The sequence below is a fragment of the Argopecten irradians genome, chromosome 1 (genome assembly GCF_041381155.1).
Source record: "Argopecten irradians isolate NY chromosome 1, Ai_NY, whole genome shotgun sequence".
NCBI classification, from domain to species: Eukaryota; Metazoa; Mollusca; class Bivalvia; order Pectinida; family Pectinidae; genus Argopecten; species Argopecten irradians.
The window spans coordinates 70816530-70926808 of NC_091134.1; the positions used below are offsets into that span (position 1 = coordinate 70816530).

Here is a 110279-nt window from a genome sequence, read left to right on the forward strand (position 1 = left end):
GACATGTTTTCTTGCTAAAAAAGTCCCATATAGTTTTACAGGTGAGGATTTTGTTTACCTATTTGTAGGTGACATAACCTGCGGACTGCTAGGTGTATAGGTACATGAATGAGCGCACGTGTGTCGATTCACGCGCTTTATATAGGGGTCGGTGAGTCGTCGGAATGTAAAACAAAAATGGCTGTCCTCAACCGGGGAATGTCTCATAAACGATTCTTGGAAAAACGAGTATACTTATTTAAAAAAAATCATGTTAATAATTTTAACTTGCATTGTCAGCTTTAAGATATCAAGGTTGCCCGAGGTGATGATGTCACCCGACAACGAGTTCCGTTCCCTGATGGTGCACGCTTTCTAGAGTCACTACTTCAAGTTGGTATTTGGTTGGTAGAACTATGTGCATTTCTTGACAGTCTACAAGATGGGCTATGTATGGCGGAGGTGGTACGCGTTCAGTTCACGAGATTGTGATGCATAATCGGCCTTGGTGTCGTCTTGGTTGTAACGATGTCCAGTCCCGAAAAGACGAAAATTAACAAATCTTAAATTTCGGGACGAAAAGACGAAAATTACCAAATCTTAAATTTCTTCTTTTCGTCTTTTCGCCCCGAAAAGACGAAAATTAACAAACCTTAATTTTCGTCTTTTCGCCAAGTAAAATTACAAATTACAGATATACTTTGTCATCTTTCATATACAACGGAGATTATAATGTAATTTCTAATGTACAATTATGATGAAGATCATGTCATGTATGTAGTCAAAATGTCTTTTCAAATAATACACAGTACATTGTACCTACTGATTGACTGTTATAATTAACTGTATTTGAGCAATTTCTTGGTACAAGTCCTTCCTTTAAACTCAAAGTCTTCGCGAGTTGTCTTTCATAAATTATTTTGTTAACAAGTTGATCCTTGGTTCAAACGCTTTCAAATATTACCCGCCGACATTTTTTTTGCAAGTCGTGTAGGGGAGGCAACTCCTGTAAGTGCTATGTTTAGCATATACACGGCAATGTTTTGATAAGCGTAATTGCTAAATAGGGCGATTAGAACACAAAAATTAAGATATTAATGAATTTAAAAAAAAATTATCAATCAAGCTAAAAGATTTGCGGAATGATGAATCTGTTAGTGGCACGTGGCACATGCCACGTGTGAGAAATCTACGTAAGTGCTGTAAACATACACGTTGACTTTTTTTTTAAATCTTCTACTCTTAGTTATTGATGAAGAACCTTGTAATACTATCAATTTAATAAATCGGTTGTTATCATAAACTACTTTGATGCTTCCTTATTGAACAATTAAGTCAATATTAAGACTAAAAGATTTCAAAATGACTTCCACACCGGACCGGAAGACGAAAAGACGAAAATTAAGGTTTGTTAAATCGTCTTTTACGAAAAGAGGAAAAGACGAAAATTAAGGTTTGTTAATTTTCGTCTTTTCGGGGTATAAAGACGAAAAGACGAGATTTTTGGAGGCGAAAAGACAAGAATCAAAGTCGCTAATTAGCGTGTATCACTTACGTCTTTTCGTGTTTGACTTTTCGTCTTTTCGCCGCGAAAAGACGAAAAGACGAAATTTAAATTTGTTAAATTTCGTCTTTTCGGGGCGAAAAGACGAAAAGACGAAATTTAAGGTTTCTTAATTCTCGTCTTTTCGGGGCTAAAAGACGAAATGGCACAAATCATCCACCGTAAATGAGGCCTACAATGTACAGATCTGTGTCCTGAACTGTCTTACTATATGAGATAGTCCAGGGGAGGATATATTACGTATATATATACAACCCCTGGAATATCGTGGAAATGTATGGTCTTCTTTCTGTTTCTGGTGATTAATAGTACCTGATATTTTTCTGTGTGAAATTCCATGATGTACATGATAATGTACTGTCACATGTTTCTGATACTCTACTGTACATGAAATACGAAAACATGTACTGTAGCTAAAAGTCACATAAGTTTAATTTTACTATCAAGATCACACGCTGTCATATTTATAGAAATATTAAAAAAACACGAAACAGCATAAATTAATATTTTTGCCATATTTGTATTAAAGTACATGTTTATTTTGTTTTATTAATTTCCCTCCATAATCGGATAATTTGCTCCGTGTAGCCGCTTTTTTCTTAGAAAGCATAATTTTACCGAGTCGTTTGTGCGTTTGATTTTAATAGTCTCTAAAATCAAGCGTCTTGAGTACATGGTTAACAAAGAATGAAGCGAAGAGAGGAAAATGGATTACGAATACAAGCTAAAAACAGCTCAAGAACGAGCTAAAGTAGAAGATTTGTTTGAATTTGAAGGTTGCAAAGTAGGGAGAGGTACATATGGTCATGTTTACAAAGCGAAAAGAAAAGACAGAACTGTATCTAAGTAAGTAAAGCTGTTTGAGGTTTCTGTCGTTTGTTGGTAATTAGCATCCATCTAAAGTTCGGAACTAGGCTAGTTAGTGGAAAGGTGGAGACGGGCAGTATAACTATATAGATTTATGTCTATAGTAGTTTATAATTACAGCACACATACCTGGTTCGTTTGGAAATACGTGTATCATATTTTACAAGAAAATAAGCCTAAATTTATGACAGCTGCCAGAGTAAATAAAACATATTTTAAAATGTGTCTAAAGAGATTACTTGTTTGTAGTTAATTAACGTTGATAACCCATATTGAAAAACTGTGCCATCACTATTTGCCTTCAAAAAGAATGTTAAAACTTATTTTTTAACAATGTATTTATCAAACTGAAATTTCTTTGCATTCTCGTTTACATGTAATTTTTATCTATATACATGTATATTATTATCACCACATAGGCTGCTGTCTCCCTATATATATAGCTAGTAGATACAATATCGTGTTTTAGTTTTTGTAAATGATTGATAAATCATTTTTTTGTTTCAATGCAATGGATATACCGGGTATGTTTGGTTTTAATCAACAAAAGTTTATTTGTTTCAAAACAAAATCTGTATTTGAATAAATGTGAATTTGAGTGAGAAAAAAAAATTTGACTGAAAGTTTACAATATAATAATGTTTATTCCTGTCAATATGAATGTATTACATCATGTTTGTTCTTGTTTTCGTCGTATTGTTGTGAGGGCCATATGTAAGATTAGTACTGTACTAAATATTTAACCCTCGTTAAATAAAGTTTTTATTAATATTATTATTATGTATCATTTATGGGATTTAGAGTCAAATCGGCCCAGAGTGAAATCAGCAGTGGCCGATTATTAGTAGGATATATCAGCCCAGAGAAAAATTAGCCCACATATATGTGTGTTGCTTTGAGTGTTGGTCATTATAAGCATCACTATTAATTATTAAATACACATTTAGATATACATTAAAGCATACACAAACAAATCTCAGTTTTGTTTTTTAGAAAGTTATCTACATGTGAACGTAACAGAACAGTAACACACATGCACCATTGCAGCAGTTATTCACACTAAATATTACTTCTGATTCAATTTCAATTAATTATGTGTGTAACATAGGAATACAAGAACGGTAAGACATTAAAAAAATGTCTGACTCTAGATGAAGATTTTACGTTTGGATTGCCACCTGTGGCCTTGATACTCTTAAAATAAAGTAACGCACAAAAACAAATTGTATTGGACATTTAGGTCTGTATCCTATGTGTGGATGGATCCAGTCATTTATATTATATTATAATCTCTAAATTATGATTATATATATTTTGAAAAACAATAAATCTCGCACATAAGTATATTGGAGATGATATCTTAAATACTGTCCTTATCCCAACATTATTCCTCAATACAATTGCTACAGTATATGTTCATGAATATGTTCAAAATTAGAATTTTGTTGAATCATATGTATCTACTCATTGTTACTAGGAGAAAACTAATATAGGCAATGCCTGTTGTTTAATCCTTTTTCGTTATTCGAAATAAAATTTGTTGAAATGAAAATGTATTGAAAAATATGTTTTAAGTATGTCATAACAGAATAATAAGCCAACATTATAACCAACTTTTAGAAATAACATAATACATAGCTACATTGGTTTTACTTACTATATAACTTACACATAGGACAGATTGGACTCTGGGCCACTTTCACTTGGGTGTCCCTGGGCTGATTTTATGCTGGGCTGATTTAACCAAATCCCATGGCCATTGAATAATAAATATGATTATAATACTGTTTAAAAGTTAATTTTGCGCCATTCTCAGATTTTTTTCATATAAGTGGTATGAAAAAAAAAGAATAGGTCAGTCAAAAAGCCAGATTTAGTTAAATAAGAAAGAAAAATGATACTGATTCACATATATGTAATTATCCCCCGCCCAACGAAGTTGGCGGGGGATATACAAATGGGTTCCGTCCGTCCGTCCGTCCGTCTGTCTGTCCGTAAGAATGGTTTCCGGAGCATAACTCTAAAACCAGTAGAGATATTTCCACGAAACTTCATACACACATTGGTCTTATGGTCTAGTAGTGCCTTTTGCTATTTTTAGGTTTTCATTTTTTGCATTTTTTTCCGTAACCATGGAAACATTGTTGAAAATATCATATTTTTGTACCAGGTTCGTTTCCGGAGCATAACTCTAAAACCAGAAGAGATATTTCCACGAAACTTCATAGACACATTGGTCTTATGGTCTAGTAGTGCTTTTTGCTATTTTAAGGTTTTCACTTTTTGTACTTTTTTCTGTAACCATGGAAACATTGCTGAAAATGGCAGATTTTTGTGTAAGAATCGTTTCCGGAGCACAACTCTAAAACCAGCAGAGATATTTCCATGAAACTTCATAGACACATTATTCTTATGGTCTAGTAGTGCCTTTTGCTATTTTTAGGTTTTCACTTTTTGTGCTTTTTTCTGTAACCATAGAAACATTGCTGAAAATATCATATTTTTGTAGCAGGTTCATTTCCGGAGCATAACTCTAAAACCAGCAGAGATATTTCCACGAAACTTCATAGACACATTCTTTTTAGGCCCTTTATGACACTGATTCAACAATTGCAGCCCCGCTCTACTTGAATTATACTCCATCTTTCTTTAGCTCAACTTCCTTTTTCCTGTTTTTTTTTTATACACATAAGTCTCCACAATCAAACTTACTTCAGCTTTGATATCTCCATTGGCAGGGGATCTGAATGACTATGTTCTTGTTATATATATGGAAAAACAGCTAATGTTTTTATGGCAGACTTGAAGAAAGACAATTTTACTTTATATATGATGGAAAGTTTTTGTTCACCAGCAATGATGGAAGAGAGTATGCACTGAAACAGATAGAGGGGACTGGAATCTCCATGTCAGCCTGTCGAGAGATAGCAGTAAGTCATCAATATCTTTATTCTCAAGTTCATATTCTTTATCACATAATCTGCCTGATATCCAGTGATTTCACCCATGTAATATTTTTGCATATGTCATTAGTGTAATATGACTCGGAGTGATTTTCATCGGCTGGAATTTTTTTGTGATGTCACATATGACAGAATAAATGAAACTTTATCAGGAAAAATGATGTGATGTTAGGATTTCGAGGATGGCGGTACCAAATAGCGGCCTCCATTGGATTTTCCCAGTGACGTGTGATTCTTTGAAATTTTGGTTGTTACAGTTATGTGATAAGAAGTATTTTATTTATGTTCATTTGATATGGCATTTTATGAAACTGGTCTCGAAGTTAAAACTTTGATCAACAAGGCTCGCAAAAATTACAGAAAACTTCTTAGACTCATTTCATAAAATTTCAAATGAAATGAACACTCATTAAAAGATATGCTCTACCTCTATCAAAAACAGGAGCAGTTATAAAAGTTACTTACTTTACACCGTTGGTCCATTAATTGCCACCATAGGAAATTAAAGTTTGAGCTTCTAGTTTTTCTTCATGATGAAAATATAATTGCGCCCTGAAAAAATTCTGTGACACTATGTCCTATGAGATGAAGTACTGATTGCACATGCACCAAAGGAAAGATAAATTATATTATTAATTTATTTAATTTTTTGTGTTAATTAGACATATATATACACAATTGAACACCAATTATTGTTCAAATGATGAATATTGTTTATGCTCTGTCGGTGATGGAGCATCTTTAAGATCCTATATATATGTCCACTACCAGGTCCGGTTATATTAGCTAGTGTTGGATAATTAGAATAATTAAGGAATAGATTTTTATTTTGTTGAGGTAATGAAGGTATCATGATAATGGAGCACGTTTAAATTATGTAACCTAGGCAAAGCCGGGTTACATAAAATTTACACGGGTTCCACTTTTACCATGCTATTTCGAATATTTTATTGTAGTACCCCGTTCCCCATACAAAGCCAAAATGGCAATAAGAAGTCTCAATACTTTCTCAACTGTTATTTCATTTTGTACATATTTTAGATAAAATATTTAATTTGTAATAGTTGCTACGAGAACTACGACACCCTAATGTGATCAGTCTACAGAAAGTGTTCCTCTCCCACCTCGACAGGAAGGTCTGGCTGTTATTCGACTATTCTGAACATGACCTATGGGTGAGTTCATATCAAAGTAACAAATGCCATGGCCACATTGCACAATTCTACAGTCACATCTGTGGTATTTTGGTCTGTCTATAACAGTCATCACAAGCCATAGGATATTTTATTGTCAAATGAACTCTGAATATGTCTTTATGGAAGTAACCAATCATTGGTGTGATCAGCCATGATCATATCTTGATCACAACCCCTTGTAGATTATTAAGTAACCAATCATTGGTGTGATCAGACATGATTATATCTCGATCATGACCCCTTGTAGGTTATTAAGTAACCAATCATTGGTGTGATCAGCCATGCTCATATCTTGATCATGACCCCTTGTAGAATATTAAGTAACCAATCATTGGTGTGATCAGACATGATCATATCTTGATCATGACCCCTTGTAGAATATTAAGTAACCAATCATTGGTGTGATCAGCCATGCTCATATCTTGATCATGACCCCTTGTAGATTATATAAGTAACCAATCATTGGTGTGATCAGCCATGATCATTTCTTTATCATGACCCCTTGTAGAATATTAAGTAACCAATCATTGGTGTGATCAGCCATGCTCATATCTTGATCATGACCCCTTGTAGATTATATAAGTAACCAATCATTGGTGTGATCAGCCATGCTCATATCTTGATCACGACCCCTTGTAGATCATTAAGTAACCAATTATTGGTGTGATCAGCCATGATCATATCTTGATCATGACCCCTTGTAGATTATTAAGTAACCAATCATTGGTGTGATCAGCCATGATCATTTCTTGATCATGACCCCTTGTAGATTATTAACAGTGTTCCCGGTCATTTTTTCAAATGGGGGTTTTTGTACCCCCATAGCTTGCAAAATGGGGGTACAGTGCCATATTTAAGGGGTACTCTATATTTGCATATTTTCCCCATGTGTATTCTTTTATAGAAAATAAAGACAAAGTAACGTAGATTTCGCCAAAGGAAAAAAACCCAATTAAAAACAGCGTTAGATATATATCCCTTTGTTTGATTTATTTTGAACAATATTGCTGCTTCTTAAATTTGTTTGCAAGTTATTCAATCAGATAAAGTATGAACAGATGACATACGGTACATGTCTGCCGTGTTGTGTCAATTTTTTTCACTTAAAAATCATGTTCTCAATATGCATAAAGTCCATCTTACATTGCAATTAATTTATGAATTAATTTTGAATAGCAATTTTCAAATATTTTGCATAGATCTACAGATTTTTCACCCTACCAGTCCGTAAATGAGCCGATCCTAAAAGGCATGACTTAGATAAAACATGTCACTGGTAAAATGTATCGCTGTCTTATAGCCGATTTCTGTCACAAACAATTTTCTTGTTCAAAGAACCATGTGGATTTGAAGTTTGTTTTCATACTCTATGATAATGCTGGACATACACAACTCTAGTTGTTATCACAAGATTAAAATTTGCATCGTAAATTGCTTCCTGTAACAGAAGTTCTTTGAGCGATATAATGATCAGTCCCGAGACTACCGATGGTCATGGGTATGGTCTCGGATTTTATCATAGGACAACACAGATAAGTAGTTAACACATCTGCTGCTTGGTGCGCTGCAGTTAATGTTTACTGAAAGGATTACTTCCGGTATTGTAAAACATGTTTTGACACACTTACAATTTTTTCAATCAAAATCAGAGATCATAGAAACAATAATCACCAAATAATGGAAAATATTTAAGCGTGCATGCACGTACAGGTTGTCAAATTTACGGGTGCAATAAAACAGATTATACGTGCGTGATTCACGCACGTTTCTGCGTGATTGGGAACACTGTATTAAGTAACCAATCATTGGTGTGATCAGCCATGATCATATCTTGATCACGACCCCTTGTAGATCATTAAGTAACCAATCATTGGTGTGATCAGCCATGATCATATCTTGATCATGACCCCTTGTAGATTATTAAGTAACCAATCATTGGTGTGATCAGCCATGCTCATATCTTGATCACGACCCCTTGTAGATTATTAAGTAACCAATCATTGGTGTGATCAGCCATGATCATATCTTGATCATGACCCCTTGTAGATTATTAAGTAACCAATCATTGGTGTGATCAGCCATGCTCATATCTTGATCATGACCCCTTGTAGATTATATAAGTAACCAATTATTGGTGTGATCAGCCATGATCATATCTTGATCACGACCCCTTGTAGATCATAAAGTAACCAATCATTGGTGTGATCAGCCATGATCATATCTTGATCATGACACCTTGTAGATTATTAAGTAACCAATCATTGGTGTGATCAGCCATGCTCATATCTTGATCACGACCCCTTGTAGATTATTAAGTAACCAATCATTGGTGTGATCAGCCATGATCATATCTTGATCATGACCCCTTGTAGATTATTAAGTAACCAATCATTGGTGTGATCAGCCATGATCATTTCTTTATCATGACCCCTTGTAGATTATTAAGTAACCAATCATTGGTGTGATCAGACATGATCATATCTTGATCATGACCCCTTGTAGATTATAAAGTAACCAATCATTGGTGTGATCAACCATGCTCATATCTTGATCATGACCCCTTGTAGATTATATAAGTAACCAATTATTGGTGTGATCAGCCATGATCATATCTTGATCATGACCCCTTGTAGATTATATAAGTAACCAATTATTGGTGTGATCAGACATGATCATATCTTGATCATGACCCCTTGTAGAATATTAAGTAACCAATCATTGGTGTGATCAGCCATGATCATTTCTTGATCATGACCCCTTGTAGAATATTAAGTAACCAATCATTGGTGTGATCAGCCATGATCATTTCTTGATCATGACCCCTTGTAGAATATTAAGTAACCAATCATTGGTGTGATCAGCCATGATCATTTCTTGATCATGACCCCTTGTAGAATATTAAGTAACCAATCATTGGTGTGATCAGCCATGATCATTTCTTGATCATGACCCCTTGTAGATTATATAAGTAACCAATTATTGGTGTGATCAGCCATGATCATATCTTGATCACGACCCCTTGTAGATCATTAAGTAACCAATCATTGGTGTGATCAGCCATGATCATATCTTGATCATGACACCTTGTAGATTATTAAGTAACCAATCATTGGTGTGATCAGCCATGATCATTTCTTTATCATGACCCCTTGTAGATTATTAAGTAACCAATCATTGGTGTGATCAGACATGATCATATCTTGATCATGACCCATTGTAGAATATTAAGTAACCAATCATTGGTGTGATCAGCCATGATCATTTCTTGATCATGACCCCTTGTAGATTATATAAGTAACCAATTATTGGTGTGATCAGCCATGATCATATCTTGATCACGACCCCTTGTAGATTATTAAGTAACCAATCATTGGTGTGATCAGCCATGATCATATCTTGATCATGACCCCTTGTAGATTATTAAGTAACCAATCATTGGTGTGATCAGCCATGATCATTTCTTTATCATGACCCCTTGTAGATTATTAAGTAACCAATCATTGGTGTGATCAGACATGATCATATCTTGATCATGACCCCTTGTAGATTATAAAGTAACCAATCATTGGTGTGATCAGCCATGCTCATATCTTGATCATGACCCCTTGTAGATTATATAAGTAACCAATTATTGGTGTGATCAGCCATGATCATATCTTGATCATGACCCCTTGTAGATTATATAAGTAACCAATTATTGGTGTGATCAGACATGATCATATCTTGATCATGACCCCTTGTAGAATATTAAGTAACCAATCATTGGTGTGATCAGCCATGATCATTTCTTGATCATGACCCCTTGTAGAATATTAAGTAACCAATCATTGGTGTGATCAGCCATGATCATTTCTTGATCATGACCCCTTGTAGAATATTAAGTAACCAATCATTGGTGTGATCAGCCATGATCATTTCTTGATCATGACCCCTTGTAGAATATTAAGTAACCAATCATTGGTGTGATCAGCCATGATCATTTCTTGATCATGACCCCTTGTAGAATATTAAGTAACCAATCATTGGTGTGATCAGCCATGATCATATCTTGATCATGACCCCTTGTAGATTATTAAGTAACCAATCATTGGTGTGATCAGCCATGATCATTTCTTGATCATGACCCCTTGTAGAATATTAAGTAACCAATCATTGGTGTGATCAGCCATGATCATTTCTTGATCATGACCCCTTGTAGAATATTAAGTAACCAATCATTGGTGTGATCAGCCATGATCATTTCTTGATCATGACCCCTTGTAGAATATTAAGTAACCAATCATTGGTGTGATCAGCCATGATCATATCTTGATCATGACCCCTTGTAGATTATTAAGTAACCAATCATTGGTGTGATCAGCCATGATCATTTCTTGATCATGACCCCTTGTAGAATATTAAGTAACCAATCATTGGTGTGATCAGACATGATCATATCTTGATCATGACCCCTTGTAGATCATTAAGTAACCAATTATTGGTGTGATCAGCCATGATCATATCTTGATCATGACCCCTTGTAGGTTATTCAGTAACCAATCATTGATGTAATCAGCCATGCTCATATCTTGATCATGACCCCTTGTAGATTATATAAATAACCAATTATTGGTGTGATCAGACATGATCATATCTTGATCATGACCCCTTGTAGATTATTAAGTAACCAATCATTGGTGTGATCAGCCATGATCATTTCTTTATCATGACCCCTTGTAGATTATATAAGTAACCAATTATTGGTGTGATCAGACATGCTCATATCTTGATCATGACCCCTTGTAGATTATTAAGTAACCAATCATTGGTGTGATCAGCCATGCTCATATCTTGATCATGACCCCTTGTAGATTATTAAGTAACCAATCATTGGTGTGATCAGACATGATCATATCTTGATCATGACCCCTTGTAGATTATTAAGTAACCAATCATTGGTGTGATCAGCCATGCTCATATCTTGATCATGACCCCTTGTAGATTATTAAGTAACCAACTATTGGTGTGATCAGCCATGATCATATCTTGATCACGACCCCTTGTAGATCATTAAGTAACCAATCATTGGTGTGATCAGCCATGATCATATCTTGATCATGACCCCTTGTAGATTATATAAGTAACCAATTATTGGTGTAATCAGCCATGCTCATATCTTGATCATGACCCCTTGTAGATTATTAAGTAACCAATCATTGGTGTGATCAGACATGATCATATCTTGATCATGACCCCTTGTAGATTATTAAGTAACCAATCATTGGTGTGATCAGCCATGATCATATCTTGATCATGACCCCTTGTAGAATATTAAGTAACCAATCATTGGTGTGATCAGACATGATCATATCTTGATCATGACCCCTTGTAGAATATTAAGTAACCAATCATTGATGTAATCAGCCATGATCATTTCTTGATCATGACCCCTTGTAGATTATTAAGTAACCAATCATTGGTGTGATCAGCCATGATCATATCTTGATCATGACCCCTTGTAGAATATTAAGTAACCAATCATTGATGTAATCAGCCATGATCATATCTTGATCATGACCCCTTGTAGATTATATAAGTAACCAATCATTGATGTAATCAGCCATGATCATATCTTGATCATGACCCCTTGTAGAATATTAAGTAACCAATCATTGGTGTGATCAGCCATGATCATTTCTTTATCATGACCCCTTGTAGAATATTTGCTGTAGTAATACAATAATTCCTTTGAATGAGTAACATTGTGTTTGAGCGAGTAGCAGACCTGGAACTGTGGTCAAATCAAAGCTTATACTTTTTTTCCAGTTATGAAACTTTTCTGAGGAAACATTATCATAGTGTGTATTTAAACATGTGTGAATGAAATTTTCTGATACCATTCCAGCATATAATAAAGTTCCATCGGTCAGCCAAGGCCAACAAGAAGCCAGTTGATGTGCCCCGGAACATGGTGAAGTCCCTTCTGTTTCAGATCCTCGATGGTATTCACTATCTACATGCTAACTGGGTGCTACACAGAGATCTGGTGAGTTTGTTGTATTACTCTAGTAAAATCAAGATTAAGACTAGCTTAGTTATAATTGTTGTTGTTTTTATTTTCTATATAAGCTACATGGATATTTAAGATGAATTTTGCAGGTGGAGGAAGGAGCTCGAGGGAGTCAGGAGCTAATGTGTGTGGGAGGGGTGAATCACCAGTCAAAACCCTGACTCCCTCTGGCTGAGCTACATTTGGTAGATGTTAGACACTTGGCCATTATAGTTCCATTCCCATAAATATGAAGTATAAAATTAAAATCAGTTAACAAAATTACATCAAACTAAAAAATAAAAAAAACTATTTTAAAGGGTATTGGACCTATTTTAGTTCTGCCCATTATTAACTCACCTGGTCCAAAGGACCAAGGTGAGCTTATGTGATACTGCAGCATCCGTCCATCCGTCAACATTCAACTTATTCTCCATAACTAGGGCTGTTACGAGTACCCGAGTACCCGGTTACGGGTCGGGTTGGGGAGGTAACCGGGTCAAAAAAATGTGTACCCGGGTACCCGTCAAAATAGGACAATTCGTCTGGATGTATGTAAACAGTTCTAGAACTTATATTAAAAGTATTACAAAATCCAACTCATTTGTTTTTATTTTCACTCACCAAGGATGACACCTTATCTTTTCAATACATTTTATTTCTCATGACCGCCTTTTGATGCGAGAACAATATTAATCTACTTGACGGACATGTGAAATTAAATAGGTCACACTATATCTGATAACACAAGAGACCGTCCGAATGTAGTACTTTCTGTTGCGCATGTGCAAAAACATTTCCTCTGGGACTGGTATATGCTACAGACATGTTGGTTAGACTGACACTTTACGGCAGCTCATTAGCAATTATGAATGTCAAATAGAAATCAAGTAGACAATTAACGACTGAAGCTGTCTTTACTGAACTCACATATGATTTTATCGAATCTCCGTCGATCAACCAATCTTTCCAAACAGCAAACATAACGTAACCCAATTTGTTACAAAAGCAGTAGATCTGTGTCAAGTACTCGGGTACGGGTCGGGTACTAAAATTCGGGTACCCGGGGACAAAATTTAGTACCCGTGACAGCCCTATCCATAACCACTGGCCGGAATTTAACAAATTTTGATTGGTAGCATCCTTATGGGCTATTGACTGAAGATTGTACAAATAGTTGGGCTGACCTTCCGGGGGCCTGAGGGGCTGGCCCAAAAGGGGTAAAATTGGTTATTTTCATATCAACGACTTCTTCTCTGAAACTAAGCATGGGATAGCACTCATAATGCAACGGTGACTAAGCATCCTTTTAGGATGGGGATTCAAAATGCTTGGGTTTACCCCAGGGGGCCTAAGGGACAGGGCCAAAACGGATCAATATGACGACTTTCATATAAACAACTCTTCTCTGAAACTTAGCATTGACTAACGCTCGTAGTCATATGATATTGATAGCATCATTGTATAGTTGGGATTCAAAATTAAACTAATTGGCAGTTCATTTCTGATTGTAATAGTTTTTGTGATAATCAGTAAAAAAAAAAAAAAAAGCAGGTAAGCATTACAGGCCCTTTGAGCCTCTTGTAAGTTGCATGCTTGACCCATTTGAACTAAAGAATTGCGTTTTGTGTTTTAACATTTATACTGGTTATGTATAATCTTCCAGAAAATGCATTTAGAAAATCCAGTTTTGTATAACAGCTTGTTGTAAGGTCTTAGGAAATTTAACAAGTTTTTACATTGTTTTTAGAAGCCAGCAAACATCCTTGTGATGGGCGAGGGAGTGGAGAGAGGTAGGGTGAAGATTGCTGACATGGGATTTGCCAGGTTGTTTAACTCCCCACTTAAGCCTCTTGCTGACCTTGACCCTGTGGTTGTGACCTTTTGGTACAGAGCCCCAGAACTTCTGCTTGGTGCTAGACATTATACAAAAGCTATTGGTAAGGATATAGGTCAAGGATCTTTTACATCTCTGAGGACATTGGAATGAAATTAGGGACATATAATATCCCTGTGATGTTTGTCCACAAAATGCAGGGCATTATGTCAAACAGATATTTCTTGTTTTATAATATCTGACTCAAACTTCAGATTCATTGAAAAGAATAATAAAATCATGATTTTAATCAAAATTTAAAAAAAAAGGTGTTTATCATATATCTGCAGGTTAGAAGCATCTTATCCCTTTAAGTAATCTCAAACTTTCTTTACAGATATATGGGCCATTGGTTGTATATTTGCTGAACTGTTGACGTATGAACCAATATTTCACTGTAGACAAGAAGATATAAAAACTAGTAATCCTTATCATCATGATCAACTCGACAGAATATTCAATGTGATGGGCTTCCCTCTTGGTAAGTACTTATACTAATTTCTGTCACTAAAAACTGCTCATTTGCACTGTTTAGTTGGATTCATGCTTTCTTCATTTTCAGTTATTAGAAAGAACTAAATAATATATAACATTAGTCAGTGAAGACTAGCTATTTGTTGTAACTACCCCGGTAGGTTGTAACTACCCCGGTAGGTTGTAACTAACCCGGTAGGTTGTAACTACCGCGGTAGGTTGTAACTACCCCCGTACGTTGTAACTACCCCGGTACAATGTGACTACCCCGGTACGTTGTGACTACCCCGGTACGTTGTGACTACCCCGGTACGTTGTAAATACCCAGGTACGTTGTAACTACCCCGCTACGTTGTAACTACCCCTTTACGTTGTAAATACCCTGGTACGTTGTAAATACCCCGGTACATTGTAACTACCCTTGTACGTTGTAACTACCCAGATACGTTGTAAATACCACGGTACGTTGTAACTACCCGGTACATTGTAAATACCCCGGTACGTTGTAAATACCCCGGTACGTTGTAAATATCCCGGTACGTTATAACTAACACGGTACATTGTAACTACCCCGGTACGTTATTACTAACCCGGTACATTGTAACTACCCCTGTACGTTGTAAATACCCCGGTACGTTGTAACTACCCCGGTACGTTATAACTACCCCGGTACGTTGTAACTACCCCTTTACGTTGTAAATACCCTGGTACGTTGTAAATACCCTGGTACGTTGTAACTACCCCTGTACGTTGTAACTACCCAGATACGTTGTAACTACCCAGATACGTTGTAAATACCACGGTACATTGTAACTACCCGGTACATTGTAAATACCCCGGTACGTTGTAAATACCCCGGTACGTTGTAACTAACACGGTACATTGTAACTACCCCGGTACGTTATTACTAACCCGGTACGTTGTAACTACCCCTGTACGTTGTAAATACCCTGGTACGTTGTAACTACCCAGATACGTTGTAACTACCCGTGTACATTGTAACTACCCCTGTACGTTGTAAATACCCGTGTACATTGTAACTACCCCTGTACGTTGTAAATACCCCGGTACGTTGTAACTACCCCGGTAAGTTGTAACTACCCCGGTACGTTGTAACTATCCAGATATGTTGTAAATACCCCGGTAGGTTGTAACTACCCCGGTACGTTGTAACTACCCCGGTAGGTTGTAACTACCCCGGTAGGTTGTAACTACCCCGATACGTTGTAAATACCCCGGTACGTTGTAACTACCCCGGTATGTTGTAACTACCCCGGTACGTTGTAACTACCCCGGTACGTTGTAACTACCCTGGTACGTTGTAACTACCCCGGTACGTTGTAACTACCCGGTACGTTGTAACTACCTCTGTACGTTGTAACTACCCCTGTACGTTGTAAACACCCCTGTACGTTGTAACTACCCCTGTACGTTGTTAACTACCCTGGTACGTTGTAACTATCCCTGTACGTTGTAACTAATCCTGTACATTGTATCTACCCCTGTCTGTTGTAACTACCCCTGTACGTTAAAACTACCTCTGTACGTTGTAACTACCCCTGTACGTTGTAACTACCCCGGTACGTTGTAACTACCCCTGTACGTTGTAACTACCCCTGTACATTTGTAACTACCCTTGTACGTTGTAACTACCCCTGTACGTTGTAACTACCCCTGTACGTTGTAACTACCCCTGTACGTTGTAACTACCCCTGTACGTTGTAACTACCCTGGTACATTATAACTACCCCTGTACATTATAACTACCCCTGTACGTTGTAACTACCCTGGTACATTATAACTACCCCTGTACATTGTAACTACCCCTGTACGTTGTAACTATGCCTGTACGTTGTAACTACCCCTGTACGTTGTATCTACCCCTGTACGTTGTAGCTACCCCTGTACATTATAACTACCCCTGTACGTTATAACTACCCCTGTATGTTGTAACTACCCTGGTACATTATTACTACCCCTGTACGTTGTAACTACCTTGGTATGTTGTAACTACCCCTGTACGTTGTAACTACCCCGGTACGTTGTAACTACCCTGGTACGTTGTAACTACCCCGGTACGTTGTAACTACCTCTGTACGTTGTAACTACCATGGTACATTGTAACTACCCCTGTACGTTGTAACTACCCGTGTACGTTGTAACTACCCTGGTACGTTGTAACTACCCCGGTACGTTGTAACTACCTCGGTATGTTGTAACTACCCCTGTATGTTGTAACTACCTCGGTACGTTGTAGCTACTCCAGTACGTTGTGAACTACCCCTGGTACGTTGGTACTACCCTGAGTACGTTGTAACTACCCCTGTATAATTGTAACTACCCCTGGTACGTTGTAACTACCCTGGTACGTTGTAACTACCCCGGTACGTTGTAACTACCCCTGTACGTTGTAACTACCCTGGTACATTATTAACTACCCGGTACGTTGTAACTACACTGATACGTTATAACTACCCGGTACGTTGTAACTACACTGGTACGTTATAACTACCTCGGTACGTTGTAAATACCCCGGTACGTTGTAGCTACCCCTGTACGTTGTAAGTACCCCGGTACGTTGTAACTACTCCAGTACGTTGGTACTACCCTGGTACGTTATAACTACACTGGTACGTTGTAACTACTCCAGTACGTTGTAACTACCCTGGTACGTTGTAACTACCCCTGATAAGTTATAACTACCCCTGTACGTTGTAACTACCCCTGTACATTGTAAATACCCCGGTACGTTGTAAATACCCCGGTACGTTGTAACTACCCCTGTACGTTGTAACTACCCCTGTACGTTGTAACTACCCCTGTACGTTGTAACTACCCCTGTACGTTGTAAATACCCCGGTACGTTGTAACTACCCCGGTACGTTGTAACTACCCCTGTACGTTGTAAATACCCTGGTACCTTGTAACTACCCCGATACGTTATAACTCTCCTGGTACGTTGTAACTACCCCTGTACATTGTAACTACCCTGGTACGTTGTGACTACCCCGATATGTAACTACCCCTGTACGTTATAACTACCCCGGTACGTTGTAACTACCCCAGTATGTTATATTTACCCCGGTACATTGTAACTACCCCGATATTGTAACTACCCCGGTACGTTGTAACTACCCGGTATGTTGTAACTACCTCTGTATTGTAACTTACCCTGGTACATTGTAACTACCCCTACGTTGTAACTACCCCTGTACGTTGTAACTACCCTGGTACGTTGTAACTACCCCTGTACGTTGTAACTACCCGGTACGTTGTAACTACCCCTGTACGTTGTAACTACTCCTACGGTACGTTGTAACTACCCTGGTACGTTGTAACTACCTGTAATGTTGTAACTACCCCTTGTACATTGTAACTACCCCTGTACGTTGTAAATACCCCGGTACGTTGTAACTACCCTGGTATGTTGTAACTACCCTGTACGTTGTAACTACCCCTGTACTTGTAACTACCCTGTACGTTGTAACTACCCTGGTACGTTGTAACTACCCTGGTACGTTGTAACTACCCCTGTACGTTGTAACTACCCCTGTACGTTGTAAATACCCCGGTACGTTGTAACTACCCTGGTACGTTGTAACTACCCCTGTACGTTGTAACTACCCCAGTACGTTGTAACTACCCCGTACGTTGTAACTACCCTGGTACGTTATAACTACCCTGGTACGTTGTAACTACCCCAGTACGTTGTAACTACTCCCTGGTACGTTGTAACTACCCCTGTAAGTTGTAACTACCCCTGTACGTTGTAACTACCCGTACGTTGTACTATTGTACGTTGTAAACTACCCCGGTACGTTGTAATACCCCGGTACGTTTGTAACTACCCCTGTACGTTGTAAATACCCTGGTACGTTGTAACTACCCCTGGTACGTTGTAACTACCCCTGTACGTTGTAAATACCCTGGTACGTTGTAATACCCCTGTACGTTGTAACTACCCTGTACGTTGTAAATACCCCTGGTACGTTGTGTAACTACCCCTGTACGTTGTAACTACCCCTGGTACGTTGTTACCCGAGTGTAACTACCCCTGTACGTTGTAACTACCCTGGTACGTTGTAAACTACCCCGGTACATTGTAACTACCCTGTACGTTGTAACTACCCTGGTACGTTGTAAATACCCCGGTACGTTGTAACTACCCCTGTACGTTGTAACTACCCCTGTACGTTGTAACTACCCCTGGTACGTTTGTAACTACCCCGGTATGTTGTAACTACCCCGGTACGTTGTAAACTACCCCTGTACGTTGTAACTACCCCTGGTACGTTGTAACTACCCTGGTACGTTGTAACTATCCCTGGTACGTTGTAACTATCCCTGTACGTTGTAACTACCCTGATACGTTGTAACTACCCCTGTACGTTGTAACTACCCTGGTACGTTGTAACTACCCTGGTACGTTGTAACTACCCCTGTACGTTGTAACTACCCCTGTACGTTGTAACTACCCCTGTACGTTGTAACTACCCCGGTACGTTGTAACTACCCCTGTACGTTGTAACTACCCTGGTACGTTGTAACTACCCCTGTACGTTGTAACTACCCCTGTACGTTGTAACTACCCTGGTACGTTGTAACTACCCTGGTACGTTGTAACTACCCTGGTACGTTGTAACTACCCCTGTACGTTGTAACTACCCTGGTACGTTGTAACTACCCCTGTACGTTGTAACTACCCCTGTACGTTGTAACTACCCTGGTACGTTGTAACTACCCTGGTACGTTGTAACTACCCCTGTACGTTGTAACTACCCCTGTACGTTGTAACTACCCCGGTACGTTGTAACTACCCCTGTACGTTGTAACTTCCCCGGTACGTTGTAACTACCCTGGTACGTTGTAACTACCCCTGTACGTTGTAACTACCCCTGTACGTTGTAACTACCCCTGTACGTTGTAACTACCCCTGTACGTTGTAACTACCCCTGTACATTGTAAATACCCCGGTACGTTGTAACTACCCCGGTACGTTGTAACTACCCCGGTACGTTGTAACTACCCTGGTACGTTGTAACTACCCCTGTACGTTGTAACTACCCCTGTACTTGTAACTACCCTGTACGTTGTAACTACCCCTGTACGTTGTAACTACCCCGGTACGTTGTAACTACCCCTGTACGTTGTAACTACCCCGGTACGTTGTAACTACCCTGGTACGTTGTAACTACCCTGTACGTTGTAACTACCCTGGTACGTTGTAACTACCCCGGTACGTTGTAACTACCCCTGTACGTTGTAACTACCCCGGTACGTTGTAACTACCCCGGTACGTTGTAACTACCCCGGTACGTTGTAACTACCCCGGTACGTTGTAACTACCCTGGTATGTTGTAACTACCCCTGTACGTTGTAACTACCCCGGTACGTTGTAACTACCCCGGTACGTTGTAACTACCCCGGTACGTTGTAACTACCCCTGTATGTTGTAACTACCTCAGTACGTTGTAACTACCCCGGTACGTTGTAACTACCCCGGTACGTTGTAACTACCCCTGTACGTTGTAACTACCCTGTACGTTGTAACTACCCCGGTATGTTGTAACTACCCCTGTACGTTGTAACTACCCCTGTACGTTGTAACTACCCTGGTACGTTGTAACTACCCCGGTACGTTGTAACTACCCTGTACGTTGTAACTACCTCTGTACGTTGTAAATACCCCTGTATGTTGTAACTACCCCTGTACGTTGTAACTACCCTGGTACGTTGTAACTACCCTGGTACGTTGTAACTACCCCTGTACGTTGTAACTACCCCGGTACGTTGTAACTACCCGGTACGTTGTAACTACCCCGGTACGTTGTAACTACCCCGGTACGTTGTAACTACCCCGGTACGTTGTAACTACCCCGGTACGTTGTAACTACCCCGGTACGTTGTAACTACCCCGGTACGTTGTAACTACCCCGGTACGTTGTAACTACCCCGGTACGTTGTAACTACCCCGGTACGTTGTAACTACCCCGGTACGTTGTAACTACCCCGGTACGTTGTAACTACCCCGGTACGTTTGTAACTACCCCGGTACGTTGTAACTACCCCGGTACGTTGTAACTACCCGGTACGTTTGTAACTACCCTGTACGTTGTAACTACCCTGGTACGTTGTAACTACCCCGGTACGTTGTAACTACCCCGGTACGTTGTAACTACCCTGGTACGTTGTAACTACCCCTGTACGTTGTAACTACCCCGTACGTTGTACTACCCCTGGTACGTTGTAACTACCCCTGTACGTTTGTAACTACCCCTGTACGTTGTAACTACCCTGGTACGTTGTAACTACCCCTGTACGTTGTAACTACCCCTGTACGTTGTAACTACCCCTGTACGTTGTAACTACCCTGGTACGTTGTAACTACCCCTGTACGTTGTAACTACCCCTGTACGTTGTAACTACCCTGGTACGTTGTAACTACCCCGGTACGTTGTAACTACCCTGTACGTTGTAACTACCTCTGTACGTTGTAAATACCCCGGTATGTTGTAACTACCCCTGTACGTTGTAACTACCCCTGTACGTTGTAAATACCTGGTACGTTGTAACTACCCCCGATACGTTATAACTACCCCGGTACGTTGTAACTACCCCTGTACGTTGTAACTACCCCGGTACGTTGTAACTACCCCTGTACGTTGTAACTACCCCTGTACGTTGTAACTACCCCGGTACGTTGTAACTACCCCTGTACGTTGTAACTACCCCGGTACGTTGTAACTACCCTGGTACGTTGTAACTACCCCGGTACGTACCCGTACGTTGTAACTACCCCTGTACGTTGTAACTACCCCTGTACGTTGTAACTACCCTGTACGTTGTAACTACCCCTGTACGTTGTAACTACCCCTGTACGTTGTAACTACCCTGGTACGTTGTAACTACCCCTGTACGTTGTAACTACCCCTGTACGTTGTAACTACCCCGGTACGTTGTAACTACCCTGGTACGTTGTAACTACCCCTGTACGTTGTAACTACCCCGGTACGTTGTAACTACCCCGGTACGTTGTAACTACCCCGGTACGTTGTAACTACCCCGGTACGTTGTAACTACCCCGGTACGTTGTAACTACCCCTGTACGTTGTAACTACCCTGGTACGTTGTAACTACCCCGGTACGTTGTAACTACCCCGGTACGTTGTAACTACCCCGGTAGGTTGTAACTACCCCGGTACGTTGTAACTACCCCGGTACGTTGTAACTACCCCGGTACGTTGTAACTACCCCGGTACGTTGTAACTACCCCGGTACGTTGTATCTACCCCGGTACGTTGTGTCTACCCCGGTACGTTGTAACTAACCCGGTACGTTGTAACTACCCCGGTACGTTGTAACTACCCCGGTACGTTGTAACTACCCCGGTACGTTGTAACTACCCCGGTACGTTGTAACTACCCCGGTACGTTGTAACTACCCCTGTACGTTGTAACTACCCCGGTACGTTGTAACTACCCCGGTACGTTGTAACTACCCCTGTACGTTGTAACTACCCTGGTACGTTGTAACTACCCCTGTACGTTGTAACTACCCCTGTACGTTGTAACTACCCTGGTACGTTGTAACTACCCCGGTACGTTGTAACTACCCCTGTACGTTGTAACTACCCCGGTACGTTGTAACTACCCTGTACGTTGTAACTACCTGTGTACGTTGTAACTACCCTGTACGTTGTAACTACCCCTGTACGTTGTAACTACCCTGGTACGTTGTAACTACCCATGTACGTTGTAACTACCCCTGTACATTGTAACTACCCCGGTACCGTTATCTACCCGGTACGTTTAAACTACCCCTGTACGTTGTAACTACCCCGGTACGTTGTAACTACCCCTGTACGTTGTAACTACCCTGGTACGTTGTAACTACCCCGTGTACGTTGTAACTACCCCGGTACGTTGTAACTACCCCTGTACGTTGTAACTACCCCTGTACGTTGTAACTACCCTGTACGTATGTATGTAACTACCCCGATTGTAACTACCTGTAGTTTAACTACCCCGGTATTGTTCATTTTGTAACTATCCCGTACGTTGTAACTACCCTGTACGTTGTTGAGAGATGAAGTTTAAACTACCCACTGTGTTGTATCTCCCCGTCATTTATCTACCCGTATATGTAAACTGTACATAAGTGAATGTACATGGTGTATATCTATTGACAGATATGTAAACTGTACATTAGTGAAGTACATGGTGTCATCAAATTGTTTCTTATTTTTGACTCATTATCTATTGACAGATATGTAAACTGTACATTAGTGAAGTACATGGGTGTATCTATTGACAGATATGTAAACTGTACATTAGTGAAGTACATGGTGTATCTATTGACAGATATGTAAACTGTACATTAGAGAAGTACATGGTGAATCTATTGACAGATATGTAAACTGTACATTAGTGAAGTACATGGTGTTATCTATTGACAGATATGTAAACTGTACATTAGTGAAGTACATGGTGTATATCTATTGACAGATATGTAAACTGTACATTAGTGAAGTACATGGTGTATATCTATTGACAGATATGTAAACTGTACATTAGTGAAGTACATGGTGTATCTATTGACAGATATGTAAACTGTACATTAGTGAAGTACATGGTGTATATCTATTGACAGATATGTAAACTGTACATTAGTGAAGTACATGGTGTATATCTATTGACAGATATGTAAACTGTACATTAGTGAAGTACATGGTGTGTATCTATTGACAGATATGTAAACTGTACATTAGAGAAGTACATGGTGTATATCTATTGACAGATATGTAAACTGTACATTAGTGAAGTACATGGTGTATCTATTGACAGATATGTAAACTGTACATTAGTGAAGTACATGGTGTATTCTATTGACAGATATGTAAACTGTACATTAGTGAAGTACATGGTGTGTATCTATTGACAGATATGTAAACTGTACATTAGTGAAGTACATGGTGTGTATCTATTGACAGATATGTAAACTGTACATTAGTGAAGTACATGGTGTGTATCTATTGACAGATATGTAAACTGTACATTAGTGAAGTACATGGTGTGTATCTATTGACAGATATGTAAACTGTACATTAGTGAAGTACATGGTGTATCTATTGACAGATATGTAAACTGTACATTAGTGAAGTACATTGTGTGTATCTATTGAGATATGTAAACTGTACATTAGTGAAGTACATGGTGTATATCTATTGACAGATATGTAAACTGTACATTAGTGAAGTACATGGTGTATATCTATTGACAGATATGTAAACTGTACATTAGTGAAGTACATGGTGTGTATCTATTGACAGATATGTAAACTGTACATTAGTGAAGTACATGGTGTATATCTATTGACAGATATGTAAACTGTACATTAGTGAAGTACATGGTGTATCTATTGACAGATATGTAAACTGTACATTAGTGAAGTACATGGTGTATATCTATTGACAGATATGTAAACTGTACATTAGTGAAGTACATGGTGTATCTATTGACAGATATGTAAACTGTACATTAGTGAAGTACATGGTGTATATCTATTGACAGATATGTAAACTGTACATTAGTGAAGTACATGGTGTATCTATTGACAGATATGTAAACTGTACATTAGTGAAGTACATGGTGTGTCTATTGGCAGATATGTAAACTGTACATTAGTGAAGTACATGGTGTGTCTATTGACAGATATGTAAACTGTACATTAGTGAAGTATATGGTGTGTCTATTGACAGATATGTAAACTGTACATTGTGTAAGTACATGGTGTTCTATTGACAGATATGTAAACTGTACATTAGTGAAGTACATGTGTTCTATTGACAGATATGTAAACTGTACATTAGTGAAGTACATGGTGTGTTCTATTGACAGATATGTAAACTGTACATTAGTGAAGTACATGGTGTGTCTATTGACAGATATGTAAACTGTACATTAGTGAAGTACATGGTGTGTATTATTGACAGATATGTAAACTGTACATTATGAAGTAATGGTGTGTATCTATTGACAGATATGTAAACTGTACATTAGTGAAGTACATGGTGTGTCTATTGACAGATATGTAAACTGTACATTAGTGAAGTACATGGTGTATCTATTGACAGATATGTAAACTGTACATTAGTGAAGTATATGGTGTATATCTATTGACAGATATGTAAACTGTACATTAGTGAAGTACATGGTGTATATCTATTGACAGATATGTAAACTGTACATTAGTGAAGTACATGGTGTATATCTATTGACAGATATGTAAACTGTACATTAGTGAAGTACATGGTGTGTATCTATTGACAGATATGTAAACTGTACATTAGTGAAGTACATGGTGTGTATCTATTGACAGATATGTAAACTGTACATTAGTGAAGTACATGGTGTATATCTATTGACAGATATGTAAACTGTACATTAGTGAAGTACATGGTGTATATCTATTGACAGATATGTAAACTGTACATTAGTGAAGTACATGGTGTATATCTATTGACAGATATGTAAACTGTACATTAGTGAAGTACATGGTGTATCTATTGACAGATATGTAAACTGTACATTAGTGAAGTACATGGTGTATATCTATTGACAGATATGTAAACTGTACATTAGTGAAGTACATGGTGTATATCTATTGACAGATATGTAAACTGTACATTAGTGAAGTACATGGTGTATCTATTGAAGATATGTAAACTGTACATTATGAAGTACATGGTATATCTATTGACAGATATGTAAACTGTACATTAGTGAAGTACATGGTGTGTCTATTGACAGATATGTAAACTGTACATTAGTGAAGTACATGGTGTGTATCTATTGACAGATATGTAAACTGTACATTAGTGAAGTACATGGTGTGTCTATTGACAGATATGTAAACTGTACATTAGTGAAGTACATGGTGTATATCTATTGACAGATATGTAAACTGTACATTAGTGAAGTACATGGTGTATATCTATTGACAGATATGTAAACTGTACATTAGTGAAGTACATGGTGTGTCTATTGACAGATATGTAAACTGTACATTAGTGAAGTACATGGTGTATATCTATTGACAGATATGTAAACTGTACATTAGTGAAGTACATGGTGTATCTATTGACAGATATGTAAACTGTACATTAGTGAAGTACATGGTGTGTCTATTGACAGATATGTAAACTGTACATTAGTGAAGTACATGGTGTATATCTATTGACAGATATGTAAACTGTACATTAGTGAAGTACATGGTGTATATCTATTGACAGATATGTAAACTGTACATTAGTGAAGTACATGGTGTATATCTATTGCAGATATGTAAACTGTACATTAGTGAAGTACATGGTGTATCTATTGACAGATATGTAAACTGTACATTAGTGAAGTACATGGTGTAATCTATTGACAGATATGTAAACTGTACATTAGTGAAGTACATGGTGTATATCTATTGACAGATATGTAAACTGTACATTAGTGAAGTACATGGTGTATATCTATTGACAGATATGTAAACTGTACATTAGTGAAGTACATGGGTATATCTATTGACAGATATGTAAACTGTACATTAGTGAAGTACATGGTGTATATCTATTGACAGATATGTAAACTGTACATTAGTGAAGTACATGGTGTGTATCTATTGACAGATATATAAACTGTACATTAGTGAAGTACATGGTGCATATCTATTGACAGATATGTAAACTGTACATTAGTGAAGTACATGGTGTGTATCTATTGACAGATATGTAAACTGTACATTAGTGAAGTACATGGTGTATATCTATTGACAGATATGTAAACTGTACATTAGTGAAGTACATGGTGTATATCTATTGACAGATATGTAAACTGTACATTAGTGAAGTACATGGTGTATATCTATTGACAGATATGTAAACTGTACATTAGTGAAGTACATGGTGTGTATCTATTGACAGATATGTAAACTGTACATTAGTGAAGTACATGGTGTATATCTATTGACAGATATGTAAACTGTACATTAGTGAAGTACATGGTGTATATCTATTGACAGATATGTAAACTGTACATTAGTGAAGTACATGGTGTATATCTATTGACAGATATGTAAACTGTACATTAGTGAAGTACATGGTGTATATCTATTGACAGATATGTAAACTGTACATTAGTGAAGTACATGGTGTATATCTATTGACAGATATGTAAACTGTACATTAGTGAAGTACATGGTGTATATCTATTGACAGATATGTAAACTGTACATTAGTGAAGTACATGGTGTATATCTATTGACAGATATGTAAACTGTACATTAGTGAAGTACATGGTGTATATCTATTGACAGATATGTAAACTGTACATTAGTGAAGTACATGGTGTATCTATTGACAGATATGTAAACTGTACATTAGTGAAGTAGTACATGGTGTATATCTATTGACAGATATGTAAACTGTACATTAGTGAAGTACGTTGTGTATATCTATTGACAGATATGTAAACTGTACATTAGTGAAGTACATGGTGTATATCTATTGACAGATATGTAAACTGTACATTAGTGAAGTACATGGTGTATATCTATTGACAGATATGTAAACTGTACATTAGTGAAGTACATGGTGTATCTATTGACAGATATGTAAACTGTACATTAGTGAAGTACATGGTGTATATCTATTGACAGATATGTAAACTGTACATTAGTGAAGTACATGGTGTATATCTATTGACAGATATGTAAACTGTACATTAGTGAAGTACATGGTGTGTATCTATTGACAGATATGTAAACTGTACATTAGTGAAGTACATGGTGTGTATCTATTGACAGATATGTAAACTGTACATTAGTGAAGTACATGGTGTTATCTATTGACAGATATGTAAACTGTACATTAGTGAAGTACATGGTGTATATCTATTGACAGATATGTAAACTGTACATTAGTGAAGTACATGGTGTATCTATTGACAGATATGTAAACTGTACATTAGTGAAGTACATGGTGTGTCTTTAGACAGATATGTAAACTGTACATTAGTGAAGTACATGTGTATATCTATTGACAGATATGTAAACTGTACATAGTGAAGTACTGTGTGTCTCTTACAATAGTAAAGTACATTAGTGAAGTGTTATATCTATTGACAGATATGTAAACTGTACATTAGTGAAGTACTTGGTGTGTCTATTGGCAGATATGTAAACTGTACATTAGTGAAGTACATGGTGTGTCTTTTGGCAGATATGTAAACTGTACATTAGTGAAGTACATGGTGTATATCTATTGACAGATATGTAAACTGTACATTAGTGAAGTACATGGTGTATCTATTGACAGATATGTAAACTGTACATTAGTGAAGTACATGGTGTATATCTATTGACAGATATGTAAACTGTACATTAGTGAAGTACATGGTGTATATCTATTGACAGATATGTAAACTGTACATTAGTGAAGTACATGGTGTATATCTATTGACAGATATGTAAACTGTACATTAGTGAAGTACATGGTGTATATCTATTGACAGATATGTAAACTGTACATTAGTGATGTACATGGTGTATATCTATTGACAGATATGTAAACTGTACATAAGTGATGTACATGGTGTATATCTATTGACAGATATGTAAACTGTACATTAGTGAAGTACATGGTGTATATCTATTGACAGATATGTAAACTGTACATTAGTGAAGTACATGGTGTGTCTCTTAGCAGATATGTAAACTTTACATTAGTGAAGTACGTAGTGTATATCTATTGACAGATATGTAAACTGTACATTAGTGAAGTACTTGGTGTGTCTATTGGCAGATATGTAAACTGTACATTAGTGAAGTACATGGAGTATATCTATTGACAGATATGTAAACTGTACATTAGTGAAGTACATGGTGTATATCTATTGACAGATATGTAAACTGTACATTAGTGAAGTACATGGTGTGTATCTATTGACAGATATATAAACTGTACATCAGTGAAGTACATGGTGTGTATCTATTGACAGATATGTAAACTGTACATTAGTGAAGTACATGGTGTATATCTATTGACAGATATGTAAACTGTACATTAGTGAAGTACATGGTGTATATCTATTGACAGATATGTAAACTATACATTAGTGAAGTACATTGTGAATTTCTCTTGACAGATATGTAAACTGCACATTAGTGAAGTACATGGAAAAACACAAAGTCAAGCCAGAGAGTAAACAATTCCACTTGGTAAGTTTTTTGAAATCTTTAAAGTATGCATGTTTTTAAGGTTGTGAGACTTTGTTGGCTTGATAAATAGTGAATTATTTAAAGATGCTCCACTGCTGATAAATGGTATTTTTTTCTCTATCAAAAACAGTAGCAGACAATTTAGTTTTTGGCGAGGTAATCACCTCGCCTCTGTGATCGTGGTTGCAAAATTATCTTTCAGTCAATTTCCTCAATATGATTGGCTAAGAACTTGCTCGCAGACACTAGCGCTCCTAATGGCAGTGTATTCAACAACTCTTTGATTTTACCAGGAATTTTAAATAGCAAATTTTGAATACGAAAGTTACTGAAATAGGTGTATCTGTAATGTTGAAATAGGAATAGTAGATTACTGCTTTCATATCCGTACCATATACACTATCCAAATGATCTTAGGTTGGAAAATTTTCACTTGAATTGTTTTCATTGTATCAAGACTTTTCGTCCCGAAAATGTTGTTTACAATGCATGAAGACGTTTCGTCCTGAAAATGCTTCGCTTCGCCCCACGTGTTTAGTCCCTACTAGTGACAATTATCCCGCAACGGAAAAAATGAAATCAATGTTTCACCTCAAACATCAAAATTGTTACAATAATGATTTTTAGCTTCAGGCTATTGTGATCATGGGTGACCTACTTACTCCAAACTGCCTTTTCTACTACTAGGCTACCTACTTCCTGACTGCTCTGTGTAGCCTGTGTTTAATACACAACTACATCTATATCCACCTTGCTTTCTGTGTGTATATATACACACACAATCTAAGCACACTAGTGAATCCCCCATCTAACTTACATAATCTCTGATAATGATATTACAAATTACTTACTATCTAAGGCTTATAGACCTCAGAGTAATAAAGTAAAATAATCAGAGTTTCTTTCTGTGTAAATTAAAATAATGTTTTTAAATGATTGTTGAATGCAGATCTGAGATAAAAGACAATATAGCTGCTCTCAAGTGTGAATGATTTTACCTACATATGAGTGAATATGTGCAACAAGAGTGTTGGAAAAACATTTATTTCAATGAATATAAGACTTGCTTTCTTTATATTTTGAAATATTTTCTTTCATTTTTAAGAGTTTTTATGAAAAAGAATGTCAAACAAAACATAAATGTATTTTCTGTGATCAGTTGAATATTTTTGAAATAATTCATATCAAAATCGGTCACAAGACATTTGACTTTCGATAGATACTCAATGCCTTAAATTAAGCTTAATTTTCTAGGACATACAGTATCTGTTTTCTGGGCATCTGCCTAACAGCGTAATGTTTTTATGATAAATGGATTACCGGAAGTAAGATATTTATCATTAGGAAATTATTATCTTTTTAACATAGATAATAATTATAAAATCCGAATGGTGTATCATAATGTCATATAATGAACATAACTTGAAACTAAAAATCATATTTGATTATTATTTGTGGCATTACTGCAAAAATTATTACATTTACATCTATAGTGAAGTGAAACAGGTACATATGGTCAGACCATAAAGCCAATTTGTGGTCTACGATTTCATTTCAATTTTAACAGGTTGTTTGTAATTGTTAAGTAATTTCTGCAGGTGTGTATCCCTCTTTCCATACATAAAGTGTAAAAAATGACAATTTTACACTACGTAATTTCTGTGTTGTACCAATTGGACGATTTTCATCAAACCATATGGTTTTCTGTAGATTACTGAAGAAAAAATATGCCAAATTTTTCGTACAGTTTAGATATGGCACATTTAACCTAAAATGTAACCGGCATATTTTTGTGTCAATTTCACAGATAAAAAATTTGGAGAAACTCTCTTTTCACTAGTATGCATTTTTTTGTGGAGATAAGTTTTCTGTACTTTAAGCTAACAACAAATTTGTCTAATATTAGAAGATACTCCTTTTGTTACAAACCTGATTTATTACTATTTTCATCAAATATTATCATAAGGTTATAAACTTTATCATTTGGTGAATTTCAATATCTTTTTACAATTGAAATGTTTCAAATGGATATTGTAGGTTTGATAAAATAGAAATAAACAATTTATTAGTAACTATATAAAAAATTGATTGAGCTAAACGAGAAATGATCAGATGATCCGAAGTACCAGTACTTCATTGTTTTATGATATTTTCCAAAATTTACCTTTCACTTTGGGAATTATTGTAAGCATATTTAAAAAACAAACTAAGATCAAGGGTCTTAGAACGGTCAATAGAATGTTTAGACAAAAATATTTGGATGTATTAAACAAAATGTAGTTAAAGTTTGCTGATTAAAAGCTGTTAAACTATTACAGAATTATGAACATTCTGTACTCTGTAGAAAGAGATATTACATCTAATATTACTTACTGGTAACTGATCAGACTGTTTCTGCAAATTTTAACAAGATATGAATTAACTCATTACTAACATTTTCAGTATCAAATAATTTTTATGGAGATGCTTACAGTGATGTACTACCCGATATCAAAGCTGACTTATAACACCAAACACATATGAAATAGAAAACAAATCCAGATTCACAAAATATGACATTTTCTTGATAATGCATAGACTTTAGTTCTTAGAGATTTACTAAGACTCTCTGATTTTTCCAGAGCCATAAACTATTGTCTACCTATAATTTTACACAGCTGTCTTTTCATATATTTTGAAAAATATAAAGTTCATTTAGATTGTCATGTTCACGTGATCATGTACCAAAATAAATAGAGTTACCATGCTTCACTGAACTTCAGATTGTACAATATTAATAAACCATTTCTATAAGTTATCAAGATAAATTACTTCAATATCCAAGAGGTTTACTCAAGAAACTATGACTATTAAAAAAATTAAACGTCTGAGGGACTTTTTCAAAAGAAAACATTTTTGAAGGTGTAGGTTGTAGTGATTTTCGTTGTTTTCATTGGTCTTATTGTCTGAATACCTGCAAATTAAACTTTATAACATGCCTTAAGCTCTCAGTACTTTCAGTACTTTGATTGTAATTTGAATCATATTAGGTCGGGAGCAAATAAATTTCAGGACGAAATGGCGATTTGTTTATCACGGCTGCGCTATGCCACATGTACGTGTAAATCCACAATGGAAGAAAGACAACTCTAAGAAATTTTAGGATAAACTTTGTCAACTGATCAAATAGGGCGTGGCAGAAGATAAGATGGACATTTTCTAAATGTCCAAGGTGGCGTAATCTTCCAACTTACGGCAGTTGATAAGGTATGAATATTTACCACATCCGTAATTATCGATAATTTTATAAGCACATGTATACATTATCAGATTATATATACATATTAAAGCACGTTTAGAGGTTGTCACTAAAAACATTTTAGCCTCTTTCATCACATGTAGGCCTACAGGAGCTTGACGTTCTGATAATATATATAACATATTCAGTAAACTACGTAATTAACGAAGTAAATTTTTGGTCCGAATGACAAAAATCATACATAAAATGTTCGTATAACTCGAAGTGAGATTTTTTTGGACTACTACATTTGTAGATCGATGAAAATGCCGATTTCTTTTTCATTATTCTACCGTAGAACGGCAATTAAAAATCTGTTTCAATTTACAACAAACGTGGAGAAAACTGTTAAATGTTTAGCGATTATCCTGAGTTATATTTTATCAACAATCATCAGAGATTAGCAATTAAAACTTACATAAACATACTCCCGATTCTCACTGGCATTGTGTGATCACTCGAGCGGAACTAATCTCTACCACTTGGCACTGCAGTCTTACAAATGCAGTCACACAAAAGCCTACACGATCACTGTTTTTAGTGCGATTACATCTTTGGGTATGAACAATACTAGTTCTTTGAACTTTTTATTCAGCAAAATAAACTTATCAACGTGCCCATGCACACATGCATATGCGTATACTTATACTTCTTTGTGCACATTATCAGATACATTATATGACAACTGCTGTATTACAATCAATTTATGAAGGACAAAACTCCAAAGAACAGGAGGACTAAAGAACAACAGAAAATAAATTTCAATAATATTTTACTCTAAACTGGTATTGTTATTTATAAAAAAAATGTTTAATTATATGATATTAGCCTTTTCAGTAATTACTCTGTTAATACATTTATTGTTTCCTTATGTTTTACAGAATGTCTACATGCAAGTATCATTTCAATTGGAACCAGTCCAGGAGAAAAATTGTGTAAACAAAATGAAAGAAATAATTTTCAACTGTGGTAGCTTAATACTGTATAGTTTTTGATCTGAAAATAATTACTATCATCATATTCAAATTCCATATATATAATAATTTAATGTTGTAAACATGATCCAAATAATTACCACCATCTTCTTCATTCCATATATATACAATACACATTAGTGTTGTGATTTGTGAATTTTACTTTAATATGCATATACTTGGTATTTGTTTATTTTCTATGACATGTACATGCTTGAAATAAAAAGAATAAATAAAACATTAAATTTATAACACAATATGACATTAGTTGTTAATATTTTTAGAAAACATGTTTAGATTATCGTTAATAATACACTAATCATCATCTTCGGCATAATTTATTCAAAATAAATTGAATATTAATTTGCATAACACAGGTTGTCTTATGTTTTCCCTCCTTGACTATCAATCTTCTCTGATCACTATGAAAGTGGTGATTTTACCTTTTTCTGTCACCACATGAACTGCCCTTAAATCAATTACATCCAATGCAATGAGACATACTGCATTTATTATAACGCTGTAAGGCAATTCTGCAAGATCAGCTTACATTGTTTATTTACATTGAACATATACATGCACAGTATGGTACCTTATTTATATCTCCTTTCCTATTTTCAATCTACCTTGGAATCTTATCTGGCGGAAAAAGAATGTTAATTGTCTGACAACTATTGACAAATTATTTACAGATAATATTGAAATGTATCCCAAACTTTTTATCATTTTATATGCCGATGACACTGTTTTACAACAAATGTTAAACGGATTTGAACAATATTGCATTACATGGAAATTATAACCTAATATCAGAAAGATAAAAGTTGTAATATTCTCAAAATGTAAATTGGCCCAACAACACCAGTTTACGTTATGGGATATAGAATTATTTTGATAAGAAGGGTATACATATCTAGGTATATTTTTTAACATTAATGGTAGCATTTTTAAAGAAAAGTAAAAAACTGCTGAACAAACAATTAAATCAGTGTCTACTATTTTAAGAAACAGGAATGTATCTCTTCCTGTTGATTTTAAACTGAAAATATTTAGTCACTTGTAATGCCAGTTTTATTATACTCATCAGAAGTATGGGGATTTGAAAATACAAATATTGTAGAAAAAATTATTTGTAATTTCCTAAAGTTAAGAAAGTGTATAAAACAATTCATGGTCTATGACGAGCTAACAAGATACCCAATTGATATTGGAATAAAATGTAGAATGATTGCTTTTTGTCATAATGTATACTTTACATGAAAATAGACCAGACATTTTTTAAATGGCTGTGAGATGTTTAAGATATTTTATCCAGAGCTAGTTTAAATCATGTTTGGATATATCAATCAACTTGCTGTTTTACAAAAGAATAATTACAAAAAACTTGTTAAAAGTAGACCAATTGACCAATTTATTCAGGAATTGTATGACTATATTGATAAGTCTTCTAGAGGACTGACATATTATATATTTAAGACATTTTGACATAGAAAAATATGCCTCTTGTCTGTCTCTGCTGCAAAACAATACTTGTTAACTGATTCTGTGGTCCCAGGAACTTGATGAGAATAGTAACTCAGAATGGATATTTTAATTGACATCAAATTAACAAGGAAAAGGTTAAAGATGCTATAAAATCATTTGGCATATAACATCATAGGAAATATTAGAATGGGCTCCCAAAAGATGTGTTTCTTATTTAACACCTTGGTGTCCAAGGAATCCTCAAAAGTCCAAACTGGAAGGAACACTAGCAAAATTTATTTCTTATTGTCCAAAAAAAGAGTTGACTTTAGAAATATATCATCCAATAATTGAGACCGAGCCATTTTTACAAAAATTACTTACTTTACACCATTACCACCAATGAAAAGTTTGAGCTTCTAATTTTACTTCAAGATAGAAATAAAAAAATAATTCAATCTGAAAAAATCCTGTGACACTATGTCCTATTTGGAATAAAATAGATTATTTTGTATTATTTTTGTGTGTTAATTGACATAAATATACATGATTGAACACCAATTATTGTTCAAATGATGAGTATCATTTATACTCTCTTTCTCATCTTTAAAAAAACAACGTGTTTTTGATACCTCTACGAAATGAAAGAAAATAGCATAATTTTCTGGCAACTTGTGAAAAGCAAATAGTTAATATATGATTTTGTTGAATTATGAAGGGATTTTTTTTCAAATTAACAGCAACAAGAATGTCTATTGTTACGTCATGAGAATGTCGGTTTTTTTCGGGTCATTCTTAAAAAAATTTTCATAGAGGTATGAAACAAAAAGAGTCAGCCAATCAGAAAGTCAAATTTAGTATGAAACAAAGAAAAATTAATTATAAATCGGTGAATGTCAACAGGAAACATTATGATATGTGATGGATAAATGAAATCAACAGGACTTATGTAGGCAAGATATTAAAGGATGTGCCAAATCATGTGGGATTTCTCTGGGTATTCTGGTACCTCCCACTGTTCAGACCCCTCGTGCGCTTATATCAGGGCCATCAAAAGTTATTTGTATAAGCTCTATAACTTGTTTCACAATTGATGTAAAATAAATAAAGATTATAAAGATATGGCTTCCTTCTTGCCTTCAGCAAAGTGTTTACAATAATTATTTTGAAATTAAGATAAAATATTGGACTGTGAAATTGTGACGAAAATGTTGGTCTGGCATGGAAAATTTTCAAATTACTATTGATCATAATTCACTGTTCCCATTACAGCTACAGAAGTTACTAACAATGGACCCGACAAAGAGGATTACGTCTGAACAGGCGATGAAGGATCCTTATTTCTTAGAGGATCCATTACCGTCACAAGAGTACGTACAACTGGAACAGGGATAGGGTCAATAAACTGTGGTGAAGGATAAACAGGGATAGGGTCAATAAACTGTGGTGAAGGATAAACAGGGATAGGGTCAATAAACTGTGGTGAAGGATAAACAGGGATAGGGTCAATAAACTGTGATGAAGGATAAACAGGGATAGGGTCAATAAACTGTGGTGAAGGATAAACAGGGATAGGGTCAATAAACTGTGGTGAAGGATGAACAGGGATTGGGGAGGGGGGTGTTAATTAGAGAAAAAAAAAGTGCTTGAGAAATAGGGATATTACAAGAAAGATTGAGGCTTATAAAAGCAGATGATACACGTCCTTCACAAGAATATGTAGTATGAAAAAGAATGATGAATGACATGAAAGAGAAAGAGCCGTGAAGGTGTGGTGAAGAAAATAAAGATGTGTTGATGGTTTGGGATACAAGTTGGAGAAAAGACCTAGGAGTTTTTAAGCTACAGTCAAATGAGTACATGGCATAGGTAATAGAGAAACAGAGTTAAGGTCAAGGTTATATATGGATGAGGGGGAGATTAGAGATAAGAGAGAATAGGAGAGATGGTTTAGGAAGAATAGGAGAGAAACAGTCATGTGTAAAACAGGGAGGAAGAGATGGTGAGGGAGAAAAAAAGATTTTGGGTTGATGAGAAGTGAACAAGTTAAGGGGTTTAGGAAGAAATAAATGTACTGATCCATTGTTAAAAAGTTGATTTTTGTAAAAAAATTATTATTTCTTTCATTTACATAATTTACTTTCAGTGTTTTTGAAGGAAAAGTGATTCCTTATCCAAAACGTGAATTTCTAACAGACGACGATGATGACAAAGCAGATACAGGGGCCAGTAAAGTTGGTGATAAGGTATGTCACATTCTGGTCCATACTGTCATTCATATACACAGGGGCGAGTAAAGTTGATGATAAGATATGTCACATTCTGGTCCATACTGTCATTCATATACACAGGGGCGAGTAAAGTTGGTGATAAGATATGTCACATTCTGGTCCATACTGTCATTCATAAACACAGGGGCGAGTGAAGTTGGTGATAAGATATGTCACATTCTGGTCCATACTGTCATTCATATACACAGGGACCGGTAAAGTTGGTGATAAGATATGTCACATTCTGGTCCATACTGTCATTCATATACACAGGGGCGAGTAAAGTTGGTGGTAAGATATGTCACATTCTGGTCCATACTGTCATTCATATACACAGGGGCGAGTGAAGTTGGTGATAAGATATGTCACATTCTGGTCCATACTGTCATTCATAAACACAGGGGCGAGTAAAGTTGGTGATAAGATATGTCACATTCTGGTCCATACTGTCATTCATATACACAGGGGCGAGTAAAGTTGGTGATAAGATATGTCACATTCTGGTCCATACTGTCATTCATATACACAGGGGCGAGTAAAGTTGGTGATAAGATATGTCACATTCTGGTCCATACTGTCAATCATATACACAGGGACCGGTAAAGTTGGTGATAAGATATGTCACATTCTGGTCCATACTGTCATTCATATACACAGAGGCCGGTAAAGTTGGTGATAAGGTATGTCACATTCTGGTCCATACTGTCATTCATATACACAGGGGCCGGTAAAGTTGGTGATAAGATATGTCACATTCTGGTCCATACTGTCATTCATATACACAGGGACCGGTAAAGTTGGTGATAAGATATGTCACATTCTGGTCCATACTGTCATTCATATACACAGGGACCGGTAAAGTTGGTGATAAGGTATGTCACATTCTGGTCCATACTGTCATTCATATACACAGGGGCGAGTAAAGTTGGTGATAAGATATGTCACATTCTGGTCCATACTGTCAATCATATACACAGGGGCAAGTAAAGTTGGTGATAAGATATGTCACATTCTGGTCCATACTGTCATTCATATACACAGGGACCGGTAAAGTTGGTGATAAGGTATGTCACATTCTGGTCCATACTGTCATTCATATACACAGGGGCGAGTAAAGTTGGTGATAAGATATGTCACATTCTGGTCCATACTGTCAATCATATACACAGGGGCAAGTAAAGTTGGTGATAAGATATGTCACATTCTGGTCCATACTGTCATTCATATACACAGGGACCGGTAAAGTTGGTGATAAGATATGTCACATTCTGGTCCATACTGTCATTCATATACACAGGGACCGGTAAAGTTGGTGATAAGATATGTCACATTCTGGTCCATACTGTCATTCATATACACAGGGGCCGGTAAAGTTGGTGATAAGGTATGTCACATTCTGGTCCATACTGTCATTCATATACACAGGGGCGAGTAAAGTTGGTGATAAGATATGTCACATTCTGGTCCATACTGTCAATCATAAACACAGGGGCGAGTGAAGTTGGTGATAAGATATGTCACATTCTGGTCCATACTGTCATTCATATACACAGGGGCGAGTAAAGTTGGTGATAAGATATGTCACATTCTGGTCCATACTGTCATTCATAAACACAGGGGGGAGTGAAGTTGGTGATAAGATATGTCACATTCTGGTCCATACTGTCATTCATATACACAGGGGCGAGTAAAGTTGGTGATAAGATATGTCACATTCTGGTCCATACTGTCATTCATAAACACAGGGGGGAGTGAAGTTGGTGGTAAGATATGTCACATTCTGGTCCATACTGTCATTCATATACACAGGGGCGAGTGAAGTTGGTGATAAGATATGTCACATTCTGGTCCATACTGTCATTCATAAACACAGGGGCGAGTAAAGTTGGTGATAAGATATGTCACATTCTGGTCCATACTGTCATTCATATACACAGGGGCGAGTAAAGTTGGTGATAAGATATGTCACATTCTGGTCCATACTGTCATTCATATACACAGGGGCGAGTAAAGTTGGTGATAAGATATGTCACATTCTGGTCCATACTGTCAATCATATACACAGGGACCGGTAAAGTTGGTGATAAGATATGTCACATTCTGGTCCATACTGTCATTCATATACACAGAGGCCGGTAAAGTTGGTGATAAGGTATGTCACATTCTGGTCCATACTGTCATTCATATACACAGGGGCCGGTAAAGTTGGTGATAAGATATGTCACATTCTGGTCCATACTGTCATTCATATACACAGGGACCGGTAAAGTTGGTGATAAGATATGTCACATTCTGGTCCATACTGTCATTCATATACACAGGGACCGGTAAAGTTGTCACATTCTGGTCCATACTGTCATTCATATACACAGGGGCGAGTAAAGTTGGTGATAAGATATGTCACATTCTGGTCCATACTGTCAATCATATACACAGGGGCAAGTAAAGTTGGTGATAAGATATGTCACATTCTGGTCCATACTGTCATTCATATACACAGGGACCGGTAAAGTTGGTGATAAGATATGTCACATTCTGGTCCATACTGTCAATCATATACACAGGGGCGAGTAAAGTTGGTGATAAGATATGTCACATTCTGGTCCATACTGTCAATCATATACACAGGGGCAAGTAAAGTTGGTGATAAGATATGTCACATTCTGGTCCATACTGTCATTCATATACACAGGGACCGGTAAAGTTGGTGATAAGATATGTCACATTCTGGTCCATACTGTCATTCATATACACAGGGACCGGTAAAGTTGGTGATAAGATATGTCACATTCTGGTCCATACTGTCATTCATATACACAGGGGCCGGTAAAGTTGGTGATAAGGTATGTCACATTCTGGTCCATACTGTCATTCATATACACAGGGGCGAGTAAAGTTGGTGATAAGATATGTCACATTCTGGTCCATACTGTCAATCATATACACAGGGGCGAGTGAAGTTGGTGATAAGATATGTCACATTCTGGTCCATACTGTCATTCATATACACAGGGGCGAGTAAAGTTGGTGATAAGATATGTCACATTCTGGTCCATACTGTCATTCATAAACACAGGGGGGAGTGAAGTTGGTGATAAGATATGTCACATTCTGGTCCATACTGTCATTCATATACACAGGGGCGAGTAAAGTTGGTGATAAGATATGTCACATTCTGGTCCATACTGTCATTCATAAACACAGGGGGGAGTGAAGTTGGTGGTAAGATATGTCACATTCTGGTCCATACTGTCATTCATATACACAGGGGCGAGTAAAGTTGGTGATAAGATATGTCACATTCTGGTCCATACTGTCATTCATATACACAGGGGCGAGTAAAGTTGGTGATAAGATATGTCACATTCTGGTCCATACTGTCATTCATATACACAGGGACCGGTAAAGTTGGTGATAAGATATGTCACATTCTGGTCCATACTGTCATTCATATACACAGGGACCGGTAAAGTTGGTGATAAGGTATGTGACGTTTTGGTCCATACTGTCATTCATATACACAGGGGCGAGTAAAGTTGGTGATAAGATATGTCACATTCTGGTCCATACTGTCATTCATATACACAGGGACCGGTAAAGTTGGTGATAAGATATGTCACATTCTGGTCCATACTGTCATTCATATACACAGGGACCGGTAAAGTTGGTGATAAGATATGTCACATTCTGGTCCATACTGTCATTCATATACACAGGGACCGGTAAAGTTGGTGATAAGGTATGTGACGTTTTGGTCCATACTGTCATTCATATACACAGGGGCCGGTAAAGTTAGGGACATGGTATGTCATTAAGACTTGGCTTTATGAAAAAATCAGAAAAGATAGAAAATGATGATGTTTGTCTGATTTTCCAGGAAGGTTTTAGTATAAGTTTCTGTATTTTTAGGGTGGTACAGATCAGTCTTCAGGACATAACCAGCCTCCAGCCAAGCGTGTTAGAGTGATGCCCCCGGTAACGACGACCACGAGTACTTCTATGGTAACTAGTGATTTCCAGGTACTGTACAGAATGCCTGTACAATGCTTGAGTGGCGACGACGGCTGTGTGCATGACTGTTATCCTGTATGCAGACTCAGCTTCGTAGTAGACTTCCACAATCGTAACTCTTAATGGCACCATCAGATGTGTTCAGCAGAAAATATTTTTGTCAAGCAGTCTGGATTTATCAAAAACTACAATTTGGTCATAAGTCGTCAATAAATTTCTACAAAGTATACTATTTACCTGTTATATTAACAGAGTTGAAGTGAGAATTCCTGAATAATAATACAGTCAAACCTTGATGATTTGAACTCCGATGAATCAAATTTCTCGCTGTATCGAACTTTTTGTCTGGTCCCAAATTTCTTCACCATATAACATTACTAACTAACCCATGTATGAATCGAAGTTTTATGAATCGAAGTTTATGAATCGAAGTTTTCGATGTATCGAAGTTCTCGATGTATCAAACTTGTTTCATGGACCATTTGTTATAGAAACATAGGTAAATGACACTCGATGATTCGAATAAAAACTTACCGGTACCTGTACAGATCAGGTGTTCGCCGATACACGGCGGCATGCTGTCACACCTACATGTAGCTGTCTCGCGACGGCAACTTCGTCGAACAATAGGGATTATGACAGCTTGTGTTGCTTGCTTGATATCATCAAGATGATTACACTGATCAGGCCGATACCCGGTTCTTTGTTTTTACAAGCTGTGTTATTAAATCTTTAGTATGACAAAGATACAGTTAGTCGTTTTTGATGTTCGCCGCTGCCATTGGTAGTGGTTTGTAGAATTTACGGAACGGTAAATAGCAAGCTACATTATTAGCAACTCATACTCAAAACTGTTACATTGCAAAACTTTGGCATAAATACTGGAGAGAATCGATCATTCTAAATCAAAGTATTTTGTAGATGTTGTAGCGCTTTCGGTTGCTCCTTTTTAGTTTCGTTTTTACAATGTATTTTCATTTTTATATTAATTCCGTAATATTAACCATCTGTTAGATAGTCATCAAACACATGTACATGGGTTAGGCCTAGTACACGTCAGTCTTGTTTATAATATACATGTATTGCTAACGATAGCAATACATGTGATTAATTGCATACTTCGTTTTTATTTTGTTTTGTTTGTGGTAAATACAATGATTATAAAGTTTACGGAACGGAGACGACATGTACACAACTACCACAGTTGGTCATGGTGGGGAAAAAAAAATTGGTCTAATTTCAACCATGAATAATTCGAAGTCTCAATGTTTCAAAGTTTTTTCTGACGGTACCTTGAACTTCGATACATCGAGGTTTGACTGCAGTAAAAATAAAAACAAATTGATATGTTGATCAGTAAAAGTGTAAAATAAAGCCTATAAAAGATCCAAGTTTTTTTTTCTGAGATAAAACAGTCTGATTATGTAGTGGTCAGTATTTCAGACTTAACAGTATCATGATCTGAGACTTTTGACAAAATCGGAATGCTTGGCAATGCAAACTTGCATGTAAGGCATGCAGATACAGTGGACCCATGATAATCAAGGAAAACTCAATCTGGACAGAAATTGTATCGGGTAATGGAATTGATTATTTACTATGGAAACCAGATCTTGACAGTTTGAACTGGGAATGAATATATTCAGATTATTAAGGGTCTACTGTACTCCTTTCCATTCAAAAGGGAAATATTTCAAGTGTCCAGATTTGGTATGTAAAACTCTTTAATTGTTATGTCAAATCTCATTGTCATAGAACCTACACATGACGAGATGATCAGATTTGATGTAATCTATATATTTCATGCATAACAATGTCTTGTATATTTATATAACCTTATATTTTATATTATTGTTTCTCCTTGTTTGCATCAAAGCTTTCTCAAGGAAGACAGGATGTTTTAGACTGAAACTGCATCTCAGAAACCTCAACATTTGTTTATGGCAGTATACACATTATAATCAGATTTTGAGGAAACCATTTCTCTCTTGCAGTAAGATTTTTATATGTGTAAATATGGTTCCTCCATCTAGATAAGTTTTACTGCTTTCACCATTTATGGGGTAATTCAAATAATACATGGTAGTTTTCATAAATTAACAAGTAAGAGAAGGGTTTTTCATGTAACATAGTCATTTTGTAGATACATGTATGTGTATACCGTATATACCATCTACCAGAACCTGCTTGATTGACTATCTTGCTGGGCTCAAAAATTGAATATTTTATCATTTATTGATACATGTGGTTACATTCCAAAACATTTCTGTCTTTCTTTAAAAATTAGTGCATAGATAATTTTGAATTTTCTTGCTTTTGATGTGTAATATTAGATGCATCAATGTAAATATAACCTACATATTGTCATAATATATATATATATATATTCATAACTCTAGCGTTCCTTCATTCTGTCTGCTAACCTGGAGGGGCAATGCCTGTTGTAGTTGTGACCTTTGACCTTTTGAAGGTCACCTTCGGTCATGGCGGTGTCCTACCAGGTGATGATAGGATGACCAACCACCTGCTCACACTCGATATAAACAGTCACATATTTTATACAAAGTTTAGTTTGAAATATGTCAGTATTATTTCTTTTATATAATTTACCTACATTGATAATACCAAATGTACATGTATATATACTGATTTGTTTTCATGTTTTATCTAATTACAAATGGCTGAAATTTTTCTACCTGAATTTGAAAGAAAAATGTGAACTACCATTTCTAGTGTGCATTCTGTACTAGATATTTACATCTGCTAACCTCATGACTCTAAATGCGTGATTTCACTCCCTATTGCATTGTGAAAAACATTGATTGAAATTTCAGGCCACTAACAATCAAATAGCTGTTGAAGATTCTGTTTAAGATATACCCTGGTAAAGTGTCAGACATTTGATGAGTTTATGATCATGAGGTTGGACAGGTTTGCAATATTTTGTACATAGGTGTGGCATCCACTTGTGAAACCTATAATGTATTGTGTGTGACTTTTTTACTGACACTATTCTCTGTATATGGTAACTCTGGGCAGTCTTAACAATGTCACGTACAGATGACATTCAATCCCACAATGCCATGTTCACAGTGTTGTGTTCGATTGGCTAAAACTAATTTTGGATTTTTCTTATTGTTCTGTAAAGCATTAAGACAGTTTATATGATTTTATAAAAAAAAAATTAATATGCGAATTATGTTTTGTTTTCGAAGGGCGGCAGCTGGTACACATACAAACCCACAGTAAGTCAGGAAGGTTGTTATTCCCCAGACAACACCGCCAGACAGCTTACTAACCTATCACAACCATTAAGTACATTCAAAATTACACAGTCTTCTATAGTTATAATTTAATCATTTAAGATGATTTCCAGTAAAGTTCTGTATCAATTTGTTATGTTCCTTGTACCAACCTAAATAATATCTAACTCTTTATGCACAAAAGTCATTTGGCCTGTCTATTTTTACACTGATCATGTGACTTGTTCACACCTTATTACTGATCATGTGACACTTCCACTAGATCATGTGACTTACATCCTTATCACTACATTGACATCCATTTACTAGTCTATTTTTTGTCTAACTGTGTAACTAAGTACATCTAAACTCTCCTTATCTCTGAGTTGAAGGTCTCAGTCAAGATAAGCACTCCAGGACAACCAGTGAGTTTTTTTAGGGTTATATATCAGGATTGTGTATGCCCCTAATAGCTTTAGTTCATGTGTAATATTGCTATTCCATGTGAATGACAATAGTATTTCTAAATCATTTAATGCATACTCCAAACAAAAAAAACTAGAATAGAATTTGTATAGGCATAACAGTATGTGATGTTTTATCTGCACAGTAAATGATCACTACGTATACTTAGAACCGTAGTTTGTATATCCAAGGCTAGGGTTGTGTATAGATCTTACCTTGTTATATATCCCCCAATCACTCACAGCTTCTATATACGATAACTTCGTCTCATCTACCCTCTCTTTTGATATCCAGATCTCTTATCACACAGGACACTTGTTGGCTTGTTTCTGATGGTCATGTTTGAAGGGCAGCATGCACTGTGGTGCTGTGCCCATCCCCTGCCCAACATTGGACAATTCCTCTGTTGGTCTAATGTCAACATTTTCCCAAAACAATATTGTTCTCTAACACCTAGAGGTCCAGAGATCTAAATCTGATTTTGGGCTTGATTTAAGGAATGACCTCAGTTTAGCTTGTTATAATCATGGAGACAAATGTCTTTGAATTCTGAAAAAGCTAGAAAGGTATATTAGATCAGAATTAGGGGTATATATATATTAGACCAGATATTAGAGGTACCGGTATATATATATTAAACCAGATATTAGGGGTATATATATATTAGACATATATTAAACCAGATATTAGGGGTATATATATATAAGACATATATTAAACCAGATATTACGAGTATATTACACCAGATATTAAATGTATATATGTATATATTTCCATTCTACTTTCAGTTTCCCGTTTAATCCATGTTAAACCAAATGGGCAATATCAGGCTATGAACTCCAATCTGGTCAAGCGTATGAATATTTAACGTTTCTGCCACGTCACTGACAATGTATACAATGTATGCTTACGCCTATACATAATGGTCAAATAATTTTAAAAGTGGTTTTAAAGTTGTGCGGTCTATAAAATCTAATAGTATTATCATGTTGATAGAATAGAGTGTATGAAAAAATATCATCGCATAATTTTCATTTGTTCGGTTTGTTTTAAACCGTTTTGTGTTGAACTATATTCAGAAGCTGATGCTAAGGCTGTTCCGTTTATTGAACTTGATGACGTCAACACTAGCGCAAGCGGTAAATTCAAAGGATATACGTGTATAGTTTTGAATTTAAATGATCCTAATGGAAATATAAGTAATAAACTGTTACCAGATTTAACAGGCGCCATTCTATTTATCTTCCTTCCGGATGGGCTTCATATCAACTGTATGTCCAATCTGGTAACAGTTTATTGCTTAAATATTAGACCAGATATTAGGTATATATATATAAGACCAGATATTAGGCGTATATATATATTTGACCAGATATTAGGTATATATATATTAGACCAGATATTTGGTATATATATATATTAGACCAGATATTAGGTATATATATATAAGACCAGATATTAGGCGTATATATATATAAGACCAGATATTAGGTATATATATATATTAGACCAGATATTAGGGGTATATTAGACCAGATATTAGGCATATTTAAGCAATAAACTGTTACCAGATTGGACATACAGTTGATATGAAGCCCATCCGGAAGGAAGATAAATAGAATGACGCCCGTTAGGGCGCCATGAATATTTATCTTTCGGACGGATGGGCTTCATATTAAGTGTATATATATTAGACCAGATATTAAGTGTATACATAAGACCAGATATTAAGTGTATACATATATAAGACCAGATATTAAGTGTATACATATATAAGACCAGATATTAAGTGTATACATAAGACCAGATATTAGGTATATATTAGTCCAGATATTTAGTGTATATATAAGACCAGATATTAAGTGTATATATATATTAGACCAGATATTAAGTGTATACATATATTAGACCAGATATTAAGTGTATAAATAAGACCAGATATTAAGTGTATATATATATATTAGACCAGATGTTAAGTGTATATATAAGACCAGATATTAGGTATATATTAGTCCAGATATTTAGTGTATATATAAGACCAGATATTAAGTGTATATATATATTAGACCAGATATTAAGTGTATACATAAGACCAGATATTAAGTTTATATATATATATATTAGACCAGATGTTAAGTGTATATATAAGACCAGATATTAGGTATATATTAGTCCAGATATTTAGTGTATATATAAGACCAGATATTAAGTGTATATATATATTAGACCAGATATTAAGTGTATATATAAGACCAGATATTAAGTGTATATATAAGACCAGATATTAAGTGTATATATAAGACCAGATATTAAGTGTATATATAAGACCAGATATTAAGTGTATATATTAGACCAGATATTAAGTGTATATATATATATATATATATAAGACCAGATATTAAGCGTATATATAAGACCAGATATTAAGTGTGTATATATATGAGACCAGATATTAAGTGTATATATAAGACCAGATATTAAGTGTATACATATATTAGACCAGATATTAAGTGTATATATATATATATAAGACCAGATATTAAGTGTATATATAAGACCAGATATTAAGTGTATATATAAGACCAGATATTAAGTGTATTTATATATTTGACCAGATATTAAGTGTATACATATATTAGACCAGATATTAAGTGTATACATAAGACCAGATATTAAGTGTGTATATATATATTAGACCAGATGTTAAGTGTATATATAAGACCAGATATTAGGTATATATTAGTCCAGATATTTAGTGTATATATAAGACCAGATATTAAGTGTATATATATATTAGACCAGATATTAAGTGTATACATATATTAGACCAGATATTAAGTGTATACATAAGACCAGATATTAAGTGTATATATATATATTAGACCAGATGTTAAGTGTATATATAAGACCAGATATTAGGTATATATTAGTCCAGATATTTAGTGTATATATAAGACCAGATATTAAGTGTATATATATATGAGACCAGATATTAAGTGTATACATAAGACCAGATATTAAGTGTATATATATATATATTAGACCAGATGTTAAGTGTATATATAAGACCAGATATTAGGTATATATTAGTCCAGATATTTAGTGTATATATAAGACCAGATATTAAGTGTATATATATATTAGACCAGATATTAAGTGTATACATAAGACCAGATATTAAGTATATATATATATAAGACCAGATATTAAGTGTATATATAAGACCAGATATTAAGTGTATATATATATATATTAGACCAGATATTAAGTGTATATATATATTAGACCAGATATTAAGTGTATACATAAGACCAGATATTAAGTATATATATATATATAAGACCAGATATTAAGTATATATATATATATAAGACCAGATATTAAGTGTATATATAAGACCAGATATTAAGTGTATATATAAGACCAGATATTAAGTGTATTTATATATTTGACCAGATATTAAGTGTATATATATATTAGACCAGATATTAAGTGTATATATAAGACCAGATATTAAGTGTATATATATATTAGACCAGATATTAAGTGTATATATATATTAGACCAGATATTAAGTGTATATATATATTAGACCAGATATTAAGTGTATATATAAGACCAGATATAAAGTGTATATATAAGACCAGATATTAAGTGTATATATAAGACCAGATATTAGGTATATATTAGTCCAGATATTTAGTGTATATATAAGACCAGATATTAGGCGTATATTCTGTAGTGAAGGACTATAAACCAAATCAATGACTTCGGTCTTTATTCAGTATCTGAAGGTCAATAATTCTAAATAACATGGAGCTTGAGAACCATGGATTTAATATAGTTCCTGAGCATGTTTATTGTACAGCTCAATAGGAACTTGTTTCCTTCCTTATCTCAACTCATTTTTACCTTGATTGGCTGGTGAGCTTATATAATTATGTCATGGCGTCGGGTCTTCTGGCTGTTCACATCTTTTTAATTGCTGCTATAGTCATACAGATACATAAAATTCTTTGAAATCCTTCTGTAGAAATTTAATATTTTGCCATAAAGAATGCAATATCCAGGTGACCAATAAAATGTACAGCCCCATGGGCCTCTTGTTTACCTTGCTCTGTGTGTCCCATCTGTTAAACTATCAGCCTTTCTGTATCCTTTCTGACCTTCAGCTGTACCCATGAATCACTTAACCCCTTCGTCCATTTTTTGTCGATTCTTCATGTTAGATTTGTATTTCAAATTCTGTAGACAAGCCTAGCTACCACAAACTATTACCAGTGTAGTTTCTTTTTAGAGGTCACATGTGAATGTCTGTGCTTACGTCCATTCCATACCACAGAAAGTGCTTGGATGTTGTTGTTTTTTTGTTGGTTTTTTTGTTGTTCTGAAAAAGTAGGATATTGTGCATGTGGCTATCAAAAGTAAGTTACAATTTACCAATGAAAAGCGCTTATATAAAATTACCACTAAATAAAACTACCACTAAACAAGTACATTTACAGTATTCATCTCTTTCTCCAGGGTTTGTATCAACTTCTTTTTATGAGACTCTTCACATAACAATAACATGTGATACAATCTAGTCTTTATTCCTGACCCATTCAAAATAGCTAAACATCTATATTCCTAATAAAGCTACCACAACATCTTTTACTATTTCCTAAATAGCTAAACATCTATATCCATATTCCTAATAAAGCTACCATACCCCCCTTTGACTTTTTAGGTCACCTGAGACAAAGTTTGTAAAAGAAAATGAGTCAAACATTGTCAGAATTATCCCTATGAAATGGCCATTGAATCCTATTAATAAATTTTCCATGACTGACTCCCAGGGGCCTTAGGTGTGGGGCCAAAGGGGTCAAATAAGCTAAAACTTCAAAAATCTTCTTCTGAAATTCTGGAACTGGTAGAATCAAATACTCTTCATAGATGGAAAGGTCCTAAGGTTCTTTACAAAAATTGTGAAATATATGACCCTGGGGTCTCGTGTTTCCCCCTGGGGAGGGGGTCAAGTTTACTATAGTTTATATAAGAAAAACACATTTATGAATGTTATCTGCTTATTTTCCATAGGAAATTAGTCAAACAGGGTTATAATGTTTAGCCTGAGATAGCATTTTATCGTCATATCCATATTGGTCCTGGCCGACCCCCAGGGGCCTTAGGGGTAGGGCCAAATTTTCAAGGCTAAAATTTCAAAAATCTTCTTCTGAATTCACAGGTTTAATGGAACCAAATAATCTCCATTGATTAAAAAGTGAAATTTATGAAATCACTGACACTGACTGACTTCTAGTTTGGTTTTGTTGTTTAACGTTAGCAAAGCAAATTGGAATTTTAAACATAAGGTTTGGTAACATAGCACACTAACTATCAAAACGAAAAACAAAAAATAAAAAATCTAATACGAAAGTTCAACTTCAAGTTTATTTTAATTGGTAAATTGTTTTTATAGATTTGAACCAACTTTGCAATGCTCTTTCTGTAGCAGCACTCAGGGGACCGTCAAGGCCTCTTGGGCCTCTTGTTTATTCTAAATAGCTAAACTCTATATTCATATTCCTAATAAAGCTACCACACACCCTTTTACTATTTCATTCTAAATAGCTAAACATCTATATCCATATTCCTAATAAAGCTACCACACCCCCTTTTACTATTTCATTCTAAATAGCTAAACATCTTTATCCATATTCCTAATAAAGCTACCACACCCCCTTTTACTATTTCATTCTAAATAGCTAAACATCTTTATCCATATTCCTAATAAAGCTACCACACCCCCTTTTACTATTTCATTCTAAATAGCTAAACATCTATATCCATCCATATTCCTTTTCCTTATAAAGCTACAACACCCCCCCCCTCCTTTTTTGAATATTTCTCCTTCTGACACCTTCCATTACTGCTTTCTTTCTCTATTTGGATTGTGCTTATTATTGCATTTGTAGTAACTAAGGAATGGTTGGTCTGTGCTGTTGTGGTGTCCTTGGACAAGAGTGTGCTGTAGTTTGTTCTGTAGTAACTGAGGAATGGTTGGTCTGTGCTGTTGTTGTGTCCTTGGACAAGAGTGTGCTGTAGTTTGTTGTTCTGTAGTAACTGAGGAATGGTTGGTCTGTGCTGTTGTAGTGTCCTTGGATAAAAGTGTGCTGCAGTTTGTTCTGTATACCATACAATAGACATCTTTTACAAGGAGGCCCAACTGAAGAAAAAATGTAGTGTAGCTGTTCACCTTCTAAAACAAAATCCTCTTAGTTAATTGCCCCTAATTCCCTTCTACATATATCAACCAAATATCTGTGGCATCTCGTAACATGAGATACCTAAGAAATTTACAGTGCCTTATAATTACTGTAGTTGTTGTGGGTACCTTAAATTAGTGTTTATATTCTTTTCAACTTGTTTCAGATTCTGTTATTCCAGACATCTTTGATCACGATAGATAAATTATTCTCCATGTACACCAGATAATTTTTGTTGGAATCGACTTATTTCTAACGCCATTTCAGGATTTCTTGAAAATCTTACATGTGTCATGATATTTATCACTTAAATATTTGGATAAAGAAAATCTTTTAAGTTTTAAAAATACACATTATATAAAGAAAAACACTATATTGATATATTTCATATTTGTTATGAAAAGTATGTCAAACTGGATGAAAACTGGGTGATAACATATCTGCGGGAAAAAAACCTTGTCTTGAGTCGTTAGCTAGAGATGGATCACTTAACAATGAAATTGTAAACAATACATGCTATTAAGTAGTAAAATATCGTGCATTGAAAAATGAGAAAAGTTTTGTGGCAAATATTTTCCTGATCCATGAGCTTCATTAATATCTGTCAATATCTGTAGATAGTGCACTAGGCTTGTGTGTGCTTCTAGTTAATTTCTGTTGTACAAAGCTCTTGTCTAAAAATACATATGCTTTTGTATCGCTTTGCATATTCATTATCTTTTAACAAAAAGCCAATATTCATATATATATATATAAAATATATATAAACTCACAAACAGATGACAGCCCAAAGCCTAACGACATTATTATTAGTAGGTAACCATGCTTTGTTGTTTGTTTCAGCAGCACATGCACAATGTACAAGGGGGGAATCAACAAGGAATGACCTTCACCTCTGGAAATCATTCCCAAACATCCACATCCACAACGTACGGACAATCAAGATTTTAGAGATTGCTGACGAAGAGTGACCTTCACCTTGGGATAGCACTCACAGAAGTTCTAGTCTGGATGAAGCACTACGCCTCAGCATAAAGGATGTAACTGTCCCTGTCTAAGATGTATGGACTGTACAGATGACAATCACACCCTAAAGCATGACTAAATGCTAGGAACCATAAGATGGACATGTTGTTAGCTTTGTGTAAGAAATAGTTCAAGGATTTATTGGAAGAAATTTACGAGATATAGAGACCAGGTCAATAAATGGAATCAACTTTTTGGTTGATCATTATGATCATATACAGCATATGTGGTGGTCATGCTGATCTATGTCTTGGATGATGACTTGTGTAGAAGATCATGGTACAGTGACCCGGACACTGTGGGATGTATTGTAGTGCTGAACCCTTCTGACAGAGCCTCATGTACACAACAGCCAATTATTTCACCATGACTACAATAATAGTTATAGTTACATGATAACTATATATATATATATTAACTAGCTTCAGAGCATTATGTTATGTGACTACAGCAACCTTCAGATTTGATACGATCATGTATAAAAAGGGTTGCACATTAGGTTTAGTATAAGACCAATTTTAATATGGATATGCCACCCCTGCAGCCAGGCTGCGGTCATTCACCGTTCAATATAAACAAGGACATGATACTGATCTGATTATTTCTTACCTCTATCATTGTTCTGACAGATGTGTGGGAACAGGTCTGAATAAAAGATTAAATGGATATTGAAATATCTCAGTTTAACATATATAAACATATACAGTTTAACATATATATACATAGAACGAATATACGTACCCGGCCTACTATACCTTTCGGCCGGGTACGAATTGGTCCCTATGTGTCGTAGTAGAGCACTGCCTCCGAAAATCACTCGGGCATAGTTTTCTATACTTTTTTGTAGGTTTCCAATTATTTTATGCGTATACATGCATTTACATATTATTTTTGTGCAAAACAAACATAACTATCATTCTTAATATCTACCGTACCGCTCACAAGACGTCAAATTCACAATTTGTGGGGTTGCTGTATAAATTCTCTTCAGAAAGACCTTCATATGTATTATGTAAAAAAAATAATGCCTCGATGAGAATTCAATATTTTATGTGGTTCAGTTTTATTGCCTAGTAGGTAAGCGATATCAAACAAGTACGATAAAAATGCAAACAAACGTTTTATAATGGTTTGCATAATCATTACTTTGCTCCATTAGCAGTAATAGGCACCAATTGTAGCTCTAAAGACGACAACATTATCTGTCTAAAAGTCTTTTGAACTACAATATTGCAGCTAATATAAACACATCTGTCATGTACTTGACCAGTATACCTTTGGAGTATCCCTCGTGGTTTAACAGAATAATTTATTTGATAGGTACATTTTTATTTAATAATATTTTAAATTGCAGCAATTAGCACAGGAAAGACATTTTTCTGACAAAACTATGAAGTGATTACTCTCACTTGAAAGTCCAAGTTTCCATAGTGATAAGGATTGACTTATTACCAAGCATGGGTGTACATGTGTATGGTAAGGTGATACAGCAGGATATATAAGGTAGATAAAAGTGTGAGAGTGATAAAGCTGTTGTTTTGTACGTGTAGTGCTGTCTGGTGCATTGTTATAGTACCAAAGTGAGCAATTCTCTAGTGTAAGTGATGATGATAATTAGTGGGAAGGAAACCGTTGTTATATAGGAGGATGTAATCACAGTGTGAGTGTGTCTGAATGAATGTTTAATTACTAAGTATTGTAAATGTAGATGGTTCCAATAACATTGGATTAAATATTATGCCAATAGTGATTGTCAATGTGTCATTTTTATCTTCTCAATGCATAACTGAATCCAAGGCTGACATTTCTTTTACCTTTAACGTCCATTACTTTATGTATACGTACAGGACCGTTAAAAGCATTAATTGATTGAAAATGAGTAGGGATGACTAATTAATTCCAAAGCAATTTGCTTCATCAAATACAATTTCCTATTAGACCCAATATTCTTCTGTATATAGGTCACTAACAAACTGTAACAGATTTATCCCAGCGAAGGCTTTTTAGGTCAGGATGACCTATTGTCGTGCGTTGTGCGTCGTGTGCCGTCCGTCGTGCGTAAAACTATTTATACAAAAGCCTACTCCTAAACTCTTCAGTGAATTACATCCATATTTGGTGTGAAACATCCTTGGGGAGGGACAATCATATTTTATATAAATAAGATAGGTCCGACCTCTAGGGGCAGAGGGGCAGGGCCCCAAAAGGGGAAATTTTCTTAATTTAAGTTTTTAAATCCTACTCCTCCTTCATCCATATTTGGTATGAAACATCATTTGGGAAGGGCAATCGTATTTTATAAAAATGAGCCTGGTCCGACCCCTAGGGGCTGAGGGGTGGGGCCCCAAAAGGCAAATTTTCTTAATTTTAGCTTTAAAATCCTACTCCTCCATCATACTTGGATGGATTTCATCAATATTTGGTGTGAAACATCATTGGGGAACGATAATCATATTTTATATAAATGAGCCTGGTCCGACCCCTAGGGGCTGAGGGATGGGGCCCCACAAGGGCAAATTTTCTGAATTTTAGATTTAAAATCCTACTCCTCCTTCATCCTTGGATGGATTTCATCAATATTTGTTGTGAAACATCATTGGGGAAACACAATCATATTTTATATAAATGAGTCTGGTCCGACCCCTAGGGGCTGAGGGGTGGGGCCCCAAAAGGGCAAATTTTCTAAATTTTAGCTTTAAAATCCTACTCCTCCTTCATGCTTGAATGAATTTTATCCATATTTGGTGTGAAACATAATTGGGGAAACACAATTATATTTTATATAAATGAGTTTGGTTCGACCCCTAGTGGCTGAGGGGTGGGGCCCCAAAAGGGCAAATTTTCTAAATTTTAGCTGGCCTACTTCCTGTTTAAAGTTTCAGTCTCCGATCTCAATGAAAATTGGTCTATAGGGGCTTTAGTTGATGCTGAACAACATGCAAACATTTATGTAAAGATTTTGGTATTCCAAGATGGCCCCCTGGCCCACTTCCTGTTTTCAGGTTTCAGTCTCCGATCTCAATGAAAATTGGTCTATAGGGGTTTTAATTGATTGAGAAGGGGGAACTTTAGGTGAGGACAATCATATTTTATAAAGGACCGAGTTAAGACCCATGGGAATAGTACGGGGGAGGTCCAAAATGGAATGTTTCCCCAAATGGAAACAATGACTTTGTTTTTTTGTACCATGAGTCAGATGACCGTTAAGGCCCATGGGCCTCTTGTTGAAATATATCATTAAAAACTTTAAAACATGCAACCAAATGACTTGGAGCTATAGTTATGCCTTTTCCTCATCCATTGACCCGAATACGTTGATACATATGGTCCCATTCTGTGGGCGTTCACAGTGGCCGGGTGGTTTAGATGTCTCGACATATTACCACAGACCTTCCACCTCTGGGTCGTGAATTCGAATACCATGTGGGGCAGTTGCCAGGTTCTGACTGCTTGTCGGTGGGTTTTTCTCCGTGTACTTCGGCTTTCCTCCAAAAACAAACCTGGCACGCCCTTACATGACATTGGCTGTTAATAGGACGCTAAACTAATAAAACCCAATTCTGTAAAACCATCCAATTTTCCTTGCTTTTGATAGTGTCATCAGCGTTAACTCCTACTGTCATCTGCCTGAAGCATGTCTTGACCAACATCTTATTATTGATGACATGAAGATGACGTTATTGGCAAAGAACAACAACTCTATTACCCAACCCCAATAACAGATCTATTAAACTAATATGACTACATGTATATATTGGATATCATCTTCTGTAAACCTACTTATTTCAGCACAGTCAAATTTGAGCGGAAATTAAAAAAAAATGTTAATTCTGATTTATTAGAGCTGATATAAATAAGCGTAATTCGTTGGTTCAATAACGGAAATGCCTTTTTACAAAATTTAACACTACATGAATTAGTGCTTTAAAGACAGCATGAAAAGCGTTAAAATAAAACTTAGCAGTCAGACCAGGGTTTATGATGGTACCATCTGCATGGTCACTGGTGATCATTGTTTCATTCCAGTCATGCACACTAAGAACCCATTTAATGTTTTCAGGATGATTGTATTGGTGAGAGATGATGAGGTACAGAGTGGAGTCCTCTGTATTGATGAGAGGTATGGTGTACAGTGTGGAATCCTCTGTATTGATGAGAGATATGAGGTACAGAGTGGAGTCCTGTGTATTGATGAGAGGTATGAGGTACAGAGTGGAATCCTGTATTGATGACAGATATGGAGTACAGAGTGGAGTCCTATGTATTGATGAGAGATATGGAGTACAGAGTGGAATCCTCTGTATTGATGAGAGATATGGGGTACAGAGTGGAATCTTCTGTATTGATGAGAGATATGGGGTACAGAGTGGAGTCCTATGTATTGATGAGAGATATGGGGTACAGAGTGGAATCCTATGAATTGATGAGAGATATGGAGTTCAGAGTGGAATCCTCTGTATTGATGAGAGATATGGAGTACAGAGTGGAGTCCTATGTATTGATGAGAGGTATGGGGTACAGAGTGGAATCCTCTGTATTGATGAGAGATATGGGGTACAAGAGTGGAGTCCACTGTATTGATGATGAATATGGGGTACAGAGTTGAGTCCTCTGTATTGATGAAAGATATGGGGTACAGAGTGGAGTCCTATGTATTGATGAGAGATATGGGGTACAGAGTGGAGTCCTATGTATTGATGAGAGATATGGGGTAAGAGTGGAGTCCTATGAATTGATGAGAGATATGGAGTACAGAGTGGAGTCCTATGTATTGATGAGAGATATGGGGTACAGAGTGAAGTCCTCTGTATTGATGAGAGATATGGGGTACAGAGTACTGTATGATGAGAGATAGGGGTAGTCCTATGTATTGATGATGAATATGGGGTACAGAGTGGAGTCCTATGTATTGATGAAAGATATGGGGTACAGAGTGGAGTCCACTGTATTGATGAGAGATATGGGGTACAGAGTGGAGTCCTCTGTATTGATGAGAGAAAGTGGGTAAAGAGTGGAGTCCTCTGTATTGATGAGAGATATGGGGTACAGAGTGGAGTCCTATGTATTGATGACAGATATGGGGTACACAGTGAAGTCCTCTGTATTGATGAGAGATATGGGGTACAGAGTGGAGTCCTCTGTATTGATGAGAGATATGGGGTACAGAGTGGAGTCCTCTGTATTGATGAGAGATATGGGGTACAGAGTGGAATCCTCTGTATTGATGAGAGATATGGTGTACAGTGTGGAATCCTCTGTATTGATGAGAGATATGAGGTACAGAGTGGAGTCCTGTGTATTGATGAGAGGTATGAGGTACAGAGTGGAATCCTGTATTGATGACAGATATGGAGTACAGAGTGGAGTCCTATGTATTGATGAGAGATATGGAGTACAGAGTGGAATCCTCTGTATTGATGAGAGATATGGGGTACAGAGTGGAATCTTCTGTATTGATGAGAGATATGGGGTACAGAGTGGAGTCCTATGTATTGATGAGAGATATGGGGTACAGAGTGGAATCCTATGAATTGATGAGAGATATGGAGTTCAGAGTGGAATCCTCTGTATTGATGAGAGATATGGAGTACAGAGTGGAGTCCTATGTATTGATGAGAGGTATGGGGTACAGAGTGGAATCCTCTGTATTGATGAGAGATATGGAGTTCAGAGTGGAATTCTCTGTATTGATGAGAGATATGGGGTACAGAGTTGAGTCCTCTGTATTGATGAGAGATATGGGGTACAGAGTGGAGTCCTATGTATTGATGAGAGATATGGGGTACAGAGTGGAGTCCTATGTATTGATGAGAGATATGGGGTACAGAGTGGAGTCCTATGAATTGATGAGAGATATGGAGTACAGAGTGGAGTCCTATGTATTGATGAGAGATATGGGGTACAGAGTGGAGTCCTCTGTATTGATGAGAGATATGGAGTACAGAGTGGAGTCCTTTGTATTGATGATGAATATGGGGTACAGAGTGGAGTCCTATGTATTGATGAAAGATATGGGGTACAGAGTGGAGTCCACTGTATTGATGAGAGATATGGGGTACAGAGTGGAGTCCTCTGTATTGATGAGAGAAAGTGGGTAAAGAGTGGAGTCCTCTGTATTGATGAGAGATATGGGGTACAGAGTGGAGTCCTATGTATTGATGACAGATATGGGGTACACAGTGAAGTCCTCTGTATTGATGAGAGATATGGGGTACAGAGTGGAGTCCTCTGTATTGATGAGAGATATGGGGTACAGAGTGGAGTCCTCTGTATTGATGAGAGATATGGGGTACAGAGTGGAATTCTCTGTATTGATGAGAGATATGGAGTACAGAGTGGAGTCCTATGTATTGATGATGAATATGGGGTACAGAGTGGAGTCCTATGTATTGATGAAAGATATGGGGTACAGAGTGGAGTCCACTGTATTGATGAGAGATATGGGGTACAGAGTGGATCGAGTCCTCTGTATTGATGAGAGATAGGGGGTACAGAGTGGAGTCCTCTGTATTGATGAGAGATATGGGGTACAGAGTGGAGTCCTCTGTATTGATGAGAGATATGGGGTACAGAGTGGAGTCCTCTGTATTGATGAGAGATATGGGGTACACAGTGAAGTCCTCTGTATTGATGAGAGATATGGGGTACAGAGTGGAGTCCTCTGTATTGATGAGAGATATGGGGTACAGAGTGGAGTCCTCTGTATTGATGAGAGATATGGGGTACAGAGTGGAATCCTCTGTATTGATGAGAGATATGGAGTACAGAGTGGAGTCCTATGTATTGATGATGAATATGGGGTACAGAGTGGAGTCCTATGTATTGATGAAAGATATGGGGTACAGAGTGGAGTCCACTGTATTGATGAGAGATATGGGGTACAGAGTGGATCGAGTCCTCTGTATTGATGAGAGATAGGGGGTACAGAGTGGAGTCCTCTGTATTGATGAGAGATATGGGGTACAGAGTGGAGTCCTATGTATTGATGACAGATATGGGGTACACAGTGAAGTCCTCTGTATTGATGAGAGATATAGGGTACAGAGTGGAGTCCTCTGTATTGATGAGAGATATGGGGTACAGAGTGGAGTCCTATGTATTGCTGAGAGATATGGGGTACAGAGTGGAGTCCTGTGTACCCGGTATTGATGAGAGATATGGGGTACACAGTGAAGTCCTATGTATTGATGAGAGATATGGGGTACAGAGTGGAGTCCTATGTATTGATGAGAGATATGAGGCACAGAGTTGAGTCCTCTGTATTGATGAGAGATATAGGGTACAGAGTGGAGTCCTCTGTATTGATGAGAGATATGGGGTACAGAGTGGAGTCCTATGTGTATTTACAAAAAAAGCATTTGATAGTAAGCTACACTCATATAATTTATCAGAACAGATAACTGCTCGGATAACAACAGGTTTAAAAGGCCGGAAACACAAAGTATCCGTTAATGGAGTGGACTCGGAATGGGCTGATGTAACATCAGGAATCCCTCAAGGAAGCGTTCTTGGACCTTTACTGTTTGTAATCTTGGTAAATGATCTCTCGAGTTTGGTCAAGTCAGAAATGTACCTCTTTGCAGATGATACAAAGATTTTTAAAATAATAAAGAACACAGAAGATAATTTAATTCTGCAGAAAGATCTAGATTCTATGAGTAATTGGAAAGACACATGGCTACTTAAAATGCACCCGGATAAATGTAAACATATGAGATTAAGTAATGGGACTGCCCATAGTCAGGAACCAGCCGAACCAACATACCATCTCCAGGGGAAAAGCCTACAGACAATAACACAAGAAAAGGATACTGGAGTCACCATCAACATTCGATAATCACATTAGTGAAAAGGTAAAAAAAAGCGAACTCCATGTTTGAACTTATTAGAAGAACATTCCAATTCATGAACCAAAAGTCTTTTAATTCCCTCGTATAAATGCCTTGTACGCTCTCATCTGGATTACGCCAGTCCCTTGTGCATACCAGAAAAAAACCCATATAGACCAGATAGAGAGCGTACAAAGAAGGGCAACTATTAAATGTCTCCCCGGCATGCACAACCTGGCCCCGGATTACAGCCAGAGGTTAGAAAAACTATGTTTACCAACGCTAGCCTTCAGAAGAGTAAGGGGAGACATGATAGAACTTTACAAAATTATAAGTGAAATATTGACAAAGATTGCAGCAATTCAGTTGTATTATGGGATGATTTCACTCAACGCCACGGTCGTCGTTTCATCACAAAAACTATTTTTCCAAAACTAGCCTCAACTAGATTACGTAAAAACTTTTTTCAATTAGATCAGCAACAATCTGGAACAAATTACCAGAAAGAGTTATTTGGCAACAAATATCAATATGTTTTAAAATGTGTTGGACCGATACTGGGGAAACCAAGAACTATTCTTTAACTACAGAGCCGAAATCACATTATAAGTGTTGAATTTATTAAACTGACAATGTAAATATGTGTTATATTATAATACAATACTTTATTGATAATTTATATATGTGCAACATGAATTGTTCTACCCATATGATTTGTTATTTGTATAACTGTGTCTGGTTTAGAGGACTTACTCACACAAGTCTTGATCCAGAAATAAACTTACCCTATCTTATCTCATCTTATGAATGCTGGATGGTCGCATAATACCACCAGCTAAAAAAATAACATCTATTGCTTAATTATTGTACATTCAAAATTGTGTAATTAACCAAAAAAATAGTTATGAATGAAGGGGCATCACTTTGGGCACTGCCACTCAGTGATAAGCAAAACATATTTTGCATGAAGATACATTAGGGTCATAGAAGCTGCATATGGTATGCTAATCAGAATATTCGAATTATTCTGGGCTCATGGTAATTTCAGAGGTCAGAGGGTGAAAATTCACATTTTCATTGTTTAAGTCCTAATTAATTAAATAGTAGAATAGGGATTATAATTTTGCTGTTTTTGCCTTCAAATCTTGGGTTTGTGAAAACTGATGAAACATTCAAAAAGTAGATAACAGTAACCTTGTTAAGTATTTGTTCTATTTTAACTTACATGTGATACCGTTGATAAAGCATTCAACACAATTAGTCAATATAGTCAAAGATTTATATTAAATATATATATAACCACGTAGTCAGCTAATAGAAGATAATGCAGGCCCCATATGCCTTTTCATTTTTTCTTTATATCGACTAGTTTGGCCTCCCGGCTAATGTGACCTTGACACTGGCAATTCACACAGATCGTCTGAAGCGATGGCTGGTGCCAGCGACCACGAGAATTTTTTCGAGGGGACTGAGAAGCTGCTCGAAGTCTGGTTTAAATCGTCCTCTGAGAACGAACATCATGACCTGAGGATTATAGAAAGGTGAGATGTATTTTTTTGTCGTGAAGTAGAATCAATTTTTCATTGTGAGTGGTATTGACCAAGTTTTTTTTCTGAAAATTGACGTTTCACTAGCTTAGCCAGTAGGCCAGGACTTATTACTAGTACGTATATTACGATATTATCACGTCGACTAGCACATGTACAGTGTTTTAAGATGTATCGATACCCGTATGATGGCTATAAATGTCCATATTATTATGTCATTTATTGATAAAATATTTAAACCCCCAAATTCGCAACATGGACCATGAATTTACAGAATCAAAATTTATGAAGGATCAAGGCAGTTTAGAATCGAAGCTTACGACGTAATTAGGGCCTAGTAAGCTTACACAAACCGAGGATAAGTTACAAATCAGGTTAAAGTTATCACAGTAAGATTTTAACCCTCAATAGTTTGCAACTAACTAGCTATACAGGCCTAACATGTTAGTTCCTCAATTACTTATCAGGTTCTAGTGGCCATGGTTTGAACCCTTATCCAATAATATTACAGTTGTAGCGGGATTGGACTGGGTCGATCATCGGTGACCAGGTAGCTCAGTCGGTAGAGCACTCGGCTAGTATTCTGAGGGTCCCGGGTTCGAATCCCGGTCTGGCCGCTACATTTTCTCCTCTCCTGTTACACAGTTAATGTATGGTACTGAAACACCAGATTATATAGCCAGTCTCGTCATCATGTCCAGTATCGTCATCATGTCCAGTCTCGTCATCATGTCCAGTCTCTCCACCATGTCCAGTCTTGTCATCATGTCCAGTCTCCTCATCATGTCCAGTCTCGTCATCATGTCCAGTCTCGTCATCATGTCCAGTTTCATCATCATGTCCAGTCTTGCCACCATGTCCAGTCACTCCACCATGTCCAGTCTCTCCACCATGTCCAGTCTCTCTACCATGTCCAGTCTCGTCATCATGTCCAGTCTTGCCACCATGTCCAGTCTCTCCACCATGTCCAGTCTCTCCACCATGTCCAGTCTCTCCACCATGTCCAGTCTCGTCATCATGTCCAGTCTCTCCACCATGTCCAGTCTCTCCACCATGTCCAGTCTCTCCACCATGTCCAGTCTCTCTACCATGTCCAGTCTTGTCATCATGTCCAGTCTCGTCACTTTGTCCAGTCTTGCCACCATGTCCAGTCTCGTCATCATGTCCAGTCTCATCATCATGTCAAGTCTCTTCATCATGTCTAGTCTTGTCATCATGTCCAGTCTCTCCACCATGTCCAGTCTCGTCATCATGTCCAGTCTCGTCATCATGTCCAGTCTCTTCATCATGTCCAGTCTTGTCATCATGTCCAGTCTCTCCACCATGTCCAGTCTCGTCATCATGTCCAGTCTCTCCACCATGTCCAGTCTCTCTACCATGTCCAGTCTTGTCATCATGACCAGTCTCGTCATCATGTTCAGTCTTGTCATCATGTCCAGTCTTGCCACCATGTCCAGTCTCTCCACTATTTCCAGTTTCATCATCATGCCCAGTCTCTCTACCATGTCCAGTCTCGTCACCATGTCCAGTCTTGCCACCATGTCCAGTCTTGCCAACATGTCCAGTCTCATCATCATGTCCAGTCTTGCCACCATGTCCAGTCTCTCCACTATGTCCAGTTTCATCATCATGCCCAGTCACTCCACCATATCCAGTTTCATCATCATGCCCAGTCACTCCACCATGTCCAGTCTCTCCACCATGTCCAGTCTCTCCACCATGTCCAGTCTCGTCATCATGTCCAGTCTCGTCATCATATCCAGTCTCGTCATCATATCCAGTCTCGTCATCATGTCCAGTCTCTCCACCATGTCCAGTCTCACCACCATGTTTAGTCTCGTCATCATATCCAGTCTCGTCATCATATCCAGTCTCGTCATCATGTCCAGTCTTGCCACCATGTCCAGTCTTGTCATCATGTTCAGTCTTGTCATCATGTCCAGTCTCGTCATCATGTCCAGTCTCTCCACCATGTCCAGTCTCGTCATCATGTTCAGTCTCCTCACCATGTCCAGTCTCTCCACCATGTCCAGTCTCTCCACCATGTCCAGTCTCTCCACCATGTCCAGTCTCGTCATCATGTCCAGTCTTGTCATCATGTCCAGTCTTGCCACCATGTCCAGTCTCTCCACCATGTCCAGTCTCGTCATCATGTCCAGTCTCGTCATCATGTCCAGTCTCTCCACCATGTCCAGTCTCGTCATCATGTCCAGTCTCGTCACCATGTCCAGTCTCGTCATCATGTTCAGTCTTGTCATCATGTCCAGTCTTGTCATCATGTCCAGTCTCGTCATCATGTCCAGTTGCGCCATCATGTCCAGTCTCGTCACTGTACTGTACATGTACAGATTGATCTCCCTTGACACTGCCTCACCGTTAGCCATAATTGAGCTGAGTGTGCACCTTGAATGTTCCTGGTTCTGTCTCCAGGCTTGAACAGATGAAAGTTGATACAAGAGGTAGTTTCTGATCCTCACTAACATGCAGCATAAATGGAATGGGACAACTGGTTTTGCCCATGGTAAACATAGGTAATTGTGCTGGGTGGGGTGTTCTGTTTGGATATCTTTGACAGAATGGAGACTTTAGTCAGAAAGTACTACATGTATTAGTATAAGGACACATATTACTAAGGGAAGGCCATGCATAAATGCAGTGATTTTTCTTCATATATAACTGGGGTCGTTAAACGAACCCATTCCCAATGCCAAACCTCCCTATTTTTTTCCCAATTACAATGAAAAATTCCCAAATCACATTACAGAAAACCAAATTAAACCTGGAAACCCCTCCTCTCGTTGTTTTATCTAAAAACAAACTACTGTGAAACTGTTGTGATGGTTGCCACCTTTTGATAAATTGACACAGTTTACTGTTTTACACAATCTAATCATCTATAATAACATGTTTAGCAATGTGTAATTTTTTCTCAAAACTGTTCTTTTTGTGATTAAAAATTCCCAATTTGTAACAAAAACTTTTCCCCAAAAATACCTTGAAAAATCACTGAAATGGTCATTGATAGCTGTTAATAAAATGTTATGTGTGTAGCGGGATCGGACTGGGTTGCTCATCATTGACCAGGTAGCTCAGCTGTACAGCATTTAGCTGGTGTTCTGAGGTCCAGAGCTCGAATCCTGATCTGGCCACTACATTTTCTCCTCTACTGTTATACATGAACTGATTGGTATAGCCCAGACCTGCTACTACTTCCTCCTTTCTTAAAGTCTTTGATTCTTTGCCACCAAAGACAATTTCCTAACAGATAACAGGTTCTGTATCCCCCTACTAAGTATAAAAAGAACAACATGGTTCTAACGAACCTTAAGCTCTAGGGACCAACAAAATTACTTTGTTATACACAAAGCTCATTATACATACACAGTAAAACCCCTATAACTAGAACGGGACCAGATCAGTAGTGTGGGGAGTACAGGGTATTTGACTCATCCGAGGTTGGTCATGACCAATCATTGATATTCAAAATGTCTTGTCTGAAACTATGACAAACAATGCATGTCAACATTTTAATTACTGTGATGAAAGTGGTTTGTGATAGTAATATCAAATTGAAAATATATGTACACATAAAAATGAGCTTTTGAGAATTTCTCAAGGGCTGAACAACTGCTCCGTGAACACATGGCAGTGCTCCAGTTAAGACGAGTAAACAGGTAAAATACCCATTGAAATCTGTCAGTTAATTACCCCTAAAAGTGGTATGAATGTGTACAAATTACCCCTAAAATATTTGTGTACAAATTACCCCTAAAATATTTATTATACTCAACTCAAGTTGAATGAGCACTTACATCCAGAAACAAAATCAGAAGAAATTTAACAAAATCAGATGAATTTCGGTCATTTTTAAGAGTCTGCATTAACTGTGTTCTTGTTTCAGATAGAGATTCTTTTAACATAATAGCTCTTTGGCCAATTAGTCAGTATAAATATGCGACATCTGTTAGGCTATAAAAAAATTAATGACGCCACATGTTTTATTAGTAATATTATAAGCCATCCATGTACATAAAATTGTTTTAATATACATGTGTATATTTATATATATGCAAACGTTAATATTTAACATAAAAAATTGTTTACTAATAAGTAAACTGACTCATTCTGAACATGTGTTGCTATATACGCTCTTTCTTGAGAATATATCCCAAAGGGTTCAGAACATTTGTAGCCAAAATTAATTCAGAATTTTGAATAGATTATCTTTAGTAAATTGAATTATAAGGATTACTGGTAACTTGAATATATTTCCTTGATGGCGAACTTTACCCACCACTCCTTGTAGAGTCAGGGGTCCCCCAGGGCTCTGTTCTCGGCCTAAGCTTGTTCTTATATTACATCAATGATATGCCACTAAACTTCTCCTCTTCAGTTAGATTGTTCGCCGATGACACTATCTCGTACATAACCATTACATCGAAAAAAGATTAAGAAACACTCCAAAATGATCTAGGTAAACTAGCTGACTGGGAAAAAAGGTAATGTTCTTTCGATTACCAAGACTAAACCTTCAATCAAACACAATTATTATCTTCATGGTCACTGTTTGGAACACACTGATAATTAAGGCAAAATATCTGGGCGTAACAATCCAACACGACTTCAAATGGGACTCCCACATCAGCAACATCACCTGCACAGCCAATAAGACCCTTGGCTTTATTGGACGAAACCTCAAAATTAATTCAAAAAAGATAAAGAACAAGCATACAAATACCTGTACAGTGTGGGACCCATACCAGAAGGGAGACATTGATAAGCTAGAAATGGTCCAACGCAGAGCTGCTCGATATGTCACTAACAGATTCCATAACACCTCAAGCGTTAGTGACATGCTTGAACACCTAGAGTGGCCTAGCTTAGCGGTAATAAGAAAAAAAGCACGGCTTACTATGCTTTTCAAGATCACTCACAGCATAGTAGCTATTAAAAAATAACAATACTTGACCTCACAGTTACGTCCTACCAGACACTCCCATACACATGCATAACAAATAAATTACTGTAGAACTGATTCTCGCAAACACTCCTTCTTTCCCCGCACTATTCAAGACTGGAACTCTCTTCCGCAAGATCTTGTAATCTCAAAGTCGCTTGACTCCTTCAAAACTCGTCTCTCATCTCTAATTTAATTACAGTCGAGACTGTCTTATGTGACTTTCCAAGGGACCATTACAAAAAAGTCACATAAGACAGGGAGTCACTTAAGACAGTCCAACCACAACATTACTGTTTGAAAATCTGTAGTTAATTGTCATTAAATACATTCTTGTTTATTTATATATCAATTAACCTGATTTTCTTTTAAATAAATTAAAAATAATAATTATTAATTTTTAGAAAAATAAAACTGATTTTTTTTTATAAAAAATCATTTAGCAATACATGTAAATACAAGCAGACGCACTTTTTTTTTAATAAAAAAAAATAATTTAGTTATAAATACAAGCAGACGCACGTACAATGATATTTGGGTTAAAACTGTGTTTAAGACAAGAATTATATCTAGAGGGGGTGTAATTTTGGATTAAAAACCCAATTTTTTTTCTATTTAAAAAATATTTAATTACCATTTTTTTAACAGACACAAGAAAAAACCCATAAAAATCATACCTGTCCTAAAATGATAAAATGACCACTACAAAACAATTGCAGATGTTGTGTAGATGAAAAAAAAGAGAACTTTTGTAGAGGTAATATTTTAAAGCCTGAATTTTACAAATCTACTGTACTGGCATTAGGAGAGACATTTCAAGAAAAGATAGGGTTGCTGACTTCAGGATGGCAATTATAATGACTTCTTACTCATATCAAGGAGTGAAATTATGTTTGGTCATAAATGTCACGTACAAAACGAAAAGAATGTCACCCACGCCAAGCCATAGATTATATGGTAGGCAAAATAAAACATGCTGATTTATTTAACGTGTACCGTTATTTATTGTCAATGTTTACCATTTGTTATTAAGGAGAAATATCTGGATGTTAGTTTTGAAGCCAAATATTCTGGAAAAACAGATCTTTCCTGATCCGTCTAAACTTGTTACGCAGTAATGTACTCTAATAGTAGTCAACAGTCGATGTTTAGTTCGTTGTTCACACCTCTTTATCGATCATAATTAAGGCCGCAGGCGAATGAAAAGTCGCTCAAGACAGACCTTTTATAGTTTTTGGGGTTGTAAAAACACGGTCGCTTGTCACGTAAGACAGGGAGTCGCTGAAAACAGACCAATTATATAGCAAATTACGTTAGGGGTCTCAAGTAAGGTCACATAAGACAGGGAGTCGCTAGATACAGGGTGTCGCTCAGACAGTCTGGACTGTATTTTTCTTCTCTTCCCCTGTTCATAGCCACACCTTCAACTATATCGACATGATCTTCAATATGATCAAGTAGGTCGATTATTTGGTAGATGTAGATGTAGAGATTTTTTATGTTATTTAAGGATTAACTTGAATGGATTTTTAGGTCACCTGAGACGAAGTCTCAAGTGACCTATTCTAATCGCCTTTTGTCCGTCGTCGTGCGTCGTGCGTCGTTCGTCGTATGTCCGTAAAAAATTTACATTTTCGACTTCTTCTCCAAAACTGCTGAAGCAATTTCAATGAAATTTTGCGCAAACCTTCTAAGGCATAAGGCCAATCAAAATTGTGAATTATATGGTCCCCACCCTCCAGGGGGCTGTGGGAGGGGCCAAAAGGGGTAAAATTGAGTAAAATTTCAAAAATCTTCTTCTGTACTCACAGATGTGGTGTAGAATCAAATACTCTTCATAGATAGAAAGGTCTTAAGGTCCTTTACAAAAATTGTGAATTATATGACCCTGGGGTCTCTAGTTTCCTCCTGGGGAGGGGGTTAAGTTTACTATACTTTATATTGAGAAAACACATTTTTGCGCATTATTTGGTCATTTGTAATAGGAAATGAGTCAAATGTTGTCAGAATTATCAGTATGAGATGGCCATTTAATCCTATTAACAAATTTTCTATAACTGACCCCCAGGGGCCTTAGAGGCAGGGTCAAAAGGGGTCAAATAGGCTAAAACTTCAAAAATGTTCTTCTGAAATTCTGGATATGGTAGAATCAAATACTTTTAATAAATAGAAAGGTCTTAAGGTCCTTTACAAAAATTGTGAATTATATGACCCTGGGGTCTCACGTTTCCCCCTGGGGAGGGGGTCAAGTTTACTATAGTTTATATAGGGTAAACACATTTATGAGCATTTTTTGCTCAATTTTCATTGGAAACGAGTCAAACTTTGTTAGAATTATTAGTCTGAGATAGCATTTTAATATCATATCCACATTGGTTCTGGCCGAGTCAAACTTTGTTAGAATTATTAGTCTGAGATAGCATTTTAATATCATATCCACATTGGTTCTGGCCGACCCCCTGGGGGCAGAGGGGCGGGGCTAAAAAAGGGTCAAATAGGCTAAAACTTTAAATATTCTTTTAAAATTCTGGAAATGGTATAATCAAATACACTTTATAGATATGAAAAGGTCTTAAAGTTTGTTTATAAAAATTGTAAATTATATGACCCTGGGATCTCCTGTTTCCCCTTGGGGAGGGGGTCAAGTTTACTATAGTTTATATAGGATAAACACATTAATGAGCATTTTTTGCTCAATTTTCATAGGAAATGAGTCAAACTTGGTTAGAATTATTAGCCTGAGATAGCATTTTAATATCATATCCACATTGGTCCTGGCCGACCCCCTGGGGGCAGGGGGGGGGGGGGGCTAAAAAAGGGTCAAATAGGAGATTTCAGAAAAGATGGCGTGACGTCACAGAAAATTTACATCCGGGTCCTCAAAGGTACAAACACTGTATGTCGACTAATGAAAACAATAACAGATACGTACAGCCCTGCTACACAATCGATACTGTGGCAAAAGTATACACTTTCATACTTGCAAATTCTGATTTTAAAATGGTTTCTTATTGTTTAAGAGGCTACAGACATTTATATTTTGATATTTACAATTGTTTATTGCTAAATATATTTCTGTAGATTTAGTGTTGAAGCCAGCTTGCGAAGCGGTGCCGGGTCGTCACATCACACGAACCCGTTTTTTGTTCACACGTAGAAATCCATGTTGTGAAAAAGTTATGAATAGATAATTGATTTTATTGTCATGTTTCTGTTGTACATGAAAAAGCTGCTCACAACACTATATAACATAACGAAAGGTGGACCATATCTGGCTAGACCACGGCCGCTCGTGCATGGCTTCGTCGCTGGTAGATCACCGCAGGCCACAGCATTGTTTGGAAAATAAATCATATTAATAATTACCAACACTTTTATCTCAATAAGGACTTGTTTAAGATATATATTTTGTTATTTAATATATACAAGTTGTTTTAATGGAATGCTCTTGTATCGTAACAAAATGACGAATAGTAATTAAACTACTGTGTTACACGTACACGTATGGCTGCCGATCTCGAAAAATAAAATGGTGAAATCGTTCAGTTTTAATGCTGCAGATTTCATTTTTAATATTTCATTTTCAGCCGCTTTTATCCCATAGACTGCTATGTTAAGTCTCAAATTGAAGTGATATTACTTTTAGAAAATTTGAAAACATATTAGTTAGACTTCATTTAAATTGATATAAATTACAGATCGTAGTACTGTAAATGCCGGCCAGGATACATTGCGCACGGCTTCGAGAATCATAAATACTCTAGTTTTGTTTAAAAATGTGATAAAATGAACCTACAAACTGACTCATTTGTATGTTATAAACTAATTCCCAAAATTGATGAAAAAAAATTAACCAGAATACGTATTTTTTTGACACTGAAAATGGACGAAATTCGGGTTCTCGGCTGTACTGTAATGGCTGCCGTGGGCCTGGGGTAATCTACGAAAGCAAATGTTTAATTTTGCACTAATCATACATTGTAAGGTGTTTTATCAAGTAACACTTCGAAAACAGTAATAACTTATAATAATATTTTGGGGGACTTTGAATTTAATTTGTAATTTCAAGTTGATATTTGCAATGTCTGTCAATGTTATACGTAATGGCGACCGTGTTTTCTCGTAGCGGTCGAAAATGGAGTATAAACAGAGTAAAATATATGAATGCCATATGTTTAAATTAGTGCATTATTGTAAAATATTTTTATTTACACTTTTTTAAATTAAAATAACGCAATAGTTCTTGGTTTGTCGTACTATTTATTACAATAAAATGTAAACAAACATCGCAAGCGGCTGTGTTCCCACCATGTTAATGTGTACAGATATACGGAGTTGTACCTTTGAGCGCCCGGATGTACCTTTGTGTGACGTCATCGCCATCTTTTCTGAAATCTCCTATAGGCTAAAACTTCAAAAATCTTCTAAAATTCTGGATATAGTAGAATCAAATAATTATAGATGGAAAGGTCTTCTGTGAATTATATGATCTTGGGGTCTCACATTACCCCCTGGGGAGGGGTCAAGTTTACTTTAGTTTATATAGGAAAAACATATTTGTGAACATTATTTGCCCAATTTTCGTAGGAAATTAGTCAAACTTGATTAGAATTATTAGCCGAAGATATAGCATTTTAACATCCATATCCGTCCTTGATGACCCCCTGGGGGACCAAACAGGGTCAAATTGATTAAAAATACCTCTAAGTTCACAGGTTTGATGGAAGCAAATACTCTTCATAGTCTAAAAAGTTCCAATTTATAAATCACTGACCAACTTCAAGGCCCAGCATATAGTGTTTATATGTCTTTAATTTGTTTCATTAGTTGTTTCATTATATATTCTAACTCAGGTGACAGTTAAGGCCCATGGGCCTCTTGTTTATGTTATGAGATAAAGCAACGTCACAAACGGTGACGCTATTTTTAGCTCACCTGGTCCGAAGGACCAAGGTGAGCTTATGCCATACCGTGGTGTCCGGCGTCCGGCGTCCGGCGTCCGGCATCCCTCCGTCAACAATCGACTTCTTCTCCATAACCGCAGGTCAGATTTCAACAAAATTTGACTGGTAGCATCCTTATGGGCTACTAACTGAAAATTGTACAAATGATGGGGCTGACCCCCCAGGGGCCTGAGGGGCGGGGCCAAAAGGGGTCAATTTGGCTATTTCCATTTAAACGACTTCTTCTCTGAAACTAAGCATGGGATAGCACCCAAAATGCAATGGTAGCATCCTTATAGGGTGGGGATTCAAAATTGTACAAATGATGGGGCTGACCCCCTGGGGGCCTGAGGGGCGGGGTCAAAAGGGGTCAATTTGGCTATTTCCATTTAAACGACTTCTTCTATGAAACGAAGCATGGAATAGCATCCATAATGCAATTGTAGCATTTTTATAGGGTTGGGATTCAAAATTGTACAAATGATGGGGCTGACCCCCTGGGGGCCTGAGGGGCGAGGTCAAAAGGGGTCAATTTGGCTATTTCCATATAAACGACTTCTTCTCTGAAACTAAGCATGGAATAGCACTCATAATGCAATGTTACCATCATTATAGGATGGGGATTCAAAATGTACAAATGATGGGGCTGACATCCTAGGGGCTGGAGGGGCGAGGTCAAAAGAGGTCAATTTGGCTTTTCCATATAAACGACTTCTTCTCTAAAACTAAGCATGGGATAGCACTCATAATGCAATGGTAGCATCATTATAGGATGGGGATTCAAAATTGTACAAATGATGGGACTGACCCCCCCGTGGGCTGAGGGGCGGGGTTGTAAGGGAGCAATTTTTGCTGTTATCATATGAACGACTTCTTCTCTGCAACTCAGCATGGAAGAGCACTCATAATGCAATAGTAACATCCTTATAGGATGGGGATTTAAAATTAAACAGTATGGCAAAGTATAGGGCTGACTCCCTGGGGCCTTTGATGCGGGGCCAAAAAGATCAATTAGGCTACTATTTTCATATAAATTACTTCCTCTCTGAACCTTTGTATTGGATAGCATATTTGTATGGTATCTATAGCATTATTATATGGTTGTGTTTCAAAATTAAACAAATTTTGGAGTCAATTTTACTAATTTTTCTAATTGTAAGAGTCTTTGTGATAATTACAAAAAACAAAAACAAAACCAGGTGAGCGATACAGGCCCTCTGGGCCTCTTGTTTTTTTAATGGGCTGATAAAGTAAATTTTTAAGCCAATGAAAATGCTTGTAACAAGCAAGATTGAATTATGGATATATAACACACAAATCTGACTCTCATCATAAACCCCTTCATAAAATATTAACAACAAACATTAATAGCCAAACCTGTAAGGTGATAAAAATTTCGTTGACATATTAAATATGAACTGTAGATATAACTTTAATATGCATTAATAAGTTTATGGATATTTTATTAATATGCTTTCTTGAAATTTACATTTATGCTTTATGTACGGATTGAATTGTGTGACCCAGAGAGTGAGCTGGTACACTTATCAGCTATATCTAAATAGTTGGTCTCATTCCACTTGACTCGGTATATATTACCTTTATTCATGCATGAGTAATTCACTTTGTGATGCCACTTTTTCAGGTTTTCATGAATAACAATATTTATAGCCTTTGTAGTATTTCATAGCCCAATAACTGACAATAATAGTAAGAGTTTTGTCCACAGCTGATGGGCTATGGGTGCTGTACTGTATGTATGTGGACTGAGGAGCACCTGATGTGTATTATCACTTAAAATTTGGTTAAACAGAATTCAATTATTAAGCTTGTATATAATGCCCTTTTAACTAGTTTTTAGACATGGGTATATTGTCATGTGGTTAGAATATGATTTTAGACATGGGTATATTGTCATGTGGTTAGAATATAGTTTTAGACATGGGTATATTGTCATGTGGTTAGAATATGGTTTTAGACATAAGTATATTGTCATTTGTGGTTAGAATTTGGTTTTAGACATGGGTATATTGTCATGTGGTTAGAATTTGATTTTAGACATGGGTATATTGTCATGTGGTTAGAATTTGGTTTTAGACATGGGTATATTGTCATGTGGTTAGAATATAGTTTTAGACATAAGTATATTGTCATTTGTGGTTAGAATATAGTTTTAGACATGGGTATATTGTCATGTGGTTAGAATTTGGTTTTAGACATGGGTATATTGTCATGTGGTTAGATATTTAGGTTTTAGACATGGGTATATTGTCATGTGGTTAGAATATGGTTTTAGACATAAGTATATTGTCATTTTGTGGTTAGAATTTGGTTTTAGACATGGGTATATTGTCTGTGGTTAGAATATGGTTTTAGACATGGGTATATTGTCATGTGGTTAGAATATGGTTTTAGACATGGGTATATTGTCATGTGGAATATGGTTTAGACATTGTATATTGTCATTGTGGTTAGAATTTGGTTTTAGACATGGGTATATTGTCATGTGGTTAGAATTTGGTTTTAGACATGGGTTATATTGTCATGTGGTTAGAATTTGGTTTTAGACATGGGTATATTGTCATGTGTGGTTAGAATTTGTTTTAGATTATGTCATAGAATTGGTTTTAGACATGGGTATATTGTCATGTGGTTAGAATTATGGTTTTAGACATGGGTATATTGTCATGTGGTTAGAATTTGTTTTAGACATGGGTATATTGTCATGTGGTTAGAATTTGGTTTTGACATGGTATATTGTCATTGTGGTTAGAATTTGGTTTTAGACATGGGTGTATATTGTCATTTGTGGTTAGAATTTGGTTTTAGACATGGGTATATTGTCATGTGGTTAGAATTTGGTTTTAGACATGGGTATATTGTCATTTGTGGTTAGAATATGGTTTTTAGACATGGGTATATTGTCATGTGGTTAGAATATTGGTTTTAGACATGGGTATATTGTCATGTGGTTAGAATTTGGTTTTAGACATGGGTATATTGTCATTTGTGGTTAGAATTTGGTTTAGACATGGGTATATTGTCATGTGGTGGTTAGAATTTGGTTTTAGACATGGGTATATTTTATTTGTTTTAGACATGGGTATTTGACATGTGGTTAGAATTTGGTTTTAGACATGGGTATATTGTCATGTGGTTAGAATTTAGTTTTAGACATGGGTATATTGTCATGTGGTTAGAATATGGTTTTAGACATGGGTATATTGTCATGTGGTTAGAATTTGGTTTTTAGACATGGGTATATTGTCATTTGTGGTTAGAATTTGGTTTTTAGACATGGGTATATTGTCATGTGGTTAGAATTTGGTTTTAGACATGGGTATATTGTCATTTGTGGTTAGAATATGGTTTTAGGACATGGTATATTGTCATGTGGTTTAGAATTTGGTTTTAGAGACATGGGTATATTGTCATTGTGGTTAGAATTTTGTTTTAGACATGGGTATATTGTCATTTGTGGTTAGAATTTGGTTTTAGACATGGGTATATTGTCATGTGGTTAGAATTTGGTTTTAGACATGGGTATATATTTGGTTGTCATGTGGTTAGAATATGGTTTTAGACATGGGTATATTGTCATGTGGTTAGAATTTGGTTTTAGACATGGGTATATTGTCATTTGTGGTTAGAATTTGGTTTTAGACATGGGTATATTGTCATTTGTGGTTAGAATTTGGTTTTAGACATGGGTATATTGTCATTTGTGGTTAGAATTTGGTTTTAGACATGGGTATATTGTCATGTGGTTAGAATTTGGTTTTAGACATGGGTATATTGTCATGTGGTTAGAATTTGGTTTTAGACATGGGTATATTGTCATGTGGTTAGAATTTGGTTTTAGACATGGGTATATTGTCATTTGTGGTTAGAATTTGGTTTTAGACATGGGTATATTGTCATGTGGTTAGAATTTGGTTTTAGACATGGGTATATTGTCATTTGTGGTTAGAATTTGGTTTTAGACATGGGTATATTGTCATGTGGTTAGAATTTGGTTTTAGACATGGGTATATTGTCATGTGGTTAGAATTTGGTTTTAGACATGGGTATATTGTCATGTGGTTAGAATTTGGTTTTAGACATGGGTATATTGTCATGTGGTTAGAATTTGGTTTTAGACATGGGTATATTGTCATTTGGTTAGAATTTGTTTTAGACATGGTATATTGTCATGTGGTTAGAATTTGGTTTTAGACATGGGTATATTGTCATTTGTGGTTAGAATTTGGTTTTAGACATGGGTATATTGTCATTGTGGTTAGAATTTGGTTTTAGACATGGGTATATTGTCATGTGGTTAGAATTTGGTTTTAGACATGGGTATATTGTCATGTGGTTAGAATTTGGTTTTTAGACATGGGTATATTGTCATTTGTGGTTAGAATTTGGTTTTAGACATGGGTATATTGTCATGTGGTTAGAATTTGGTTTTAGACATGGGTATATTGTCATGTGGTTAGAATTTGGTTTTAGACATGGGTATATTGTCATTTGTGGTTAGAATTTGGTTTTAGACATGGGTATATTGTCATTTGTGGTTAGAATTTGGTTTTAGACATAAGTATATTGTCATGTGGTTAGAATTTGGTTTTAGACATGGGTATATTGTCATGTGGTTAGAATTTGGTTTTAGACATGGGTATATTGTCATGTGGTTAGAATTTGGTTTTAGACATGGGTATATTGTCATGTGGTTAGAATATGGTTTTAGACATAAGTATATTGTCATTTGTGGTTAGAATTTGGTTTTAGACATGGGTATATTGTCATGTTTTAGAATTTGGTTTTAGACATGGGTATATTGTCATTTGTGGTTAGAATTTGGTTTTAGACATGGGTATATTGTCATGTGGTTAGAATATGGTTTTAGACATGGGTATATTGTCATGTGGTTAGAATATGGTTTTAGACATGGGTATATTGTCATGTGGTTAGAATTTGGTTTTAGACATGGTATATGTCATGTGGTATATTGTCATTTGTGGTTAGAATTTGGTTTTAGACATGGGTATATTGTCAATGTGGTTAGAATTTGGTTTTAGACATGGGTATATTGTCATTTGTGGTTAGAATTTGGTTTTAGACATGGGTATATTGTCATTTGTGGTTAGAATTTAGTTTTAGACATGGGTATATTGTCATGTGGTTAGAATTTGGTTTTAGACATGGGTATATTGTCATTTGTGGTTAGAATTTGGTTTTAGACATGGGTATATTGTCATGTGGTTAGAATTTGGTTTTAGACATGGGTATATTGTCATGTGGTTAGAATTTGGTTTTAGACATGGGTATATTGTCATGTGGTTAGAATATGGTTTTAGACATGGGTATATTGTCATGTGGTTAGAATTTGGTTTTAGACATGGGTATATTGTCATTTGTGGTTAGAATTTGGTTTTAGACATGGGTATATTGTCATTTGTGGTTAGAATTTGGTTTTAGACATGGGTATATTGTCATGTGGTTAGAATTTGGTTTTAGACATGGGTATATTGTCATTTGTGGTTAGAATTTGGTTTTAGACATGGGTATATTGTCATGTGGGTTAGAATTTGGTTTTAGACATGGGTATATTGTCATTTGTGGTTAGAATTTGGTTTTAGACATGGGTATATTGTCATTTGTGGTTAGAATTTGGTTTTAGACATGGGTATATTGTCATGTGGTTAGAATTTGGTTTTAGACATGGGTATATTGTCATTTGTGGTTAGAATTTGGTTTTAGACATGGGTATATTGTCATTGTGGTTAGAATTTGGTTTTAGACATGGGTATATTGTCATGTGGTTAGAATTTGGTTTTAGACATGGGTATATTGTCATTTGTGGTTAGAATTTGGTTTTAGGACATGGGTATATTGTCATGTGGGTTAGAATTTGGTTTTAGACATGGGTATATTGTCATGTGGTTAGAATTTGGTTTTAGACATGGGTATATTGTCATGTGGTTAGAATTTGGTTTTAGACATGGGTATATTGTCATTGTGGTTAGAATTTGGTTTTTAGACATGGGTATATTGTCATGTGGTTAGAATTTGGTTTTAGACATGGGTATATTGTCATTTGTGGTTAGAATTTGGTTTTAGACATGGGTATATTGTCATTTGTGGTTAGAATTTGGTTTTAGACATGGGTATATTGTCATGTGGTTAGAATTTGGTTTTAGACATGGGTATATTGTCATTTGTGGTTAGAATTTGGTTTTAGACATGGGTATATTGTCATTTGTGGTTAGAATTTGGTTTTAGACATGGGTATATTGTCATTTGTGGTTAGAATTTGGTTTTAGACATGGGTATATTGTCATGTGGTTAGAATTTGGTTTTAGACATGGGTATATTGTCATGTGGTTAGAATTTGGTTTTAGACATGGGTATATTGTCATTTGTGGTTAGAATTTGGTTTTAGACATGGGTATATTGTCATTTGTGGTTAGAATTTGGTTTTAGACATGGGTATATTGTCATTTGTGGTTAGAATTTGGTTTTAGACATGGGTATATTGTCATGTGGTTAGAATTTGGTTTTAGACATGGGTATATTGTCATTTGTGGTTAGAATTTGGTTTTAGACATGGGTATATTGTCATTTGTGGTTAGAATTTGGTTTTAGACATGGGTATATTGTCATGTGGTTAGAATTTGGTTTTAGACATGGGTATTGTCATGTGGTTAGAATTTGGTTTTAGACATGGGTATATTGTCATTTGTGGTTAGAATTTGGTTTTAGACATGGGTATATTGTCATTTGTGGTTAGAATTTGGTTTTAGACATGGGTATATTGTCATGTGGTTAGAATTTGGTTTTAGACATAAGTATATTGTCATTTGTGGTTAGAATTTGGTTTTAGACATGGGTATATTGTCATTTGTGGTTAGAATTTGGTTTTAGACATGGGTATATTGTCATTTGTGGTTAGAATTTGGTTTTAGACATGGGTATATTGTCATGTGGTTAGAATTTGGTTTTAGACATGGGTATATTGTCATTTGTGGTTAGAATTTGGTTTTAGACATGGGTATATTGTCATTTGTGGTTAGAATTTGGTTTTAGACATGGGTATATTGTCATTTGTGGTTAGAATTTGGTTTTAGACATGGGTATATTGTCATGTGGTTAGAATTTGGTTTTAGACATGGGTATATTGTCATGTGGTTAGAATTTGGTTTTAGACATGGGTATATTGTCATGTGGTTAGAATTTGGTTTTAGACATGGGTATATTGTCATTGTGGTTAGAATTTGGTTTTAGACATGGGTATATTGTCATGTGGTTAGAATTTGGTTTTAGACATGGGTATATTGTCATGTGGTTAGAATTTGGTTTTAGACATGGGTATATTGTCATGTGGTTAGAATTTGGTTTTAGACATGGGTATATTGTCATTTGTGGTTAGAATTTGGTTTTAGACATGGGTATATTGTCATGTGGTTAGAATTTGGTTTTAGACATGGGTATATTGTCATGTGGTTAGAATTTGGTTTTAGACATGGGTATATTGTCATGTGGTTAGAATTTGGTTTTAGACATGGGTATATTGTCATTTGTGGTTAGAATTTGGTTTTAGACATGGGTATATTGTCATTTGTGGTTAGAATTTGGTTTTAGACATGGGTATATTGTCATTTGTGGTTAGAATTTGGTTTTAGACATGGGTATATTGTCATGTGGTTAGAATTTGGTTTTAGACATGGGTATATTGTCATTTGTGGTTAGAATTTGGTTTTAGACATGGGTATATTGTCATGTGTGGTTAGAATTTGGTTTTAGACATGGGTATATATTGTCATGTGGTTAGAATTTGGTTTTAGACATGGGTATATTGTCATGTGGTTAGAATTTGGTTTTAGACATGGGTATATTGTCATGTGGTTAGAATATGGTTTTAGACATGGGTATATTGTCATGTGGTTAGAATATGGTTTTAGACATGGGTATATTGTCATGTGGTTAGAATTTGGTTTTAGACATGGGTATATTGTCATGTGGTTAGAATTTGGTTTTAGACATGGGTATATTGTCATGTGGTTAGAATTTGGTTTTAGACATGGGTATATTGTCATGTGGTTAGAATTTGGTTTTAGACATGGGTATATTGTCATTTGTGGTTAGAATTTGGTTTTAGACATGGGTATATTGTCATTTGTGGTTAGAATTTGGTTTTAGACATGGGTATATTGTCATGTGGTTAGAATTTGGTTTTAGACATGGGTATATTGTCATGTGGTTAGAATTTGGTTTTAGACATGGGTATATTGTCATGTGGTTAGAATTTGGTTTTAGACATGGGTATATTGTCATGTGGTTAGAATTTGGTTTTAGACATGGGTATATTGTCATGTGGTTAGAATTTGGTTTTAGACATGGGTATATTGTCATGTGGTTAGAATTTGGTTTTAGACATGGGTATATTGTCATGTGGTTAGAATTTGGTTTTAGACATGGTATATTGTCATTTTGGGTTAGAATTTGGTTTTAGACATGGGTATATTGTCATGTGGTTAGAATATGGTTTTAGACATGGTATATTGTCATGTGGTTAGAATATGATTTTAGACATGGGTATATTGTCATGTGGTTAGAATTTGGTTTTAGACATGGGTACCGTATATTGTCCTTTGTGGTTAGAATTTGGTTTTAGACATGGGTATATTGTCATTTGTGGTAAGAATCTGGTTTTAGACATGGGTATATTGTCATGTGGTTAGAATTTGGTTTTAGACATGGGTATATTGTCATTTGTGGTTAGAATTTGGTTTTAGACATGGGTATATTGTCATTTGTGGTTAGAATTTGGTTTTAGACATGGGTATATTGTCATTTGTGGTTAAAATATGGTTTTAGACATGGGTATATTGTCATTTGTGGTTAGAATTTGGTTTTAGACATGGGTATATTGTCATGTGGTTAGAATATGGTTTTTTAGACATAAGTATATTGTCATGTGGTTAGAATATGGTTTTAGACATGGGTATATTGTCATGTGGTTAGAATATGGTTTTTGACATGGGTATATTGTCATTTGTGGTTAGAATATGGTTTTAGACATGGGTATATTGTCATTTGTGGTTAGAATTTGGTTTTAGACATGGGTATTTTGTCATGTGGTTAGAATTTAGTTTTAGACATGGGTTGTCATGTGGTTAGAATTTAGTTTTAGACATGGGTATAATTGTCATGTGGTTAGAATTTGGTGTTTATGTTTTGGTTTAGTTGATCATGTTCAAGGAGAAATTTGAGAGAATTACTGGATTTTACAAGGCCAAAATTGACCTAATTGTGCTTAGTTAAGTTTTTAGTACAAGTGTTGAAATAGTGTGATTCTGACCTGTAACAATTACCATTGAATTCTACATCATTTAATATTACATATGTTATTATGGGCAATTATGTGAAAGGAGAAAAATATAGGAATTTGAGAATTTATGATCAATTATGGAGTAAATTTTAGCCTATCGCCGGATAGGCAATAATTTACTAAATAGTTTATTGCATGTTTTTCACAATATGTCGAGATACAAATGCATGTGAGACAAGTAATTACCTGGAATGTGATGTGCCTTTTTTGCCCACTATTGTCAGATATTGGGCTATTCAAATCGCTTTTCGTCCGTCGTCCGTCCTTCCGTCTGATAGCAATTTTTGTTATCACAAGGGATCTGTCTCAAATTTTATATGTAGGTTCCCTAGGGCCATAGTTGTGCATATTACATTTTGGGACCAATTGGTGGAAGCTGGCCAACAGGCAGCTATCTTGAATTTTGATATTTGAAGTTTGTTACCACTATTTCTTAGAAAGTATGAAGGGATCTGTCTCAAATTTGATACATCGGTTCCTCTTGGGCCATAGTTGGGCATATTGCATTTTAGGATCGATTTGTCAACAAGATGGCCGACAGGCAGCTATCTTGGATTTTGATAGTTGACTGAAAGGAGAAGGTACGTTAAGACTCGAATATGGCCCCAAAATTAATTCTCCAGTAAAGAACAACATATTTTGCCATAAAACAGTTGAATACATTTGCTAACACATTACATCCTGAAAATATTCCGCATGTGCCAATTATGTTCACTATGACGTCATCAACATGCAGTTTCCCGCCATTTTTCACAAAAATCCTTGAAAAATCATACTTTTTGAGTGGTTTTCTCTAAAAATGAATGTGGCCGCCTTCGTGGAGCAGAAAGAGATTTTCACACGTTGTGTATGGTGTATTTACGCATATCCATGCAAAATATAAAGTTGCTCCAAGGTGGCGGCCAAATTCATTTTAAGCCTTTTCTAACCTAAAGATGATGAATTTCTAGCAAAATTTGGCGAGAAGAGGAAAATCATCAATTTAATGACGTCATGGGTGGAGCACATCGTGTACATGGTTATAAAAAGTTATGTTTTGATGAATGGCAAGTATGAGAGTATTTATTGATGTGAAATTGATGTGGATCAGAGTTAATATTTTTCGGCCTGAAAAATTAAGGCCAAATACTGGTCCTATTATATCTACTCCTTTAAAAAACAGAGAAAAGATATCTCTTTCCATTGTCAGACATAGATCATTCTTTGGTGGGTGCCAAGATCCCTCTGGGATCTCTTGTATAATTACCTGGAATGTGTTGTTAATAAATACCTTTTGTATTTTCTAGGAAGGACTGGGAGGATCTACTGGGTATTGTGAGATGTGAGATTCTGAGTAAGACGTCCAACTCGGATATGGATGCATACGTCCTCAGGTACATTTACCAGATCAATAAATAATTTGATGATGTACAATTTGGTCTAAACAGAGACTCAACAACCAACCTCAATGTAATATTGTTAGATGACATTTTTCATTTGTGTAACAGCATTACCAAATGGTCAAGGTAAACATCAGATATTGTTTGTACTTTTACCTGGTACATCAAAAATAAATGACGCATTATAATGATGACATTGATAAAACTAACTTTTTGAAAGCCTAAACTATATATCTAGTTATATTATACGACTTGTAAATTATATCAAATTTTTTATCATGACAATACTGCTAACCTTTGTCTCTTTATGTTACGGTAATTATATGAGGAAGAGGAATATTTTTAAATAAGAAGTCACTAAAAGAACTTTGAAGAATAATACATTCCACATACTCATCCTTGAAATCTAATGAGTTGTATCTCTTTTTAGGTCATCTGACCGAAGGTCAGGATGACCTATTGTCATCGTGTTTCGTCCGTCGTCGTGCGCCGTCCGCCGTCCGCCGTGCGTCGTGCGTAAGACTATTTATACAAAAGCCTACTCCTCCTTAACCCTTGAGCGGATTACATCCATATTTGGTGTGAAACATCATTGGGGAAGGACAATCATATTTTATATAAATGAGCCTGGTCTGACCCCTTGGGGCTGAGGGGTGGGGCCCCAAAAGGGCAAATTTTCTTAATTTTAGCTTTAAAATCCTACTCCTCCTTCATCCTTGGATGGATTTCATCCATATTTGGTGTGAAACATCATTGGGGATGGACAATCATATTTTATATAAAAGAGCCTTGTCAGACCCCTAGGGGCTGAGAGGTGGGGCCCCAAAAGGGCAAATTTTCTTAATTTAAGCTTTAAAATCCTACTCCTCTTTCATCCTTGGATGGATTTCATCCATATTTGGTGTGAAACATCATTGGGGAAGGACATTCATATTTGGTGTGAAACATCATTGGGGAAGGACAATCATATTTTATATAAATGAGCCTGGTCCGACCCTTAGGGGCTGAGGGATGGGGCCCAAAAAAGGGCAAATTTTCTTAATTTTAGCTTTAAAATCCTACTCCTCCTTCATCCTTGAATGGATTTCATCTATATTTGGTGTAAAACATCGTTGGGGAAGGACAATCATATTTTATATAAATGAGATAGGTCCGACCCCTAGGGGCAGAGGGGCGGGGCCCCAAAAGGGCAAATTTTCTTAATTTAAGCTTTTAAATCCTACTCCTCCTTCATCCTTGAATGGATTTCATCCATATTTGGTGTGAAACATCATTGGGGAAGGACAATCATATTTTATATAAATGAGCCTGGTCAGACCCCTAGGGGCTGAGGGATGGGGCCCAAAAAGGGCAAATTTTCTTAATTTTAGCTTTAAAATCCTACTCCTCTTTCATCCTTGGATGGATTTCATCCATATTTGGTGTGAAACATCATTGGGGAAGGACAATCATATTTTATATAAATGAGCCTGGTCCGACTCCTAGGGGCTGAGGGATGGGGCCTAAAGAAGGGCAAATTTTCTTAATTTTAGCTTTAAAATTCTACTCCTCTTTCATCCTTGGATGGATTTCATCCATATTTGGTGTGAAACATCATTGGGGAAGGACAATCATATTTTATATAAATGAGCCTGGTCCGACCCCTAGGGGCTGAGGGATGGGGCCCAAAAAAGGGCAAATTTTCTTAATTTTAGCTTTAAAATCCTACTCCTCCTTCATCCTTGAATGGATTTCATCTATATTTGGTGTAAAATATCATTGGGGAAGGACAATCATATTTTATATAAATGAGCCTGGTCCGAACCCTAGGGGCTGAGGGGTGGGGCCCCTAAAGGGCAAATTTCTTAATTTTAGCTTTAAAATCCTACTTCTCCTTCATCCTTGGATGGATTTCATCCATATTTGGTGTGAAACATCGTTGGGGAAGGACAATCGTATTTTATATAAATGAGCCTGGTGACCCCTAGGGGCAGAGGAGCGGGGCTCCAAAAGAGGAAATTTTCTTAATTTAAGCTTTAAAATCCTACTCCACCTTCATCCTTGAATGGATTTCATCCATATTTGGTGTGAAACATCATTGGGGAAGGGCAATCATATTTTATGTAAATGAGCCTGGTCGGACCCTTAGGGGCTGAGGGGTGGGGTCCCAAATGGGGAAATTTTCTTAATTTTAGCTTTAAAATCCTACTCCTCCTTCATCCTTGGATGGATTTCATCCATATTTGGTGTGAAAAATCATTGGGGACGGACAATCATATTTTATATAAATGAGTCTGGTCCGACCCCTAGGGGCTGAGGGGTGGGGCCCCAAAAGGGCAAATTTTCTTAATTTTAGCTTTAAAATCCTACTCCTCCTTCATCCTTTGATGGATTTCATCTATATTTGGTGTGAAACATCATTGGGGAGGGACAATCATATTTTATATAAATGAGCATGGTCCGACCCCTTGGGGTCGAGGGATGGGGCCCCAAAAGGGCAAATTTTCTTAATTTTAACTTTAAAATCCTACTCCTCCTTCATCCTTGGATGAATTTCATCCATATTTGGTGTGAAACATCATTTTGGAAGGAAAATAATATTTTATATAAATGAGTCTTGTCCGACCCCTAGGGGCTAAGGGGTGGGGTCCAAAAAGGGCAAATTTTCTTAATTTTCGCTGGCCCACTTCCTGTTTTCAGGTTTTGGTCTCCGATCTCAATCAAAATTGGTCTATAGGGGTTTTAATTGATGCCGAACAACATGCAAACGTTTTCGTAAAGATTTTGGTATTCCAAGATGGCCGCTGGCCCACTTCCTGTATTAAGGTTTCAGTCTCCGATCTCAATGAAAATTGGTATATAGGGGTTTTAATTGATGCCGAATAACATGCAAACATTTTCGTAAAGATTTTGGTATTCCAAGATGGCCGCTGGCCCACTTCCTGTTTTAAGGTTTCAGTCTCCGATCTCAATGAAAATTGGTATATAGGGGTTTTAATTGATGCCGAATAACATGCAAAAATTTTCGTAAAGATTTTGGTATTCCAAGATGGCTGCTGGCCCACTTCCTGTTTTCAGGTTTCAGTCTCCGATCTCAATGAAAATTGATCTATAGGGGTTTTAATTGATTCAGAAGGGGGAACTTTAGGTGAAGACAATCATATTTTATAAAGGACCGAGCTAAGACCCATTGGGATAGTATGGAGGAGGTCCAAAATGGGAGCTTTGCTGAAATTTGGCTTTAAAATCTGACTCCTCCTTATATTAATCCTTGAATGGGTTACAACCATATATGGATGAAGGGCTACCAAGTTTGTTCAACAAATGACATTTACCTATTTCAGAAACTTACATATTCAACTAAGGAGTTCCTTGTATTGTTTATATTAATCGTTAACCAATACTTTATACTTTGTTGTTTTGTGCCATGAGTCAGATGACCGTTAAGGCCCATGGGCCTCTTGTTACAGTGAGAGCTTGGTCCTGTAACTCTTTTATAATAGTTTGTTCAGTGAGAGCTTGGTCCTGGATTTCTTTTGTAATGTGTTTGTACAGTGAGAGCTTTGGTCCTGTTACTTATTTATAATGTGTTTGTACAGTGAGAGCTTGGTCCTGTAACTCTTTTATAATGTGTTTGTACAGTGAGAGCTTGGTCCTGTATCTCTTTTGTAATTGTTTATTCAGTGAGAGCTTGGTCCTGTAACTCTATCATAATGGTGTGTAAAGTGAGAGCTTGGTCCTGTATCTCTATTGTAATGGTTTGTACAGTGAGAGCTTGGTCCTGTATCTCTTTTGTAATGGTTTGTACAGTGAGAGCTTGGTCCTGTATCTCTTTTGCAATTTGTTTGTACAGTGAGAGCTTGGTCCTGTAACTTTATTTTAATTGATTGTACAGTGAGAGCCTGGACCTTAATCTCTTTTGTAATTGGTGTACAGTGAGAGCTTGGTCCTGTATCTCTTTTGTAATTGTTTATTCATTGAGAGCTCGGTCCTGTATCTCTTTTGTAATTGTTTATTCAGTGAGAGCTTGGTCCTGTAACTCTATCATAATGGTTTGTACAGTGAGATTGGTCCTGTGACTCTTTTATAATGTGTTTGTACAGTGAGAGCTTGGTCCTGTAACTATTTTATAATTGTTTGTACAGTGAGAGCTTGGTCCTGTATCTCTTTTGTAATGTTTTTTTTTTACAGTGAGAGCTTGGTTGTGTATCTCTTTCATAATGTTTTTGTACAGTGAGAGCTTGGTCCTATAACTTTATTATAATGATTTGTACAATGAGAGCTTGGTCCTGTAACTATTTTATAATTGTTTGTACAGTGAGAGCTCGGTCCTGTATCTCTTTTATAATTGTTTGTACAGTGAGATTGGTCCTGTATCTCTTTTATAACATGTTTGTACATTGATAGCTTGGTCCCGTGACTCTTTTATAATGTGTTTGTACAGTGAGAGCTTGGTCCTGTATCTCTTTTGTAATTGTTTATTCAGTGAGATTGGTCCTGTATCTCTTTTATAACATGTTTGTACATTGATAGCTTGGTCCCGTGACTCTTTTATAATGTGTTTGTACAGTGAGAGCTTGATCCTGTATCTCTTCTGTAATTGTTTATTCAGTGAGAGCTTGATCATGTTACTCTATCATAATGGTTTGTACAGTGAGAGCTTGGTTGTGTATCTCTTTTATAATGTTTTTGTACAGTAAGAGCTTGGTCCTATAACTTTATTATAATGATTTGTACAATGAGAGCTTGGTCCTGTAACTATTTTATAATTGTTTGTACAGTGAGAGCTTGGTCCTGTATCTCTTTTGTAAATTTTTTTTACAGTGAGAGCTTGGTTGTGTATCTCTTTTATAATGTTTTTGTACAGTGAGATCTTGGTCCTATAACTTTATTATAATGATTTGTACAATGAGAGCTTGGTCCTGTAACTATTTTATAATTGTTTGTACAGTGAGAGCTTGGTCCTGTATCTCTTTTATAATGTTTTTGTACAGTAAGAGCTTGGTCCTATAACTTTATTATAATGATTTGTACAATGAGAGCTTGGTCCCGTAACTATTTTAAAATTGTTTGTACAGTGAGAGCCGGTCCTGTATCTCTTTTATAATGGTTTGTACAGTGAGAGCTTGGTCCTGTATCTCTTTTATAACGTGTTTGTACATTGAGAGCTTGGTCCCGTAACTATTTTATAATTGTTTGTACAGTGAGATTGGTCCTGTGACTCTTTTATAATGTTTGTACAGTGAGAGCTTGGTCCCGTGACTCTTTTATAATGTGTTTGTACAGTGAGAGCTTGGTCCTGTATCTCTTTTGTAATTGTTTATTCAGTGAGAGCTTGATCCTGTAACTCTATCATAATGGTTTGTGCAGTGAGAGCTTGGTCCTGTAACTCTATCATAATGGTTTGTACAGTGAGAGCTTGGTCCCGTAACTATTTTATGATTGTTTGTACAGTGAGAGCTCAGTCCTGTATCTCTTTTGTAATGTTTTTGTACAGTGAGAGCTTGGTCCTGTATCTGTAATTGTTTGTACAGTGAAAGCTTGTTCCTGTAACTCTATCATAATCGTTTGTACAGTGAGAGCTTGGTCCGGTAACTCTTTTACAGTACCTGAACCGTTTAACGTTCCCATATTTGCGTTTCGTTTGCGTTTGCGTTATTTCCGTTAGCAATCGTTAGCGTTAGCAATCGTTAGCGTTAGCAATCATTTATCGTTAATAGTTATCGTTTGCGTTAGCAATCGTTAATCGTTAGTTGCGTTTACAATCGTTTGCGTTAGAAATCGTTTGCGTTAATCGTTAGCAGGACCCACTTCCGCTAACATTAGCCACTAAAAATAGAACCAAATGCCGGTGAGATGCTTTGACGATCCGGATATGATATTACGTTTACCGCTTCGTGTAGAAGCGATTATCATAACATCTATGAAATAAAAAAAAATATGAATAAAATGTATTGTATTGCATTTTATATCTCTTTTGGATGCATATATGTTTGTTAGATGTGGTTGAAATAAAAATATGTACAGTAACAAGATAGCATACATGACGTACGCTCCTATCCGTGAAAACGTTCTGAAATACTCGTATTTAAATGACATTTCAAAACTTCTTATTATTATTATCAGAAACATATATCATATATATGTTTGTAGTTACTATGATTTCTGCGAAAGCAATTCAAATATTAACGAAACTGTCTTACAGAATATTAATGTCAAAAGCATTATTTTAGAAAGAATCCACGACAACTGAAAGATTACACAAGAATATAGCTAAAACAGGTAATAAAAAATATAAAAATGTTATTACAGACACGCTGCATAATATTCTTCTTGTTATGTTAAATTTTATCAATGTACGAAGAACGCAAAAAAGACTCGGGAGATTTGTAAATAAATTCGTGAAATTTAAAAATCATGACGAGTTTGAACACGGGGAATAGGCGAGATTTGGCATTTACATGTACATATTTTTAAACGCAATTAATTAGTACAGTACTTGTATCTACATATATATATGAAAATGGAATAAAATGATGTAAATGTTTGTAATGTACGAGTATACCTACAACTACATGTAGAACACGTGTAGAGAATTCGAACTGTGCAGGGGTACGTTACATTGTAAGCCTTCACACGTACATGTACTGTACGCGTGTCAAATCAGGCATGGGTATACGTTTAAGCTCATATCAATAAAAACTGGACAGTCACGGGCACCTTCTCACATGTGTTCGTTGTTATTTGTACCTGGCATGTTTTCAATTCCCAGCGTGACGCGCACGGGTATTTTACCTGTATAGGTATATAGGTCACAACTGGTGTTACCTTGTGTCGACCCCCTGTAGCTGGCCACGGGCGGAGTTCACCTGTAATTAACACCTTCTTGGGAGGGAGATTAACTTTATACCCAACTTACCTGTGCCCCGTACAAAAATGTACACTGTGACAGTACATTTCACGGACATATATATACTGTCGTATTTCAAAGTTTTGATGTGTGCAATATGCTTTCCAATAGATTACGTTGGAATGAATTAGCTTACACTTGTACATTGTATGAATAATTAATTTGTTTAAACTGTAAATTGAAGAGCTGCTTGATGTGAAATGTGATCAAATAACTATATTTCTTACGCCAGTTACAAATATACGTAGAAAATTGTCGCAATGCAATTTTACAGTTATCTTCAGTGTACATACATGTATGCATGTGCATCACTATCTTCATCGTTGTTGTCATCAATGATTATGCATAATTTGACTTAATTTGAATATAACTAACTGGAAGTGAAATATTTTCGTTCTTTATATCTTTATTATATGCATGAACTATAAAATGAGAGAACTGCAAATGGCGAAACACGAATTCAAATGTTCAATCTTTATTACAGTAGCTGTGGCGTATGTACGTGCATTTGTAAATGTACATGTGCGACCCTAAAATCGATGCCTAGTCAATTGTAAGCAATGAGCTTTTATGAATGCACACCCTAGTTATATACAGCGTGTAATCCGTTATGAAACAAATATTCCGAGAATACAATTTTCCATGATAAGCGGAAGAGCCTTTCGACAATCTGAAAAAACCCTGAAACTTGTGATTGATGCGGGAAACACTATAAGATGTTAATTATTACCATTGTTGAGTTATGAAACATCGATAATATAAATCAAACATATAGATGGAAATTTGATTTACAGCATTTTAAATGTGTGAAAATGTTTCCATTTAAAGTACATGTACCAGTATACGCCTGATCGCTCCACTAAGTTATGACATTGTGACGGTAATATTATCAATAAAGTGTTGTTGTAACAATTTGTTTGTTATTTCTTAAAATGTCGGACAAATATGACACTTAGAATAACACAATTCTCTCTTAATACATACGGTTGTACAAGTAATTTGTAAACGTACGTGTGAAGTGGAAACTTCGTATCGAGTACAGTCGTGTTTGACTTCATTGTGTGATTATCACTAAAGAGATGCTGTAACAATTTGTTATTTCTTAAAATACCGGGTAAATATGACACTTTAGAATAATACCATTCTTTCTCCACACATACAGTTGCACATGTCATTCATTTTGTAAACGTACATTTTGTACATGGAAACTTTGCATCGAGTACTGTCGTCTTTGACTTCATCGTGTCCATATAGTTTTCATAGGCAAATGTTTATATGATATACAGAAACTTTAATCCCGAACATACTCCAGTTTTTCTTGTACTTTCGTTTGTATTTCAAAACATCAAGATCCGTAATTCATTTACCGTCAAGCCGTGTCCGTGATTATAACAATGGTATTTCCGGTTTATCATAGCCGATCGTTTTGCGTTAATCGTTAATCGTTAGCCGGTATTGCGTTAATCGTTTATCGTTAATCGTTAATCGTTAGCGTTAGCAATCGTTAGCGTTAGCTAACGGATGATTTTTTTTGCGTTGCGTTTGCGTTAGGCTGGGAACGTTAAACGGTTCCTGTACTGTATAATGGTTTGCACAGTGAGAGCTTGGTCCTGTAACTCCATCATAATGGTTTGTACAGTGAGAGCTTGGTCCTGTAACTCTATTGTAATGGTTTGCTCAGTGAGAGCTTGGTCCTGTATCTCTTTTATAATGGTTTGTACAGTGAGAGCTTGGTCCTGTATCTCTATTGTAATGGTTTGCTCAGTGAGAGCTTGGTCCTGTATCTCTTTTATAATGGTTTGTACAGTGAGAGCTTGGTCCTGTAACTCTATCATAATGGCTTGTACAGTGAGAGCTTGGTCCTGTTACTCTATCATAATGGTTTGTACAGTGAGAGCTTGGTCCTGTAACTCTATCATAATGGTTTGTACAGTGAGAGCTTGGTCCTGTAACTCTATCATAATGGTTTGTACAGTGAGAGCTTGGTCCTGTAACTCTATCATAATGGTGTGTAAAGTGAGAGCTTGGTCCTGTATCTCTATTATAATGGTTTGTTCAGTGAGAGCTTGGTCCTGTAACTCTTTTATAATGGTTTGTACAGTGAGAGCTTGGTCCTGTAACTCTATCATAATGGTTTGTACAGTGAGAGCTTGGTCCTGTAACTCTATCATAATGGTGTGTAAAGTGAGAGCATGGTCCTGTATCTCTTTTGTAATGGTTTGTTCAGTGAGAGCTTGGTCCTGTAACTCTATCATAATGGTGTGTAAAGTGAGAGCTTGGTCCTGTATCTCTATTGTAATGGTTTTTTTCAGTGAGAGCTTGGTCCTGTAACTCTATCATAATGGTGTGTAAAGTGAGAGCTTGGTCCTGTATCTCTTTTGTAATGGTTTGTACAGTGAGAGCTTGGTCCTGTAACTCTATCATAATGGTGTGTAAAGTGAGAGCTCGGTCCTGTATCTCGTTTGTAATGGTTTGTTCAGTGAGAGCTTGGTCCTGTATCTCTTTTGTAATTGTTTGTACAGTGAGAGCAGTATGTTTGTAACCAAGGAAAGGTTTATCCTGAAGACATGTGGGAAGACAACTTTACTCCTGGCTATTGAGCCACTTCTCCGACTGGCCAAGAATAAATGTGGACTCGACATTGTATTTGTAAGTAGGGTTATCTCCCCCTTTTAAAGACATTGTTATATCATTTTCTAGCTCGAATGTTTAAAAAATAGCCATGTTTATGAGCTCTTCATCTTCAAAAAATGCAATTTTCTTCACATTGTCACTATTAATTTTATTCTCCATAAAAAAAATTCAGTTGTCTGCCTTATATAAAAATTTTATTATCTGCCCTTAATCAATATGAATTCTTGATATTTCGGTTTTAGAAAAATAAATTCTTATATATGTTTTCTTCTTGCAGGATATATTCTATTCAAGGAAGAAATTTGCACGGCCTGAGCAGCAACACAGCATCCATCGTACATTTGAAGATGAGGTAAGGGAAGATAATTAAGTTCATTCTAATTATTAATGATGAAAAAAATTACATGATATTCAATTTTGTTATGTGGTTTTCACATGTTTATTTTTGTTCAGAAATATTTCACTGTTATGTTTTACCTTGTAGGTCACCCACCTGGATAAGATCTTTAAAAGTAAGTAAACATTTAAAAGTAAACTGTGTGTCAAAATTGTAATTATTCTAAGTCTGAATAATTATACAAATACAGTATAACCCCTCTAACTCAAACCCGGGTTCCTCAAACACCCCCTATTCGTCAAACTGATTGTACGGTCCCAACTATGTCTCAATATAATCTATGTAACAAAACCTTGGATAGCTCGAACAGCTATTTGTCAAATAACCTGCATTCCTCGAACAGAAATATGTCCCAGTTTCATCAAATACATAGTATTTACCCATGTATTCGTCGAACAGGTGTTCGGCCCGTGAGATTTTTTTACCTGTGTCACACCTGACTGCACCGACTGACATGGATTATTGCTAACGATCGTGTGTTTATACAGGTAGCATATCAAGCCTTTAGGTAATTAAGGGATTAACAGTGTCATTATTACCTACCTACGCTATCGCAAGTAGTTGTTTGATGTTTACTTTATTTGAACATTTCAGAAAAGGCATTAAGATATTGATGTTTCGCTCTTAATAATCTTCGTTGTAAATACTAAAATATGGAAGTTGTTGATCCTTGTTTATAGAAAGTACGCATTGTGAAATGACAAAAGAGGCGAAAGATAATGCTGATGTCCGCCTAATTATATAAGTTCAGGCTAACACAATATATTCATTAAGCAAGGTGGGGATGTCCTGTTTTACTCTTAAGGTTGAAGAAACTAAAATCAGTCTAATCAATTTCCATGATAGTAGTGAATCAATCAATAATTTGATTGATATGAATGCTGTGCTAGGTTTTGTGTCACCTGTCTATTGTAGATGGAGCTGCCTACACACTGGGTCGTATCAACAGAGATTGCTGGTAGGTAGTTATACACACTGGTTATTTACCGTCATATCGTTTTAAATCTTTATAGCCAGTACTGAACTGGGAACACGAAATGTTAGTAACTGGAACAACATTTAATTATTTACTGAAAAAAAATCCATATTAAATTTCTAGTTTTATTTCTTTATTAACAGTATGCAAAACACATGTTGTAGAAAAATGACATTTATATAACAGCTCAAAATAAATGTTGTGTTTATTATTTGGGTAGAAATTAAAAATTTATTCATGATATGAATATATCAATAACATGATAAGTATAAAACATTATTAAGACTGAAATACTCAGATGTGTATTACTAATAAAATCTGTTACCTGTAAGTGAACGAGATCGGGTTATCTCAGTCGAGGGCTAAGATTTTGTAACATCCCAACCTCGGCTAACGCCTCGGTTGGGATTATGTTACAAAATCTTAGCCCGAGACTGAGATAACCCGATCTCGATCACTTAAAGGTAATAGATTTTTTTTCTCGCGCCTCTAAGATATAACAAAACCCATCTATATACGCGTTCCGAATGTAAAACTATCCCGTCATGGGCCTCCTGGTTCAAAGCCGATTAACCATTACATCTGCGCTTCGATTTCAGTCATTCCGCATAAAACTATAGTTCGGTTATATCAAAGACAAACGATGATCAATCGGTACATACTGTTTCATAATTAAAAACAACAACCAAACAATGCATGGTAAATCACTGAATGCACATATTTCTAATAATATTGACTATCTGACGCTTGTGACGTCACCGGTAGAAGAGTTTGACGTCACATGCGCGGACTGTTACATGAATGGCGTAAAATTCCGCCAAAATTCGCGTAAAGGAACCAGACAGATCGGACGAGATAGAAAAATCTAGCACGGGTATCATGTGGATTTCCCTGTCCGTGTAGACATGTGTGATACTGTCTGTCTCTTTTACAGGCACCTGTTCACACTAGATGTGTAGAACATGGTGATACTGTCTGTCTCTTTTACAGGCACCTGTTCACACTAGATGTGTATTACATGGTGATACTGTCTGTCTCTTTTACAGGCACCTGTTCACACTAGATGTGTATTACATGGTGATACTGTCTGTCTCTTTTACAGGCACCTGTTCACACTAGATGTGTATTACATGGTGATTCTGTCTGTCTCTTTTACAGGCACCTGTTCACACTAGATGTGTATTACATGGTGACACTGTCTGTCTCTTTTACAGGCACCTGTTCACACTAGATGTGTATTACATGGTGATACTGTCTGTCTCTTTTACAGGCACCTGTTCACACTAGATGAAGAAGGAGTGACCTTACATGTGAACTGAAATGTATACTGTCTGTCGTTCTTTTACAGGCACCTGTTCACACTAGATGTGTATTACATGGTGATACTGTCTGTCTCTTTTACAGGCACCTGTTTCACACTAGATGTGTATTACATGGTGATACTGTCTGTCTCTTTTACAGGCACCTGTTCACACTAGATGTGTATTACATGGTGAACTGTCTGTCTCTTTTACAGGCACCTGTTCACACTAGATGTGTATTACATGGTCTTTTACTGCCCTGTCTCTTTATTACATGGCACCTGCCTTTTCAGCACACTAGATGTGTATTACATGGTGATACTGTCTGTCTCTTTTACAGGCACTGTTCACACTAGATGTGTATTACATGGTGAACTGTCTGCTTTTTACAGGCACCTGTTCACACTAGATGTGTATTACATGGTGATACTGTCTGTCTCTTTTACAGGCACCTGTTCACACTAGATGTGTATTACATGGTGATACTGTCTGTCTCTTTACAGGCACTGTTCACACTAGATGTGTATTACATGTGGTGATACTGTCTGTCTCTTTTACAGGCACCTGTTCACACTAGATGTGTATTACATGGTGATACTGTCTGTCTCTTTTACAGGCACCTGTTCACACTAGATGTGTATTACATGGTGATACTGTCTGTCTCTTTTACAGGCACCTGTTCACACTAGATGTGTATTACATGGTGACACTGTCTGTCTCTTTTACAGGCACCTGTTCACACTAGATGTGTATTACATGGTGATACTGTCTGTCTCTTTTACAGGCACCTGTTCACACTAGATGTGTATTACATGGTGATACTGTCTGTCTCTTTTACAGGCACCTGTTCACACTAGATGTGTATTACATGGTGATACTGTCTGTCTCTTTTACAGGCACCTGTTCACACTAGATGTGTATTACATGGTGATACTGTCTGTCTCTTTTACAGGCACCTGTTCACACTAGATGTGTATTACATGGTGATACTGTCTGTCTCTTTTACAGGCACCTGTTCACACTAGATGTGTATTACATGGTGATACTGTCTGTCTCTTTTACAGGCACCTGTTCACACTAGATGTGTATTACATGGTGATACTGTCTGTCTCTTTTACAGGCACCTGTTCACGCTAGATGTGTATTACATGGTGATACTGTCTGTCTCTTTTTACAGGCACCTGTTCACACTAGATGTGTATTACATGGTGATACTGTCTGTCTCTTTTACAGGCACCTGTTCACACTAGATGTGTATTACATGGTGATACTGTCTGTCTCTTTTACAGGCACCTGTTCACACTAGATGTGTATTACATGGTGATACTGTCTGTCTCTTTTACAGGCACCTGTTCACACTAGATGTGTATTACATGGTGATACTGTCTGTCTCTTTTACAGGCACCTGTTCACACTAGATGTGTATTACATGGTGACACTGTCTGTCTCTTTTACAGGCACCTGTTCACACTAGATGTGTATTACATGGTGATACTGTCTGTCTCTTTTACAGGCACCTGTTCACACTAGATGAATTACATGTGAGTGACCTTACCAGACCAAACTGTGGAAATATCCTTTTGATCTCAGATTGGTTATTTTGAACGCCATTTTTAGCTCGCCTATTCTAAGAATAGGGGGAGCTAATTAGCTTGCCTATTCGAAGAATAGGGGGAGCTAATGTTGTCACCCCGGCGTCGGCTTCAGCGTTGGCGTCCCATTTCACGTTAAAGTTTTTGAGCAAGTTTCTATTTTGTCTATTGTTTAAGCTTAAGTCATCATAAATGTTTATGATTTTATTTTCCTAATGTGTATGGATGCTGAAGGTGATAATACAACCAATTTGGGGTCCTTTAGGGTTTTTTTGAGTCTGTTAATTTGTCATATTTCCATGTTAAAGTTTTTGAGCAAGTTCCTATTTTGTCAATTGTTTAAGCAAAAGTCATCATAAATGATTATGATTTTATTTTCCTAATGTGTATGGATGCTGAATGTGATAATACAACCAATTTGGGGCTCTAGGTTTTTTTTGAGTCTGTTAATATGTCATATTTTCATGTTTAAATAGTAAATACTTGAACATCAACTTCTTCTGAATAGGCGAGCTTTGCTGTTCTCCAACAGCTCTTGTTAAGTCTATTAATTGATGCTGTGGTACTGTATCTATTGTTCAATTGTTCCCCTGACTATCTAACTCTCTTCTTCAAACCAAAAAATAAGGCCCTTGGAGTTGATTGGGTGGAAGTGTACTTTGGAAAAAATCTTTTGAATGATGGCCTTTCATGGCCACAGCGTCAAATACCAACATAGTTAATTCTGAAAACAAAAACTCAATAGACACCTGATATATATGGGATAAATTGTGACTGCGAATTGTTTGAGAATTTGTGTTGTAAGTTAGTGGGTCCCTTATTGACATATGTCACTGTGCGATGTAGTACTGAAGATAATTTCACCTTAACTCAGTTACCTATTGATGTGGGATATGTGTCATGAGAAGATGGCCATTTTTACACAAGACGTTTCTAAGACAGCCGCTCAAGCCACTAAAGTAAGTACAAAGGAGACCATATTTTGTTGATTTTATCTTTGTTCTAGATGTTACCCCTTTATTATAACAAAACGTACAAGTTATGTAAATGGCTTGTGATTACTCCTCACAGAAATACACTTCTACATTATATGTAACCATTCACTTGTCACTTGTACTTTATAAACTAACTAAGCCAAAGTGAAGTATATGAGGGTATAACTGACACCCAAACGTGACTATTACAACGCCACTTAGGCTGACATGGTAGCGTCAACTAATGACCGTAGGAATGGCTGTTCCATCTTGTGGAGTATATCCTCGTTGATAAACGGTTCCTGGTCTAACTTATATAATATAATAATTTTAATGCAGTGACTCCCAAAATGAATACATAATTTAAACATAAGTATTAAACTATTTTTCTGTGGAATCTATGGTCTATATAGAGACCAGAATTTTGTAGACAATCATCTCATAATGCATGTAATGATTGTCTGCAAAGGTCTGGCATCTATTTAAACCATAGACTCCATAGAAAGACAATTTAATGCTTAATAACAGATATTTTTGCTTATCAATAGAGAAAGGCATTGGTAATTATTATTTAAATTTTTCATATAACATTATTAAGTTTTTAATAATTTTTGGAAGTTTTTAAAGCTTTAATATTAATTAAGTTTATTGCAAAATATAGCATTCAATTTGACGGTGAATTTTTAGGATTCAGGTATATCTGATATATTACCTGGAGCCCAGATTGATGACTTCCTGTTTGAGCCGTGTGGATATTCAATGAACGGACTTCTCCCGGAGGTAAGTGAGTAAGGGCCCTGTGTATATTATACTCTGTACATCCAGTACACAGAGGTGGTCGCTATAATAGGTTTTATTACTCTCTGTACATATGTTATACAGAGGTGGTCGCTATGGTAGGTTTTATTATACTCTATACATCTGTTATACAGAGGTGGTCGCTATGGTAGGTTTTATTACACTCTGTATATCTGTTATACAGAGGTGGTCGCTATGGTAGGTTTTATTACACTCTGTACATCTGTTATACAGAGGTGGTCGCTATAATAGGTTTTATTACACTTTGTACATCTGTTATACAGAGGTGGTCGCTATGACAGGTTTTATTACACTCTGTACATCTGTTATACAGAGGTGGTCGCTATGGTAGGTTTTATTACACTCTGTACATCTGTTATACAGAGGTGGTCGCTATGGTAGGTTTTATTACACTCTGTACATCTGTTATACAGAGGTGGTCACTATGACAGGTTTTATTATACTCTGTACATCTGTTATACAGAGGTGGTCGCTATGACAAGTTTTATTATACTCTTTACATCTGTTGTATAGAGGTGGTCGCTATGGTAGTTTTTATTATACTCTGTAAATCTGTTATACTGAGGTGGTCGCTATGACAAGTTTTATTACACTCTGTACATCTGTTACACAGAGGTGGTCACTATGGTAGGTTTTATTTCACTCTGTACATCTGTTATACAGAGGTGGCTGCTATGGTAGGTTTTATTACACTCTGTACATCTGTTATACAGAGGTGGTTGCTATGGTGGGTTTTATTATACTCTGTACATCTGTTACACAGAGGTGGTCGCTATAATAGGTTTTATTATACTCTGTACATCTGTTATACACAGGTGGTCGCTATGGTAGGTTTTATTATACTCTGTACATCTGTTACACAGAGGTGGTCGCTATAATAGGTTTTATTATACTCTGTACATCTGTTATACACAGGTGGTCGCTATGGTAGGTTTTATTATACTCTGTACATCTATTATACAGAGGTGGCTGCTATGGTAGGTTTTATTATACTCTGTATATCTGTTATACAGAGGTGGTCGCTATGGTAGGTTTTATTATACTCTGTACATCTGTTATACAGAGGTGGTCGCTATGGTAGGTTTTATTATACTCTGTACATCTGTTATACAGAGGTGGTCGCTATGGTAGGTTTTATTACACTCTGTACATCTGTTATACAGAGGTGGTCGCTATGGTAGGTTTTATTATACTCTGTACATCTGTTATACAGAGGTGGTCGCTATGGTAGGTTTTATTATACTCTGTACATCTGTTATACAGAGGTGGTCGCTATGGTGGGTTCTATTATACTCTATACATCTGTTATACAGAGGTAGTCACTATGGTAGGTTTTATTACACTCTGTACATCTGTTATACAGAGGTGGTCGCTATGGTAGGTTTTATTACACTCTGTACATCTGTTATACAGAGGTGGTCGCTATGGTAGGTTTTATTATACTCTATACATCTGTTATACAGAGGTGGTCGCTATGGTGGGTTCTATTATACTCTGTACATCTGTTATACAGAGGTAGTCACTATGGTAGGTTTTATTACACTCTGTACATCTGTTATACAGAGGTGGTCGCTATGGTAGGTTTTATTATACTCTGTACATCTGTTATACAGAGGTGGTCGCTATGGTAGGTTTTATTATACTCTGTACATCTGTTATACAGAGGTGGTCGATATGGTGGGTTTTATTATACTCTGTACATCTGTTACACAGAGGTGGTCGCTATAATAGGTTTTATTATACTCTGTACATCTGTTATACAGAGGTGGTCGCTATGGTAGGTTTTATTATACTCTGTACATCTGTAATACAGAGGTGGTCGCTATGGTAGGTTTTATTACACTCTGTATATCTGTTATACAGAGGTGGTCGATATGGTGGGTTTTATTATACTCTGTACATCTGTTATATAGAGGTGGTCGCTATGGTGGGTTCTATTATACTCTTATACATCTGTTATACAGAGGTGGTCGCTATAATAGGTTTTATTATACTCTGTACATCTGTTATACAGAGGTGGTCGCTATGGTAGGTTTTATTATACTCTGTACATCTGTTATACACAGGTGGTCGCTATGGTAGGTTTTATTATACTCTGTACATCTGTTACACAGAGGTGGTCGCTATAATAGGTTTTATTATACTCTGTACATCTGTTATACACAGGTGGTCGCTATGGTAGGTTTTATTATACTCTGTACATCTATTATACAGAGGTGGCTGCTATGGTAGGTTTTATTATACTCTGTATATCTGTTATACAGAGGTGGTCGCTATGGTAGGTTTTATTATACTCTGTACATCTGTTATACAGAGGTGGTCGCTATGGTAGGTTTTATTATACTCTGTACATCTGTTATACACAGGTGGTCGCTATGGTGGGTTCTATTATACTCTATACATCTGTTATACAGAGGTAGTCACTATGGTAGGTTTTATTACACTCTGTACATCTGTTATACAGAGGTGGTCGCTATGGTAGGTTTTATTACACTCTGTACATCTGTTATACAGAGGTGGTCGCTATGGTAGGTTTTATTATACTCTATACATCTGTTATACAGAGGTGGTCGCTATGGTGGGTTCTATTATACTCTGTACATCTGTTATACAGAGGTAGTCACTATGGTAGGTTTTATTACACTCTGTACATCTGTTATACAGAGGTGGTCGCTATGGTAGGTTTTATTATACTCTGTACATCTGTTATACAGAGGTGGTCGCTATGGTAGGTTTTATTATACTCTGTACATCTGTTATACAGAGGTGGTCGATATGGTGGGTTTTATTATACTCTGTACATCTGTTACACAGAGGTGGTCGCTATAATAGGTTTTATTATACTCTGTACATCTGTTATACAGAGGTGGTCGCTATGGTAGGTTTTATTATACTCTGTACATCTGTAATACAGAGGTGGTCGCTATGGTAGGTTTTATTACACTCTGTATATCTGTTATACAGAGGTGGTCGATATGGTGGGTTTTATTATACTCTGTACATCTGTTATATAGAGGTGGTCGCTATGGTGGGTTCTATTATACTCTTATACATCTGTTATACAGAGGTGGTCGCTATAATAGGTTTTATTATACTCTGTACATCTGTTATACAGAGGTGGTCGCTATGGTAGGTTTTATTATACTCTGTACATCTGTAATACAGAGGTGGTCACTATGACAGGTTTTATTATACTCTGTATATCTGTTATACAGAGGTGGTCGCTATGGTAGGTTTTATTACACTCTGTACATCTGTTATACAGAGGTGGTCGCTATGGTAGGTTTTATTATACTCTGTACATCTATTATACAGAGGTGGTCGCTATGGTAGGTTTTATTATACTCTGTACATCTGTTATACAGAGGTGGTCGCTATGGTAGGTTTTATTATACTCTGTACATCTGTAATACAGAGGTGGTCACTATGACAGGTTTTATTATACTCTGTATATCTGTTATACAGAGGTGGTCGCTATGGTAGGTTTTATTATACTCTGTACATCTGTTATACAGAGGTGGTCGCTATGGTAGGTTTTATTATACTCTGTAAAATATGTTATACAGAGGTGGTCGCTATGGTAGGTTTTATTATACTCTGTACATCTGTTATACAGAGGTGGTCGCTAAGGTAGGTTTTATTACACTCTGTACATCTGTTATACAGAGGTGGTCGCTATGGTAGGTTTTATTATACTCTGTACATCTGTTATACAGAGGTGGTCGCTAAGGTAGGTTTTATTACACTCTGTACATCTGTTATACACAGGTGGTCGGCGCTATGGTGGGTTTTATTATACTCTATACATCTGTTATACAGAGTTGGTCGCTATAATAGGTTTTATTATACTCTGTACATCTGTTATATAGAGGTGGCCGCTATGGTGGGTTCTATTATACTCTATACATCTGTTATACAGAGGTAGTCACTATGACAGGTTTTATTACACTCTGTATATCTGTTATACAGAGGTGGTCGCTATGGTAGGTTTTATTATACTCTCTACATCTGTTATACAGAGGTGGTCGCTATAATAGGTTTTATTATACTCTGTACATCTGTTATACAGAGGTGGTCGCCATGGTAGGTTTTATTACACTCTGTATATCTGTTATACAGAGGTGGTCGCTATGGTAGGTTTTATTACACTCTGTACATCTGTTATACAGAGGTGGTCACTATGACAGGTTTTATTACACTCTGTACATCTGTTATACAGAGGTGGTCGCTATGACAAGTTTTATTATACTCTATACATCTGTTGTATAGAGGTGGTCGCTATCGTAGGTTTTATTATACTCTGTACATCTGTTATACAGAGGTAGTCACTATGACAGGTTTTATTACACTCTGTATATCTGTTATACAGAGGTGGTCGCTATGGTAGGTTTTATTATACTCTGTATATCTGTTATACAGAGGTGGTCGCTATGGTAGGTTTTATTATACTCTGTACATCTGTTATACAGAGGTGGTCGCTATGGTAGGTTTTATTATACTCTGTATATCTGTTATACAGAGGTGGTCGCTATGGTAGGTTTTATTATACTCTGTACATCTGTTATACAGAGGTAGTCACTATGACAGGTTTTATTACACTCTGTATATCTGTTATACAGAGGTGGTCGCTATGGTAGGTTTTATTACACTTTGTACATCTGTTATACAGAGGTGGTCGCTATGGTAGGTTTTATTACACTCTGTATATCTGTTATACACAGGTGGTCGCTATGGTAGGTTTTATTATACTCTGTATATCTGTTATACACAGGTGGTCGCTAAGGTAGGTTTTATTATACTCTGTAAAATATGTTATACAGAGGTGGTCGCTATGGTAGGTTTTATTACACTCTGTACATCTGTAATACAGAGGTGGTCGCTATGGTAGGTTTTATTATACTCTGTACATCTGTTATACAGAGGTGGTCGCTATGGTAGGTTTTATTATACTCTGTACATCTATTATACAGAGGTGGTCGCTATGGTAGGTTTTATTACACTCTGTATATCTGTTATACACAGGTGGTCGCTATGGTAGGTTTTATTATACTCTGTACATCTATTATACAGAGGTGGTCGGTATGGTAGGTTTTATTACACTCTGTATATCTGTTATACACAGGTGGTCGCTATGGTAGGTTTTATTATACTCTGTACATCTGTTATACACAGGTGGTCGCTATGACAAGTTTTATTATACTCTGTACATCCGTTATATAGAGGTGGTCGCTATAATAGGTTTTATTATATACTCTGTACATCTGTTATACAGAGGTGGTCGCTACAGTAGGTTTTACTGTTTATTGTAAAGATATACAATGTAAAGATGAACAATTGTATGCTTTAGGTCTATTTAATAATTGACAAAACTCTTTACGTATGGATCAAATTTCACTTTCGTATTGGATAAAATTACATGATTTAGATTTTTCATTACACAATTTAATAATTATATCTAAAGGTGAAACCTATAAATGTAATGATAAGCATTTCAGCTCCCAGGGAATAATAGAACATGTCAGGATGAAGAAAAATGCTACTGTAAACTTAAATATATTTATTCTATTTCTTTGTTGATACTTCAGGGCTGTTACATTACCATTCACGTCACGCCTGAGCCACACTGTTCCTACGTCAGCTTTGAGACCAATATTCCTCAGGTATTTTGCTGTAATCCAGATAAAGTTAAGATTAGAAAACTAAATACAGTTTCATATGACAAAAAGTCTATTACATCTCATAAAATGTTGCATCACAACTATTATGTTTTATAAAATCTGAATACGTCACAGCATATGAGGATCATTGTTTCTGTATATGATATCATGTACATTGTCTAAAGGTAAAAGAATTGTCAGATAATGTTTTATACAACTCTGTCTATTTCAGAAATCTTACCAGACTTTGATCAACAAGGTTCTGTCCACCTTCAGGCCGGGAAAGTTCCTAATTACCGTATTCGCAAACAAGGTATGGTTATAGTGTAACTCTGGTATGGGTTAGCCTTTATAGTGTAACTCTGGTATGGGTTAGTCTTTATCGTGTAACTCTGGTATGGGTTAGTCTTTATCGTGTAACTCTGGAATGGGTAAGTCTTTATCGTGTAACTCTGGTATGGGTTAGTCTTTATCGTGTAACTCTGGTATGGGTTAGTCTTTATCGTGTAACTCTGGTATGGGTTAGTCTTTATCGTGTAACTCTGGTATGGGTTAGTCTTTATCGTGTAACTCTGGTATGGGTTAGTCTTTATAGTGTAACTCTGGTATGGGTTAGTCTTTATCGTGTAACTCTGGTATGGGTTAGTCTTTATCGTGTAACTCTGGTATGGGTTAGTCTTTATCGTGTAACTCTGGTATGGGTTAGTCTTTATCGTGTAACTCTGGTATGGGTTAGTCTTTATCGTGTAACTCTGGTATGGGTTAGTCTTTATCGTGTAACTCTGGTATGGGTTAGTCTTTATCGTGTAACTCTGGTATGGGTTAGTCTTTATCGTGTAACTCTGGTATGGGTTAGTCTTTATCGTGTAACTCTGGTATGGGTTAGTCTTTATCGTGTAACTCTGGTATGGGTTAGTCTTTATCGTGTAACTCTGGTATGGGTTAGTCTTTATCGTGTAACTCTGGTATGGGTTAGTCTTTATCGTGTAACTCTGGTATGGTTAGTCTTTATAGTTAACTGTGGTATGGTTAGTCTTTATCGTGTAACTGTGGTATGGGTTAGTCTTTATCGTGTAACTCTGGTATGGGTTAGTCTTTATCGTGTAACTCTGGTATGGGTTAGTCTTTATAGTGTAACTCTGGTATGGGTTAGTCTTTATAGTGTAACTCTGGTATGGGTTAGTCTTTATCGTGTAACTCTGGTATGGGTTAGTCTTTATCGTGTAACTCTGGTATGGGTTAGTCTTTATCGTGTAACTCTGGTATGGGTTAGTCTTTATCGTGTAACTCTGGTATGGGTTAGTCTTTATCGTGTAACTCTGGTATGGGTTAGTCTTTATCGTGTAACTCTGGTATGGGTTAGTCTTTATCGTGTAACTCTGGTATGGGTTAGTCTTTATCGTGTAACTGTGGTATGGGTTAGTCTTTATCGTGTAACTCTGGTATGGGTTAGTCTTTATGTGTAACTCTGGTATGGGTTAGTCTTTATCGTGGTAACTCTGGTATGGGTTAGTCTTTATCGTGTAACTCTGGTATGGGTTAGTCTTTATCGTGTAACTCTGGTATGGGTTAGTCTTTATCGTGTAACTCTGGTATGGGTTAGTCTTTATCGTGTAACTCTGGTATGGGTTAGTCTTTATCGTGTAACTCTGGTATGGGTTAGTCTTTATCGTGTAACTCTGGTATGGGTTAGTCTTTATCGTGTAACTCTGGTATGGGTTAGTCTTTATCGTGTAACTCTGGTATGGGTTAGTCTTTATCGTGTAACTCTGGTATGGGTTAGTCTTTATCGTGTAACTCTGGTATGGGTTAGTCTTTATCGTGTAACTCTGGTATGGGTTAGTCTTTATCGTGTAACTCTGGTATGGGTTAGTCTTTATCGTGTAACTCTGGTATGGGTTAGTCTTTATCGTGTAACTCTGGTATGGGTTAGTCTTTATCGTGTAACTCTGGTATGGGTTAGTCTTTATCGTGTAACTCTGGTATGGGTTAGTCTTTATCGTGTAACTGTGGTATGGGTTAGTCTTTATCGTGTAACTCTGGTATGGGTTAGTCTTTATCGTGTAACTGTGGTATGGGTTAGTCTTTATCGTGTAACTCTGGTATGGGTTAGTCTTTATCGTGTAACTCTGGTATGGGTTAGTCTTTATCGTGTAACTCTGGTATGGGTTAGTCTTTATCGTGTAACTCTGGTATGGGTTAGTCTTTATCGTGTAACTGTGGTATGGGTTAGTCTCGTTATGGTGTAGTCTTTATGTGTACTCTGGTATGGGTTAGTCTTTATCGTGTAACTCTGGTATGGGTTAGTCTTTATCGTGTAACTCTGGTATGGGTTAGTCTTTATCGTGTAACTCTGGTATGGGTTAGTCTTTATCGTGTAACTCTGGTATGGGTTAGTCTTTATCGTGTAACTCTGGTATGGGTTAGTCTTTATCGTGTAACTCTGGTATGGGTTAGTCTTTATCGTGTAACTCTGGTATGGGTTAGTCTTTTATCGTGTAACTCTGGTATGGGTTAGTCTTTATCGTGTAACTCTGGTATGGGTTAGTCTTTATCGTGTAACTCTGGTATGGGTTAGTCTTTATCGTGTAACTCTGGTATGGGTTAGTCTTTATCGTGTAACTCTGGTATGGGTTAGTCTTTATAGTGTAACTCTGGTATGGGTTAGTCTTTATCGTGTAACTCTGGTATGGGTTAGTCTTTATCGTGTAACTCTGGTATGGGTTAGTCTTTATCGTGTAACTCTGGTATGGGTTAGTCTTTATCGTGTAACTCTGGTATGGGTTAGTCTTTATCGTGTAACTCTGGTATGGGTTAGTCTTTATAGTGTAACTCTGGTATGGGTTAGTCTTTATCGTGTAGCTCTTGTATGGGTTAGTCTTTATCGTGTAACTCTGGTATGGGTTAGTCTTTATAGTGTAACTCTGGTATGGGTTAGTCTTTATCGTGTAACTCTGGTATGGGTTAGTCTTTATCGTGTAACTCTGGTATGGGTTAGTCTTTATCGTGTAACTCTGGTATGGGTTAGTCTTTATCGTGTAACTCTGGTATGGGTTAGTCTTTATAGTGTAACTCTGGTATGGGTTAGTCTTTATCGTGTAACTCTGGTATGGGTTAGTCTTTATAGTGTAACTCTGGTATGGGTTAGTCTTTATCGTGTAACTCTGGTATGGGTTAGTCTTTATCGTGTAACTCTGGTATGGGTTAGTCTTTATCGTGTAACTCTGGTATGGGTTAGTCTTTATCGTGTAACTCTGGTATGGTTTGTCTTTATAGTGTAAACTCTGGTATGGGTTAGTCTTTATCGTGTAACTCTGGTATGGGTTAGTCTTTATAGTGTAACTCTGGTATGGGTTAGTCTTTATCGTGTAACTCTAGTATGGGTTAGTCTTTATCGTGTAACTGTGGTATGGGTTAGTCTTTATCGTGTAACTCTGGTACGGGTTAGTCTTTATCGTGTAACTCTGGTATGGGTTAGTCTTTATCGTGTAACTCTGGTATGGGTTAGTCTTTATCGTGTAACTCTGGTATGGGTTAGTCTTTATCGTGTAACTCTGGTATTGGTTAGTCTTTATCGTGTAACTCTGGTATGGGTTAGTCTTTATCGTGTAACTCTGGTACGGGTTAGTCTTTATCGTGTAACTCTGGTATTGGTTAGTCTTTATCGTGTAACTCTGGTATGGGTTAGTCTTTATCGTGTAACTGTGGTATGGGTTAGTCTTTATCGTGTAACTCTGGTACGGGTTTAGTCTTTATCGAATGTGATCTGATGAGTCCCTTTATAGAGATAACTACTTGACATATAAAGCTGTCCCTAAATATTAAAATTCCTTAAGAAAAGAAACAATGAACCTGTATTCAGAACATTACTTGGCATTACAAACCAGGTGAGCGATACAGGCCCTCTGGGCCTCTTGTTGTGATTTTGTGTTACCAAATATGAGGACCTGAAATAGTGTTCTATGGCCACTGTTAAATTGCTATCTTACAGGCATCACTTGCCAAGGACAACCACAAGATGATGGAGGAGAAAGAGGTCAAAGGTTATGTTCGTAACGACCACCAGCTCTGCTTCTTTAAAAACTACAATCTGACCTACTCCTTCTTCACCCGGCCTGTTATCTAGGATCATGCTTGTGGAAGTCTTCCTGAAGCCAGTCCAACACACCGCCCCGCCTGTGTCCATTGCTTCAACAAGAGACTTCCCTTACTACCGATATATTCCTTGTTCATCTCGGTGTTGGTTGTCATTGATATTTCTGTTTGTGATATTGTGTTTTTGTGGGTTACTAGAAAAAACAGGAAGAAGCATAGACTTTTGTTCTCCTTCCTAACTCGAAAGTTGAGATAAATAGGTCTGTTGAAAGATTTTTTGTTTGGTTTCATTCTTATTTACTAAAATACTAGCTATGAACTCTGTGATTTTTTTTTAACATTTTTGTCAGATTATGTTTCTGATTTAATATAACTACATTGTAATCTGTAATAAGGAAACATGTGAATATATCCAACTTTTGTTCCTATTGGGCAGAAGCGTTTTGTTTTGTCTCTATTTCTTCAAAAAGTACTATTATGGACAGTTTATACAGTAAAATCCCTATAACTCGAACAGCAAGGAACCAGATCAATAGTTCAAGGAATACAGGGTATTCGGCTCATCCGAGGTTGGTAACGATCGATCATTTGCTGTCAAAGTGTCTGGTCCTCAAACTATGATAAACAATGCGTGTCAATGACATTTGAATTACTGTGATTTTCAATATTTTGAACTTTTATGAAAGTGGTTTTTTTTATAGCAATACCAACTTGAAAAAATATGTATTTAGTAAAAATAAATAAAAATTTCTCTATGAGCGAACACCTGTTTGACAAATACATGTTTTAATACTGCATGTTTAATTTATTTGATGAAACGGGGATATATATCTGTTCGAGGAATAAGGGGTATTCAACGAAGAGCTGTTTAAGCTATCAGGAGATTTGTTAGAGGAAATATAGGGGCACGATCAGGACCTTGTGATCAGTTCGACAAATGAAGTTGTATTCAAGGAATCTAAGTACGAGTTAGAGGGGTTATACTATATATTATTAGTGATCTCAGAGCCATTATGTCCTATGGGAGATGAAATGAGTCTTAACTAAGCCTTTGGTGGAAAAATCATGTGCAATTAAATCATGTGCTGGAAATCACTTTGAATATGTTAGTACATGTACCTAAAGTATTTGTTTAAAAAAGCGCAAATTTTATTATGAATTGATCTATATTATGAGTCCATGTTTAGATTGTCTACATCTGACATACTGACGAACTTCAGATGTAGTAATATTGCCAGTAAGTTGAAATGTAAATCTTAAAGCGGGTCAGCATTTCTTGCCTTAATTTTAAAAAAAGATCTCAGAAAAACATTTTTTATAGATTTTTAACATGATATTATTCACAATAAATTCAACTGTTAAAATTAGTTTAAGGATAATTTTTGGAACCAGAGAACATTTTTGGTTCCTGGAGGCACAGTGTAGTGGTTAAATCAATAAATTCAAATGTAAATGAAACAAGAAATTAAAACAATGTAAATAAACAGTGCTATGATCAAAGTACACATTATACATATTTCCAGAAAAAAGGAAATTAATTAAAAAACACATCAATGTTTTATTAGATTAAATAAATCTGCAATGTATACAGTACATAAGCCCTGTTCTGTTAAAGGTTCTAATATAATGTTACATCTCCATCTGATTTTTCTGAAATACCCCCACCCCAAACTGATTTTTAAGTGTTTTTGATATTTAATGTTATATACATTATGCACGTTGTTTCACACAAGGAAATCTTTAAATGAATGAGATAATATTCAGGAAGGTTACAAAGGCTGCCAGAAGTCTAATAGGATGTTATACATGTTAGCTATGTCAGAAAAGATTTCCTTCCAGACGATTAATTTTTACAGACGTATTATCAAACATTGTAGTGTCGAGAACAGTGAAGGCAGGGTATGATTATTCATTGTAGTGTCGAGAACAGTGAAGGCAGGGTATGGTTATTCATTGTAGTGTCGAGAACAGTGAAGGCAGGGTATGATTATTCATTGTAGTGTCGAGAACAGTGAAGGCAGGGTATAGTTATTCATTGTGGTGTCGAGAACAGTGAAGGCAGGGTATGATTATTCATTGTAGTGTCGAGAACAGTGAAGGCAGGGTATGGTTATTCATTGTAGTGTCGAGAACAGTGAAGGCAGGGTATGGTTATTCATTGTAGTGTCGAGAACAGTGAAGGCAGGGTATGATTATTCATTGTAGTGTCGAGAACAGTGAAGGCAGGGTATGGTTATTCATTGTAGTGTCGAGAACAGTGAAGGCAGGGTATGTTATTCATTGTAGTGTCGAGAACAGTGAAGGCAGGGTATGTTATTCATTGTAGTGTCGAGAACAGTGAAGGCAGGGTATAATTATTAATTGTATAATTATTAATTGTAGTGTCGAGAACAGTGAAGGCAGGGTATGGTTATTCATTGTAGTGTCGAGAACAGTGAAGGCAGGGTATGGTTATTCATTGTAGTGTCGAGAACAGTGAAGGCAGGGTATGATTATTCATTGTAGTGTCGAGAACAGTGAAGGCAGGGTATGGTTATTCATTGTAGTGTCGAGAACAGTGAAGGCAGGGTATGGTTATTCATTGTAGTGTCGAGAACAGTGAAGGCAGGGTATGGTTATTCATTGTAGTGTCGAGAACAGTGAAGGCAGGGTATGATTATTCATTGTAGTGTCGAGAACAGTGAAGGCAGGGTATGGTTATTCATTGTAGTGTGTCGAGAACAGT

General features: G+C 36.4%; 2 protein-coding genes across 2 annotated transcripts; both read left to right on the forward strand.

Annotated features, from left to right (window-relative positions):
• Positions 1-2194: 2194 nt before the first annotated feature.
• LOC138307250 (cyclin-dependent kinase 8-like) lies at positions 2195-53935 on the forward strand. Its single transcript, XM_069247895.1, is given in 12 exon segments — positions 2195-2389; positions 5265-5340; positions 6438-6548; positions 12454-12594; positions 14348-14537; positions 14811-14958; positions 29062-29212; positions 36200-36297; positions 37074-37173; positions 41107-41217; positions 44424-44453; positions 52007-53935. Coding segments are annotated over 12 exon segments (1404 nt in total). The 5' UTR covers positions 2195-2249; the 3' UTR covers positions 52115-53935.
• A 5939-nt stretch (positions 53936-59874) lies between these two features.
• Positions 59875-109425, forward strand: LOC138307261 (S-adenosylmethionine decarboxylase proenzyme-like). The gene is made up of 14 exons (XM_069247907.1): positions 59875-60042; positions 61388-61559; positions 82128-82214; positions 91632-91758; positions 92021-92095; positions 92228-92255; positions 93056-93098; positions 94387-94424; positions 95973-95989; positions 96888-96968; positions 97671-97763; positions 103388-103462; positions 103692-103772; positions 107451-109425. The coding sequence occupies exons 2-14, from the start codon at positions 61447-61449 to the stop codon at positions 107583-107585; spliced, it is 993 nt and encodes a 330-aa protein (XP_069104008.1). The 5' UTR covers positions 59875-60042; positions 61388-61446; the 3' UTR covers positions 107586-109425.
• Positions 109426-110279: the final 854 nt, after the last annotated feature.

Excerpts from the sequence above, each read along its gene's own strand:
- LOC138307261 (XM_069247907.1), top strand. The coding sequence starts at position 61,447 with ATGGCTGGTGCCAGCGACCACGAGAATTTTTTCGAGGGGACTGAGAAG. Across the intron at positions 61,560-82,127 it reads GACCTGAGGATTATAGAAAG|GAAGGACTGGGAGGATCTAC; the intron begins GTGAGATGTATT and ends TGTATTTTCTAG. Across the intron at positions 103,773-107,450 it reads TTACCGTATTCGCAAACAAG|GCATCACTTGCCAAGGACAA; the intron begins GTATGGTTATAG and ends GCTATCTTACAG.